At 40.0% G+C, this 114,324-nt stretch overlaps 3 protein-coding genes across 8 annotated transcripts; 1 reads left to right on the top strand and 2 right to left on the bottom strand.

Moving 5' to 3' along the window:
- Positions 1-3,702: 3,702 nt before the first annotated feature.
- Positions 3,703-41,455, bottom strand: L2HGDH (L-2-hydroxyglutarate dehydrogenase). The gene is made up of 10 exons (XM_041757735.1): positions 41,257-41,455; positions 38,042-38,157; positions 37,204-37,355; positions 31,368-31,499; positions 26,994-27,156; positions 25,543-25,577; positions 19,336-19,503; positions 18,058-18,215; positions 16,671-16,802; positions 3,703-5,768 (listed from the first exon to the last, which is right to left on the bottom strand). Exons 1-10 carry the CDS (start codon positions 41,394-41,396, stop codon positions 5,573-5,575), a joined length of 1,392 nt encoding a protein of 463 aa, XP_041613669.1. The 5' UTR covers positions 41,397-41,455; the 3' UTR covers positions 3,703-5,572.
- Positions 41,456-41,535: 80 nt separating this feature from the next.
- On the top strand, positions 41,536-52,633 carry DMAC2L (distal membrane arm assembly component 2 like). 4 transcript variants are annotated; one of them, XM_041757739.1, is made up of 6 exons: positions 41,557-41,627; positions 42,106-42,200; positions 48,788-48,899; positions 49,805-50,013; positions 50,588-50,759; positions 51,641-52,633. In XM_041757739.1, exons 3-6 carry the CDS (start codon positions 48,793-48,795, stop codon positions 51,753-51,755), a joined length of 603 nt encoding a protein of 200 aa, XP_041613673.1. In that variant the 5' UTR covers positions 41,557-41,627; positions 42,106-42,200; positions 48,788-48,792; the 3' UTR covers positions 51,756-52,633. The 4 variants fall into 4 exon arrangements, with proteins under 4 accessions (XP_041613676.1, XP_041613674.1, XP_041613673.1 ...); XM_041757741.1 differs by lacking the exon at positions 41,557-41,627 and adding an exon at positions 41,662-41,789; XM_041757740.1 differs by lacking the exon at positions 42,106-42,200 and having other exon boundaries at positions 41,541-41,627.
- A 242-nt stretch (positions 52,634-52,875) lies between these two features.
- Positions 52,876-109,292, bottom strand: CDKL1 (cyclin dependent kinase like 1). Of its 3 annotated transcripts, XM_041757737.1 has the most exons (10): positions 109,052-109,292; positions 108,221-108,612; positions 78,864-78,985; positions 67,229-67,301; positions 64,722-64,812; positions 63,913-64,113; positions 61,238-61,320; positions 57,991-58,047; positions 56,609-56,764; positions 52,876-54,889 (listed from the first exon to the last, which is right to left on the bottom strand). In XM_041757737.1, exons 2-10 carry the CDS (start codon positions 108,386-108,388, stop codon positions 54,782-54,784), a joined length of 1,059 nt encoding a protein of 352 aa, XP_041613671.1. In that variant the 5' UTR covers positions 108,389-108,612; positions 109,052-109,292; the 3' UTR covers positions 52,876-54,781. The 3 variants fall into 3 exon arrangements, with proteins under 3 accessions (XP_041613671.1, XP_041613670.1, XP_041613672.1); XM_041757736.1 differs by lacking the exon at positions 109,052-109,292 and having other exon boundaries at positions 108,221-108,831; XM_041757738.1 differs by lacking the exon at positions 109,052-109,292 and having other exon boundaries at positions 108,103-108,362.
- Positions 109,293-114,324: the final 5,032 nt, after the last annotated feature.

Raw genomic sequence — 114,324 nt, 5'->3', positions numbered from 1 at the left:
GCTCCGGGCTCCCGCAGTCGCCGCTCGGCCCGCCCCCTGGGCCCGGCACTCATTATCCCGGGTCGCCGGAGAAGCCCCGCACGGAGCATGCGCGCCGCGGAGCGGGCTGAGGCGCCGGCCGGTTGCGGGGTTGCGGGGTTGCGGGGGCTCCCGGGCCGGCAGTGGGGGCTCGGCCTGTGCCGGGGCCTGCCGGGGGCCTTTCTCCCAGACCACCCAACTCTCCTGCGTTTGACACACACGCTCCCCTCTCTCGACCTTCCCGAGACGGGCCTGATTCGATGCCACTCTGAGCCCCAGAATCGCAGGCACGGGAAGTTCAGGATGGAGAGAGAACGTTCGGGCTGTGTGCTCCACATGGCTATTGTGTGTGTAGGAGATGGTGAACTATTTCATCGGGTGATGTTTCGGGGATTGAAGGCGGTGAGACGTGGGAAGCCTACAGCACACAGTGGGATCAGCAACAGCAATGAGGAAGGGAAAGGAAGAGCAGGGTTGGGGCCGGGGGGCGGCGAGTCTGTGCTACACTTCACTTCCAGGGTTGGTAACTAAACAATTATGCTTTCCCAAAACACAAAACACAAACCAATTTGGCATTTGGCAAAATCAGAATGGCAGAGCTGGAAAACTCATTTTTCTAATCCAAGAATCTACTGAATCACGATTTTCTTCTAATAAAGTCACATACATCCGCATTCCGAGGTACTTGGGGAAAAAAGGATAGTGAAATGCTTGCATTTCTCCAATTACTTTTTCAATCAGTGATGGCAAAGACTTTGGCTTATATAGACTGTCTTCACTTTTTTCTCCTTTTCCGGAACTCCAGCTGTATCCTAATGGGGTGTCAAACTATTAAACTGTGAATGTATTTTCTTATAGGAGAGTTAAGTTGTTAGCGGTAAGTTTCGTTGTTGGCCAAGGATATTGGAAGCCTTCTCTGAGCCAAATCTGGCCTGAAGACACTCTCTCTGTTTATCCAAACTATATTTAAATTTTAAAATTGCTAACATTTTAAAATCAAGAGATTTTATATTAAAATGGATTTCCAGCTTCCCTTGACAAAAATCTCACAACACCGGGCCCTGCTGCACTCCTGCAAAGAAATAATCAGCAGGCACTGGGTTGTGGCTGTCCTCTTTAGAAAAGTACGCCATCCCATTTCCAGTTGGCTATATTCCCTACCTGGCACTCTTCACCCTTTTATATAACCTGCCTAGTCTCTACAGGCATCTGAGTTGTGATCTCTGGGCTAGGCAAACAGAAATATGATCCATGTGCATGTGGGGATAATCCAAGAATGACACCCGTAAAAATCGCAACCAGACAAATGGGCCATCTAGAATAAAATGTTGGATCCGAACCCCACACTCTACACTACGATAAACTGCAGAGTGTCAAAGACTTAAATGTAAAAAGTTAAAACCATAAAATAATTTGTTAATAACTTAAGTACAAAAGACTTTTCTACTACGATATAAAATCTAGAAGATTGATAAACTGACTTTAAAAATGAATGGGAAAAAAAATCACAAGGTAAGCCAAAAGGTAGGTGACAAACTGGAAAAACATATTTGCGACTCATTTTCTAAATAGTTCATTTCCCTAATATCTAAGAGTTCCTACAGGGGCACCTGGGTCGCTCAGAATTTTAAGCATCTGACTCTTGGCCTCAGCTCAGGCAGGTCTCAAACTCAGGGTCCTGAGTTGAAGCCCCTTGTGGAGCTACACATGTGGCCTACTTAAAATAATTCCTATAAATTAATAGGACTAAAACTAAAGGGAAAAATGGATAAAACATATGAAAAAATGGTTCACAGAAAAGGAAATATAAATGTCTCTTAAGTTTATTAAAAATGCTCGATTTCACTCATATTACAAAAAATTTACTCTATTAATTTTGTACCTATTAGAATAGCCACGCACATCAAAAAGTCTGATTATATACTATGTTGGTGAGACTATGGGGAAATGGGTACTGTAATACATTATTCATGAGAGCTTAAATTGGTTCAACCTCTACCAAGGGCAACTTGACCTATCAGGAAGTTGTACCCTTTGACCCAGCAAATTCTAAGAATATGTCTTATCGGTATATTTGCTCACATGTGGAACGATTTAACAGCTATTCACTGCAGTACTGTGACAGCTAAAACAAAAGTACCCCAGAAATAATTTAAATTATCATCAGTAGATATAAGGACCTGGTTCAACAAATGATAGTAAATTTATAGAAAAGAAGCTACAAAAATCATTCAAAAAGAACCAGGCCACTGTGTTCAGACCACTTGAACATTATCAGAGACAGTGCAAAGTGAAAAGACCAGGGCATATAACATAGTATATAGAGTATCCTACCACTTGTGTAAAAGAAATGGAGGAAGAATTTTATTATATATACCTCTATGAGGCTGAGCAAGAGATATTGACAATTTTTGTTGCATCAGGAATGAAAACTAGGTGGCTTGGAGGAGAGGAGATATTTTCATTGAGTACATTTTGGGGACTTTTGAATTTTCAATCATTAATGTTGTACTTATTCAAAATGTTAAATTTTTAAATATATTTCCAACCCCATTATAAACACTTGCTTCAAGTGTTAAAAAATAAATATTGGGGTACCTGGCTAGCTCAGCCAATAGAGCCTGCGACTTGATCTCAGGGTTGTGTTTGAGCCCCACAAGTATAGAGTTTACTTAAAATCTTTTTTAAAAATGAAGTATTAAACACAAAGATATCTTGACGGGATGAGCACTGGGTGTTTTTCTGTATGTTGGTAAATTGAACACCAATAAAAATTCATTTATAAAAAAAATAAATAAAATAAATAAACACAAAGATACTATACTTGATCATAAATTTGAGTTAAAATTAATATGCTATATTAATTATTTGATAAATAGTAATTTTGTCTTTTTAGAATTTAGAATGGCTTTTGGGAGATAACTTGAATAATCTAAGCACATTTCAAATTTTAAAAGGCAATGAAAATTTTACCGCTAATATTCTCTCACTGAACAGCATTTTCAAGAAGGACTTACTCAACATTTCTCCTATTTACTCTCTACTTCCTCAATTTATTTAAAGCTACAAGTGCTGCCAGTCAGAAGCAAACCAAAGCAATGCCACAGGAAACAATAAATGTCATTGTCACTCACTTTCATGGTTTGTTGCTGTAGCTAACTCTGGTCCTCTTACAGTTCACCTGCTAAAAAGAAGTTAGAGCAAGCTCTCAGACTGATCATTTGCCCTATAACCCTTACGGGAGGCTTATACCCAGAAACCCAACCCTGTAAGAGATAGCATACCAGAATGTCTTCCTCAGAGAAACTATAATTGTTTATGAAATTCCTATTTGATTGATTTATTGTCCCTTCCACCTGTAAAGCACTGTGTGTTTCTATGTTATATATATACTCTGCTATGGAACAGAAACAATGTTCCCTGGTGCTCTCCAGTATGAAGACATTGAGGTCAGCCAGATGGTGCCACCATTACCAAAAGGAAACTAAGTGGGGAAGTGCTCTACTTTTTACCTAAAATATAAACCTAATTTTTATATTATACACAAATATACTTTTTTCATTTTTTAAGATTGGCTATATAAATGATAGTTTATGAAAATATGATAGTTCATATTTCACATACAAAAAACTTACCTGAATCAGAGTTTCAATGAAACAAAAAATTATGTTCACAACACCAAGGCTCATTAAAATATTTTAATATTAACTTACATTTTTCCTCTCTCAAATACACAAAACTTTTAAATTTCATACCAGTATTACACAACAAAACCCGATTAATATAAATATATTTTACAAACAGAATAACCTACACATTCAAAACACTTTGAATCATCTTTTTCACTTGTTTTTTGGGGGTATGATATAGACCCAAATGGAATAAGGGCTGCTTTAATTTAGAAGAGCTATTTTTGTAATTTCAGTCTTTCACAGCTTAGTATATATGCAATCTCACTGTTTATGAAATAAAGAATTGTAAAATTTTCCATCTCTTAATAGTTTTGTAATGGAACAGAAAAATATCCTGTGTGTCACATTTCTTGGAGGAATCAGTTGTTATGAAGAACCATTAAGGCTGGCTTCTTCTGTGAGTGGTTTCTGAATGCTTTCAATATGCTCATCCCAGTGTCAAATAATTGCCTAGTCTATACCTGGGATGTGCTACTTCTTGAACATGAGCTGGTGATGTAGCCTTTCAAATTAATGGTTGAGGTAGCTCAAACAATATAATCACTGAGGCTTGAAGTAAAAAGGAAGAAAACAGAAGTTTTTCCTATCAGTCAATATGCACATCCTTACTCATCTATCACACAGATTTGATGAAATAAGAAGAAAGAATGAAGAGTAGAAGATTAATCCTGAGACAGTATATATGAGGGAATGGATGAAAATGTCTCACCTAAATGGCGGTTCTGTAATAAAAGTTTCCCCAATCAGTAGGCTGCCATAAATTCATTTATATTTCTATTTTCCAACTTTCTGAACTGCCAGAATTATTTCAACAGATACCACACATGTATATATAGTATACAGTATTGGCACTGGGCCACAATTGAAAATACTCATGAAGTATACATGAACGTAAGGCACTTTTGCGGTTTACAAAAGTGAATGCCTCAGTTAGGTATTTCTCCAAAATAAAGAAATATCGTCATAAAAGTTCATAGGATCCCTGAAAACCAAGTAGGCATGAATAATTAGTGATCTTGGCCAATATTTGAGAAAGTTGGTATGACTGAAAAACAGAGATATAAAGATAAACAATTTTTAAAATTAGAGTTCTATATATCAGCATTCAGGATTCTAAAACTGCTCTCATAAAAACCTATCAGTTCTAAGTTCTTTTAGTTTCTCAACCACAAAAGACTAAAGAGTAGACAATTAACCACTCATACTGTACTGCTGTTTGGATTTAGTGGTAACTGCACACTAAGTCAATTATAAAAAGACTGGGAATAATAAAGGCTTTATGTTTCTTTTGCAAAGTCAGTTCCTGCAAATATTATAGCTAAGATAGAATCTTATTCAAACTACTTAAAAATGTGAAATTTCATATATTTCCTTTAAATCAAGAAGTTTAAATCTCCAAATACAAATACTGTTGCTCTAAATAATGTGAGCTTTCCTATACTCTTCAAAATTAAAAGGTTTGCAACCTACAACACACTATATTTTTTTGTTCAGTAGAGAAAAAAAAAGCTTAGATATTATAAAGGCAAAAAATGAAGGGGATAATCAATTTTTTGTGCCATCATTCCCAGAAATTCTAGAAGAGCCAAATATCTAGATCATGGTTGGTGAGGAGAGGTCAAAAACAAAGTCAGGGATTCAGGACAGATACAACTGTACCTTGCTTCTTTATTCACAAAGTAAAAGAGCATGGACTTTAAAAAATTATAATTTCTATGTTATAGCATTCTAACAATTCAGTTATTACCTAAATGAGATACCTAAAAATGAGATTTTCAAATCATTTTCCTTAAAGAATGCAATTAGTATATTCTTGTTGCTGAATGTGGAAACTAAAATGCATATCTAGCTCCTTACATTATTTACAATTTAAATCTTTGTTGTACTTCATCTGCAATCATTCCAGAAATTGCAAGAGAAGAAGTAGCAGCAGGGGACGGTGCATTTCTCACATGAAGAATGCGATTTCCAATATCCCCAACTCCTCCATCAAATACAAAATCTTCTACCAGATTTCCATCTCTGTCCAGTGCTTGGGCTCTTACTCCAGCTGGACCTCTGCAAAAGCAAAAGTGGTAGTCAACTGACTGGAAGAAATTGGGCACTTTACAAATTGTGGGTTTCAAAGTATTCTTAAATCAATAAAGTATTCTTTTTTTTAAGATTTTATTTATTTATTCATGATAGAGAGAGAGAGAGAGGCAGAGACACAGGCAGAGAGAGATGCAGGCTCCATGCTGGGAGCCCGATGCAGGACTCGATCCCGGGACTCCAGGATTGCGCCCTGGGCCAAAGGCAGGCACTAAACTGTTGACCCACCCAGGGATCCCCTAAAGTCTTTTTTCTTCTAAATGCACAATTATGTGGAAACCCAACAGGTAGGTTTGTGTTGTTTAGCCAAAGGCTAGAAGTTTGTAGCCTGTCAAATATATCCTTAGCCTAGAGCATAATGCCTGCCACACAACAGTGTCAATAAATGCTTACCAAGGAATATTTACTTATAAATATGTATTTTTCCCCAAAGTATCAGACAAATCCACAATTAGAATAGATGTATTAATTTGGCTTTATAAAATAAATTTATTATAAAATCAATGGGAATAAATAAGTCTCTTCAGACTAATACAAAGCAAAAAGTAAGTTATGTATGTCAGTTGCATTCCTAAATATCCACTGCAGAATTGTATTAACTTTTGTACTTTGATTGTAAATTAAAATAGATGGAGAGCAGTATCTGCAAATGGCAGCAAGTTATTTTTTGTAGTTTGTTATTATTATTATTTTTAAATTTTTATTTATTTATGATAGTCAGAGAGAGAGAGAGAGAGGCAGAGACATAGGCAGAGGGAGAAGCAGGCTCCATGTACAGGAGCCCGACGTGGGATTCGATCCCGGGTCTCCAGGATCGCGCCCTGGGCCAAAGGCAGGCGCTAAACTGCTGCGCCACCCAGAGATCCCCTGTTATTATTTTCTATAGTTTACCCTTCACTATCAGGATAGCCTTCAATTTAACAGAGATGATAGGAAAAGCAAAAAATGAATTAACTTGGCAGCATGTTAATACAGTAAGAGCCTTTACTACTATAAGTGCTTTATAACACTTGCGTTCACAAATTAGTTTTTTTTTAAAGACAGTTAAAACTTACAGATGAAATTTGAATAAAATATTTTTTGTATATTTTTTTATTGGAGTTCAATTTGCCAACATATAGTATAACACCTAGTGCTCATCCTGTCAAGTGCCCCCCTCAGTGACCATCACCCAGTCACCCCATCCCGCTGCCTGCCTCTCCTTCCACTACCCCTTCCGTGTTCGTTTCCCAGTTAGGAGTCTCTCACATTCTGTCGCACTCTCTGATTTTTCCCACTCATTTTCTTTCCTTTCCCCTATACTCCCTTTCACTGTTTTTTATATTCCCCATATGAATGAAACCATATAATGTTTGTTCCTTCTCCGATTGACTTATTTCGCTTAGCATAATACCCTCTATCCACGTTGAAGCAAATGGTGGGTATTCGTCATTGAATAAAATATTTTTTAATCCAAAAGTACCTCCTGTATACAAGACCAAGCAAAGTGGTATCATATAGTGGATTCATGTGCAATGTGGTGGCCAAAAAAGCCCAGTTCCTAAGGGTAAGACAGGGCAAGCCTGTCCACCATGGTGTTAAACAACTAAAGTTTGCCCCCCAAAGCCTTCAGTCTGTTGCAGAGATACCATTGTGGGGCTGAGAGTCTTGAATTCTTACTGGGTTGGCAAAAACTCCATATACAAATTCTTTGAGGTTATCCTCAATGATCCATTCCATAAAGCTATCATAAGAAATCCTGACACCTGGTGGATCACCAAACCAGCACACCAGCACAGGGAGACATGAGGGCTGACATCTGCAGGCCACAAGAGTCATGGCCTTAGAAAAGGTCACAAGTTCCACCACACTATTAGTGGTTCTTGCTATACAGCATGGGGGATGATGCAATACTCTCTGGCTCCACCATTACTGCTAATAACGTTTGTGAAATTCTTACCTGATAAACAATTAGGACAGTTATGTCTGCTTAAAAGTGTTATTAAAATCAGTTGTCTACAGGCTGTTCCATAAATGCATTATCAAAATTATTAAAGTTAAAGTGCAATAATGTTTGAAGATTGTAAGAGATGGTGTATTTTGTTTCTGATAAACACTTCTGTCTTTGCTTTATCTTATTAGGGAGTTTATATGCCAATGTTTAAAATATTGTTTGGTGTAATAGGTGTAAAATTCTGTAAAAATGGAATGCAGAAGCTAGCCATGTCATTTGTTGGTGCATAGAATGACATCTGCACTTCATTGGGGGTGATGTAGTACTCTGCTGGTTTACTCTCAAATGGCTGTTTTTAGAAGTTTGATAAGAACAAACTTTTTAAATTGGAATTTGCTTGGAAATGTGAAGAACATCTCAATCTTTTGTCATATCATATGCAGAATAATAAAGCTAACTAGGGCCCACATTTTTAGGTTGAATCCAATATTCTATTTATGTAACTGCTGTTTCTAAAAAGAATAGTTTAAAAGAATGCCACTATTTTTAGGAGAATTGAATAAACCTGTTGTAAGAGGATCCTCATACAAACGAAAATAAATCCTGCTTAACTTAAAAAAAAATTACCTCCCTTAAAACTGTTCAGAAAACAGAGTTTGAAGACAGCTGCCTTAGGGATGTCTGGCTGGCTTGGTTGGTAGAGCATGAAAGTCTTGATCTTGGGGTTGTGAGTTCAAGCCCCATGTAGGGCATAGAGCTAACTTAAAAGAAAATAATAATTAAAGAAGAAAGAAAACAGCTGCCTCTAACACACCACCAAGACTCAAGAAATAAGAAAACAATGTTAAACATTTTTAATGATTCTGGGCCAATGAAGGTAAGTATTTGAGGAAGACAGAACACTATAACAGCACTGCCCTCTAATGATATTAGGATAATGATAACTATTATTTACTAAGTGCTTTCTCTGTTCTAGGAATTCTCTTTAATCCTCACAACAATGTAAGAGGCTGACACCATTTATATTTAACAACAAATAAATTAAATAACTTGCCTAAAGTTACACAGCTATAACTGTTCCTTTGTAGAGAGGCAAGGTTGAAAGCTAAATAATCTGCCCTAAAGAAGCCTGCAGGGAATCTGGGCTGGAGATGTGTAAGGTGTAAGGATTTCCAAGAAAGAATCAGATACAACACTTAGAACGCAAAGAGAACTGGACTGAAGCTAAAATTTCTTCGGGTAAGGATACAGATCAGCTGATACACCATGTTATCAGCCAGTGCGTGCTCTATTTTGCACATTCTGTACTTGTAGCTTATCTTAGCTCATCAATGCAGCATTTTCCCCCTCTTTTCCTGAACAATGCTGCTGTTGCTCTCAAGAGCATCTCTATAAATTTTCTTGTTCTCCTCCTTTTATCTGGCAGAAGGCCACATGCAGAAGGCTGGCCAACATGACCAGCCATTGATGTTGAGTAATCAAAATAAATCTTTCCTCTCTTACAGAGGTTTAATTAGTACATTCCCTTGACTTCCCCTTCTAAGCAAATATGTTAATACTGATTAGCTACAATTACAAATGTGTCTATACTTTTTCTTACAAACGCCAATTTTCTTTTCAGGGTCCCCTCCTGCCCAAGTATTCAAAGTGTAATCCAAAGTGTAAAAAACAATATATAATATTGTTTCTCTAAAAATCCCACTTTAGCTCAAACTAAAGTTAACTATTTAACATGAAATGTTTAAAGTACAAAATTCTTCATGTTCCCTTTTCAGCACTTAATATAACTTCAGGGTTTTTCTTTGAATGATTACATATAAGCATTCCTCTCACAGAATACCTTCTCTGGACATGAGCATTATACCTTGAAATTTCAGGTAAACCATAAATTTCTTAAGGGCCAGCATCTTATACAACACCCCTACTTCACCCTCAAGTCTAGATTTGTGCCTTGTACATAGTAAGTACTCAATAAGGCTAGAAACTTTTAATTTTTTAACTTCTAATTTTTTTTAAAGTAAGTGCAACAACAACAATAAAAATAAAGTAAGTGCAACACCTAGCATGAAGCCCAACATGGGGCCCTAACCCATGACCCTAAGACTAAGACCTGAGCCGGTATCAACAGTCAGATGCTTAGCTAAGCCATCCAGGTGCCCCTTAATTTCTAATTCTTTAAAATTCTATTTTAATACCTGAAAGACATGTTAGCAATTTTAATACTTGTGAATTCAGTTACATTGACTTGCTTAGTGCTATCTGTAGTTATGTATTTTGGTATATTTATAGCTAAATTGAATGGGAATGTAAATTCTAAACCCTTAAATATGTCTAGAAACAAAAAGTGAATATGTAACTAATGGCATTCCTTCATTTGAAAAGTGCTGTATTTATTGCTGTATTGTTCTGTGGTAGGCATTATCCTGTGAGATGGAAAAGAGCTATGAAAGGCTACAATTGACATCTTTGACTAGTTCCAAATAGCACAATTTAGTATTTTATAAAACTCACCATGGGATCTACTGTTAATCTAAAAATAGAAGTTCAAAAAAATAAATAAATAAAATAAAAATAAATAAATAAAAATAGAAGTTCACATGAGCATATTGTATGGGGAAAGTAAACTATTCCAACTCAATTTCCAAACATGAAGGAGGGGTATTTTTGTTACTAATCTTCACCCTAATTACATTGACAAGAGAACATGGTTTTTCTATCCTCAGGTTTTGAATTTTCTTGAGAACTTGATTTAGGGATTAGAACTTTTTGAACCTTTGTATAGGTTGTCTGAGGACCTGAATAACAGAAGCATTCTGTAATGGGAGTTGGGGAGTTCTATACATCCATTCAGTGTTTTACTTGTGTTATTTAAATCTTTTAATATTTTACCTGCTTGATCTATCTTCTAACAATTGACAGTTCTTAAAAATCACCCACAACTGTGGATTTATTGATTTCTGCTTGCAGTTATGTCAATTTTTGTTATCTGTATTTCATGTGTTATTATGCAACAATTTATAGGGACCTTTATCACTAACAATAGTTTTTGCCTTCAAGTATATTTTATCTAAAATGACAAGTATTGATCTTTCTTTTTTTAAAAAAAGATTTTAATTATTTATTTGAAAGGGAGGGAGAGAAAGAAAAAGAGAGAGAGAGAGAGAGAGAGAGAGAGCGAGAGCAAGTAGTGGGGAGGGGCAGAGAAAGTGGTAGAGAGAGAATCCTAAGCGGACTCCACATTGAGCATGGAACCTAATGCGGGGCAGGATCTCATGATTCTAAGATCATGACCTGAGCTGAAACCAAGAGCTGGACACATTCAACCAACTGAGCCAGCCATGTGCCCCTACTCATTTTTCTTCTAATAAGCAATTTGCCTAGCACATAGATGAATTTTTTTAATCCAACATGACAGTCTGAACTATTAAGTACATTTACATTTATTGTAATCACTGATAGGTTTGATTTCTACTATATTATTTTATGCTATTTAACTTGATTTTTCTGGGTCTTTCTCACTTCCTTTCTTGACTTACTGAGTTTTCTTTTTCTTTTCTTTTTTTTTTTTAAGATTTATTTATTTTAGGGTACGTGAGTGATTCAATGGATGAGCGTCTGCCTTTGGCTCAGGTCGTGATCTTGAGGTCCTGGGATCAAGTCCTGCATTGGGCTTTCTGCAGGGAGCTTGCCTCTCCCTCTGCCTATGTCTCTGCCTCTCTCTCTGCATCTCTCATGAATAAACAAAATTTTTTTAAAAAAAAGATTTATTTTAGAGAGAGACAGAGAAAACAAGTGCACGTGCAAGCAGTGGGGAAGGGCAGAGGGAGAGGGGAGAGAAAATCCCAAGCAGGTGCTGCTCTGAGCATGGAGCCCAACTTGGGGCTTGATCTCCCCACCCTCAGATCACAACCTGAGCCCAAGTCAAGAGAAGGACGCTTAACCATTGCGTCACCCAAGCGCCCCTTGAGTTTTCTATATTCTTTTTCCACCTGTACAGTCTCAGAAGTTGTATTATCTATTTCCATTCTTCTATTTTATTTATTCAGATGGAGTTCACTGTCCATTCTATGAATTTTATGTCTTTTCATTAATTACAAGAAATTTTCAAATACTCTTCTTCAAAGTATTGCCTCTTCTCAATTTCTCTGGAAATCCTGAGATATAGCCTGCAATTTCTCATTTTCTTCTCCATATCTTTTAATTTCTATATCATACACCTTCATCTTGTAATGTCATTCTCTAAATTATCCAGATTTACCTTTTAACTTACTAATTTTCTGTTAAGGGAGGTCTAACCAATTGTCTAACTTAGTCATTTGAGTTTTAAAATCTAAGAACTATATTTTTCATTTCTAGAAATTCTAAGGGCACCTGGGTGGCTCAGTTGATGGAGCACCTACCTTCAGCTTGGGTCATGATCCCAGGGTCCTGAGATGGAGCCCTACATTGGGCTCCCTGCTCAGTGGGGAGGCTGCTTCTCCCTCTTCCTCTGCCTGTCACTCTACCTGCTTATGCTCAAATAAATAAAATCTTTAAAATAAATGTCAAATAAATAAAATCTTTAAAATAAATTAATTAAATTTTAAAAATTCTAATTAGTTGGTTTCCAAAATTGCTCAGATATTTTGGGGGAGAGGGTCTTACTCTTTTTCATGTTTTTGTTCCTTTTTGTTTTGAATTTGCTGAGTTATTTTATGGTTTCTGATACTACTCTCATCCATTTAAATTCACTGGGTTACTTTATGGTTTCTAACATTACTATTAACCAAAGTTATTAGAGGTCTAATTCTGGCATTTATTCTGTCTGCTTATTCTCACATATGGTGCTTTATAACTTTTGATGGCAAGGTCCTGTTCAGCAGGACTTTATCTAGCGGTATTCAATAGATATTGGGTTGAGGTTTTATCCCTCCACAGAGGTCTTACATTTGCTTCTATCTCAGGAGTATTACCATCCTCAGAGCACTTTTTTTTAATGGAAATTTTAAAACATATGCAAAATTAAATGAATGGCATAATGAAATGCTATGTATATATATATATTACCTAGTTTCAACAATAATCAACATGCAGCTAATTTTGTTTCATCTACATCTCCACTTACTGTGTACCTCTCTTGAACTGGATTATTTTAAACCAAATTCCAGATAGCATGTCATTTCATTTCATTTCATTTCATTTCATTTCATTTCATTTCATTTCATTTCTTTTCTTTTAAAAAGATTCTTAACAATTCAAAACTAATAACTGCTTTGTGTCAACAATATTCAGTCTGTGGTCAAATTACCCTGATTGTCTCTTTCTAATTTGTTTAAAGTGAGAGAGGGAGAAATCGTTAGTTTGAAGCAGGATTCAAACAAATCTGGATCTAGTTTTTTTTTTTTTAAGTAACCTCTATACTCAATGTGAGGTTGGAACTCAACATTCATTAATCAAGAGTTGCTATGTTCTACGAACTGAACCAGTCAGGCACTCCTGGGTCTACTTTTTTTTTTTTTTTTTTTTTTTTTTTTTTCTGGGTCTACTTTTTAAGCTAACTTCTCCCCTTAAAATTCCTAGATCAAGCTGGTGGTATAAATTCAAACTCCACACACTCATGAGGACAGGCACAGGCTTCTAGATTTTTAGATTTCCCTTATATACCCCATGATCCCCCTACTCCCAAGACCAGGACAGACAAAATTTTCCTTAACACTTCCTGGTGCCAAGGGCATTTTTTCCCTAGATTTCCTCTTCACTGAGGGTATAGCCTTTCAAGAGTCCCTGGCTTTACACAAGGGCCTCAGTTCCAAGTTCTTACCTTTTATAGACAAGCCTCCTTCCCCTTAGCAGCAATTAAAATATAAGTTCCTAATGTTTTATATCTTAGTAAATACATGAGCTTACACCAAAATCCACTGAGTACTTAAGATCTGGATATTTCATTGTATGTAAATCATACATCAATTAAAAATAAAACTCAGTTATATTTGTATCATATCAGCAAATCTACCCCACTCCCACCCAGAATAGCATCAGTACCAATTCCTCTTAGTATATAGGTTTTCAATTTCCTCTATGTTTTTCCTCCTTGGATGCCCCTTACTTTCTTGCATTCACAACCATATACATTTCAAGGGATTTTTATATTTTCTCCAGACTCCCTAGTATTTTGTAATGTGAGGGTGGCCAAATTCTCTGAATTAGTTGTTCCCAACCAAGGGAGATTTTGCCCCCTAGAGGACACTTGGCAATGTCTGGAGACATTTTTGGTTCTAACTAGTGGGTTCCGCTGGCATTTAGTGAGTAAAGTTCCAGGGATACTGCTAAACATTCCATAATGAATTGGACAGTCTTCCACAACAAAGAATTATTTGGGCCAAAATTTCAATAGTGTCAATATTGGGAAAGCTTGACCTATATCACCTTAATTGTAGGAATGTTTGGCCTTCACCTTTGCCTTCCACAATGACATATTACAATCTTTAGCTATCACTCCCCATGAAAATGTCTTTCCTGAAAATTTGATTTAAAATTCCCCAAATAAAACATTAAAAAAAAAAACATTTTTCAAAATGAAATGTGGGGAAAAGAGGGGATCTTGGCATATGGGTCTTCATCTTCTCCACTCTCATAGTACTAACAGATAAAAACTGTTGTTGGATAAGCATGTCAAAATTAGTCACAGAAAAAAAATAAAGGACTTCATAGCTAAAATTAAGAACCTTAGAAATCAAAACTTAACAATGAGAAATTTATATACCTAACACATGTATTTGACAGGTTATAACTTCACATTCCAAGCCAATGTTCACTGGTAAATTATTGTCCCAAATGCTCTGGCTAGGCTAAGCAGTAAGGAATAAGCTGGATGCCCTTTGGTAGCAAATTTAAAAACACTGTCTTAAGCTAAACACCCCACTGAAAGTGTAGCTTCAGTTCTCTTCAACTATCTAAAACTGCTTAATATGCTTCTGCTTCAATATTAATGATAGAGCATTTATTGTTTTACTACACTGAACTACAAAACAGGCAGGACTTAAGCTTCAAAATGTGGGTAAGTCTATTGATCTTATTTTATTAATATTATTTAGTATTGCAGGCATATTATGAGGGACAGAGAATAACATAATAAACACCTATGCTCTTACCAAACACCTTAAGAAATAAAGTTCCTAGATATGACAGTTGCCCCCTACAGAACTCTGTTCCCATCCCCTTCTCCCCAGAGGTAACCACTCTCTCAAGTTAGGGGTTCATCACTCCCATGCTCTTTACTATTTTCACATGACATATATAATCCATAAACTACACAGTATCATTTAAACTGATATAAATGGTATCAAACATATTTTCTACAACTTCCTTTTTGTTACTGATAATTTCCTTCTTTTAATAGCTATAGGAATCAAGAGAAGGAGCGTACGGAATTGCTGAATGTGTTCAGCTTCTGTCTCCAAAGAGAAACTCTCTGATTAGGTTGAATTTGTCCCTAAATGTACCTGTCTACAGTGTTCTGTGCCCTTTTCTACTACATGCTAATGAATCTGGAAAATGAAAATTCATAGCCTTACCTCCAGAGACAGGAATATTCAACAAAACCCAGTTCTACCATATGAAATCCACTGTTTTAAAGAATCTTCCCTTTCTACGAAAGGGTGGTAATAGAATATGGGTAGTGAATTCACTGCAATTGTTTATATACAGAATTCACTATATCTTGTTATTGTATTTCTTATGAAATATTAATAGCAGTAACATACCAGATTTGACCCATCTATTTTCAGATATAAAACATAAGAAGTCTGCTAAAGCAGACCACTGAAAACACAAAAACCTTTATTTATAGGTGAGCAAAAGAAAAGTAAGCCTAGATATTTTTATCCCTTCCACATCAGCAGGTGAGTAGAAGAGGTGAGAGAGATAAGAGTAAAAATATTAGCTGGGTTTTAATAGTTCTTCTAAGGATTCAAGACACTAGTCTGAGGATGATATCTTAGAGTCAGATTTAGACCATGACGCTCAGCTCCCCTAAGGGAGACAGCTGACACGATCATTGCTCTTTCCAGGCAAGTTCAGCAGCTGTTACTGAGAAGACAGATATTTAATGCCCTAGAGATTCATGGAGGGATGGATTCATGGACAGAGAGTACTTCAAAGTACACTGCTGATTAGGCCTAACAATAGCTTGGTCAGGGAAAAAGGTGAACACCCTAAAATATCACCAAATAGAAAAAGAAAATAGGCTTGGCTAGTATTTAGGACAATGTACAGTTCAAGTCCAGAGAGCCTTTTATCCTTGAGCAAAAAGTTATCCTTCCTTTTTAAGTTAAGTTATCCTCCCTTGGTCTCACATCCCCGATGCATGAGGACTCAGACCATTAGCACACTACTTCTCACTTCCATCCTGCAACCAGAATCCTGAGCGGAATAGAACCTAAGAAAGAACAAAAGAGGACGAAAGGAAGATGTCATGTATAGAAGTATGTCTAAAAGGCTGTAAAAAGTAATCAAAATATACTGTTTTTTATGTTTATTACCTAGTTAATATTGTGATCGGTGATCTTATACAGAATCAAAATCAAAAGGCTTTGCAATGACAAAAATAGACAGGGAGATTAAAAAATTTCAGGCAAGATGCTTTTATCACAAGTGATAGCTAGACAGCAAGGTGAAGGTGATATCACAATACACCTGCAGTGGAGATTTGAGTTTAATGCCATAAGGTGGTCTAGAAAATTTTAAATGCACCTAGTTTAGGCACTAACGGCCATGAGACAGCAAGGCCTGACGCATGCTCTGCAAAAGGAAAGCAACAACTTGCTGGGAAAGAGAAGACATACAAAGATTCAGTAGGCACACTGATTCTGAAAGTGTGCTTATGAATCACCAAGTCAGAACCACCTCCCAAGTCACCTAGATCATGACCATATTTGCAATCCTCAGCTTTTCCTTACCTAAGTATATCACTGACAGTAATTTCAGGGATAAACTTCTGAAGGTGCTTCACTGTTGCACTGAGAAAACAGGCTTTATACATTTCATTAACTCCGTAGGAAAAATTCTGGAACACCAATTTAATCAAGCCACTGAAAATAAACAAAAAATAAAATATGAGAGAAAGGAATTCTTTATTATTACAAGAAACCTTTACAGCTATGAGATTTTGAGAGGTGGCATCAAAGAAACATAGGCAAAATCAGAAAAAAACACCTATTAAAAGAAAATCAACTTTTGGTCAATATAAGGAGGATACTTCATCAAAGGAATACCTTCCAGATTTAAATTCCCAGGGAATGCTGGTTTCAAACTGGAATTCTATAAAGCCTGCCAACAACAAGGTTTTCTTTTCTTTCTTTAAAGATTTTATTTATCTGACAGAGAAACAGCACAAGCAGGGAGAACAGCAGGTAGACAGAGAAGCAGGCTCTCTCTATCCTGAGCAAGGATCCCAACGTAGGACTGGATCCCAGGAATCTGGGATCAGGACCTGAGCCAACCCAGATGCTTAATTCATTGAGCCACCCAGAAGCCCCACAACAAGGTTTCCTAAGGCAAATATTACATGCTTTCAAATTACATCTAAAAGTTATCAACAGATCTTTAAATCAGAGCCATTAAGCAAATAGAATATCTACCCTACTTTTCTTTGGTCAGCCAGAGGTCAGATACTCCAGATCCTCAAGCTGAGACTCTATGGAACCTCCATGTATATATATGTATATGTATTTTTATAAGCACACACGCTAGAAGGCCCATCCTAAAATTTCTGTTTCAGAATCAGTGAAGGGTGAAATTCTAGTATAGCTTAATAAGCTTTCTAGTGAATTTAATGTGAAAACCTCTAGTGTACAACACTGTTAAACAAATAAAATACCTCACTGAGTTATTTCTTATAATAAAGAATCTGCCATGTAGGTCAATACAATTTATTGTTAGTTTTCCACAAAAGGAAACAACTTTGGTTATCAGCAATTTCTCCAGTGATTTTCAAAATAAGGTGACTGGCTTTGAAATGATCTTATCAAAGTAAGCCATCTACTGATTTTGAAAGAAACTTTTTTTTCAAACTCAACTAAAAGATTAGGCAAACAAGATTTGGATTGTCAGATATGTGTTTGGCTTTTGGTCTTGTTCTTTTTGACCAAAATACTACCCTGGCTCATCACAATTTTCTTGAAGTAGTTAAGACATTATTCACAAAGCTCTTAATCTGGATTAATTAAAAAATCAACATACCAATCACAAATATGAGGATTTACCCAATAAACAGAACATCAAGAAAGATGAAATTTCCCATGTTAAAAAATACGCGTATGAATTTTTTTATGTAAATAAAATTACCTCTTGATAATTATATCCATAACATCTCTGGCATTGAAGTCAAAGGGTTTGTAGCCCTCTCGTTTAAAGGCAAGAACTGCATTAGGTCCTAGCCAAATACTGCCGTCCATCCGCGGTGTGAAGTGAACCCCTAGGAAAGGAAACCGGCTATCTGGGACCTATGAATTTAATACAGCAAAGAGTTACTAGCTCATTTCATATTGCATTCTATTATACATGCAAACACTCAGCTGATAAAACTCTTTCTTCCAATGCATTTAAGTTGATTTCTTTTGATCTGTTACTGAGATATTCTTTTCTATATTTACACACTTCTGCCTAGAAGTGCCACACAATAGCAATGCTATTGACACCAATATACATTGTCCCATGTGTCCCTCTTTCTGGATTAAAAAGAGAGAAAGAGAGAGAACTGTCTTGGTAACGTTATTCCCCACTCCCCAGCTCCTTACCCACAAACTAGAAATGTATATGGCTGGCAAGTAAAATCAGAGCTGCCAGGAGAAAAACACACATTTATAGTATAGGCTTTTAGAAAGTGGAAATACATTAGGTTGAAGCAGATGATATGTATGTTTTTGGCACCATCAAAAACATTAAACGGCTGAATAGTGGCAATTTCATCTAGTTCAACCTAGTAGTTCCAGAGAGAAGAATGAATTCTTCATTTAAATGTCTCTGCCTAGATCATGAAACTAGAGGGTGGCCACATCCCCTTTTCTGCACCTATCCATATTGAACTGAGAAAGACAGCTGGGTATCTGGGCATGCTATAAGGGAAAGTTCTCTTATGATTGTTCCTTCCCCCAGAGAGGGGGAAGAATTGGGTTCTTTCTTGATAGCTTTTTCCATGGAAACTCATGCTTTCTAGAGACATGCACTTGTAAGCCATTAATTACAATTTCATAACTATGATTTCAGAGTAAAGATTTAGGGATTAAATGACAAAAGAAACAGGTGAAATGCTTACCCAAAAAGCACTTCAAAATATTACTTCTGACCCAAGTAAAAGTTTTTGTTTCATTCCCCCCTCCCTTTTTTTAAGGTATTATTTATTTATTCATGAAAGACACAGATGAGAGGCAGAGACGTAGGCAGAGAGAGAAGCAGGTTCCTTGCAGGGAGCCCAAAGCGGGACTTGATCCCCAGACCAGACCTGGGATCACACCCTGAGCCAGATGCTCAATCGTTGAGCCACCCAGGTGGCCCTGTTTCATTCCTTTTTTTGTCCACAACTAATCTTGAGAAGAGTGAGAAGGCAGAAGCATCATTACCTACCGGATAAATATTTCCTTTTACAAGATAGCATTTTTCTGGCTTCAAGAGCAGGTAATCTCCCCGGAATGGTACAATTTGAGGATCAGGATTACAGCCACTCAACTCTGAAATACGATCTGAGTAAAGTCCTGCACATGTCACAACATACTGACACTGAACTTCCTCTCCCTAGTGCAAAAGAAAATAAGAGTAGGTAGTAGAGAGGGAAACATAGGTCAAGGGCAGAAAGCAGATGGTAGAAAAGATAATAAGGGTACAGAAATGGTTTTTTTCTTATTTATTTTAAAAGAGTAAAATTAAGTACAAGTATCAGCAAAATAAGTTCTCCAGCATGCAAGGAGGTGTCACCTTAAACTTTGTACTTTAGAGGTACAATCATTGACTGTATCAGGATACTTAAATCAGACAAATATATACCCCCCCTATTTTACTAAGATTTACCATGAAACTTAACTATTTGTTGTATAAGAAGCAAACTTCATTTAAATGGGTAGCCTCCACCAACATGGCCTCCTCTGTATTTCAGACAACTTCTCCTGTCTTATCTATGAGTAACTATCCTGCTACTCTTAGATTGCTTCACACTCAATAATCTTGCTCAATTCCAATCCACCAACCAATTTCTCCTTCCTGATCAATATTTACTTTGCAAATCAAGGCTACTTTTGAAATTTCATCCTTTCAATCCACATTTACTGAGAACACACACTATAGAGTTAAGGCTTGCTTTAACAACTAGGAGACCACTAATTTTAGGTTGTTACATTTTCCTATAAATTTTATTTTGTGATTATCTGCATATTTTTTGCTTTACTCTGCCAGCATTAGCCAATTTGTCACCCTATTTCCTAAATGATTTCATTTAACCTCAATTCCCTACCATGTTCTAATTTCCCTCTTTAATTCTTACAAGAGTAAACAACTAGGACCCCCTACTCCAGGTAATTTCCTGTTCCTAGACTTCTTTCTTGGAAAACCTGTTTCTGAGACCTCAGACTTATCTGTCTCAACATTCTTTCCAGCTCTTACTGATTCAGCCTTATTCTATCTCTACATTCTATTTTGTCTAGCTACAAAGGTAAGCCTCTTTTCAAGTTATACAACTCACACTTTTGACAGAAATCAGATGGAACTTTTTCATAAAGAACTCAAATTAGCTAGGCTAAAACATGATAGTTTTAAGATCCTTGAAGTCAAAAGTGCTATGTCAACAAAAACAAAAAATGCCTTCTTCTAAATAGGCTAATATCTTCCTGTTCATCTAGAGGTATGCCACAAGTACATGAAATATTCTTATGTGATATAAATCTGCTAGTTCCTACTTGAAAGGTCAGCAATTCTTTTGTTCTTACAACATAAAATGTAAATAAGACTTATGATAAATGTAAAGATATGAGAATTTGTAGAATAGTACCAGCATACAAAAACCTAGAATTTCTCTTTTAAAAACTCAGGGAATAGTACTACAGAAAGGAATGACTAAAAACTGTCATAGGTCCCTGAAATAATTTTATAATATCCATGAAATAATAATTAAATTTAGTAACACATTAACTTCACATCCAAAATTGAAATTTAGGTAAACACACTGAATGATATATTTGTTCAAATAAAAATTTCTTAAAAAAAATAAACTATGCATCTCTACTGCTATTTCAGAAGTGAAACAGACTTTTTCCCTATATGCAATGCATAAATCTTTAGTTTGCAAATCCTCTCCCCTAAAAGTATTCTTTTTTTTTTTTTTTTTACAGAGGGAGGAGAGGGAGGGGCAGAGGGAAAGGAAGAGAGAGAATCTTAAGCAGGCTCTATACCCGGCACGGAGCCTGACACGGAGCTTGATCTCACAGCCCTGAGATCATGACCTGAGCTAAAATAGTCAGACACAACCAACTCAGCCACCCAGGTGCGCCCCCCGTCCCCCAAAAATTTATTCTTAATTTAACCTCTTTTAGCTTCTCATAAAAGCACAGATGTCCAATTTGATCAGTTGACTTAAAAAATTTAATTATAAAAAAATGTTTAATTATATTTAACTATATTAAAGGTAAATGCCAAAATAAAAGGCAACAGCTACAGCAACTGTGGGTAAAATACATATTTGCTGGAATCCCAGAGGCCCCTGCATATCTTCCATCACATGATGCCATACTCTAGTGAAAATGGCCCTTCGATGAGGGCAGGAACAGAAACAGACTTTTAATCCTTCTTTGAATGGAGATCCTGGATGCTCTGTCAGTCACTTGGAGCACATGACCCTGTAGATCTGATCAGGGTGTCTGTGGCAGACAGCGATGTTTTATGGAGACTTTGGTAGGTCCCTATAGGCAAATCACAACACAGAACTTTAGGATTTTGGAGGAAATTTATACCATCCTCTGCAGATAACTGTCTTCCTTTTGAGAAAGTGTATCTGGCTTTGACTCAACACTTGACCACAGGTCAGTAAGTTAACCATGTGAACTACCCATTATTGATTGTATGTTGTCTGACTCACCACGCCCCAAAACTGGGTGTGTACAGCAGTTTTCTGTCATCAAGGGGTAGCAAAATATACAAGATGAGGGATGTATAGGTCCTGCAGGCACACATAAGTTATAGAGGCAGGTGGCTCAAATTCCCATGACCCCTAGTCCTGCTAAATTACTTCCTCCTTCTCAAGTTGCCCTGTGGCCCTATGAGAAGTTCTCTACGATCATCTGGCCAAGGAAGAAAAAATACAGGCCTATTTTATAAATGGTTCTGCACAAATTCTGGTTATTTGAAAGTGAATAACTAAAACCAGAGCCCCACTCAGGAATGACCCTGAAGGACTGTGATGCAGGTAAAAGTTCCCAGTGGGCAGAACTTTGAACACCATACCTGTTGTTTATCTCACCTAGAAGGAAATGTGGATAGAAGTATGGATCTATATTGCTTCATGTGCAATAACTAATGCTATGGCTGGTTGGTTAGGAAAAGGAGCTCTGAAAAAAACGTATGTGAATGGACCTTTCCAAACAAGCTCAGAGAGTGATATTTGAGTTCCATATGAATGCTCATTGAGAGTAGCCATGGCAGACAAAGATTGTGATAGCCAGTAAACAAGATGACCTGCTCTATGGATGTTAGTAAGCTTCTTTCCCCAAGCACCCCTGTCCTTAATGGCTTCATGAACTAAATGGTTATAGCAAAAAGGATGGAGGTGATGCCTGGGTTCATCAACATGGACTTACTTCCAAGGCTGATCTGGCTATAGCCACTGCTAAATATTCAATCTGCCAACTGCAGAGATCAGTAGAGCCACTAATATGGTCCCTGGACCACTTCAATTAAAAAAAAAAAGCCAGCACTTAGTCCTCACTGAAACAGATACTTGCTTGAATATAGATCTGTCTTCCCTGCCTACAATATTTCTGAGGAAACCACCATCTGTGAACCTACAGGATGCCTTATTCACCATTATGGTATTTTGCCCAGAAGCATTACTTCTGATCAGTGAGCTTATTTCACAACAAATGAAGTATAACAATAAGCTCATTCTTGTGGAATTCACTGATCTGACCATTTTCTCCATTGCCCTGAAGCTGCTAGGTGACAAAAAGTACAATGTGTTTTTGAAGATTCAAAACAGAATTCACTGGCTAGCAACACCTTGCAGGGCTGGGACAAAGTCTTCCAGGATGCTCTATATGATTTACATATGGTATTTCTCCCAGCCAGGATTCACAGGTTTGGAAATCAAGGGGTAGAAAGGGCAATAGCTCTTTACTATTTAATTAATCCACTAGTGGAATTTTTGCTTTCTATCTCCACAATTTTGGACTCTGATATTTAGAAGTCTTAGTTCCCAAGGGAAAATTGCTTCCATTAGAGAATAAAAAATGGTTCCATTAACCTATAAGTTAATACTGCCATACCTAACCACTTTGGGTTCCTTGTGTCAGTGAATCAATAGGCGAGAGGATTACTGTCCTGAAAGGGGAAACTGAAAATGAGTCTCAAAGAGAATTAGAGTTGCTACCACACAGAGAGCTTGAGGATGATAAGCAGAAAGATGTCCCCAATATAGATCTCCTGGGGGTTTCTCTTAGTATTTCTATGTATTGATATAAAAGTTCATGGAAAATATCACAACCCAAAATAGCCAGGGCTACTAATGCCAGAGACACTGCAGGAATGATGGTTTGAGTTATCCCACCAAACTGGAACATGACTAGCTGAGATGCTTGCCAAGGGCAAAGGAGCTATGGAATACTTAACGGAAGAAGGAAATTATAAATATCAGCTATAACCAGGTGATCAGTGAGAGAAATGAAGAATGTATAGTTATGAGTATTCTTTCCTGACTTTGAAATAAATATATTTGTCTATATATTACCCAATTCTTTCTTTATCTTCATTATTATGGACTGAATTGTGTCCACCTCCCACAAGTGCAATTGCTGAAGCCCCTGCTCCTAATGTGACTGTATTTGGAGATAGAGCCTTTGGGGAGGTAATTAAGGTTAAATGAGGTCACCTAATCTGCGCTTATAAGAGTAAGGGATACTACAGACTGCTCTTTCTGCACATGTGCACGCATAGAGAAGAGGCCATGTGAGGACACAGCAAGAAGGCCGCATCCACAAGCCAAGAAGAGAGATCTCAACAGATACCAAACCTGATGGCACCTTTATCTTAGACTGCTAGCCTCTAGAACTGTGAGAAAATAAATTTCTACTCCCTAATCCATCCAGTCTGTGGTATTCTGTTGTGGTAAACAGGAAGACTGATACACCCATTTCTATGATTTCTCCATTATCTAACACAGGGTTTTTCAACCTCATTGCCACTGATGTTTGGGACCAGAGACTTCTTACTGTGGGGCCTATCCCTCACATCTAGCATCCCTGGCCTCTATCCACTAAATGCCAGTAGTGCTTACCTCCTCCACCAATTGTGACAACCAAAAATGTCTCCAGATATTGCTGAGTATCTCCTGGGTGGCAAAGTCACCTCCAGTTAATAGCTATTGATCTAATATATTTAAATAGTGGTTAGTTAGCCTTATATCTCAGTATTTAAGTTAAAGGATCACAAGGAGGGAATGTGACTCAGCTAAACAGAAATGAAAATCACAGAGATGGATTGAGTGGACTTCGTATCTTTTTTGGAGAGTTAGCATATTTTCAGCTGTATATAAAAGACAGTTGCATCTTGCAGATGGAATCATAATTTTATTACTGTGTGTATCTGGAAGTTAGATGTGGTTATAAGGGGTGTGAATGGATGCCAAGTTGAAAAGGCCTGCAAGAGTTTAACTGTCAATTTGGTTAAGCTGGGAACTATAACCGACACAATCCCCTTCCCTGTAATGGTTCTAACTTAAAGTTGACCAAAAGAGGAATTGCATATGATTTGGCAGGCATAAGAAAGGCAGCAGCCATTATTCTCTGAAGGTCATTCTAGTCCAATGGGGTGACAAAAACCCACTGCTAAGTGAATTATAGCTCCATATCTAGCCCTGCTTCCCAACTACTAATCCTACAAAGTACTGCCCTAGCCCACTACTTGAGTGAGAGGCAAGAGCTCCCCCAGAATGCCTCATGAGCTTCCCATTTACAGTCCCACTTTAGCAGATGGACACACTTGGCTTCCCAGACTGGCTGGAGATGCCTTTGATCTACCAATTCCCCTTCTGAACCTGTGCTTCCCCAGATCACTTCACAGCTGTGTAAGATCTAATTCCTATAATAAATCCTACAACCCTCATGAATGACTCAGTTCACATGATTGAACTCTGATCATTCAGGGAATATATAGTGAATGCAATGCTCCTATGCCATTCAATAGCTCTAATTTTAGGCTACATGGAGATGAAGGAAAGCAGTTCATTTCCTTCTGAACAATCTGCCCTCCACCAAAGTCCTCTAACTGGTAGAGAGTTAAGTTAATGCAGGTAAGTAGGTGGAGCAATAAAATATTTATCAGTTTTGCCTGCAAATGCTAATAATCCTATTCTTTGCTGGCACAATCACTTCGTGGTGACATTTCCAAGTTGATACCCTTTTAGAAAAAAAGTAAGCTTTAAATTGCTTTCAGAGAATTTCTCTCAGAATAACTTCTGCATTAGACAAAATTCACTTAAGGGCATAGAAAACAACATTGTAATTAATTCAATTTTTTAAGGGAAGAGAAGAGATGAAAGTAGATAACATAGATGCAAGTAGTGTTAACAATTTTTACCTTTGTATTCCTAATAATGATTGGATATTTCATCTCTGGAAAAAAAAAGAATTAGTGGAAGATTTATTTTTAGTAAAGAAGGCCTACATTTTTGATACATTATCCTAGTAACAAATTTAAACAATTTTCTTCTGTTGTAACTATGAGTGCCTCCTACTTTTCATTCTAATGCTCTTTACAAAGTAATAAAATTAAACTAGTTCATATTTGATAATATATAAAACTCTGGCATATTTTAAAACTTGTTTTAATTCATTGAATCTATGGCTATAGACCACTCCCCATCTCAGATCCAACATAGGGAGTCCCAGCTTTTCTCTGAACTACAATCCTAGAAACCAAGCTGTCAAATAGATAATCATTAATCAGTATGTATTTTCACAAAGGACTAATGAGAGCTTTTTGTCTAAGTGTTGTAAACTGAGTCTTTGCAGATTCTAGGCTTCATAGAGAAGCAAAAGTTATCACAACACAAAAAGTTCCAATAATAAACTATTTATAAAATACTATAAAATATAAAAACTATAAAATCCCAATCAGGCACATGGAATCCTAAAGTCTTAAAAAGCATATGTATATCAAGTAAAGAATATGATCTGTTTGTATCATAAATTTGATTTTATGCTACCTATCAATACTAATCTTAATAATTTAATGATTTTGTTCATCATATTGCAATTTAGAAGGGCCCTGGGAGAATGATTCAGATGGCCCAAATCTCCTTAAAAATCTGTTAAGGAAGAACTGAGAACTACACTTTTTCTCCTTCAAATTTCCCAATAGCAAAAATGTAAAAAAAAAAAAAAAAAGTTCAAGGTTACAAACCAATTCATTTGGTTTTAAAACAATTTTCCTCCAAATAAAGCAAAACAAAACAAACTCTCAGTAGTCTACAATGGTGGGGGGCAGGAGAGTTCAAAATGGCTGAGTCATACCCTATCTCCAGACAGTCTTATTCAGTAAGACTAGGTGATGCTAAAATCTGTATTTTTCTTTAAGATTTTAAAGTAATCTCTACATTTAACATGGGGCTCAAACCCACAAACCCAAGATCAAGAGTCACATGCTCTTCCAACTGAGCCAGCCAGGTACCCTGAAATCTGCATTTTTAGTAAGCATTTGCAAGGAATTCTGACTGTAATCTTGTAATCTACAAAATAAGCAAGTGTCTGGAGGTTAGTTTTCCATTAACAGCCTACGCAGTTCAGGTTTTAGCATCAGTCAGTAGTGTCCAATCAATGCTAAAGTTCTATCAGCACAAGACACCAGAAGCTCCAGTTCTCCCACATCCAATCCCATATTCATCCCTTCTGCACCTGCATCCAGTTCTGCACCCTACTTTAGCCTAGCCCCTGGTGGCCCCCCTGTCAGTACCATCCCAGCCAAAAACAGTCCCAAGTTCGTTCAGAAGTAAATACAAGTATTCAAAAGAAAAGATAAGGATGCCTTACCATCTTTACTTCTTGAAGGAATTTCTTTAGCCATTTCAATATCTTTTACTTCAAAATTGGTCAAGACATAGCCACCTGCTTCTTGGAAATCCTGGGCAAATGACAAAGCCACCTGTCGATAATCCACAATGCCAGTGTATGGGCAATCAATAGCCATTAAGCCCTAGGATAGGATTATGAAAAAAGTCAAGATCATACAAATAAAAATCATCGAGAATAAATTGTTCAATAAATTTTATTTGGGACTGAATTTTTTTACTGCTAATTTTGATAGATAGCATTCATCATCATTTCAGGCAGAAATTCAGTGCCTACATACTATACAACATATAGTATAGCACTGGGTGCTATTCTATATGTTGGGAAATTGAATTAAAAAAATTTAGGGGCACCTAGGTGGCTCAGTGGTTGACTGCCTGCCTTTGGCTCAGGTCATGATCCCAGGGTCCTGAGATCAAGTCCCACATCAGGTTCCCTGCAGGGAGCCTGCTTCTCCCATTGCCTATGTCTCTGCCTCTCTTTCAGTGTCTCTCATGAATAAATAAATAAATAAAATATTTTTAAAAAGTAAAATAAAAAAATAAAATAAATTTTAATTAAAAAAATTCAGTGCCTAAATCTGATGTTGAATATGTCTAAGAAATAAATAATACTGGCTAAATAAGAAAATCTCTGTACTCAGGAAATAATTCTCCTCTGTAGGGGAATTAATTTTGCTGGGTTCTTCTAGCTGCTACAATGAGTTTTTCAGTTTTATTCATCCCTCATCATACCTGATTCTGACTCATATCTGAGTCAAATTCTGTATAACCAAATGATTGTTTTAAATAAACTACTGTGATTTTCCCAGTAGTGTATCATATGACATGCACACTCAGTGAAGACTCAGAGTTGTTCTATTTACAAAGTTGCAGAGTGCTGATTCGATTTACTACAGACTATCTTCAGGACTACAAATACTGAATGGAGATTTTATGTGGTTAACTCACTTTCTCTTCAGGTAATAGAGAAATTAACAGCCTGAGCTGCTTGTTGTTATTGTTGTTATGTTGTTGTTGTTTTGTGGGGTTTTTTGTTTTTTGTTTTGCCACTCAAGACATGCTCAAACTCCATAGATGAATGATTTATAATCATACTTATTTAATTTCTTAGAATAAATGTTGAATGTTCAGGGGCCTTCTCAAATTCTTAAGAACAGAATTTCACATACCAACTAATGACTAGACTTTGGTGAATCCTTGGAAATAGCATCATTTTTTGTTTCCTTACTATGTATGTGAGTATATCAGTTCTCCCAATCTGTTTCCCCTAAGGTAGACTGGTTCCCAGGACAACTAATGCCCAGAAGCTATGTGTGGCTGGTAAATGCTGCCATCTTCTCGTTTGGTCAGCATGGAACTGGTGTTGTTGCAGTTTTACAATAATATCTAATAGTATTATTTTAAATGTCTCATTCTCGTAATCAGCCTCACCCCTACTCCAGTACATTTACCTGCTTAACCTTTAAAGCTTTTGACTTTGCCACCCATCCCTGAACACTAATTCCAAATGGCCAGATCACACTAGAACTAAAGGCTCACAAAACACACAATAGTCTCTTGTCACAAATTGAAAGTAACATAGTTAAACTTGACCCTTGCTTCCAGAATATGAAATCATTTGCCAAACATAGAAGTCATTCTGTCTTACGTAGTAGATACATATTTAAGATTTTTACATAGACCTTATATTGCCTGACCACCTCCAAATTCACATGTCAATGGCTATAATCCAACTTCAAACTATAAATAGTATTTGGGGTACAATAACCTTGGAAACTAACTTAGGATAATATCAAGAGCTTAGTCACAGAAGCTTCTCATCTCACATAAAACTACATGACAAATAAGATAAAAGAGGGATAAAAACATGCTGTAAAAGTGCTTATATCAATAGTTTTTGGAATCCCAAATATCTTCCTTATTCATCTTATTTTCCTATCACCCAGCACAATGCCTGACACACAGAAGGCACTCAAATATTTACTGAATAAATGAACTTCTGAGGGTTGTCACCAAACATACTAAATTTCTCCTGCATCTAGACCTTCGCTTAAAGGTCTCCCTTCTTTCTTTCTTTCTAGTGTTGGTTGTGTTCCTCCTCATGAGATGCTGGTATGTCCTACTATACATGTATGTTGGGGGAATGTAGAGTGAGTCACTGCAGCTAAGCAATCCAATGCCCTGGCCCAGGATGGGGCTGGTAGACAGGCTGGCTGTCAGCTAGGAGGCTGGACATGCATTGTACAGGTTAGCAGGTCAGAGCTTGAAATCTGAGGTTACTGTAGGTCAGTGGCTGGAAAAGAACTAGGCAAGCAGGACACAAAATTGGGAGTTGGAAATCAGGAGGAGAGAGAGAGGAACAGATGAACGTGTGGTTGACCAACAGCGTTAAAGAAAAGGCAAAAGGATCATAAAAGCTAAGGTGAGAGTGAGCAGTCAGGATTTGCACAAAGAGAGGATGTTGAGAGAAATCCTCCAAAAACAAAGTTTACAAAAACTTCCAAGGTGCCCCCCTTGGGGATATTTAATCTTCTTAAAGAGATCTGGTCCAAAACACCCTTTAGAGCTGCCCTGATAAACTTTTTCTTTCTGGAGAGCCTGGAAGAAACAGAAATGAACCCATACCCTAGAAATTTTGCCCCCTACTCCTGGTAGTAGTAGTAAGGTTTAAGGACCAGGAGAGAATTCACTCTAGACCTTTATGAAATAACCATACTAAATTTTCCACCATACCTTTCCACCACTAAATACACCTAGGCATAAATAACTATAATGTGGCATTATATAAAGTGTCAGACAATGCTAATGTGGCATTATATAAAGTAGATCAGTTCTGCAGAGTCCTCAGAGAAAAGCAGGCTATAACTCCTTTAAGTTATACTCCTTATTCATCTTCCAAGTGAAGGCTCATCTCAAGGCTTTCCTAAATTCCTAGACGAAGCTAAAAGCTTTCCCTTACATTGATATGACAGATTATCAGTTCTATCAAAATACTTATCTCTATATTAAAATATTTTCTGCTGTACTATACCTTTCTTTAGGCTGACCACCATATCTTACTCATCCTCCTATCTATAGTATCTAACAAAGCGTTTGGCACATAGTTAAGACGAAAATGTTGGCTGAATAGAACAGAAACAATACCAGTTCTGAATTAGATCTGAGGGCAGGGACTCTTTAGGACCTGTGTAATCTTAGGAAAGTAACTGAATCACTTTCTTCATTTATAAGACACAAAATTACATGTAGATATGTAATTTGATTATCTACGTACACATAGCTCATCTACTCATTCTGAGACCTGTTAAGATCACATGGTCAGGTACACAGAACAATATCCAGACTCATCCTTCACCTTGTGATGTGTGAGAAGCTGGTTTGTTTGTTTTTTAAGAGTCAAGCATGATTATAAAGCATGGACTCCTCTTCCTATTCCTTCCGCTCCTTAAAGCCCCTCACAGAGGTCCACAACAGACAATGACTGTTGTTCCAGCTGGCTCTGGCCCCTAAATCAAGGTGCCCTTTTTCCCATGTCCAGTCCGATTCCATCCTATGTATCAGAAACTTGATTAACTGTCCTAAATTGGCATATTTTACATGCCATTCTCTTGCCCAAATCCTTCAGTGGCTATTAAATAATCCCTACTATTTAGACCAGAGCCTGGCAATCTTTTCTATAAAGGGACAGCCACTAAATGTTTTTGTTTACATGGGGCTTATGATCTCTGGTGCTACTACTCAGTTTGGCTATTTGGTACAAAAGCAGCCAGAGACAAAACAAAAAATAGGTGTATTCCTAAAAATATCTCTGGACACTGAAATTTTAATTTCATGTAATTTTCTGTGTCACAAAATACTCTTCTTTTAATTTTCTTCAACCATTTAAAAATGTAAAGACTATTCTTAGTTCATAGGCCATAAAAAACAGTTAGCAGTCTGGATTTGGCCCACAGATTGTATTGCCAACCCTGACTTAGACTGGTAGCATTTGCCCAAAGCCTAAAAGAAACAGACAACAAAAATAAGATATTTGATGAATGTGCCTTGTTGTTGTTTTTTTGTTTTTGTTTTTGTTTTTAATTAGTCATTCATTCACCATCTCAGAGAGATATTGTCTTTGCTTATGTTTTTCAGATTTGGTATTTTCTCAAAGGAAAAGAAGAAATCAGGTGTTCAGAAATGTGGCAATGCCCTCTTGTGGCTGTTACCTCACTGTCCCAGAAGTAGTGATTCTTGCTTCCTGTAAATTTACCCTCAGCTTCCATGTCACAGGACCGAGCCCTAAATGAAAATGTCCTTGTGAGCAAGTATGTGGGGTTAGTGAATCACTTACCCTACAATATGGCTCCTTCTTCTTTATATCCTCCTGTTGGATTAGCCTCAGGCCCTGGACACCATTCTGGAGGCCTCTCTCATACAGGGCCTGAAGTCTGGGAATTTCTTCTTGTTCAACAGCTACTATAAGCTTTGAAAGAAACCCAAAACCCACAATAAGGAATATAGCAAGTTAAAAATATGATCAGCTATAAAAGATAAAGTCAATAAAAATAAATAATCACATGATTCAAATTTGGTTGATTTTTATCTACTTCTTCCTTTCTTCATGACCTCAATTTCTTTCTTTCTCCATTAAAAAATAGTTGTCTTAAGAACACTACATTAGAACAAATTTTACCCAAAAATGAGATGTAGCCTCAATTTCCACTTCTGCTATCATAGTTGCTACATGAATCTTGGCAACAGCAATTGTTACTGCCATCACTCCCTCAATCCCAAAGGGGAAGAGTAACATTGGCAGCATAGTTTTTACAATTTAAAAAAAAAAAAAAAGCCCAAAACCAACAAAAAACCGGAATGGCTTTATTTCTATAAGAGTATATAAAATATCACTATATCAGAAAGTCAGTGGTATTCAGTATAATGGGTTATCACTAACAGAAAACTACCAATTATTTTTCCTGGAATAAAGTATATTATAAACAATTTACTAATGCATTCTATTGCAGAGGGAAAAAAAACCAGTAAATTAATCAACTTTACTCAGGATTCTTTTTCTATTTACTTCTGGGCAAACTATCGGTTTGAGGTAGTTTCTTCCTTAACAGCTACTGGCAAAGAAAAGCAACAGATGCATATTCAAGGTACATTAGAATTCACAAATTGCTACTTTGTAGCAAGAAGTTAACAGAATTTCATGAGATAATACTTTTAATCAAGGTGTAAAGGTTATTTAAATCAACAAACAGGGGATCCCTGGGTGGCTCAGCAGTTTAGCGCCGCCTTCAGCCCAGGGTGTGATCCTGGAGACCAGAGATCAAGTCCCACGTTGGGCTCCCTGCAAGGAGCCTGCTTCTCCCTCTGCCTGTGTCTCTGCCTCTCTCTCTCTCTCTGTCTCTCATGAACAAATAAATAAAATATTTTTAAAAAATAAATAAATCAACAAATAACTAACCATAAAAATAGAAGTGGAATAAAAGGACACTATCAAGAAAGTGAAAAGACAACCCAAGGAATGGGTGAAAATATTCACAAATTGTATAGCTGAAGTCTAATATCCAGAATATATAAAGAACCTTACAATTTAACATAAAAAGTGTAAATACTGTTTTATATCTTGCTTTTTTCACTTAACTCTATGTCAGGATCATTATTCCACATTATTTTTAAAATCTTCATAGCATCTTTAATAGCAACAAGAAATTGTTATTCTTAAAAACTACATGAAGACTTATAAGACAATATTATGAAAAGTACATAGCAACAAATTAGATAATCTATATGAAATGGAAAAGTTCTTAGAAAAACACAAACTTCTGAAACTGACTCAATTAGAAAAAGAAAATCTGAATAGGCCTATAACAAGCAAAGAGACTGAATTAATAACTTTAAAACTTCCCATAAAGAAAAGCTCAGGCCCAAAGGCTTCCTTTACACATGAATGCTGCCAATATGTTTAAAGAAAAATTAGCTCCAATTCTGCATAAACTCTTTCAAAGAACAGAAGAAGAGGGAATACTTCCTACCTAATTCCATGAGGCCAGTAATAGCCTGATACCCAAATCAAACACAGATATCAAAAGAAAATAAATTGCAGACCAATATCCCATATGAATATTGATGCAAAAATCCTGAACACAATACTAGTAAACTAAGTGTAGCGACATATAAAAAATATTATACACTGTGACCAAGTGGAATCTATTACAAGAATGTGAGATCAATTTAATATAACATCCAAAAGTCAATTAATGTAATATACCATATTAATAAAATATAAAAACATGATTGTTTCTCAATAGGAGCAGAAAAGGCATTTGAGAAAACCCAATACTCTTTCAATGATAAAAAAAACTGTAACAAACTTGGGGCACCTGGCTGGCTCAGTTGGTAGAACATGTGACTCTTGATCCCAGGTTGTGGGTTTGAGCCCCATGCTGGGTATAGAGATTACTTAAAAATCTTGAGAAAAACAAACAAAAAAATTTAGCAAACTAGTAATAGAAAGGAATTTCCTCAATCTGATAAAGGGCATCTACAAAAAACCGACAACTAGCATTATATTAAATAGTGAAAGATTGAATGCTTTCTCCCTAAGATCAGCAACAATACAAGAATGTCCATTTTCACTTCTATTCAACATTGTATCTGTGATTCTACCCGGAAAATTAGGGGAAAAAAAAAAAATATATATATATATATAAAAGAGCCATCCAAACTGAAAAAGAGTAAAACTATCTTATTTGCAGATGACATGATCCTGCATATAAAAAATCCTAAGGAATACACACATACACAAAAAACTATTAGAATGAATTTAGCAAGGTTGTAAGAGAAAGGAATATATAAAAAGCAATCATATTCTATACATTAGCAATGAATAATCTAAAATGAAATTAAGAAAACAATTCCCCTCACAAAAGCATCAAAAAGAATAAAATACCAAGGAATGAGTTTAACAAAAAAGTGTAACACCTGTACACTGAAAAATACAAAACACTGCTGAAAGAAATTAAAGAAGATCTTTAAAAATGAGAAGATATTCCCATTTTCATTGTTTGCAAGATTTAGTATTGTTAAAATGGCAATACTCCCCAAATTCATCTATAGATTCAGCATGATCTCTATCAAATCTCCACTGTTTTTGTTTTTGCTTTTTGGAAAAACTGACTAACCAACCCTAAAATTCATATAGAAATGCAAGGGACCCAGAATAGCCAAGACAATCCTGGAAAAAGGACAAAGTTGGATGACTCACACTTCCTGATTTCAAAATATAATTAAGAGCCATCGTAATCAAGATACTATGGTATTGGCATAAGGATAGACACACATCAATGGAATGGAATTGAGAATCCTAAACATGCCCTATTACATTGATGCTCAGCTAACTTTTTAAAAGATTTATTTATTCATTTTAAAGAGAGAGAGAGCATGGAGAGGAAGAACAGATGGAGAGGGAGACTCAACTAGACTCCTCGCTGAGCATGGAGCCTGATGTGGGACTCGATCTAATGACCAAGATCACCTCCTGAGCTAAAACCAAGAGTCAGACGTCTGACTGCACCACTTAAGCGCCCTCAACCAACCTTTAATAAAAGTGCCAAAACAATGTAGAAAGAATAGTTTTTTTAATAAATGGTACTGAGACAACTGCCTAGTCACATGCAAAGGAATGAAGTTGAACCCCTTCTTCACACTATATACCAAAATCAATTTAAAAGTGATCATATACTGGAAGTACGGGTGCAGTGGAGTAGGGGACTCTGCTTCTGATGGCAGGGTCTCGGGAAAGAACAGTAGGCCAGCTGTGAAGCTGAAATAGCCAAAGAAGCAGGCTAAGAAAATGAACTAGGAAGATAAAGCACTTAAGCAGAAACAAAAAGAGAAGGCATTTGAGGGCTAAAAGTGAAAGCTGCAGAAAAGGATCTTCTGGCCACAGTTGGAATTAAGAAATCTGGCAAAAAATAAGCCAGATTTGATCCCAGGCTTATGAGGCAAAGGTGATCCCTCATTCTAAATTCCTGTTTAAACATCTAGATTACCTACCATATCTGTTGCCACCTACAGCTAGAATGAAGTGTCATCTTGGATCCTGTTGTACATTTAGGAATAAACTTCTGTTAAAAAAAAAATCATACAGTCGCTCATCTTCTCTTTTGTTCTTTTCACTCAGTCATTTCTACCTCAGCTCTGAGTCAGAGTAAGCCCAGCCCAGACTCCTGCCAATCTACCCTAATTCTGTACCACCTGGAATTAAACCGACTCATGAGGGGAGGGAGAGTGATCATAGATCTAAATGTTAGAGCTAAGGCTATAATAAAACTCTTAGAAGAAAAAATGTATGAGTAATTTTTCAGGTTAGGCAATGATTTCTGAGACACATCACAAAAACTATAAGCAACAAAAGAAAAAAAGATAACTGGGCTTCAAAACTAAAAGCTTCTGTGCCTTAAAATATATCATCAAGAAAGTAAAAAGGAGGGCAGCCCGGGTGGCTCAGCGGTTTAAAACTAAAAGCTTCTGTGCCTTAAAATATATCATCAAGAAAGTAAAAAGGAGGGCTGCCTGGGTGGCTCAGCGGTTTAGTGCCGCCTTCAGCTCAGGGCCTGATCCTGGAGTCCCAGGATTGAGTCCCACGTCAGGCTCCCTGCATGGAGCCTGCTTCTCCCTCTGCCTGTGTCTCTGCCTCTCTCTCTCTCTGTGTGTGACTCTCATGAATAAATAAATAAAATCTTAAAAAAAAAAAAAAGGAAAAATCTATAGGAGAAAATTTTTAGTATTATTTAAAATATTATTATTACTATTATTACTATTTTATTTTATACATAAAAATTGAGTATTTTTGTAATGTTTCAGTAAATATCATATAGCTAATAAAGGGCTATATCTAGAATATATGAAAAACACATACAATTCAAGAATAGAGACAAATACCCCAATTTTTATTTTTATTTTTTCAAATACCCCAATTTTTAAATGGACAAAAGATTTGAATAGACATTTTTCCAAAGAAGATAAATGAGTGGCCAATAAGCATAAGAAAAGATGCTCAGCACCATTAATTACTAGGGAAGTGCAAATCAAAACCACATTGACATACCATTTCACATCCACTAGGATGGCTAAAATAAAAGAGACAGATAATAATAGGTTTTGGCCAGGATGTAGAGACACTGGAATGATCATTAGTTGCTCATGGCAATTTATTTTTTAAAGATTTTATTTATTCATTCATGAGAGACAGAGACATAGGAAGAGGGAGGAGTAGGCTCCCTGTGGGGAGCCTGATGTGGGACTCCATCCCAGGACCCCAAGATCACACCCTGAGCCAGAAGCAGCTGCCCAACCACTGAGCCACCCAAGTGCCCCACTGATGGCAATTTAAAGTAGTGCACAATTTTGAAAAACCGGTTTGCCAGTTCCTAAAAATGTTAAAATTGGAGTTACCAAATGACCCAGGAACTTCACTCCTAGGTATGTATCTGAGAGAAATGAAAACATAAGCCCATGCAAAATCTTGTACATAAATGTCCACAGTAGCATTATTCATAAGTCAAGTGTGGAAACAACCCAAATGTCTATCAACTGATAAAGAGGTAAACAGAATATGGTATACCTACACAATGGAATATAAAAAGGAATTCTGATTCATGCCATAAGATGAATGAACCTTGAGAACATTATGTTAAGTAAATGAAGCCAGTCACATAAGACAACATATTGTAGAATTCTATTTATAGGAAATGTCCAGAATAGGCATCCACAGAGACAGAAAGTATATTAGTGGTTGCCAGGAGCTGGGGAGAGGTAGAAATAGGAAGTGGGAAGTATTGGGAACAACCATTAATGGATACAGGGTTTCTTTTCAAGGTGATGATTATGTTCTAAAATTAGAGCTGATACTTGCACACTTTTATGAATATACAAAAAATCAAACTGAACACTTTAATAAAAGGATGAATTATATGGTATATGAATTGTATGCCAATAAATCTATGTTTAAAACTACATGGAGTTAGTCATACCACCTTTTCTAAAGTTATTTCCTAATATTAGATTTTGAAAATTACATAAAGAAAGAAAAGCCAGTTTTTAAAAAAATTCAACACTAAACATCACTACAAAAATGCTAGTTCTAAGTAAGTCAAAGCCCTAGGAAAATGCCTTACCTTGCCACATTGCTTGTAGGAAATTCCCTTTTGCTTACAATAATCATAGATGAGGGCTGCACCTTGTACACACAATTTAGCTTTCAGAGATTCAGGTTTGTAGTAAATGCCACTATGTATGACACCACTGTTATGTCCAGTCTGGTGAACAGCTACCGGACAAGAGAAACAAGGTAAGAGAAACTACACAGTGCATAGAAAACCTACAAAGTGGAGGAACAAACCTAGTTAAAGCTATTAGAGACCACATTATTGAAAATTCCGCCTGACTTTGTTCTTACAGGCAGAGCACTGGTAACTTCTAGTAACCATGCCACATTCCCCCCAGCCCATGCTTGACTTCAGTTACAACTCTGGTACACAAACCCACCTCTCGCTACAAGTAAACCACTTCAAGCATCCACTACAGCTTTGGGCATTCTGCCCCAGGGCCTTTCCTAACCAGTGAAGATGTGAGGGGAGAAAAGACTATGCCTCAACATCCCTAGGGGTAATCCTCAGACAGTAGAAACACTAGCTGATGGATAAATGTGCACAATCCCTTGAAATGTTTATGTAGCTCCTCAGAGGTCCCAGAGGAATCAAGCTCACAACAGCAACCTTGATAATGTACCTTCCTTGGCTTTTCCTCCGTTCTGGTTTACTCTGCACACCCCCTCGCTCCTCCCTCCTAAACAACCTCTCAAATAAATCACCTCAAGTTCTAGTTTGAGGCTCTGCTTTATGAAGAACCCAAACTAGGGTACAAACATCAAAATTCAACACAAAAGATGTAGAACTGAGAAAATGAGCAGGTACTCAGGTTAGGCCCAAAGAGCAACATTGATATTATACATACCTAGATGTTTCTCTTTTTCCAGAACACCAATGGAAAGTGTTGGATGCCGCAGGATGAGTGCTCTGGCAGAGGCAAGGCCCACAATTCCGCCACCAATAATGACTACATCAAATGAGCTTTAAGAGAAAGTCACCTTTAAAGCATGTTTACTGTAGATCTCATCAAACTTTGTGTGCACAATTTTCATTATCAGTGGATGATCAAACTATTAATTTGTAATCATTAAAATCAAATATTTATTGGGCTTTATGCTATTGGCTTCTTAACAGAAAAGCCTTTAAGAATTACGGCATTGCTGGGTCAGTAGTATAACAGCTACACCCAGCAGTGTAACATCTACACCCAATCTCTAAATCTTCATAGCCCTCTGCCAGGACTGGCTGCATCTGCAATTACTGTGTTAAGCATCACACTCTTCTCTACCATCTATTCACTTGAAAATCAAGTACAGGGGCACCTGGGTGGCTCAATCTGTGCTGCATCTGATTCTTGGTTTCCGAGGCTGAGGTCATGATTGTGGGTCATGAGATGAGCCCCTTGCTCAGTAAGGAGTCTGCTTGAGGATTCTTTCTCCTTCCCCCTTTGCTCCTCCCCCTGCTTGCATGCACACACCCTCTCTCTCTTAAATGAATAAAATCTTTAAAAGAAAAAGATTAAGAAGGGCATGTATAGTCTACCAATTCAGCAACAAGAAGCAGAAAAGATTACCTTTAGCACCTACCTCATGGCCAACAAATCTAGTTTGATAGGAACATGGCCAATCTTGCCTTTTCTATACCCCACCTATTTCATCTCCTTCCTGCACTAAATTATTTTGATGCAAATCCTAAACATCATTAAATATTTTAATATGTTATTTCTAAAAAGCCTCTTTAAAGCATGCACACAGACCAATATTCTAAATTTTTTAATTTTACTTTTAGTTTTTTGTTGTTTTTTAATCTTAACTGGCTCCACACCCAAAGTGGACCTTGAACCACCCTGAGATCAAAAGTCACATACTCTACCAACTAAACATGAATCTTTGCCATTAATTGAATTTAAATTAAAAATTAAAAATAAAAAAATAAATCTTTACCATCGTATAACACACTCCACTCAAATCAGATAATTGCTTTAGGCCTTGATGGTGGCACAACTTCCTTTGTTCTGTGCTCACTCATATGCAGGAAAAACAGATCTTTGGGCTTATAGCTTACCCAATTTGGGCCACATCATTGGTCTCCCACTCTTCCTCAGGCCATTCTTTGGATTGTTGAAGATGTTAAAGGATATAATGGTCCCTTTTTTAGTCCCAAATATGGACTCCACCCATCTCAAGTCTTTCTGTAAGGGAAATTCTAACATTCAGAACCTGGATCCCAGGTGCATGACTTCATGTTTTATACTTCCTTGGGAACCTCTGGTGTACTTTTCTTTTATAAATCAATGCTCAGTATTTCTCGATGGATATTCCTCTTATGGCCCTACATTAAAAAACATGCCTACAATGAAAAAAAATCAAGCATGTACTAACTAAACATGACTGAGCAACTACGCTGCTGGGCATCTATCTCAGAAAAATAAAAACCAATGTTCATACAAAAACCTGTACATAAGATGCTCACAGTGGCTTTACTCATAATAGTCCCAAATTATAAACAGTCCAGATGTTCTTCAAATGGTGAATGGTCAAACTGTAATACATCCATGCCATGGAACAATTAGAAGGAATCCACTGTCATTATAGGCAACACCTTGGATGAATCTCAAAGACATTATGCTGTGTGAAAAGAGCCAATCTCAAAAGGTTATATACTGTGTGGCTCTGCTTATACAACATGCTCAAAATGACAAAATCTTAGAGCTAGAGAATAGATTAGTGGTTGCCAAGGGTTAGGAAGGGTGGAGAGACGGGATGTGAATATAAAGGGATTGGTAACACAAGAGATGTCTTTGTGGCAATGAAACATTTCTTTATTTGTGGTGGCAGTTACACAAATTAACATGATTAAATTGCATAGAATCACACACAAATGAGTGCATGTAAAACCCGATGAAATGTGAACAAGGTCTGTGGATTGTGCCAATGTCAATCTCCTAATTTTGATATTGTACTATAGTTAGGTAAGATCCTATCATTGGGGTAAATTGGCTGAAGGATGCATAAAATCTGGTGGGTTTTTTTTTCAATTTCATGCGGCTCTATAATTATTTCTTTTAACAACTATAAACAAAACCATCACTAATCCTACTTCTCTTCCCTTAAGAAAAGCAATCCCAAAATAATTGTCTACGTACCCCCTTCTATGACTCACAAATTCTATGCCACTCTAATCCACTAACTAAACCACTAACACACACAGCAACCAGTCAAATTTGGAAACCTCAACATTTAATCACTCCCTATTCTTAAAAAAAAAAAAAACCCTTTAAAAGGCTCCCAATGCTCTCAGAATAAAATTCACTATGTGGCTAAAATAAAATCCCTGCTGTGATGCAGCCTCTCTCCAGGGCCATTCCACACCACCTCTGTTCCACTAAGCTCTGGTCACACTCAGCTTGTCCACCTTCCAGTTCTTGAACTAGCCAAGAGCTTTCCAGCTGTAAAGCCTCAGCATAAGCCGTTTCCTCTGCAGAGAGCAGAGAAAGACAGTGGCTTCTAATGGGATCTCCAAACTTCAAATCACAGGACACTTACTTGTGCAGGCTTTGATTAGCAACTGCACCGCTTCTCACAGGGGCAACTCTATGCAGTGGTTGCCAGGACCTGATGGGTTTAAGAACGGTTTCAGGCCTTTCGAGCAACACCAGGCAGGGATGCCGGCTAATAAACAGTATATTTGATTGCTTGGTGTGGTAGAGCCTTGAATCCTTAAAACGACCACCTACAGGAGAGACTAGGCTCCGACTCACAATGGAGCCTTTAAGGAGCTTAAGTGACCCATCCAAGAACTGAATAGGAGGTGGAGGGACAGTATTCAAAACCAGAGCTGCTCTGGACCTCTCTACTCCACACCGCCTTACTCTTTCCATCCGGCACACAAACACAACGAATGAATCCTAGAAGGAAACTGCTGGGATCCGAGGTTGGGATCCCAGGCTCCCCCGGATCCTGACCTTCTCTGACGCCCGGGAGAGGGAAGCAGAGCAAGGGCAGAGGTCCAGCAAGGGGCGCCTCAAGGAGAAGCAGCAGTAGTAGCACAGGCGACGAGGGCAGGCCAGCGGCTACTCACCGGGTGCTGGCTCTGCGGCCACCCTGGCACAGCGGCCAGGGCCTCCCCTGCGCCGGCCTGCACGCCGCAGAGAAGCCCCCGGGGAAACCCCCGCGGACCCGGCTGCAGGCACCGCTCAGGTATCGCAGCGCCGGCACCATGGCCTGCGCCCCCTCCCCGGCCCTCCCTCCGCCGCCAGAGCCCGCCCCCGGAGCCGGACGCGGCTGAGCTCCCGGCGCCGCCTGGCCCCGCCTCCCACTCAAGGGCCAATCAAGCGCGCACCTTCGCCCCACGTGGGAGCGGCGCCAGTGACCAATGAGCGCGCGCGGCGGAGGGCGAAGGGCAGGCCGGCGGCGCCGTGGACGCGGGGCGCGCTCGCTTCCTCCTGCGCTGTGAGTAGAGGAGCTAGGCCCTGAGCGAGGCGGCGGCGGGCTGGTGGCTGCGCTCTGCTCTGCGCTTTCCCACTCCCGCTGTTGGGCTGGCGGGAAAGCTGGTCCGTCGACTCGCGCGTCCTCAGTCCTCGCCGCCCAGCGTCCTCGGGATTTGGGGAGAAGGTCTGGGCGTGACTGGGGTGACGGGCCCGGCGGCCTCCCCACCCCCCCCTGCCAGCTGGAGGCCGGCTGCAGGCTGCAGGCTGCGGGCCGCGGGCCGCGGGCGGAGGCCCACCAGGGGCGGGGCCTGTCCTTCCCTAGCTCGGGGCGGGACGGAGGCTCTTTGTCACGGCAACGCCGGGCAGCCTGCAGCCTCCCGGACTTGTTTTTGAGTTGCTCCTGGCGGGGTCATTTCTTGGTGCTGTAAACAGCGAGCGTCTAGGAGAACCAGACGGCGCGGTCTTTGCCATCGTTTAACTGTCTGTTTCCTTATCTTAAGCGCTGGGTGGAGATGGGGTTTTAAATACGCTGTGCGGGGCTGCGGACAGCGCCTCACCTGGACAGCGCCCTTCACCCGGTTGTCCTACCTGTAAGGTGAGAGACGTGGGCTACGTAATCCCTAGACGACCTTCTGACCCTAAAGCTATGTGATTCACCGTCACCGTGGCAGTTGAACACCTGTACTCTGTGCTTAGTGGCAGTTTTTGATTTTTAGGATCAGAACAGCTGAACACAGGGGCACCTGGGTGACTCAGTCGTTCAAGCGTCTGCCGTTGGCTCGGGTCATGATCCCGGGGTCCTGGGATCAGCCCCACATGGGGGCTCCCCGCTCTGCTTTTCCTTCCCCCTCTCCCTCTGTCTGCAGCTCCCCCTGGTTGTGCTCTGCCGGTCAAATAAATACATAAAATTTATATAAAAAAAAAAAAAACCAGCTGAACAGAACAAAAATAGAATGTTAAAAACTTTATTGCTGGAAGGACTTTGTTTGAATTTGGTTCCAGTCCGTGGTCTGGTTGCTTGTGAATCTCATTTCACCTCTTTGCCTTAGTTCCTCCTCTGTGAACTAGGAGTAATAATGTCCCGCTTATAGGGCTGTTGTGTGGATTGCAGGAGATAAGGCTCATAGGTGTTTAGCACAGTGAAGTACAGTTGACCTTTGAAGACCAAGGATTTGAACACTTAAAAGAGATATTTTTCAATAAGTCCCATACGGTAATACAAATGTATTTTCCTTGTGATTTTCTTAACATTTTCTTTTCTCTAGTTTTTTTTTTTTTTTTTTTTAAGATTTTATCCATCCCTTCGTGAGAGACACATAGAGAGACAGAGGCATAGGCAGAGGGAGAATAAGGCTTCCTGCAGGGAGCCAGATGAGGGACTCCATCCCAGAACTCCAGGATCACCTGAGCCAAAGGCAGAGGCTCAACCACTGATCCACCCAGGTGTCCCTCTCTGGTTTATTTATTATAATAATACAGTATATAATACATATAACATGCAAACTATGTGTTAACTATGTTATTAGGCTTCTAATCAAATAGGAAGCTGTGAGTAGTTAAATTTGAGAGGTCAGAAGTTATATGCAGATTTTCAACCCCTGGGGTAGGGGTTGGTTTAATCCCTGTGTTTAAGGGTAAACTATAGTGGATAAATGACTACTCTTATTATCTTTAAATAATTTTACTTTCTAGACAGTTGAATACTTTATTTATGAACACAAGGTAGAATGTTACCTGCTTTTCCCATTACAAATAAAAAAAGAGACGGTTGTTTGTTAAATTCAGTTTTTTTTTGTTTTGAGATCACTGTAGAGTCCCACACAGCTCTAAGGAACAATAGAGATCCTGGGTATCCTTTACCCATTCTCCTCCAATGATAACATCTTGCAAAATTGTAGTGTAGTATGATAACTAGGAAATTGACATTGATACATTCCATTGATCTTATGCACATTTCCCCAGTTTTACATTTGTGTATTTGGTTCTATGTAGGTTTTTTTTTTTTAAAGGATTTTTAAAAATTTATCCATGGGAGGCAGAGACATAGGCAGAGGGAGAAGCAGGCTCCTCACAGGGAGCCTGATATGGGACTCCATCCTGGAACCCCAGGATCACACCCTGAGCCAAAGACAGGCCTTCAACCACTGAGCCACCCAGGTGTCCCTGGTTCTACATAGTTTTTATCACATATGTAGATTGTCGTGTTGCCACCACAGTCAAGCTACAACACCCATCACCACAGAGATTCCTCCTGGTGCCCTTTTATAAATACACTTCTTTCCTGCAAGGCACCCCTCCCCAGTCTATCTCCCTTTCTAAAATGTTGCCATTTTGAGCATGTTCTATAAACCGAATTACAAAGTATGTAACTTTTTGGATTAGCTTTTTTTTTTTCACTCAGCATAATCCCTTGAAATCCATCCAGATTGTTGCAAGTCTCAAAGGTTTATTCCTTATTGCTGAGTATAGTTATTTCAAGGTATGAATATACCACAATAGGTTTAACCGTTCACCCTTTGAATGACAACTGAGTTCTAGTTTTAAGCTATTTGAAATAAAGCTGCTGTGAACATCAGTGTACTGCTTCTTGTGTGAACCTGTTTTTATTTACATGGAATTAATGCCCGAGAGTCCAGTTGCTGGGTCATAGGATAAGCACATGTTCAGCTTTATAAAAAATTGCCAGACTGTTTTTACAAAGTGGCTGTGCCTTTATATTGTCCTACCAGCAATGTTTGAGTAATCTAGTGTCTCCTTATCACCAGCAATTGGTGTTGTCACTATTTTTTATTTAACCATTCTGATAGGTAGGTAGTGGAGATGGTTATTTTTTTAGTTTGCACAAGATGTAGTATTTGTTATTAGGTTAAATACAGAATTATACATTTCTGTGGTCTGTGGTCAGACTTTCATGGGTCACTTGAACCCAAAGTAGTGACTTGTTTACCATGTGATTTTGAGTACATGCTGCTTAGTTTAGCAAGGTGAAAAAACAATACACCTGCTCTTTGTATAAATTTTTTTTCTGTTATCCCCTCGCCTAGGTTTGACTGTACATTAATTTGTTTCAATTAAGTGATTTCAAATCAAAAGCTCACCTTACATTCATACACCCCATAATGTCTTTAGTATGACATCTGTATTCATGTCCCTACCCTCAGCTGAATAGTCATGTTCATTTTCCATCTGTGTCAGAACCCATAAGGTATTACTTCAATGAGCCCCCTGTGATGCTGGCCTAGGAATGACTTTGGGGAACTTTGTTTCCAATTCCTCAATTCCTAATGAATTCTTTAGTTCTATTTCACTAGACTTTACATACCTCAGGAATAAGAATTGGCATCAATATTGGGTGATCTGCAGTGAGGTGGGGCTATAATTTGGGGAAAGACTTTCCCAATTCCAATAACCCCCCACCCCTCCAAATTTTATTTACCCTCAAAAACTAGTCCCCCCCCCTTTTTTTTTAAAGATTTTATTTATTCATGAAAGACAGAGGCAGAGACATAGGCAGAGGGAGAAGCAGGCTCCATGCAGGGAGCCTGATGTGGGACTCGGATTCGGGACTCCAGGATCATGCCCTGAGCCAATGACAGACAGTCAAACCCTGAGCCACACAGGCATCCCCAAAAACTAGTTCTTTAGTTCAGTCTTTTGACCCATTTAGTCATGACTTTGAATAGCCCTGCTAAGTAAAAACTTACTCTTTTTATGAAAATGGGGGAACTCTCAACCAAACCTACTCAGAAACATTTTGTGTATATACTATTTTGAATTAAACCTTAGAGGTCTGGCCTCCTCTAAGTAACAAGCAAAATTGTAATTTTTAGAAATGTGCTCCAAGCCAGGTTCTGATAGTAATGAAGGAGCTTTTTAAAATGATTTTAGGGGCGGCCCTGGTGGCTCAGCGGTTTAGTGCTGCCTTTGGCCCAGGGCCTGATCCTGGAGTCTCAGGATCGAGTCCCTGGTCAGGCTCCCTGCATGGAGCCTGCTTCTCCCTCTGCCTGTGTCTCTGCCTCTCTCTCTTTCTCTGTGTCTCTCATGAATAAATAAATAAAATATTTTAAAAATAATAAAAATGATTTTAATTTCTGGATTATTTATTGAAAAATAATTTAGTGGTTATTTTTCTTGCTGTTAACTTTTTTTTTTAATCATTAGAGCTAAATTCACCAACTCACCACTAGAGGTCTCCTCTTTCCTTATAGAAAACATTCCCAGAGGTTGCTGCTTAAATTCATCTGAAATTTCTAAAATCAATTAGCACAGGCACATTTGAGAATGTAAAAACCTACCAATTAATTTTTTTCCTTTGTTGCCAAGGAAAAATTTTCTTAAATTATTTAAAATATAACATCTAATATTTTTAGAGACCATAGTGGGAATAAGTTTAGCCTTTCCTTTAAGCTGAAATATGAGGTAAACAAAAGTGAATCAAGTACTCGATTTTCACAGACCACTCTAATTTACCTGGTTAATAACAGTCTCTCTGATTTTGCCTTTCTCTATGGAAATATATCAACCACTGAAGACTACTAATTAGCAAATATTTATTAAATTTTTGCATTAAGGGGATGGAAATGTGCTAGGTGCTATGAAAAATGGAAATGAGTGAGATGTGATCCTTGCTCTCCTTTTTGCTCTGCAAACTTTTTTTTCTGCCTAACTTGAAACCCTTAATTATCCTTTAAGACTCATCTCAAAAGACACCTCCAGTGTGAAGCCTCTTCACTTCCTCCTCTAGGCTTTCACAGAATTTGTTCATACCTCTATTAAGACATATTGCATGCTATTTATTTGTTTATATGTTGTCTGTCATACTAGACTACATTCTATGAGGACAAGGAACTTTGTCTTTCTCCTCTGTTGTTTTTTTAATCTTACCATTGTATCTCTGGCACTAAGTATAGCAGACATTCAATAAATATTTATTGAGTGAGTGAATGAATGGATGGATGGAGATGGCATTTGAATAAGCTCTTGAAATTCCACGGGATGGGAATGGGGTGTGTGCGTGGGGAAGTAAATAGAACAGCCTAATTGGATGCTGGAAAGCTCACATAAATGAGATTGGCAGCCAGTGGAGTTATCAGAGGTGGGCATAGGTGGAGAGAGATTTAACAAAAAGCTAGGAAGGGCTGAGAACAAGAGAGTGATAGCGGGGAGGTTTTGGGAATGAAGGCAGATGATGGTGGAAAAGAGATGAAGAGGGAAGATGATTCCAGCTTCTGTCCTCAGACTTCATCTCTCACTGTTCTAGAACCTCAACATCTTCGATCACTCCTCTGTTCTAAGGTGGTTCCCACTCAGACCTCTTTCTTGTCTCTTTATTCCCCAGTTCTAGTACCATCCAGGACTGAGGAAAAAGCCATGGACTGGTGGGAAGGAGAACTAGGTTCAAGTTTCAATGCTGCCACCAATTAGCCATGAAACATTGAGGAAGTCCTTTTAAATGTATGCATTTATTAATACCCCACCTTGTTCCAGAAGGGATTTAGAGTGTCAGCAAATTACTTGATATCAGGGCTTCAGTTTCCTCATCTCTAAATGGTCTAGGAGGTCTAAGTTCATTCCAGTTCTCCCACTTTGTGCTTCTGATTCAAATGATTTGTTGATTATCTCCACTTAGAAGTTCTGCTAACACTTCATATTGAGAATATGAAAAATGGGGATAGAGGTGGGGGAAACCTACAATTTGCCCTCCTGACACTGATTTGTATTAATGGCATCACCATCCAACTGGTGACCTGGGACCAAAACTTAATGTCATGATGATACTAGCTATTCTAGCCCTTGCCCCAACATCTCAGTGAGCCATGTGGAATCCACCCAGTAATGTTATTCTCACTCTTTCCCCTACTTGGTCCTTTCCCATGGCCACATGTAGTTGAAACCCTTATTAGCTGTTTTTCTGTTCCGTTCTTTTGACCCTCAATCTTGATGATGCTGCCCAAGTAATACTCTGAAGCATAGCTCTAACAATGCCAGTGCTCTTTGCTAAAACCTCAGTGACTCACAACTACCTGCAGAACAGTCCTGACTCCCTTGCTGATCAGGCAAGATCCTTCCTGAGGTGACTGTGTAAATTGCCTCCTTTTCTCAGGATCCCCATGTACTAACCACACTGAACTACAAAAGTGCCTTGAACATTTCTGCCTCATCTAATCACCTGATGTACCTTCTGGCATTTTGCCTATTGAAATCATGGTCTGTTCTTATTTTAACTCTTTGAGGGATTTTTCAGGTTCTATCATTTATTTTAACTACCTGGTAATTTGTTTTAGCTCACTTCACCCAGCACTAAATTTTCAGCAACTCAAAGGCAGAAACCACATTTCATTTATCTTTGTTTTCCTCTGACTTAGCACACTACTAGAGAAACTTGAACTGAAATAAATCAGATTAAGACTCAGTTCAGAAATCACTTTCTCAACTCATGGTTATAAATTTTTACAGCTGGAAATCATCTGAGCAAATCATCTTATTTTACAAGTGAGAAAACCAGGCGTCAGTGAGGTGAAGCTACTCGCCCAGTCCTTCCTAGCTGCCCTTGCACAATTCTTTGTTTGCACTATTCTGGTGATACTATGTGCAGCCTTGGCATAGAAAATTCTGTTTTCGGGGATCCCTGGGTGGCTCAGTGGTTTCGCGCTTGCCTTTGGCCTGGAGCGCGATCCTGGAGTCTGGGGATCCAGTCCCGCGTCAGGCTCCCTGCATGGAGCCTGCTTCTCCCTCTGCCTGTGTCTCTGCCTCTCTCTCCCTTCCTGGATATAAGCGTCTTAACCTCAACACATTTCTCCCTTGGTGATTTCAGTTTGTCATTTTGATGTTGGAAATGTAGACTGGGAGTAGAGCTGGTTTCAGCAAATGTGTAGGTTCACTGCCTGCATGGCCATCTGGTGGCAACACTGCAGGCCGACTCCAGTTGAGGGTTGAAGAGTGAAACTTAACATTAAGCTGAAAGGAACCTTAGGGACCGTCCAATCCAGCCCCTCTTTTCTGTAGGAAAAAAAAAAAAAAAACACCAGGAGTGTCTTGCTCAGTAACTCTGAGTGGCAAATGACTCACCAGCTTTGCTGGCACAAGAGCATTGACTTTGAGGTTGTAAAGTAAGTTTACTGTATGTATGGGACTCCGATTGCCAGCTGATGATCTAATATGAATACTATTTTGTGTGTCTAGATCAAATGATGCTGTTTGGAAAAATTTCCCAGCAGTTGTGTGGCTTAAAGAAACTCCCATGGTCATGTGACTGCAGAAACTTCTGGGGCTGGTTGAATGCAGTGTTTAATAAGTAAGTTACTCCAGCTAAAGTGAAGAAACATGGGGATTATTACAGCTAGATGAGTTCCCAGTAGCTAATTGGTTATTTCTTGTATTTCAAATGCTTTTTTGTACAGTGTGTGAGATATGATCCTAATATGTTTAAAAACAAAGCATACATAGAAACATTGAATAAAGACCAGAAAAATAGATTACAAAGTATTAACTGACCAGGTGGCAGGATTTCAGTAATTTTTCTTATTTGTCCTTTTGAGGCCTTTCAAGATGTCTAAAATGAAAATATATTATTTTTTGTAACCAGAAAAGCTTACTGAATGTGATTTTAGAATATTCTCTGGCTTCTTAATTAGCCTTTTGAATACTACCAAGGGGACTCAGGTTTTTCAAAAAGCAGGTGGCATGCTTCGAAACACCATTTTGAAACTAATGGAACTAATCTCCTTGTTGCTTAATGTAGCATTAACACCACTAACTAGAGAAAACGGCATATGTAGAAATTAATAAATATCACTTAATGAGATTAATTTGAACACGGACTCAAAATTATTCCCTTTTATATTTTGTCATTAATAAAAACAATAACCAAGTGTGGTCATTCACTCACTACGTAGTTCCTGAGTACCTCCTGGTGTCAAGCACGGTGCTACATATGAATCAATGAAGACTCACATCTGCCTGATAAGCTCATGTAAAAATAATAGGCCTTGACAAGAGTTCACTTGGAAACAAAAACAAGGTAGCAGGAAGAGCCAGCATATGTTGTTTTTGTCCCCATGGCTCTCACTAATATACTTATCTCCCTCCTTAGTCATTTGAAAGGAAAAGTTATTGAAGTGCCCTTTTTATGTTGATGACTAGAGTTAATCAGCTAGTGATCACACTAAAAACTGACTGCTTTTGTTGTCCTGCCAACAGAGTGGATCACGAACGCATCCGGGATGTGGGACCCGACCGGGCAGCATCTGAGTGGCTGTTGCGCTGCGGCGCCATGGTGCGCTACCACGGCCAGGAGCGGTGGCAGAAGGACTACAACAACCTCCCCACGGGACCTCTGGACAAATACAAGATTCAGGCAATTGATGCCACAGACTCTTGTATCATGAGCATTGGATTTGATCATTTGGGTAACTACCCTGTCATTGCTTATGGGAAATGTAGGTGATTTGCAGTGACATTTTGTTGCAGTGGATTCACTGTTAGAGTCATAAGTGTGTCCTTTTTGCCCTTTCCAGTACAATCCAGTCTTTTTTCCTGTATGTGACTTTTAAAACTTATATAGAGGTTACAAACACTTTCTTTGCTCTTCTCCCTTCATTAAGCTTGTCTCTACATGCCTTTATTTCGTGTTTATTGGTTTAAAATTCAAGGCCATGTTTATCAAACTATTTTTGTCAAATTTCTGTCATCTGAGAAACCCTCAATAATGTAAGAATTATTAGACCCATACAGCTTCTGCTTGTATGGGCTTTTTTCCCTCCAATACATGGGCATCTGATTACAGAATGGTCCTGTCCATCAGTACAACCTGTATAGTGAATACCTTGTATGGTTAATTGGGTCACTAATCATCCAAGTCTTACAAGGGACTAAAAGGTTTTCTGGAACATAGGATTTTCGGTCTAAAACCAGAAGAGTCCTGGCCAAACTAGTTATTTTAATAGTAGAGCAGATTCTTAAAATGTACCTTTTATCTCCCAGAGGGCCTACAGCATGTTGAAAAAATAAGACTATGCAAGTGTCATTATATTGAGGATAACTGTTTGGAGAGACTTGGTAAACTTGAAAATTTACAAAAAAGCATATTGGAAATGGAAATAATTTCATGTGGGAATATCACAGACAAAGGCATCATGGCTTTATATCACTTAAGGTAAGTGGTCAGTGCTAAAATGGAAACTTAACCATATAGGTTAAAATGAATAATTAGAATTTAAATTAAAACAATTTTTTTTAGTATATGTGCTACTGAAGTGAGCACAAAACAAAAATTTTTAAAGTAAATTCTACCCCAATGTGGGGCTCGAACTCACAACCCTGAGATCAAGCATTGCATGCTCTTATCAACTGAGCCAGCCATTTGCTATTATGCTTCCTCTCAATGTTTTTCCCCATATTCTGACAGTAACCTTAGTATCACAGGAAGTTTGAGAAATTTTAAGTTTTTGCTTTTGTTTTTTTTATTAATTTCTGTACCCATTGTGAAGCTCAAAGCCACAACCCCAAGATCAAGAGTCGCATGCTCTTCCAAATAAGCCAGCCAGGGATTCCCCTCACTTTTTACTTTTAAGCTTATTTCTTTTTAGCAGAGAAATTTTAAACATTAGAACCAAAAGTGGTAGATTATCTCTTACATTAGTTGAGGCTTTGAGGTATCATCTTTTAGTAAAGTTCCTTTAAGAACTTCCCTATTTTTTTTTTTTCCTTTCTAGAGTAAGATTCATTTTTTGTATTTCTCATGCAAAAGGTTTCTCTGCCATAATACATATACAGTATTTGGAAAGATTCAGCTAGAATTATTGATGTAATTCAGAACGATTAAACTTCCCAAGGTCTGGCTTGGTTCCTAGCATGAATTTCATCTAAAGTAGCACTCTTAAAATGGCTGTTCTAAGAGTCATTTTGAAAGTACAGTGTGATATACATGCATTCTGTGTGTAATTTTTTCTAAAAGCCATTAACTAGAGTTTATTTTTAATGCTTTAAGAGTAAAGGCCAAAATGAGGTCACATTTTTTTCCTTTTCTTTTTGCAGAAACCTCAAGTATTTGTTGTTAAGTGATCTTCCTGGAGTAAGAGAAAAAGAAAACCTTATCCAAATCTTTAAGACAGCACTGCCTTCTTTGGAACTAAAATTAGACTTGAAGTAAAATAATAATATTCAATAAGTATCTTATTTCAATATAAAGTATCATTTGAAATTGTTGGTTCTAAACAGCAATAACTATTTTGTAATCATCCACAGACCATAAGGATGTCGTATCATGACATTCCAGAAGCAGAGTCCATCATGTAGAAAATAAATATTCAGACATGACTCACTGAAGGTACTAGGTTGGAAGAAAAAAAACTTATGCACATTAAGTCATTTTAAGAGAAAATGGAAACCAGGTAGCAGTTTAATTCTAATATATTCCTCATTTTATATACATATCTATATAGATATCTCTTGATGTAGATACTGACATAGAGTTCTTTAATGTGATTTAAATGTGCAACATAAATGTGCCATAAATGGGCATCCGGGTGGCTCAGTAGGTGAAGCATCTGCCTTCTGCTCGGGTCATGATCCCAAGGTCCTGAGATCGAGCCTTGCATGGGGCTCCCTGCTCAGCAGGAGTCTGCTTCTCTCTCTGTCCCCCACACTGCTTGGTCTCTCTCTCTCTCCCCCTCTCTATCTCTCAAATAAATAAAATCTTTTAAAAAAATAAATGTACAAAACAGATATTCTTTATCAGAAATTTATATTACTGTTACCTTTTAAAATTATTGAAGAATGTTACTATACATGTACAGTTATGAAAAACTGAAAGCTAAATTTCAGATTCATTGGTGGAGTGAATTATGAAAGGCGGTTGGTAGTTGTTGAAGTATTCATAATGCTTCCCAGGATTTGCATGCATTTCTCATGACCCTCATTCCTGTGTTCTTTATAACATGCACCTTTCTCTGAATGAATACTCTCTGCCTAATTTGTCTATTTTGTAAGCTTACTCTGAGGTTTTATTAAAACTAGATATGAAGCCTTGACTGAATTCAAATAGTTTTGCTGAATGCAATAGAACAGAGGAAATGATCATGAAGACCAACACAGTTATACTTATGTTTTGCTTAAATTAAAATATTGCTTTGAATAGAGAATCTTAATTAGAAACTAACTTGTATTCCCCATATCTTGGATACTGCTTCCTATGAGCTCAGGGACATCAAAAAGAAGTGTAAGCACAAAATTCAATTTATATCTAGAAAGCAATGACGAAGAATATCATAAACAGATAAAAACAGATCTTTATTTTTACCTGCTTGAAATGGCCCTGGTTCTTTTACTGTTAACTTGTAGATTTCTGTATGTTTGGTTTGAACATTCAGCTCTCGACTTGACAGGAAATAATTTTAAAATAAACACTATGATGCAGCCTTCGGATAGAAAAATGAATTTCAGTTGTGTTTAGAAGAGAGGCTTATGTAAATAGCACATACCATAAATGATATACCATCTACAAATAAAATTGCCACTGTCAATTAGAAAGGCAGAAAACAGTAAATTAAAAAAAAAAAAGACTAGGATATAGACCAGTGTCATGTGAAACAGTGGTGATTCCATGCTGAACGAAGGGTTACAGCTACAGTTAAATCAAGCATTAGTACACATTTAATACAACTCATTAGAAAAAAAATGAACGCTTCCATCTCCAATTTGTTTGATTTTTGTGTGGTGAGGCAACTGATTCACTACAATTTAGTCTGGAACTACTTTTATATTCTGAATGGTTTTCTATAGAACTACTGAATGAATTAGGCAGTTACAGTCATCTGCCTCGTCAAGTGCGTTGTTTGGGTTAAAAAGGAAAAGAGAAAATGTAAACTAGTCACAGAAGTGGGATGGCCTTCCTTGTCATTTGAATCCAAGCCCCATAAGAATTAGATGATGCTGGGACTAGTCTTTAACCCATTGTCCGCTCTTTGCAAGAAGCTACATACATCAGAAGCCTTAGGGTATTAAACTGGCTGGAGTAGCCAAAATGATTGAGCAGATGCCCAAGTTTGATGAATTACTCAGCAGTAACTGAATAAAGTCAAATGCTGTCATGAAGGAAGTTATTGTAGCAGTAAACTAGTAAGAACACAGAGGCAATGTTTGGAAGATAAAGTAAAATACACTCCCAAAACCACAGCTGGGAACCAGTAAGGGAACAGCAGTAGCACATCAACCAAAACTGGCAATGAGCTTATAAGAAACAGAAGTGAGCTTCATGTTGCTCTTGTGTTCAAGGGACAAGGGTGAAAAGCTTTTGAAATAGGAGCGGTAGAGTAAGTCAAAGTTAATTATATGTCATCATTTTAAGTACCACGATACAAAACTAGGAATTTTGGACTACTTGTTATCAGTTCTTAGCATAGTATAAATATGTGCACACACGTATGTAGGTATGTATACTATACATACATATAGTACAAAGGTGTATTTCAGGGAAAATATCAGTTTACAACCTAACATCTTTCATGATCCAAGTAAAAACTCATAAGCAATTTCTTCCAGAACCCAGAACACTATAGTCCTGCCTCTAGATCTGTCTCTCAAGTCGGCGACTGAGCTGGAGAGAATGAAGAACTAATTACTTTCAGGCTGATAGGCTCAGTTACCATTAAGTCTGTAGATCTTGTTCTACCCACTGACTGCCTTGGTTAGCTGCCAGGCTTCACACCATGGTTTGCAGGGAGAATTGGGTCACCTGTAGATGGGTTATGTAAACCCATCTTGCCTGCAAAAATGACTAAGATGCATCCTTTACTACAAGGTAAAGATAAAAGCATATGTAAAAATGCCTACAAACATTAAAAACATAAGCAAATAGATTTTGTTATGACAATCCATGATTTTAAGTATTTTGAACAACTCTTAAATATTCCAAAAATGTTTTAAACTATGAAAATTAAGAGAGCAAGCAGAAAATAGAATTTTAAGCATTTTGATTTCAGGAACTAAAACTCTTCTTGAATATGATGACAGTCTGAAAAGGCAGGGGATAGGACTCAAGGCAAAAGCGCTACAAGAAAAATACATATGGGTGTTTTGTAATTCATTAACATTGTGAGTGTTTTCAAGCAAATGTACTGGTTTTGTTTTCTTCAAATTACTGATGAATTCCTTTTTCGTCTTCCATCTCCAAGCTCCTTAAATGTTTGGAAAATGGTAGTTAAGTTTCTTCATATTCCAGTAGTACTTCTTATTATCCAGAGCTGGAAGGAAGCCACTGCTAGTTAGCTGAGGTAGGCACTGCAACTGCAATTACAAAACACAGGATTAGGTTCAATGCCATGCAAACTTTTCGTTATTGAGAACATCTCACAAAAGAGGTAAATTAGTCCATTTTTCAGCACAAAAATACTTTTTCTGTACAGAATCCAGGACCTAAGGGAGGACAAAATGTTTACATTTGTTCTCTTTTTCCTTTTAAAGATTTATTTTGTTAAAAGATTGTATTTATTTGTTCATGGGAGACAGAGAGAGAGAGGCAGAAACATAGGCAGAGGGAGAAGCAGGCTCCCCGTGGAGAGCCCAATGTGGGACTGACCCCAGAACCCTGGGATCATGCCCTGAACTGAAAGATCCTTAACCACTGAGCCACCCAGGTGTCCCTTAAAAATTTGTTTTATATTAAGCAAGACATGCACATTCAAGAAAATTTAGAGAATATGAAAAAGAAGGAAAAATTGACGTGAACATTATTGGAAAAAAGACCTAGATTTACAGGAGGTAAGAGCCTGCTGGGACCTGAGGGATCATTTAAAGCAATGCTTGGTCTGAGAAGCAAAGAAAACTGATGCCTGGAACACTTCAGCAATTTGCCCCCTTTCCCTTTAGTTAAAAAGGCAAAACTGTTCCCCCTGTGCTCCCAGAAAATGTTTGCATTTATTGTCAGTGTCAAATGAAAATAAGGAGAACATAAAAAGAAATATAATTATACTACATGGCCTTAGGTATCTGAAAAGCAGTTACTTTTTAGCATTTCAAACAGTTGTATCCTTCCAGTCCTATATGCAAGACATCAACTAGTGGGTTTCCCTTCTTTCAAGTAGAAATATTCCCACCAAGACCCTTTACTCTTGAACACAAAGGAACAGCAAGCTAAGTGGTAACTCTGGCGTTGGGGGCCATTGTCTATTCTGGCCTGTATTGCTACCTGGGTCATACATGACTGAGAATAAAACAAAGCTTTCTTAATTTTGTAACTCAGGTCTATCTTAGGACCCCACAGTTCATGCTGCCCCTGATCCGTCAGATTGTCTATCCTCTTCTTTCCTCCAAACTTCACATACATATCCCCCAGATGCCATTCAGCACGCTGCGTGGGGGGGCTGCCAAGGGAAAAATCATTTATAGAGGAAGGGCTACCTAAGCAGATCCAGAAGGGACCAGGAGTAGCCAACTCATCTCAGTCCATTCTCAGTTACTACAGCTATGGGCTTACAACAGGACTTCATACCAGTCACGTTTCTCCACGGGCTGCCGTGGGCAGCGTGGATGCTCTCCTGTAAGATAGGCTGTCCTGCTGGTATCACCCAGAGCACTGCTCGCTGCACCTGCCCAGCCAAGGCTGCCGATTAGAAGACTGGGGGCGAAACGGTCCCATTTGGGGATGACCCTAGGAGGTCGGCCAACACTGAAAGTGAACGTGACGACAGCGAGCTGCCGGGGACAAATCGGATTTCATTCTCCAAAGTACAAAGAGCACGCTCAGTGGGACCCACGCCCGTGGACCTGCCTGAGACCTGTGCTCAGGCGCCCCGGCCGCTCTGAGCGGCTCCGAGCCGGGCAAGGGCGCCTTCGGGACCGAGCGACACGGGCCTCGGAGGCAGGTGCGTCTGGCGCCCTTTGTCCTCGCTGGGACGGGGGTGCTGGAGCTGCAAGCCGCCGCCGCCACCTCAAGGAGAGGTGCAGACGTGAGACCACTCGAAACAGCAGCCCGGGGGCTTCTGTAAAGCAGCGCCGCACTTTTACCCCAGGCAGGTGCTTTCGGCTCTGTCGTTGGGTCTTCCTTGTGGGTCTGTCAAGTTCTTTGGCCGAATCCCCCGTTTCTCTCATGCTGTCAAAATACGGGTGCTGCAACAGCTGTTCACACGTCAGCCTCTCAGCAGGATTCATGTGGAGACAGCCCTGAAAGGACAGAGGAAGTCCCCATTCTTACTTCTTTAAAATTGTATTAACTTATTCAGATCGTTTTTCTTCTTCTTTGACAGATCAAGCCCTCCAGGTGGGAACAGGAAGGGGGGAAAGTAGGAAAAACACACCAATTATGATTTCAGTTCCTCCCACAAATAGTCCTAAATGGGTAACCACACAATAAGTAAATAGTTTCTAGAAATGGTAACAAAAAAATCCTTTTCCCCAGGAGGCAGTTCTGTTGTGGAGGCAGTTGGTGCTCTGCCCTGAGGGAGTAGGAGATGATTTTTGAGCTTGTCTCAGCATCCAACTGGAATAATCCACTTAACCAGTTTGGTCCCTTGTACATACTTTGTAAAAATTAGGGTTTTTGTTTTTTTTTAATTAGGGTTTTTATTTTAAAAAATAATACCTACATGTGGTAAAAATAAAATTCATACAGAACACAGCAAAGCCTCCTCACCACTCTAGTTCTTCCCGTTCCCCTTTCTAGATTCAGCTACACCTTTTTCTCTGGTATATTCTTCCAGAAATAGCCTATGCATTACAGGATATATATGCATGCGTGGAATGAGAGGCATAATATACATGCCTTTATATTACATCATTCTTAACCATTTGCTTTGTCATTAAGTAGGCCGTAGGGCTCATACTTGGATAGATTAAATCTCACAATTACATACCCCAAGGAACTGTCTCAATTTTAAAAATTATATTATAAAGGCATTGGTAAATATACAGTTTGAAACGGATGGAACATGGATTGTAACTTGCACGTGTTTTACTTGGTACTCGACTTTACATAAGAGCTATATATATCTGAAAATTGCAGTTTTTTTTTTTTTAAATTGCAGTTTTAAAATCAAAACCAACTTCAAATATACTAGGGGGGATGGCTATTTAAATGGATCCTATGGCCAACAGTTTTTGAAGAAAAGGATCCCTTGGTAAATAAAGCAAGTACTACCCTCTGAAATTTCTATTTTCTGCAAACTTAGACTTCAAATACAGAGCGTTGGGTTTATTTAAAGTGGAAAACGCCTACAGATGTTTTCCTTATAACTGAATGTGAACAAAAATTGAAAGTCCACTTTTCAAAGGAGAAGGAGAATTCTAAAAGGAACACTTTTCCATTCGTGGAAACTGACATAAATCATTCAGACTCCCCAGTGACACCAGCTACTGTGTGCTTCCTGGTCTGTTAGAAGCTATGATTTTACCTTCAAGAGCCCGAGGGCAGGATAAGAGATGTTTGGAAATTTTAATTCAAGTGGTTCCTGTTTTAAAAAGAAGAAAAGAAAAGGGGTTTTATTTACAGTATGTGTTCAAAGATAAGGTGACCTCAGACTGAATGTCTTCTGAGTGAGAGAAGCATCTTCCTGGCACCACCTTTCTTGCCTCCTCCACCCTCTGCCCACCTACCTCCCAGCTGAAACAACCTCCTATGCCTGTTTCACAAGCTCCTTCTCTCTCCACCTCCAAATTTCTCTTCTAATGTTCCTCCTCACCGCTCCCTTCACTTCCTGGAGAACTGACACAGGTAGCTAATTATGATAGAACATTAATGAAAGAAGGAAATTCACTTTGTGTAGCAACTGTTATTTCCTTTATTCTGCCTCCATTTATGTAACTTGCCTTTCCTCAGAATAATTTTTGGTATTTATATTGGCATTTAAAAGAGCTCCTAGGGATCCCTGGGTGGCGCGGCGGTTTAGCGCCTGCCTTTGGCCCAGGGCGAGATCCTGGAGACCCAGGATCGAATCCCACGTCGGGCTCCCGGTGCATGGAGCCTGCTTCTCCCTCTGCCTATGTCTCTGCCTCTCTCTCTCTCTCTCTGTGTGACTTACCATAAATTAAAAAAAAAAAAGTTTAAAAGAGCTAATTTTTGCATTTATTGACAGTTACATAAAGGAAGCTTCAAAATAGATTTTTTTTCCCTACTTAGGTGAACAGATGCTTCTAGGTTTTTCTGGAATAAACACTATTTCCTCCTCCCACAAGAGCCTGCTGTTTCCCTGTTCATCCTACTGTTTTTAAAAGAGTCTCCAGGGCAGACATTTGTCAATCTCCCTTTGGCCATATAAGGCTATTTTGCTCCAGTCACATGCTGGAGACAATCAGGAATCACAAGCACTATAAAGCAGGAGGAATGCTCAATGTCAGGCGGATGGACAGGCCACATAGAGATATGCCACTAACAGAGGCTAATTAAGGAGGGCAGCTGGAGTGCACTGTATGTATGAAAAGATGGCAGTTGTGAGTCCTGGCCAGAGTAACTGGCCAGGCTCATCTAACGAAATATGACTCTGGGTGCTATGCACAGAGTTATTCTGCACAGGGAACCAGCCCCCAACAACCAAATTCTGAGGGTGCACTTACTAATCACTGATGAGGGTAAGAGTTAAGAGCCTCTGTTTTGGAGCTCCCTAAGATCACCAGGAAAAAAAAAAATCCTACAGCAGATTTGTATGAGAACCTTGAGAGTAGCCTTCTCCTCCAACCCCCACCCCCTTATCTTACATATTTCTCTTGCTATTTCTGTGTTAAATCTGAGCACTGCTGGGGGATTGACATGACACTGCTGACACTGTGCTCTGCTGTCTCAGCAACAAGGCCTGGGATGAGGCCGGCTGGTTGGCTGTGATATGAGGCCATCCTGCCTGCTTAGCCGGTTTCCCGGTGCCAGAAGCCAGCAGGCCTCCCTCTAGCAGGGTGAGCGACCGGCAGAGGGCCTCAGGCACAGATGTTCAAGGCAGGCAGCCCCCGCACTGCTTCTTCCTGTGTTTCTGTCAACAGGAAATCCCCTGCAGGACAACCTCTGGGAAACCTTGGGAAGCTTTTTACATGGATGAAGCCTGGGTTGTTTCTGAGTCTTCACTGGTAGACGAGAGAACAGGAAATCACTAAGGGATATTTAGTGTGGAAATGGGAATGTCCAGGTCACAAGGGAGCCAGCTGGGTCACCTCCCATATGCCAGGTGTCATTCCTGCCTCTCTGGCCCAGCATACTCCCAGCATGACCCACTTTTCCTATTCCTAGTGGTGTAGGGGAAGGAGGCAGTGGGGAGGGTGAAAGCCTCCAACTGTGGGACAAGCCAAGAGGCTGAGCGAACAGAGAGCTTGAATGGAACTTGACAGAACTTCCATCTGGAAACCGAGCAACGGGAGGCTTAGTTTCAATTCAAAAGTACCCTCCTTAGACAGTAGAAACTCATGACTTCACAAATCTTAATTATGTTCTGAAATATTTTTGATTATAATACAGCCTCATTCGAAGACATTCAAAAAATATTTTAAAAACATAAGGAAAGAAAGAAAACACACCACAAAGAGATACCCAGTGTTAATATTTTGGTCTATATCCTGGCAACCATTTATTTCACAAATGTTAAAAGCTTTGCATGATTTTCCAGAAGTTGCCATGTTATTTTTTTATTTATATATGTAAATACATGTATACATGAATTGTGTATTTATCAAACATTTGTTAATATGTTGTCAAATTATATATACTATTTTATAGCCTTTTTTTTTAACTTAACAATACATTGGGAACTTTTTTTTCAGATGAATACAAATAAATCTAATTATTTGTACTGGCTATGTGGTATTTCTATTGTAAGAATATACCATAACTTACTTAATGAATCCCCTGCTGATGGAACACTAAAGGAAATAATTTCTATTGAAGAATACCACATATTTATGCCCCTAATGGTTTCACTGCAATAAATTCTTGAAAGTGGGTTAAGAGAATGCACATTTTAAATTTTTTAGTTTTAAAAAAATTGAGTGTTTTCTCATAAAGACATAATGTGTCTTATAGAGGACAGGTACCCAAATGAGGCTGGCCATGAAAGTTCATCACTGTTTCCTGTCATGGTCTGGGCAGTAAGAGCACAGTGGAGTGGGGCACTTGGGCAATGCTGGATTTTCCTGGATAAGTCATTGTGTGAGCTGCCTTGCTTCAACTGCTGGAAATGATGAAGAACAAAGGAGGTTAGAGCAAGCAGGTCTGCATTTCTGCATTTCTGTCCCACATGCTGGCTAGCCTCTGCTATCAGCAATTTCTTCTTCTTCTTCTTTTTTTTTAAATTTATTCATTCATGAGAGACACACAGAGAGAGGCAGACATGCAGATGCAGGGCTCGATTCCAGGACCCCGGGATCATGACCTGAGCCAAAGGCAGACATGCTCAACCACTGAGCCACCCAGGTGCCTCTGCTATCAGCAACTTCTATATTCTCACTGGAGGCAATGGTCTTTGAGCCAATTTTCCCCACCATTCTTTCTCACTCTGAGACTGACCTTCCAAGGCAGAGTGGGCCACGGGGCTCAGGCCAGTGAATAACTACCAAAGCCTAGCTAGCCCTGCAACTCCCCAGGTAACGAGAATGGTCACCACTTACACACCCTGGTAACCTTGGCCCCAACAGGTAGAGCTCTTTCCCAAGTGGGTCACTCACCATATCTTCAGGGTCTGGAATTTTCACCCCACTGAAGTACTGATTCATGCTAAATACTTGTTGGTGCCTAGGAATGAGATCTCCTTTGGACAAGAAGAAAGAGGTGGATAAAGTGAGATCAGTTAGCAAGTGCAGACCTATGGTTCCCCTCCATCGGTGCTGTTTCTGTATCTACAACCAATTAAGGCTGTAGTCTGCCCTTCCAGGCAGACGGAGGCACTGAGGCAGCCCCCCACAGCATGTGCTGAGACCTCAGGGGACTGAGCACTGTGTCAGGTGGACAGGAGGCAGCATGCATGGACACTGGAGTCAAGAGCTTCTTGCCCTTCAGGGACTCACAGGGTATTTGAGGATTCCAAATGGCTCAGAGGCACATATACACACACACAAATAAAATAATGCCTGTTTTAAAAAATAGCAAAAATGCAACAACTACAAAGCAAAATCATATTAATTGAATTTGGATGGATCGATATGAAAGTGTTTTGGCCTAGCACTTAGAATGGTGCCTATCAATAAATGAGGAAAGAAGTGGGGTAAAGAAGAAGAGAGGAAGGAAGGAAGAGGGATGAAAGGAGAGAAGGAGGAGGGATGGAGGAATCGAGGGAAGGAGGGTAGGAGGGAAGGAAGGAAGGAAGGAAGGAAGGAAGGAAGGAAGGAAGGGTTACTCAGTCAGTCATGGAAGATCTAGCTAGAAGGAATACATTTCCAAATTGGAACCACCTTTTCTTGTTTCATCAGATAGTAATCACTTGGAAATCCCATTTTATCTGCTTAGAAACTAGTTACAATTTGATTCAATGAAACAAAATAGGGATTCCTATATTCTGGGGGATTACATATGTGAGGCTCACCTTTCAGCCAAATCAGCTAAAATCACCCTTGTGTAAAATTCTAGAGGTATTACACGTGAAGAGCAATTTTGTTCAGAGAATAAGGCACACCCAGGCACTCTTGCCAAAACAAAGTGAACAACCCAAACCTCCCAACCAGAGCCCTGGAAATGCTGTAACTGGACTGGAGTTCCTATCTCAGGATATCAAATGGCCTAATTTTACTGATTGGTTTTGGAACTATATCTTTCACTGAAATCTAAAAGCTGCTGTCTTGCTCTATTTTGTACAAGCGGCCAAAATATACTCTCTCTTGCCTTGCCCTTGATCTCAGTGAGCTTCATCATGAGCACACTGCTTGTACCTTAATAACTTTCTTCCATCAGGGACACCTTGGTGGCTTAGTGGTTGAGCATCTGCCTTTGGTTCAGGGCGTGATCCCAGAGTCCTGGGATCGAGTCCCACATTGGGCTCCCTGCAGGGAGCCTGCTTATCCCTCTACCTAAGTTTCTGCCTCTCTCTTTCTGTCTCTCATGAATAAATAAATAAAATCTTAAAAAAAAAACAAAACACACAACTTTCTTCTACCAGAGTGCTGGAAGCGGGGACATGAAGAAGGTGCCCTAAAATCATTGGCGGAAACAGCAAAGGAATGCTGATTGCACCTGGAAGTGCTCCAAGGTGCCTTACAGGTCACTCAAAAAACCTGTCAGCAAAGACTTACAGCTTACTGTGTGCAGACACTGGTGGAGGATGTATAGAAAGTAAGACATTAGCTCATCCTCAGGTAGCTGACAGGATCTTTGGGAGATAAAAGCACAAGACAAGACAGGGTGAGGGCAGGTGCTGCAAGAGCTTAGAGGAGGAAGTTTGCTTTAAACTGGGGAGTAGTAACTTAACTCCCTTTTTTTAGGCTTTTTTTTTTTTTTTTTTTTTTTTTGAGAGAGAGAGAGAGAGAATAGGACCGCAAGCACATGAGCAAGGGGAGGGGGAGGGGCAGAGGGAAAGGGAGAAGCAGACTCCCCACTGAGCAGGGGGCCCAATGTGGGGCTCACTCCAGGACCCGGGATCATGACCTGATCCAAAGGCAGATGCTTAACCAACTGAACCACTTAGGCGTCCCTAAACTCCCTGACTTTTGAAGGGAGCAGTCACTGCTTATATATACGTCTTTTCATCGATCCCTCTCCAAGTCTCTCTTCTCCTCTTCCCTCCCCCATCATATGGCAAGAATAGAAAGACAATAGTTGACACCAGAAGATCCAGCCTTTCTTCCTGACACATAGAAGGTTTTAGAATCTTCTTCTATAGCATCTGAATGATGCAATGTAGCCTGGCAGGCTAGTGGGAAGGATCTCCAAAGAATGAACTACTATATCATAACAAATGAAATACAACACAGTTGCATTCTGTAAACTGCTAAGCCCTTACAGAAATGTAAGCTTTTATTGTTGCTATGATTATTATTCAGAGTTTAACTTGATCCAAACTATACTGAAGAGAGAACCTTGTGTCCTTTTGGACAATTAGTATGAACTCACAATCGTTAAAATTCTTTTTATTAAAACAAATGTGAACACTTTTTAAAAGTAATCTCTATGCCCAACTCCAGGCTCAAATTCACAACCCTGAGATCAAGAGTCATGTGTTCTACAGACTGAGCCAGTAAGGTGCCCCCAAATGTGGACACCTTTAATGAAATTATTTAAGTAAGGCTCCTAGAGTACCCCTCCTTCGTAACTGTAAATAGCATTGAATGAGACTGGGAACTTGGCTCTGTCCTATATCGACATGGGTAAAACTATTCAGTTTCCCAAAAGGCATGACAAAAACACTACTTACCCAAGGTTTTCCGAATCAGATAGAGCTGATCCACATCTGATTTTCCTGGCCACAGAGGTACCCCTGACAGCAGCTCAGCAAAGACACAGCCAATTGCCCAAACATCTACTGGGGGGCCATACTGTGTGTCCCCCACCAATAGTTCTGGGGAGCGGTACCACCTAGTAGCCACGTAGTCTGTGTAGTAGTCACTGGGTCCAGCTGGCCAGTGATGGCACATGGAAAATAGAACAATGGAAGACTGGAATCAAAACTGAGAGGGGGGGGAAGACCTAAGAAATCAAGCTTGTGTCCCATCTTATGGCTTTTCTAAATCAACGGTTTCTCAATACTGGTTGCACATCAAAATCAGTTGGAATACAGTATTTGTTAAATTACTAATGCTTGGGCCCCTTTCAGCCCAGTGAAACAAGAAATTTTGGGGGAGAGTCTGGGGAGGTATCAGTATAGTTTTTATAGTTACAGCTTATAGTTTCCCCAGTTGATTCTAATCCGCAGCCAAAGTTGAAAACCACTCTTCTAAAATAGTACTTCTGAGAAGTGCTATCTTAGTGAGAGAAAAAAAAAAGGTAGAAACCAGGAGAATAATATACTTTTTAATAACCACTTTCCTGTGGCATAATTTACATATAGCATACATTTTTAAAACACTATATGTATCTACATATTTTCAGTAATTACAAATTGTAATTTAGGGCAAGCTCAAGCCCAAAATATATAAAAAGTAGCATTCTATAGCATCTAGAGCCTTTCTCATATAAAGGATCTTTCTGTCTTTTACAATTACTTAAGGAAACATCAATACTTACTCAAAAGTCGGGCAAATCCAAAGTCACAAAGCTTAATCACTGAATGTTTTGTGATGAGGATATTTTCTGGCTTCACATCTCTATGTATGCACTAGTCATAAAAATCAAAACAAAAACAGATTATCAAGGAGCAACTATAATATACGGGATTATGAACTCATGAATATTTCACAGACATTTGAGAAATCATTAAAACCTCTTACTGGTCTTTTGGATAAAATTTTTTTGGCTATTTTTGCTATTTTGCAGCCTAAAATTAATCTAGTACCATATTCATTATAGCCCGAATCATCCCAAATTCCTAAAGGGCCCAAAAAGGACCAAAAAAGGAAGAATGGAAAAAAATGAAAGTAGGGTAGCCCGATAAACAAGTAAGGTTTTAGTATAAGTATACCCCCATGAAGTTTTCGTGACATGTTTATACCAAAAAATTATGATGGTTTATCTGAAATTCAGATTTAACTGGTGCTTGCTTGTACGTACTCTGGTAACCCTAGATGAAAGGGAAAATGTGAAAGACTCTGGGCGAGGCCTGCATCATGGCTGCAGGAGCTGCAAGTTGATGCATAAGCAGAATTCACAGATCAGTTGTTTAAGTGAGAACAGAACACGGTCCGCCTGGTAAACAGGACAAGCCCTGGGCCTGCTGAGATAAGCTAGGGAAGAGAAGGGCGGGAACCAGGAGCTTGCCAAGAGACCTCCCTTCCAGCTCTTGACATTCGTCCTGACAAGATAAACAGAGTAGGCAGTGCTTAACCTCTGGGGAGAGTCGCTAGATGTCAGCTCTGTCCCACACACAAGTGTTCTTAGAACTACGTCCACCCCCGCGGGATGTGGCCCCCATTCCATAATTTAGACTCCAGTCACCTGTGGTTTCCAAACCACAGCTGACATTGTTTAACAGGCTAATGTTAGAAGAAAGTTTATGACTCTTCACATGATTTTCTTATTAAATAACAATTCTCTTGGCAAAGAACAAATCAACAACCTAATTAAAGATTACATAAAAACAACATTTGGGTCAAAATCCTGTTCGGGGTTCCTAATACTCCTTCTTCTAAGCGTTTTCCTCTCTGGAGAAGAATGTTGGATCCTGCTGGAATCTGAGAGACCCTCTTCAGCTTGCAGCTAAAACCCTGGGGTATTCTTGACTTTCTAGAATTTGGAGAGAGGACAGAGGTTCTTCTTGGGCTTGGCCTACTTTTCTCCCTCCAAAGGACTTCCAGGGTGGGAGATCAGTGACAGTGTTTCCCCATGAGTATTACTCTGGAAAATTTGAGGGAGAGACAATTTCTGAATTATTTTTTTTACTATCTATCTGGTTCTCAGCAATTAATGGCTCTGAGATCGCCATTCTTTTACCACTGGCTTCACATACTACTATAAACGGGTACACCCATGAATATCACGATGACAGATGGTCAGAAGTACTTGCAAGCTAGAATGTGTTCCAATTCTGTTCTGAGAATTCTACATAGGTTTCTGCATCCTCCCCAACATCAGTACATGTGGCTGACCAGAGCTTCAGGGACTCTCCAGGAACAGTGAGTGGTATGTGTTGTATCTGATTTTCTTCACTAGGGCCTTTATAAGGTCTCTCTTGCTCCTGCATCCTAAAACCTGCTTTCAGGAAAGTGCTAACCTTCACTTGCTATAAATAGCAATGTAAGGTGTCCACATTCCCTAGAATCCATGCATTTTGACCAGGATGGTAGCCTTCAGCTAGGTTGAGGCTCACTAGGGAGAAGTGCTGGCTACTTTCATATTTTCTACTTCTCAGGAGGCAGCTTCAGGAAAAAATCATTTAGAACAGCCCAGGGCAGGGGATTTAGCCCCACCAGCTAAATTGACCCTGGCAGTAGATAAGATGACACACTGCAGGCAAGCTGCCCTGGTGGCCAAAATGAAGCTCTAATATTGGAATCTAGCTTCTGTGTGCAGGGAGTGGGCAGTGTTGTACTGGAGGGAGCAGCCACCTTCCCAGTATCTGTGGCAACTCATCTCATGGGTAGCAGCTTGCTGTGCCTCCTACCCAGCCTCGCTATAGCCAGGAGTATCAGAGGTGTCCACTGGGCTGCTTTGCTCCAGACATGGTGCTCATATCTCACCAACACAGACACTAACATTTGAGCATAGTGCTTGGGACTCCACCTACTGCAACTCAAAAGGCATGAGCCACCTGGGGTTCCCCTCCCAAATTCCAGAGCATCTTGACAGTCCCAGACCAATACAGAATTCAAGCGAATGGGATTCTACTTTAAATCTGAGTAGTTGCTCATCAGTATAAATCTGTAACTTCTTCCTTAAAATCATAAAAACACATCTTTTATGTAACCTGAACAAGAATGGCTAGATTGGTATTTTTAGCCTCTACTGACCACAACCAGGCTTCTGAAGATTTGAGTGAAAACATATATCCACAAAAGGAGGATATAAATTTTGTACAAAGGCTCTACCTCAGCTAAAAGGCAGCTTTCTGATTTTTCAAGGATGATCATGAGACTTACATCGTGTTTATGGCAAAAATTCACAGCTTGCAATGTCTGCCAAGTTATGTTCTTCACAAGATGTTCTGGTACCCTAATAAAAATAAAGAAGCGACACAAACACATTCTTTAGTGTAGCCATGGAATTCAGCTCAAAAATAGAAAAAAGAAAGTAAGACAAGCTTAAATAGTGACATATCCATCCAGTCATCTAAGGCACAGAGCAGGTCCGGAGTGTAAAGAACATGGGCTCAGCATACTGCTGGGCTCTAGGGATGGTGAGGTAAATACAACAGCAATACAAACATCTCCTTCTACAGGAAGAGACCATGAAGACTCATGGGGTTTCCACAAGTATTTATGTCCACCTACCTCAAACACCTGTGATGCCATCGGAAACCCACCTGCTAATTTGAGCTTCATTTCCACAAGAAGCTTTTCATTGATGGAAAGTTAGTTAATAGATAGTATAAAAGATGTTGCTATTTTTTCTTTTTCTTTTTTTCCAAGTTGCCCAAACTAATGCCTTGAGACAGAATTCATCTTTCATGCATGGGCACATGGTTTCTCCAGACTCTCCAGGCAGCAATTTTTTAGGTAATGAAAGATTTTACTGCTGATAGAGGTCTACATTGCACACCACGTAACAAAAGTGAATAATAATTTAAAATTTACATGGGCATCTTGGTTCTTTCCCCACACTGCTTCTCTCTGATAGCTAGGTGCATCTCACTCCCCATCTTTCTGCTCTGTCTTCGCTCGCAGTGTCTAAACTTGGTGCCACTGCTCCCAGCACTTCTTCCCCGACACTCAGCTTATATAACCTAGGTAACCAATAGCCCTAGCAGATCCTTCACGTGAATTAGAAAAAGGCACCTTGGGGCAGCTGGGTGGCTCAGTTGGTTAAGTAAGCATCTGCCATCAGCTCAAGACATGATCTCAGGGTCCTGGGATTGAGCCCTGGTCAGGCACTGCTCAGTGAAGAGTCTACTTCTCCTTCTCTCTCTACCCCTCCCCCTGTTTGTACACACACACTCTCTCTGTCAAATAAATAAATAAAATCTTTTTTAAAGGAAAAGGTACCTCTTCTGGGAGCATTTAAAAAATATATTGAGCAATGAGTGAAATGACGACAGAGTATTTTTAGAACCCCCCACCCACCAGCTGGACTTACTGTTTTTATGAAATAAACATTAAACAATGGTGTTGTGGTCCTCAGGCAGAACTAATAAGTAAACCAGGGAGGAAGCTCTTGGGTAGTTGTGTTAAAGTGACCAAAACAAGTCACTTCTAGGCTCTGGGAAGGGGCTACAAGGCCACTGTTGTCACAGACCAGATGTTCAGGAAATCCTTTCAAGAAGATCAGAGGACGCTTGAACAGAGGATGGGCCAACATGGAGGAAACAAAGAGGCCACTGCCAGGAAGAAGAGCTGGGACGTTTCTGGTCCAGAACCACATCCCTAGGCTTGAATTTGCTTCTTTCCAAATTCTCTCCCATGTCTTAGTGCCACATAGGTACAATGCTAGGAAAACTTACCTGTTTAGAAAGAAGGCCTAGAAAAATGCAACTAAGATGAGGCACATTTTAGGGAAAATGTTTCCCCCAGCCTCCACTTCTTGTCCATAAAAGAAAAGGAACATATTTTGATTATTTAGTGACTTAAACATTAATTTAAGGTTATCAGTGCCGGGCCACATTAGACTCTAAAAACATTTCCCAAAAGAAATTATGCAAAAGGAGCATTTAAAAGTAAATTATAATAGCATATTATTAATCCTTCTCTAAGGCTGAGCTCATTATTACACAATCCTCAAACATCAAAACCACCTAGTGTCATCCTGAGTTAGCTGCTCATTTCACTTCTTTATTACCCGGGTTCTTTGAAATGCCAGGGCCTCAGACGTTATCTCTAAGATCCTTTTTAGCTGCTGATGATGATGATTGGAGCCAAGTTTTTTGGCTGCTGAAGAAGGGAGTTACGAATATGGGAAGGAAAAAAAAATAGAATCTGTTCTGTGGTGTTGGGCTGGAATTGGATATACACATACGTACAGAGGCTACTGTGCCAGAAAGGGCACCTTCTTACACAGGGTGCTCCAGAAAGCTTCTCTGCTTAAGTCAACAACTGAAGTAGTGGTTACAGTGGTGAGAAGGGCCAAGATTGGGGCTATATTTTAAAAGTATAGTCTTCAGGATTTTCCAAGAGATTGAATACGAGAGACAGAGAGGAATCAAGGAATGATGCCAAGGTTTTAGCTTGAGTAGCTGGTCCATGGTGGGTCCCTTTCCTGAGGAGAATGCTGAGGGAAGAGCTGGTTTTGAGAAGGGAAGGGTAGATATATTGAGATGCTTATTGAACATCCAAAGGATATCCTGGGTAGGCAGTTCTGAATTCACAAGGAAGGTAAGGCTGGAAATATAAATATGGGAAGCCTAAACATATGGATGGCATTTGGAGCCCAAGGACTGGATGAAACCACGTAAGGAGTGAATACAGAAAAAAAAGAGAAGGTCAAAGTCCTGAGGCCCTACAACAGGTAGAGGTCAGAAAGTAGAGAGAGATTCAGCAAGAGACTAGGGTTGAGCCTGGAGGAAAACACAGTGACACTCAGGAAAACAGTGTCACTGAGGCCAACAGAAGAAAGTGTTTCAAGGACTTCTGGATTAAGACGCTGGGCTGAACAAACCCATCTAATTTCACTCCCTTTCCAAAACTGACTATAAATACACTGACAGATTTTTTTCTCAAGACAAAACCTACATGGCCAGAGAGAACAGGAGAAGAGGTAACAGCAACACATTTGGAATCTGGAAAACAGGTAGATGAATGAAAACTGGCAACAGATTCTGGAAAGCTGAAAGCTAAGCCAGAAGAGGAGAAAGTGGAAGAGCAACCCATTTATTCCAAAGAATCCTCCAAAGGTGCAGAAACTGGCCACCAAGATCACTATGGAAGTGGGAGCAAAGGGGGAGTGTAGAAAATCTGTTTTGGAAACCATCAAATCCCTAGATCCCTTCCCCCATTTTATTCCAATAGGGAACACTCCTTCCCCTACCTAGTAGAAGGCTAGAGTTTTGTTTTCTGAAGAGTGTAGCATAGAGGACATTTGGTATAGCTGAGATAGTGAGTACTGTTCCAAAAATGGAGGATTAAATGATTATGTACATACATACTAATGCTGAGACTCCCCAGCCTTTTTCCCTCACTACCTTCTGACAAAGTTGGCAGTCAGACTTCACTTTCCAAGGAAAATACTGGAAGACTTTTTTTGGGGAAGCTCAGGAGGAAAGATCTGAAAATTCTGACATTGGGGTACCCATCAAATGAACCAGCCAGATAACCCCACAGTGAAGCCCAGAGCTTCCAACAGCACCCTACTCTTAACCATGGGCAGACAACCAGAGACTATATGATGCCCAAGAGAAGCCTCAAATGAGAAAGGTAAAGGCCAAAACCAACAGAAAAAAGCAACTTAAAAGAAATAGAAACAATGGATAGTGAAGAGAGCATTAAAAAAGAAAAACAGGGGATCCCTGGGTGGCTCAACAGTTCAGCACCTGCCTTCGGCCCAGGGCATGATCCTGGAGTCCCAGGATCGAGTCCCACGTCAGGCTCCCAGCATGGAGCCTGCTCTGCCTGTGTCTCTGCCTCTCTCTCTCTCTCTCTCTCTCTCTCTCTTTATCATGAATAAATAAATAAATTTTTTTTAAAAAAAACATCCTTTCAGCCAGAACTGCCATCTTCCAGTAATTTGCCAAAATGACCAACACAAAGGGAAAGAGAGGTACCCACTATATGTTTTCTAGGCCTTTTAAAAACATGGAATTGTTCCTTTGGCCACATACGTGTGAATCTGCAAGAAAGATGATATTGTGGACATCTGGGGAATGAGCAGTGTTCAAAAAGGAATACCACACAAATGTTACCACGGCAAAACTAGAAGAGTCTACAATGTTCCTCAGTATGCTGTTGGCATTGTTGTAAATAAACAAGTTAAGGGCAAATTCTTGCCAAGAGAATTAATGTACGCATTGAGCACATTAAATACTCAAAAATCCAAGACTGCTTCCTGAAATGTATGAAGGAAAATGATCAGAAAAAGAAGGAAGCCAAAGAGAAAGTTACTTGGGTTCAACAGAAGCACCAGCCTGCCCCACCCAGAGAAGCACACTTCATGAGAACTAATGGAACGGAGTCTGAATTGCTGGAACCCATTCCCCATGAATTCATGGCATGATAAATGTAAAGAAAATAAAAGACCTCAAGATTGTAAAAAAAAGAAAAGAAAAAAGAAAAGAAAAACATGAGTATTCTCAGAGAGAAAAGGAAAGCTGTTGCATCCATGAAATAAGAACAAGATACTATAAAAAAGCAAGAGGACCAGTCAGAATCCAGAATCCAGATAATAGAAGGCCCAGAACAAGAAAATAGAGAAACTAAAGGATAGGACATCAGTAATAGCTCAAAATTTTCCTTCTTGGGTAGAAGGGGCTCACCAAGTGCCAGCATAAAAGATGAAAAGTAAGGCTCATGATTTTTATAATTCAGAATTCTGTGAACAAAGAGTGTTCCCTGAGCTTCAGGAAATTTAAAAAAAGAAACAGGACTTCATAAAGGAGTGGAAAATAGAACGGCAACAGACTTCCTAACACTGGAAGATAGAAAGCACTTAAAAAAATGCCTTCAAAATTTTGAAGGCATATTATATTTTACCAAAACACAAACATACAACCTCTACCCAAACAAAGTATTGGTCAGATTGGAAGAAAAAATAAAGGTTTTTTTAAAATGCAAGTGCAAGGTCTCAATCTACCTCTCTTTTAAACCTCTCCTACACTGTTTCTCAGGAAGCCCTTGGAGCATGCACCCCACCAAAAAGAAGTAAACTATAAAAGAAGATTATTGGAAACAGAGAAAACTGGACATCTGACACACAAGAGGGAAGTGATGGGAATGTCCAGGAGGACGGGGAAGGGAGATGGCATATGATAAGGACATTCCAGGCACTGAAAACAACCCATCCAGATTGGAATAGCATGATGCAAGAGCAGGCATGTTGAGGGCTGCTCAACATGTTGCAGGGTGATGTTGAAGTCATCACCATGCCCTCTGCCTTATACTGTCTCAAATAAATATGAAAATATTTAACTAACAAAAGCTTTGGAAGAGTCCACATTCATGTTCACATACCAGCTCATGCTTTCCTTGTAGGCTGTTCCATAAACAAAGTCAAGTTATAATCAGAATGGTATAAGTAAAATTCAGGATGAGGGAAAGTAGGCAATTGGGTTGTTGTCATTAGGCTGAGCTCCTTACTTACATCCATCCCCAAATTGGGAGGGTCTTGACATTAGAGAAAACATATACAATCAGTCCAATCTAACAAACCGGAAGCCATGTTTTGCTTTGCCTGATGTAAGTTTACCTCTGCCCTGATGTGTTGGTTTCACAAAATGACTCTCAGAAAGTAATCTTCTGTCTCTCCCTTCCAAGATTTTGAGTAAAGGTTATACTGTGACCCTAATGTCCTAATAATAAAATTGAAATGAGAGAAACATAAACAACTGCTGTATGATAATGAAGAGATCAAACTCATTTTTAAAAATATCATCAGATACATGAGAGATGGGAGAGACGATGAAGAAAGAACATAGATCTTTTCCAGCATTCTTAACACTTCAGCCATCCTTCCAGCTACTGCTCTTCTAATGTGAGACAGTACAAGAAGCCAAACAACATTATCAAAGCTTTATTTCTACACAAGGCTACAACAAAGATGGGGAAGCAAGGACTGACCAAGCTCCTAGAGAAATAATATGTTCTTAGGAATTTATCGATAGAAATATTTATGCCAGTGGTTGTTCATTGTAGTCTTGTTAGTAATAGAGAAAATCTAGAAACAATCTAAATATTTATCAGTGGGGGATTGAATAAAGAAATTGTGGTATTTTTGTATAGTGGAATGCCATGCAGCCATTTAAAAAAATACAAAAGTTGATGTTTAGAATCGGGACACAGCTCCTGAATACACTTTAAAAAATGCCTAACTGGGGCAGCCTTGGTGGCTCAGTGGTTTAGCGCCTGCCTTCAGCCCAGGGCGTGATCCTGGAGACCTGGGATCGAGTCCCACATCAGGCTCCCTGCATGGGGCCTGCTTCTCCCTCTGCCTGTGTCTCTGCCTCTCTCTCTATGTGTCTCTCATGAATAAATAAATAAAATCTTAAAAAATAAATAAATAAAAATAAAAAATGCATAACTTATGAGGTAGAGTTCAATCCATTTAAATACAGATATGTAAAGAAAAATAATTAGAAAACAATTTCTCAGCCTGTTTATTTTATTTTTATGTTCCTGTGTTGCTTGAAACATCATTGAAACAAACAGTATGTCACTTTCGGTCTAAAAAGAGATTTTTATTTTTATTTTTTAAAAGATTTTATTTATTTATTAGAGAGAGCTCAAGGTGAGGAGCAGCAGAGGGAGAGAGAGGGAGGAGCAGAATCCTTGTTAGATACAGGGCTCAACCCCAGGACCCTGGGATCATGACCTGAGCTGAAGGCAGACACTTAACCAAATGAGCCACCCAGGCACCCATAAAAAGGAGAGATTTTTAGTGTTTTTATAAAATTTGTGGAATTCCACTGCCCAAAACTGAAAATATGCAGTAGTAGCCTTTTCCCACCAGATGTTCTTTGCACAAACTGTATTAGAGTCAGAGGCAGACCCAGGGGTAATGGAAAAGAATCAGTATTGTGTCTGGTAGCACTTACAGAGGAGTAGAAAAATGAGGAGGGAATATGGAAACTTAGTCATTTACCAAACTTTGACAGAGGAGAGACCAGCAGTTGAAAGAATAATAAGTACAAAGTGTATTAAGTTCTGCAGAAGATAAGGAATGGAAATACATTTGTTTTGAGAGCAAATACAAACAATATGAGCACAGCACTGGGAATTATAAGGATATATATTTATGTCACTGTAGCAGGATATATATCTTGGGGCACAAACTTGCTTATTAGTAGCGACATGAATTTGAATCTTCTCCAAAAGCTTTCTAAAAGAGTTCAAGAAATGACAAACATGATAATAAAGAGATGAATTAGCGTCCATTTCAGATTCAAAGTAGACAGATCTTTGAGTCTGATTTGGCAAGAATTATTTTTATTATTTTACTAATTAAAACATTACTATAGTGATAAATGGAACATGGAGGAGATATAAAATACATAAAATAAAGAATATCTATTACAATGAAAACTCAACAGTATCACTATTAAGATATTAATAGTGTATTATTTTTCTTTTTTCTATCTATATATAAATTCTATGAAAACGAATACATTTTTATTATAGCATTTTTATTCATTTTGCAATTACTCATGAACATTTTTCTATTTCAAAATATGTTTTATCTATAAGCATGATTCTTAGTGGCCCCACTGTATTCCATTGTAAAGATATGCCATAATTCACTTAACCAATCCTCTATTATTGGACATTTCAGTTGTGTCCAATGTTTTAACCATAAAAAAATCCTTTAACAGTGTGCTTGGCTGTATCAGTCAGTAGAGCATGCAACTCTTGATCTCAGGGTCATGAGTTGAAGCTCCATGTTGGGTGTACAGCTTATTTACAACAATTTTTTAATTAAAAAATGACATTAAAAATCCTTTAACAATAAACACTTTTACAACTAAACCTTCATGCATGTCCTCAATTATTTTCTCATGGTAAATTGTTAGCAGTAGGATCACTTAGTCTGAGATTATGTCTAAGGCTTTTAATACATGATAGCACACTGCCCTCTGGACAGGGTGCTACAGCAGTGTACGGATAATTCCCTTTGACAATATTAGGTTTTAGAGTTTTATTTTTATTTTTTTTAAAGATTGTATTTATTTATTCACGACAGACACAGACAGAGAGAGAGAGAGAGGCAGAGACACATGCAGAGGGAGAAGCAGGCTCCATGCAGGGAGCCTGATGTGGGACTCGATTCCGGGTCTCCAGGATCACGCCTGGACTGAAGGCGGCGCTAAACCGCTAAGCCACCAGGGCTGCTGGTTTTAGAGTTTTTAATTAACATAACTATCTTAAAAGGAAAAATCATCAAAACAGTATTATTATTATTACACTTCTTCAAAATCATTTTGTAAGTATCAGTTTATTGGTTTGCTAACTTGGTCATTCCACAACAAGTACTGGGGCTGTACCAAGTGCCAAGAATTAAGCTACGAGATGCTGGGGATACACAGGGGAGGAAGACCCAGCTCTTGGCCTTGAAGATTTTATAGTTTCCTGTGCAAATGGGGTATGTAATGGAAACAATCCCAGAAGATGAGATGGATGTTAGAGAAAGGAACTCCTGACTCCTCAGTGTCAGCTAAAAGAGTCACCACACAAAGTCATATGAGTTGTATCTGAGGTGTATCTGTACCACCACAGAAGGGTAGTAGCCTACTATCGTCCTGCCATCAGATGTCAAAGCAAAGCTCTACTTTGCAATCATAGTTATCTGGTAGAGGAGAATACGTGGATTTATGACAAACACAATATACAGCTCCATTTTGAATTGGAAATAAATGTTTCTGGATAGTTCTGTTTGATAGTGCCCATTTTACTGCTGCTAATGCCATGGTGAATCAGGATGCTTAGCAGGTGGTGTGAAAGAAGATGATTTGAAGAGAAACTGATTTTAAAATCTGCTTCCATGTATACCTATCTTCATCCCTGACAGCCACTCACCATGAGCCCGCCATTTTACCTTCTGATTACAGGATTTTACGCAGAGGACTGGCATGATCCACTCTGTATTTTAGAAATGTATGTACTCAGAAATACACGAATAAAGTAATCACAGGACATTCTCGGGCCAAGTGTACCACCCTATGGAGGACCTCACCTGACCCCAGGATGGGAAAACAGTGGCATCAGCACACTCTCCTTTGTTGATGTTGTTTAACAGAGGCTGAGGAGAACAGCAGTCTTCTAACCATTAGGGTATCACATCCACAATTCACACCATCACAGACCTGGAAGTCCCCTTCAACTCTATCTGGTCCTAAACTCATTTTCACAGGTCAGAGTGCCTGGAAGCAACTTGCCAAAAGTCACACATGTGACACCAACCCACTTTTACTGGGAATGTGCTTACAAAGTGTTATTTTATTTAATTAATTAATTTATTTATTTATTTATTATTTATTTATTTATGAGAGATAGAGAGAGAGGGAAAGGGAGGCAGAGACACAGGCAGAAGGAGAAGCAGGCACACAAGGAGCTCGATGTGGGACTCAATCCCAGGACCGCAAGATCACTCCCTGAGCTGAACGCAGATGTCCAACCACCCAGGCGTCCCACAAAGTGCTATTTTATAGTATGAGATTCTTTAATTGAAAAAAAAAATGTTCGTATGAATTTCAAAATCATTAATTGATATGGTTTAATGACATTTATTCCTTAACAATGACAAGCAAAAATTCGAAATAGCATTTAAAATAGTTTGGAGAATTGCCAAATAGTATAATGGAAAGTAACTTTTATTTTTAAAACAAACTAACAACAACAACAAAAACCCTTAAACTTCAAAATAAATGAATATAATCTGGCTTAGAATAAATCTTATTTTTCAATTTTGCTCATTGATTAGCATTCCGTAGGTCAATCTTATATTTGACAAACTATGGCATATTGTCATTTGGAAATGTTTCTTATACTTAACCACATACATATCTACTGGTCTTCCATTTCCCTTACCCACCTCCATTTTAAAGCAGTTTCTATTTCCTGGAACTATATCACATATTCTAGCCAGTGAGTTAAAAAAACAAAACAAAACAAAACAAAACAAACAAACAAAAAAACCTGCTTTCAAAACTCTAATCACTCCTCACCTTGTCCTTTTTTCCTTTTGCTCAAAGTATATGCCAGAAAACTACTCACTCTCACCTGCCTTCAGCCCCCCCATTAATCAGTGTTTCTAAGTATTTTCCAAGTGACTCAATCTAAGACGATTAATCAGACTACCTGCAACATCTTCCTAGTACCACATAGCCAGGAATAATTTATACTAATAGGTTTAATTTAAGTGTCAGTTGCAAGATGTCAAATGAGCAAATATCAACATATTAAATGTTTTCTCCTTTGAACATGATTTCTCTGTATCAGTGACTTTCTGAAGGGAGATGCCTGTTCTCTTGGCCCTCTCTGGCAGTGTAAATTAATACCAAAAGCCTATGCCATGGTCACTTACAAACCACAAGACACTTTAATCCTATTTGCCTGGATATCATGGCTGATCATATGAGTACCACCACAGGCAAAGAGGAAGCTCTTGGTCAGGGCTCGAAAGCATTGTTGAAAGAGCCACAGCTTCCAGTCACTGGAGTGTGAATGTAAGCAGGAATGGGGTGCCATTCTACCCCTCTGATATCCAACGCCACTCTGCGTATTATCCCCAGCCAAAGCTGGGCTCCCAGGAGCCCAGTAAAAGGAAAGGATGAGATATCCTTCTCTGCTCACTTGTTTTAAGCCTCCTCACCATTCAACTCAAAGGCCACTTCCTCCAGGGTGATCTTTGACCCCACTTTGAATTATATCTTCCAGGGCCTGCTAATCATTCTAGCCTCTCCATCTGGCCACAGTGATTGGTCCCAGGGGTAAGCTGCATAGCCTGAACCTGAAGCAGTAAGTCTTCCACTGAACTTTGTAGCAGATGCTACATTCTTCTAGGACTTTCCTCTAGTAGGGCTAGAAGTCCTACTTCCCTGTAGAAGGGCTACACAGGGCTACCCAGGGCTACATGGCCTATGGCCATGCTTCCTAGTTCAATTTTTTCCTTCCATCACATGATACTTGCAAATCCCAAATCCTCCTTATAAGACTCATCTGCAAGGTAGAATGAAGCCAGAAGAGAGAAGAGAGAGAGAAAAAAAATCCACCACTGATGGTGCTCTGCCTTTGAAACATCCAGCTGAGGAGGCGTGGGTAGGCACCAAAATCTAGCCTATGCTCTGCTCACCAGAGAAAAGGACACACACACTACCACCCCCTTTTTTTTCCCAGACAAACCTGTCTGCTTACCAAGCCTTCTTGTAATACACACAAAGCAGCTGCATGTGCTACAAAAGGATGTGTGATAAGATCATCAGAACCTCCAGAATCTGCCCATCCTTCCTGCCACATTCTTTTTTCACTTACCCTTGCCTCAGTGGATTCTTATCACTTGTCACCAAAGAATTCCTGATCAATACAGCAGACCAGATATCCGGATCGCTCTGAGTGAAATGCCACGTTTGTACTAGCCTAAACCTCCTGTTGGCTGTTGTCTTTGGACTCTTGCTTTCAGTCTCCAAGTCCTTACAACTCCCTAATCAGGCATGACTAACTAATAGTCTTCCTTTTCTTTCTCAGAGACACAGATAATATAACAAAGAAACCAAGTTCAACCTAACAATGTTGCTGCTTTTTTTGTGAATATGATGAGTTATGATCTCATTCCCAACCTTTTCAGTAACTCTTCCGCTGTCAAGCCCAGCAGCAGAGAATGCTGTGCAAACACTGGCTGCTCTTGCCTGGTCTGCAAAAGAGCCATTGCAAATCTTAAACCCTGGTGTGTGGTGCTGTGTTTCATGTGTAAGGAATGATTACTCACCCTCTTTGGTGTCTATCCAGCTCATGGAGAACCGTGTGGTCACAGTACTCAAACACCAGGTGAAGCTTCCGCTTCCTTCTGAAGACTTCGAGAAGGTTCACGAGGTTGGGATGTTTGAGTTGCTGAAAATACAAAAAACAAGATGCTAAGCTGAGGCTGTGAAGTCTGGCTTTCTCTAATTCTGATCCAAGAAAAAGAGGGCTGTTCGTCCTTTAGGGAGTTTCTTGCCTTGGGTTGAAGGAGACTGTAGACAATGATCATACTTCTCTTAAGGAGCTGCTCATTAGCAGCTTATAAATGATGACAGCTTCACCCAGACGGATGGTGAAGGCAAAGAGAGAGATAAGAAGTCCGGAAACAGGGTGATTTTTAGTTAATGCAAACTTACCCTGTAAGGCTCAGATCAAATGTCCCTTCCTAAGGAGGTGTCCCCGAATCTCCTCAGACTGGTTCGGCGTCCCTGCCTGCCTCATAACCCCCCTGAAAGATGTCTCCTTGGTGATCCTTTAGAATTACTAAGTAATAGTTCATTTGACTGTTCAATGTCCTCTGCTATCAACAGATACAATAGATACAATTCACTGAAAATAAGTATCATGACCTCAAGATTCTCGTTTTCTCAAAATGATGTGGCTGAAGTCCCAGCATGGGGCCTCACACATAACAGACATTCGATAATGATTTCTGAATGAATGAGTAAATCATGTTTCCTAGGTTAATGAAACACTTTAAAACAGAAGAATCCCACTGGAAGACACCCAGGTGGCTCAGTGGTTGAGTTCTGCGTTTGGCTGGGGTTGTGATCCTGGGGTCCTGGGATTGAGTCCTGCATTGGGCTCCCCGCAAGGAGCCTGCTTCTCCCTCTGCCTATGTCTCTGCCTCTCTCCCTGTGTCTCTCATAAATAAATAAATAAATAAAATCTTTAAAAAACAACAATAGAAGAATGAGGAAGACTGTAATCTTATGTGCCTGAAGGTGTATATCTAGAGAAAAAAAAAAAAAGGTCAGGAATCAAACTTGTGTTGCCAAGGATAAATCTTGTAGTTAGCTTCCTGGACCCTTCTGTCCATAATCCTATCAGAAGGACAACAATTAGGCAAATGAATTATAGAGAGGAGAGTCAAAATGATTAACTTCCTTCAGGGTGTGAAGGCCTTCAGGCAGCAGTTTAAGAAACAAAAGAGGAAGCCGTAAAGTTTCTTAAGACCTAGTCTCAGAAGCCAGGTGACACTACTGCTGCCTCAATTCTAGCAGTCAAAGCACAGCACAAGACACCCCCTGGCCCCAGATTCAGCCCTGAAGAAGCCTAGGATGAAGTACCTGAAGAGGAGGGAGGCCCAGGTATCCTAGCTGAGCTCAGCCCCCAGCCAACTCCCACCTATACTCAGCTGTAAGAATGAACCCAGGCAAGACAAGCTGAAGGAACACTCCACTGAGTGTTCTCTGAGTGTCTCACAGAATTGTGAGAAATAAAACATCATTCTTGTTTGGAGCTACTAAGTGTCGGGGAGGTTATGCACCATCAGAGCAACAGATAACCTGTACTGGGTCACAAGGGGACTTCTAGAAACTACGGATGCCCATGCCCCATCCCCAGAGACCCTGAATTGGTCTTAGGTAGGGCCCAGGCCTCTGGCTTTTTCCTCAAAATTTCTCCAGATGATTCAATATGGAGCTGGAAGTATTAATCATGGACAAGCAGATACTTCATAAGTAGTAAAAGGTGGAAGGAAAAAAAGTGAAGATTCTGAACTACCTGCTGCATCACATTTGTGCCGGCAATGAGAAGAGAAGTGGCCAGCAAGAAATACTAAATAAGACAGTTACTTTCTCGTTTTCTTTGTAAAATCCCTCTGTATCTTCAAGTTGTGAAATTCCTCCTCTAGATAGTACATATGATTAAACAAATATAAAATAGCCACGATACCCTAAGGGCTGTTAGTCACATGCGGGCTTTAGAACAGAGGGCACTCGAAGCTACAAACCCCACATTTATGTCATCCTACCTGGAAACTTTTAGCCTGAGCTAACATTTTCCAGAACAGTAGGATAGATTTGACCACTGTCTCAAACCAAAGAATTGCATCAGCTTAGATGTCTCAAACAGAAAGCAAAAAAAAAAAAAAAAAAAAGTTCAAACAGGCTAAGTGGCAGCATGATGACAGAATCAACTAAAAGAGTTTTACTTTCAGGCTGGGAAAAATCATTGTCCATAGGTCCAGTCTTCAAATCTTAGATTCTTTAAAAAAATTTTTTTAAAAAAATATTTTATTTGAGAGATGGGAGTGTTGAGGGGGGTGGGAGTGTTGAGGGGGAGGGAGAAGCACACTGTCTGCTGAGCATGGAGCTGGATGTGTGGGACTCAGAGCTCGATCCCAGGACCCTGGGATCATGACCTGAACCAAAAGCAGACACTTAACCAACTGAGCTACCCAGGCACCCCCAAATCTTAGATTCTTTTATTTTTCCATGTTCCATATGTAGTCCTCCCTTATATCTCTAGCCAACCTTTTAAGCACAAGTACAAATATATCTATTAGTTGAATACCCAGACCTTCTCCGGGTTCCAAGACTGGTACCTCCACCCTGTAACATCTGGATGTGCAGGGCACTGGTACCTCAGGGTAAAACCCAAAGGCCTTCTCAATTTGGACTCTGCTTCTGTCTCTAGTCTCTTCTCTCATAACTTCCCATCAAATGCAGTGAATTTCTCTCAGTCCATTGAATGCTATGCTCCCTCTCTTCTCAGGACCTGTTCACCTGATTGTCTCTCTGGAACACACCCTCATCTAGACGTCACTTTCTCTGTCCAGCCTCCTCTCCCTAGCTCTGCCACACCTAGCACGAACTAAAACAACTGTAGTGCTGGAACCCAAGCATGGATACCCCACAAAAGGTGAAGGGGCACCATCACAACAGTATCCCCTGAACCAAGTGGGTCTATAAATAAATATACTACACCCATTTTTCTATTACTATTCACCTTTGGAAAACCTGACCGTAGTCACTGTAAGATATTCTTTTCAAATAACATGCAGATTTCTTTTCCAATTTGTGGCTGGTGTAAGTAAAATGTTGATGAACTACTTACTTGCTGGTTGACCTTAACTTTGAATAATGTTGGCCCTCAATTTCCATCCGCAGGAGTAGGAAGCCAAAGGGCTGCCATGACAAGCCACATAAAGCATACTCAACAGCTTCAGGCACACAGCTCTTCATGAAGGATAACTGCTAATATTATTGGGAGGTAGATCTATTTTTATTTTCTCTATTCAGTGTATTCAACATTTACTTACTTATTTATTTTAATGTGCATAAAGTCCTAAGGATATGGAGACAAATAAAGCAAGTCCCTGCCCCTACCCTCATGGAGCTTGGAACCTAAGAGGGAGAGTAGATATTGAACAAGTAATTACAGATATGATAAATGGTACCAAAAGCAAGTTAAAGGGTGCGTAGTTTGTGGATGGTGAGTGGTCCAGGGAAGATCTCCTTGAGGAAGTTAGGTAGACACCATCTACAAGCACCAGAAATACAACTTTATGGCTCTAGAGATGGCCAAGTTGCTTTCCAAAAGGATCATTCATATTTACACCTGTGTCATGAGCATGAGAGTACTTTTACCATATCATGGCCAGCTCTGAGGTTCATATAGACATTTAAGGTTTGTGATGTATATTGTCAAATCACTTCCAGCAACACAGGTCGCATGACTTTTAAACTGCTTATCTCTCCTAACCCCCTCTAAGAGATAACTTGTATATAATCGAAAATGGCCAATCACTTATTATTCCACTTATTTTCAGAACAAATTTAATTGAGAAAAGTTGATCACTAACACTAAATTCTAATTAGGATTATAAATATTAAATTAGAAAAAACTTTAAATTAATTAGTCACTGCATCTAGGCTGCCAGAATTCTGAGTGAGCAGAACACATTCCAGAGTAGCAAATATCTGGAAGTCATTCCCTGTTCTCGCTAATGCTCAACAAAAATTTAACAAAGATCTACAGAGCACCTGCTCTGCCTCAGGCGCTGTTCTAGGCTCTAGAGACACATTGGTGAATGGGGCAGAAGTCTCAGGCATTAAACAAAGGAGTGTCATGAAGAGCTCTGTATATAGAAGACATTGGGCTACCTCAGAGAAACTGTTCCTGAGGAAGTGGCCTTGAGCTGAGTCCTGGAGGGTGAGAAAGTCAGGAGTGGTGGGAGAGGTGGCTTTCCAGGTAGAAAGGGGAATTAGGCCACTTAAGGAACTGAAAGACAGTGTGGCCTGAGGGTCAAGTGCATGGAACTGAGGGCAGTCTGACAGAAGCTGAGTCCTGTAGGACCTTGAGGGCCATGCTAAGAAATTTACACTTCATCCTAAGTGTAATGAGAAGCTACTGGAAGGAATTTTAGCAAGATGTGATATGATAATACCATTTAGGTGTTTTGAAGCTCCCTAGAGTGGCCAGATACAGAATGGCTTGGAGGAGGCAATATGGTGAGAGATGACCAGGGCAGACCCCATTGACAGCTGAGAGAAGATGGTGGCTTGAACCAGGCAGAGGCAGGAAGATGGTGAGAAAGGCACTGTTGGGAGACATATTTTTGTTATTAGAATGTTCAGGGGGCACCTGAATGTCTCAGTGGTTGAGTGGCTGCCTTTAGCTCAGGTCATGATCCCAGGATCCTGGGATCAAGTCCCTCCCTCATCAGGCTCCCTGCAGGGAGCCTGCTTCTCCCTCTATGTTTCTACCTCTGTCTCTCATGAATAAATAAATAAAAATCTCTTAACAAAAGAATATTCAGGATGCAGTGATAGACTGGAGGTGAAGGATGAGGGAGAGGGAGGTATAACTACTCTTTTGGGCAGGTTGGCTTGGCAGGGACTCCGAGAGAACAAAGCAGAGTCATCAGGTTGGCTGGAGTTGGAGCTGAAGATAAAAGCTGGGGAGTCAGCATGAGTGTAAGTGAAACCATGGGTAGATGCAATTTCCCAGTAGAGCAAGCAAGAAAGGAAGAGGACCGCAGAACCTCACTACCAGAGACGTGTGGTGGGTGAGGAGGAAGCAGAGGAGAAAGGGAAGAAAGTCCCCCAAGATAAGAGAGAGGACAGCAGAGCATAAGGGATGGCATATCATAGAAGGAGGAAGTGGCCCCAGTGAGGTGATGGAGGCTGCTCTAAGGTCAAGTGGGAAGAGGCCAAAGAGGCATCCCCTGGGTGTGGTCACCGTGTGACCTCTCTATAAGCAGCGTCAGTGCAGGACTCAGACCAGGAGCCAGGTCCTATGGAGTTAGCATGTCAACCTTATATGTCCCTGTCTGTTGACCTTTAATTATAATTCCTTCCTATTTCTCAGTGTATGAAGCCAAAGCCTCAGGCCTGGTCTTATTTGTCAGCATCGTGATTTGCACACCACTTCTTACCAGTCGGGCCACACCAGCCTGTAGTTATTCCATATGGAGAAGGCTGGCCTGCTCAGACTCAGATCTACTTTCTCACATATAAAGTTGCCACCTTCATTGATACTGTTCTATTTTGGCTTCCCCTTTATTTTCTGTTTTGAAACACTGGTATTTCACATTATGCTGTGCAAAGAGGAATTTTCTCCGACACTGAAAAAAAAGCACTCCATTTTTGTCAGCCAAATTGAACCTGACCTTTACTTGGTTTCCCCTGAAGAAGTGAGGATGCTACATATCCTTCTTGGTCAGCTTCCTCTATCTGGTCATCTACGCTATGTCTTTACCCACCACTGGCCTGTTGTGATAAGTGCAGGTTTCTCCATTTGCCAAGGGCAAATGTTTGGCTCATTCAGCCCACAGCACTTTTTTTTTTTTTTAAGATTTTATTTATTCATGAGAGACAGAGAGAGAGAGGCAGAGACATAGGCAGAGGGAGAAGCAAGCTCCCTGCGGGGAGCCTGATGCAGGACTCAATCCCCGGACCCTGGAACACGATCTGAGCCAAAGGCAGATGCTCAACCACTGAATCACCCAGGTGCCCCAAGCCCAGAGCACTTTGAAGAATTTTGTACTGGTTGCCAACATTTCAGATCAGGAAATGTTACCTTAAAACCCTGGTTACCAGGATTCTCTTGAAAACGCGGCAGATCTAGCAATATTGGGCCTGCAGTCTTTGTGCCATCAGTGAGCTAGGGCCAAGAGGCAGCTGTGCGCTATAGATAAGGCCCGGACGCTTCAGTTCACCACAGACCCCACCATTGCCTACCGTTCCCAGACACTAAGGTCAAGTGAAAGCTGTCCTTTTTCATCACTCTTGTGTGATGAACTTTCTTACATGACAGTTAAAAGTGAGATATTTAATGTACCCATGTTTCTATCAAAAATGAAAAAAACATACAAGCAATAGAAATGACTGCAGGGTCACCTGGGTAGCTCAGTCAGGTAAGCATCTAACCAGGTCAGGTCATGATCTATAATCTCAGGGTCTTGGAATTGAGCCCTCTGTGGGGCTTCCTGCTCTGTGGGGAGTCTGCTTGTCCCTCTTCCTCACCCTCTCCCCCCACCCTTCGTGCTTTTCCTATCTCTCAAAAAAATAAATATATAAAATATTTTTAAAAAATAAGAAATGACTGTATATCTGAGGCAATTTACTTGCAGAAGTGAAACATTTCTCCCACACCTGTCTGGCCCTTGCAGGTAGTGGGTTTGTGACCTCTAACCTACGGAGTCCTTGATGGTCGCATGTTTCCAGATTGACTAGTACACAGACTGTTACAACCATGATCTCTCCTATCCTTAGAGTGTTAAGGATTCTCATTCTTTGTGTAGCAAGTGGAGGGATATTTATCCTGTCTGTGCTGTAGACAAAAGCAACGGTCTATTTTCTCAATGATCATATCCTGTTTTCCTTTCAATAGCGTTCTTCTCCCACAACTGTGACATAATAAAAGAAGAGACATTAAATTTTAGGAAGTGGGAGCTGGCTTAGTAAGATGTTTTTTACAGGCCTTTATAATTCTTGAACTTGACTCTATGTCTTAGTTACACATATACATTTGCAGGGATCTTTTATCAGTTAGCATTCACACAGAATGGAGCAAACTGATGCCCCCCTCCTTTATAATGATTAACCCTGAGGACTTCCCAAGGATTCCCAGGTCAGCATGTTACAGCCCTGTCAAGCACTTGAGATCCAGCAAGGTTTGGAGCTCAACCAAACCAAGAAGTAGAGAAAGAACCAAGTTCTTCATATTTCCCCTCACTCTTCCTTCTCCCCGCGATGAATGCTCTTAAAGAAATCATGAAACTCAATGTACAAGTTAACAGCTGCAGTACCCAATTTGCTTTGATTCAGAAAGAATGCTCTAAATTTCATCTTAACCCCATTTACAGACTTGTGAAGTACTCGGTATGGTCTCAATAGAATGATGCCACTGAAGAATTCACATCATAAAAAGATCAGTTCTAAAAATAATATGTAGATATCATGCAATTCTGATCAGAATCCAAAAAAAGTTTTTGTGGACTAGATAAAACACCCTTTACGTTCCTACAGAACTATAACTGTTTTAAAATTCCCAAGGGAAAAAAATAGTTGGGGCAACTTGCTTTACCAGATGGCAAAATTTTCAATAAAGTGCCTATAATCATTATCATCAGCATCAGCAGCATCATTAATAGGCCAGCAGGCTATTGACAAAGAAATGAACAAACTGAAGAAGCAATAAAAGTCTAGAATTAGATCCATTTAGTCAAGGGAAATTAAAATATAACTAAGGGAGTACTGCAATACAGTTGACAACAGTGTGCTTTATTTAAAATTGATTCTGGGAAAACTGGTTACCTATTAGGAAAAACAGAACCATATCTTACCACTCTACGTAAAAGAATAATTTTCAGATACGTTAAAAATTTTAGTATAAAATACCATAAATATTAGAAAAACATTTAGGAGAAACTTCCTATGACCTTAGGATGGAAGAAAGCAATCCTAAAAAAACAAGAGATCTAGAAGACAAAAAGATGAGATAGGCAAGTTTGGGCACAGAAGAATAAAATAATGTTGGGAAGATGACAGAAGTTCTGGAACAATAGGGATGTCTAGTGGCTCATTCGGTTGAGCAGCCAACTCTTGGATTCAGTTCAGGTCATGATCTCATAGGTGATGGGATTGAGCACCCTCCTGGGCTCCACGCCCAGCAGGGAGTCTGCTTGAGGACTCTCTCCCTCTGCTGCTCCCCTCATTGTGCTCAACTGTGTGTGAGCTCTCTCTCTCTCTCTCTCTCTCTCAAATAAATAAATAAATCTTTAAAATAAAAGTTCTGGAGCTGCATAGTGGTGATGGTTGCACACTAATGTGAATGCCCTTAATGTCACTGAACTATACACTTAAAAATAGTTAAAATGATAAAATTTATGATATATTTATTTCACCTTAATAAAAAAAATAAATAATGTTGGTTTGGTAAGAAACAAAAACACTAGAAAGAATGTTGAAAGACAAATAATTGGCAGCGAAATATTTGTTATGACAAATAAAGGGCTCCTCCTATTACAAAGACATCTTTGTAGTATGAAGTATTACAAAGACATCTTTGTATTACAAAGACATCTTATGTAGTATGAAGAAAAAGACACCCTAGTGGGAAAATGGACAAAAGATAAAAGCAGATAGGGACACCTGGGTGGCTTAGTGGCTGAGTGTCTACCTTTGGTTGGTTGTGATCCCCAGGTCCTGAGATAGAGTCCTGCAGGAAGCCTACTTCTCCCTCTGCCTATGTCTCTGCCTCTCTCTCTGTGTCTCTCATGAATAAATAATTAAAATCTTAAAATAGATAGATGATAGATAGATAGATAGATAGATAGATAGATAGATAAAACCAGAAGAGGAAATACAAATGATCCAGAAACATGAAAAGACAATTTCACTAGTAGTCAGAGAAAGGCAAATTAGATCAACAATGTGAAACAACTTGTTTTGCTAACAGACAAACGTTTCACAAATTGGTAACGTCCAGTGTTGCCAAAGATATAAGGAAATGGACTTTTTCACACTTGGCTAGTTAGACTTTTGGGGAAAGTTACTAGCAGTATTTATTAAAACAAATGACCCAAAAACTATGGTCCAAAGATCTGAGCACATATCTTACCAAAGAAAAGATACAGACGGGAAATAAACATATGAAAAGATGATCAATATATTTTTTCACTAGGGAATAAGAATTAACAGAAACAATGAGATACCATTACACACCTATTAGAATAGCTAAAATTCAAGATCAGCTGATGACACCAAATACTTATGACAATACTGAGCAACAGGAACTCTCATCCACTACTGGTGGAAATGCAAAATGGGGCAGCCACTGTGGAAGGCAGGTTGGCAGTTTCTTACAAAGCTAAACATAGTTGTACCATACGATCCAGCAATCACACTCTTAGGTGTTTACCCAAATGATCTGAAAATCTATGTCCTCATAAAAACCTTCTCACAAATGTTTATAATGGCTTTATTTATAATCACCAAAAATTGGAAGCAAATTGTCTTCCTATATGCAAAAGGATAAAAGATTATGCTCCATACATACAATGGAATATTAGTCAGCAATAAAAAGAAATGAGCTATCAAGCCATGAAAAGGCATGTATGAAATTTAAATGCATACTGTTAAGTGAAAGAAGCCAGTCTGAAAAGACTACACATTGTATGATTCCAATTATATGACATTCTGGAAAAAGCAAAACCATGGAGACAGTAAAAAGATTAGCGATTCCCAGAAGTTCAGAGGACTGGGGGAAAATCACAGGTGAAACAGGATTTTTAGGGGAGTAAAATTATTCTGCATGATATTATAATGGAGAATATGTGACATTTTGCATTTCTCAAAACCCACAGAATGAGAGAAACCTAGGAACACATGACAGCTAAATGCAATGTAGTATCCTAGATGAGATCCTGGAACAGAAAAAGGACATTAGATAAAAATTAAGAAAATGTGAGTAAAGAACACACTTTAATTAATGATAATGTGTCATACTGGTTCATTATTTATAACAAATGTACCATATTAATTTAACATGTAAATAATAGATAGAACTTGGGGCAGGGTATATGGGAACTCTTTGCACAATCTTTTCAATTTTCTATAAATCTAAAATTATTCCAAAAAATAAAGTTCATTGAAACACACACAGAAGAACCCCCATCTTACCCAGCATATCACTTCTGGAAATATACCCTATATAAATAAAAGCACAAGTGCTTAAAGATATATTTACAAGGATATTTATTGCAGCACTGTTTGTAAAGGCAAAAAATTAGAAATAACACAAACATCCTTTGATGAAGAGGATGGCAAAATAAATGTGGTACATTCAAAGCATGAAATAATGAATATTAAGCAACTATTAAAAAGAACAAAACTAACAGAAGCTTATCTATTGGCCCAATGACAATGATGTAGTGTTGAACAAAGAAGGTAAGTTACTGAGTAATTTTATAAAAACATATGAAAATAGAAGTTAGAGTAATTGTATTAAAAATATATAAAAATAGGGTGGGGAGATAGAAATAGGTGAAAGAGATTAGGAGGTATAAACTTCTAGTTATAAAATAAGTAAGTCACAGAGATTAAAAATACAGCATAGGGCACATAGTTGATATTTTTAATTAATTTTTTACTGAGAGAGAGAAGGTAAGTGACAGGGGGATAGGCAGAGGTAGAGGGAGAGAATCTTAAGCAGATCCTACATTGAGTGCCAAGCCCAACACAGGGCTCCCCCTCATGACTCTGAGATCATGACCTAAGCCAAAATCAAGAGTTGGACACTTAACCAATTGAGCTACCCAGGCGCTCCTAGTCAATAATATTGTAATAACACTGTATGGTGACTATACTTACTGTAGTAGCACTGAGTAATGTATGAAACTGTTGAATCGCTATGTTGCACACCTGAAACTAATATAACATTGTCACCTATACTTCAGCAATAAACAATTTAAAAATATATATGAAAATAGAAAGTATATGAAAAACTATGAAAAAGTTCTATTTTCATAGATTCTTTTTTTATTTTTTTATTTTTTTTTATTTTTTTATTTTTGGAGATTCTTTTTTTATATACTATTATTCAAAAACATATGCTAAGCCCTACATTGTGCTGAACATTATTCTAAGCTCTGGGATCACAATGCTTAACAGGGCTAACAAAATGCTCTCAGGGAGCTTATGTCTGAGCACTCTGGAAGGTGATAAGTCTCATGGATAGAAATAAAGAAGCTAGGGGGCACAGTGGGATGGTAGGGGGTGCAGTTTGAAACAGGGCAATCAGAGAAGACCTCAGTGCAAAGGTGGCAAATGAAAAAAGATCTGAAGAAGGGAAGAGCCATGGAGCCCGAAAAATACCCTAGGCAGAAGGATCTACTGGTCCCAAGGGTCTCCCATGGTACTCTGCCTGGAATGTTTGCAAACAGCAAAGAGGTCAGTGAAAGCCCATCTTTTAATTCAACTGTTGCTGCAGCAAGCAGCTTCCAGGTGGATGTCCAACCCCCCTCCTCCCAGCTGCACTGTGTCCTTTGCCTCCTGCCTCAGGGCTTCTAGGGTGCTGAGGTACAGGGAGCTGGTGGAAGATTCTAACTTGCAGGAGTTCACGCTCCATGGGGTAACTCTTGAGATTCTGGAACCAGATCCGTCAACAAGGGCCCCCGCTGCTGGTGGTGGTAAGTGAGGTGAGCAGAAGCCCTGAGGAACCACAGCGATGCAGTCTTAAGACTATCGCCAGTAGGGATCCCTGGGTGGCGCAGCGGTTTGGCGCCGCGGTTTGGCGCCGCGGTTTGGCGCCTGCCTTTGGCCCAGGGTGCGATCCTGGAGACCCGGGAACGAATCCCACGTCGGGCTCCCAGTGCATGGAGCCTGCTTCTCCCTCTGCCTGTGTCTCTGCCTCTCTCTCTCTCTCTCTCTCTCTCTGTGACTATAATAATAAATAAATAAAAATTAAAAAAAAAAAAAAAAGACTATCGCCAGTAGTGGCTTTCAGTGAGGTGCGGGTGGCTCATACAATAGCAGTGGCTTGTGAACAGCATGGGCCCAAGGGAAATTACAGGGATTACTGAGTGAGCTGGCTTTTGTTGATACCTTCAGGTCATTGAAGAAAAAAAGAGAAAAAAATGACAGATTTGGGTTAGCCACCAGTAAATTACGAAAGTCAGAGGCCTCTGTGGCACTTTTGTTGTTGTTGTTTTAAAGTTTTTTTTTAAATTAATTCATGAGAGACACAGAGAGAGAGAGAGAGGCTGAGACATAGGCAGAGGGAGAAGCAGGCTTCCCACAGGAAGCTCGATGCTGGACTGTATCCCAGGGCCCCAGGATCACGACCTGAGCCAAATGCAGACGCTCATCCCCTGAGCCACCTAGGTGTCCCAGTGGCAGTAGTTAAGGAGACGCTGATCTCCTGCAGACACAGGATAGCCTATGCTCAAATCAGGCTTAAGACTTCAGAGTAGCAGAGCTACAGAGGAGACAATGTACAGCTTCAACAGGTCTCTTATGCCAAAGTCAGGGTCCTGGTGAGAAAAAAGAGGGGCCCTGGAATGGAGACATCTAGGGTAATGAGCCTGAAAATCCTAAATTCTCAAACTTCCCTGAACCCTCTGGGCTGGGAGGAGCAGCTTCTGCCCTTTTGCCATAGGTGAAACATTTCCTCTCATAAAAACCCTGGAAGCACCAGAAGTATCCCTGGGCAGGTGTCTTCTGGGCAAGATGATGCATGTCCTCCTTAGATCTTCTCCCCATTGGAGATCTTCTCCCCCTCCTGCTCCACTGGCCCACAGATTTGCATAACCAGGGCAACGTGGCCAGTGGGGCTCAAGCAGGGCAATGTGGCTCTTGCTTCAGGACGAAACATCTAACAGAATGACCACATGGGCTTATGTATACCAGCAGGAAGTCTGAGGGCCTTACAGTATGGCAGTGGTGAAATATAAGGCTGGAGAGGAAGAAATCCAATGAAATGTGGGCACTGTTCTGGGACTTGAGACTTAATTCCTGACAAGAAAGAGACACCTGAAGATAGTCTTTCCTTCCTCCACTAAAGCGGTAAGGAAGGCATGGGAAAGGAGGTCACTGGCATCTCTGAGCAGCTCAGCGCTGGCTGTCCTCTATATGCTGGAGATGCCATATAGATGGAATTAGGCTCTCTCGTTCCAACTGGAGTGAGAAGATTCTGGTGCTGACAGTGGCAAGGTATATGTAACTATCATCATGAGAAGTGGGGCCAAATGCCTTATTTCCCAGAAATCCATGCTGATGCACAGACAGGAACTCATTTACCATGGAGTTCTCATGGGTGAAAGAGAAGAGCACCTGACAGGTGTGCTACTTAACTTGTGTTACCAGAGGAAATTAAGAGATGGCAAGCAGAAGGTTGATGTTGCCTGTCAGAATGGAAAACTCCAGGCAGCCCAGGTGGCTTGGCGGGTTTAGCGCCACCTTCAGCCCAGGGCGTGGTCCTGGGGACCCAGGATGGGGTCCGACGTCAGGCTCCCTGTATGGGGCCTGCTTCTCCCTCTGCCTGTGTCTCTGCACCTCTCTCTCTCTCGTAAATAAATAAATAAAATCTTTAAAAAAAAAAAAAAAAGAATGGAAAACTCCAGTTGCTCACCCAGTTTCTAGATCAAAGTTGGTGCATACAGCAAAGTGCTTTTGATCTATGGCCGTACTGGGGGATCCTGCAATGCCACCACAAGTATTCCTCAATCCTTTCCCAGAGGGATCTGTGGCTATTTACCAGAGTAACTGGGGAAAGGAAAAGTCTCAGACCTTTCAAGGGCTGTGGCTGGCTACAAAGTCTGAGCTGGCACTAATGTATAGGGACCCAAAATACTCTCCTGGCCCCAGGTTAGAGAAATGCCTCACAGTGGGCCTGATGGGTCCCTAGATTCACTCTGGAGGTTACTGCCTCCATGCCCAAGTGCATAATGAGGATGGATACACTTAGTTGTTCACAAAGCTTCACATTGGTTCCACGACCTGTGGAGTAAGAGCCAATATGGCCATAAGGATCAAAGAGACACCTCTGAAATTGCACACCCCCCACAACACAACACTGGTCAGTAAATCAGAAGTAAAACGACATCTCATGAGTAAATGATGGATTAGCACCATTAAAGCCTTAAAGATGCAGGGGTGGTAGTCCACATCGTATATATTCTTTCCAATCCCTATCAGTATGGAGGATCAAAAGCAGTTCACTTTTTGTGGAATGTGGGTTTTGCCTTTTCTGCCTATACCACAATCCAAGGGCTTAGAGAATGCCTGCTTTACTGGCATGGAAATCCACACAACATCAGACCAAGAGGCCCGTTTTACAGAAAGGAGACATGACAATTAGAAGATGGCCATGGAATCCACTAGTTCTATTATATACCTCATTGTCCAAGCAGTCAACCTAATAGAATGATAGAGCCTGTACTTAGGCCCTTCAGGGATATATTCACTGACCCACATGGTGCTGTGTCTTCTGTGGTTAATCCCTGGATCTGGGAACCAGGAGTGGAAATAGGATTGGACTCTCTCATCATCATGCCCAGTTATCTACTTATGGAAATCATGCTTCCAATCCTCAATAATCTCTCAAATTTGTACGGTTTTAGGTGTACCTGATTGACCAAATGTCTATTAATAGGTTAGTAGTTAAATAAACGATAGGATTTTATATTACATTCAAATGATAAAATAGTATGCAGTTGTTGAAAGAATAAAGCCAATATCTCTGTGTTAACTTGGAAAGATGTCCAAGATATGGTGTTTTAAGTGTAAAACGGAAATTACAGAATGTATATACAATATGACAGCATTTGAATCTTTTTTTTTTTTAAATGTATGTCTTTGTGCAAGCACAGAAATCCCCTGGAACAATACCTGAGAAAGAAGGGCAAAGTCAATTTCCTTTTCACTTATATTCTTCTCTACCTTCAGTTTTTTTCTTACATGAGCATATATTACTTTATCATACAAATGGTTTTTTAAAAAGATTTATGTGTCTTCCCTATATTATAAAACCAAAATAAATATTTTGAAGTTAGTTTCAGAGAGCTGTCTAACACAACACCTTTGGTGGGGAGGAAACTATTTTCATTATTTAAAAAGCTATTTAATTACTACCACCATCTCCAACCTAGAGGAAAATATTCTGCATCCCTCATGGGATTGCTGAGGAATAATTCTTTAACACATTTGGTAAAGGAAAGCTTCATTTCATATTTCCTCCAAATGCCAAGAATCCCACATTAGACCAGGCTAATGTTTTGTTTTGGGGCCAACCAGAGAAGGAAAGGGAGTGACATATGAAGTAGGAGAGTACAGGGATAGAGAGGTGCCTGAAGTTTATTTATTATAAGTTTCCTATAGACAACATGGATGGAACAGAGTATGCCAGGCTGGTCCTCTGGCCACAGACCTAGGCTGAGATCTCTTCTGGATTCCTCTTAAGACCCAGCACAGGCTAAGGATGTACATGGTGGATGGTCGATTTGTTTTGCTGACTTATAAAGTATATGAAAGATTCCAGAAAAGAAGCAATGGTACAAATGTGGTTAAAATGAAAATATACAATGTCATAGCCAAAAATTAATGCAGCAATGTACTAACAGTCACAAAATAAGTGATCTGTTTCGTTTATACACCAGTTGATAGCTTCCACTGGTTTGGAAAGTCACTTTTCATCATTTTAACAAAAAAGGAATTAAGCTCAAAGTTTTCAAACAGGCAATTCTATCCAATAGCATTTTTACTCAGTGCTTTTAAAGTTAGTAAGTAATAAAGAAGGTTAATAATTAGCAAGAACATATGCCTGTGAAAGCAAATTTGTGCCTAAGACATCAATCCTGCCAAATTAAAAGGTGAATTAAAATAGTAAAAAAAAAATTTAAGGGAAATTAAATATAAGCCTGGCCCATTAAAAAATTTTTTTCCATTCTGTATAAAAAGTACTACCTTCTAGTACAGTTTCATTATTTTATGACGATTATATGTAACACAGGTTGTTTACTTATAAATTTCATTTGCTGAAAATACTAGTAATATAACGGCCAAAAAAGAAATAGCATAATTGTATATATTATCAGTGTACATTATAAAATCATTTATTTTCTCCTCCTGTTCTGTGATATTTGATTCCACGGTCTCAGGTTTAGGAAGGATGTGTGCAGAAGCATTTAGGGCACTGACACATACTGCTATGTATGTGCTTAATCTCCCTACACACTCAGTGTCTCTACGAAGGTAATCAGCCATCAGCTGTTGATTTCTGCTTCTTTTGTTCCTGAAATATTTGTGTGGCAGCTTTATTGCTTAGCAGTTCACTACACAGCAGAAACACAATCTTTCTGTATAAACAAGCTGTGAGCTAAACCAAAAATTCTTGTAGTAAACAAAACAGCCTGTTACTATTTGCAGTTAATATGTTATCTCATAAAAATAAAATTAAACAGGTCTCCACTTGTTGAACAAATAGGGAAAGACAATGATAAGGGGGATTTGTTTGGTTTCTAGCATGGTGGGCAAGGGAATGCTCTGCTTTATCTTCCACCCTATTGATGACCAGTTCCCATAAACTCCCAATATCTATCTAGATATTAGTAATGAACATCAAAGAATCAGATCTGCCAGGCTCTAATGAGAATATCTGCATATAGTGAAAGCTCTACAGTCCAAAGGCCCGAAAATGAGTCTGTGGGCCAAACATTATCTGCAGATGTGATCTTCTTGGCCTGAAGGGTGTTCAATATTTTAAAAAATTACGTGTCAACATTTCAAAATCAAATTTCATTCTCACTAGAAGGAACCAGGGATTCTTGGAAAAGTGGCTGATTCGAGCAGGGGCAGGATGAGCCTGGTACATTTTGTGGTGACACACAGGAAAGTAGCACTCAAGGAACAGTGGCATCTATCAGGAGAAGGGACCAGGATCAAAGGAGCCTCACATGGCCAAATGTGTGACAATTTGAGAATCAAAAAGAAGAATGACAGTGATGGCTTGTAACAAGCTGAATTTAAAAAAAAAATCCATGAATTCTCTGTGATACTAAAGAATGTGTATATGAGGTGGGAGGGTGGTATACGAAGGAAAGACTTTTTAACAGGAAAACTGTAAGTAATGAATGTAGAAAGAATCTTTAAAAATAACCACTTTATAATAACTCTTATTATAACTGATTCAGGCAGAGCTCACTGGGTGAAAGTTGTAGGGTCACAGTTGTGGTCACACAATCTCAGCATATCTCTCCACAGATTATGCACTAACTATAAAAGGGAAAACTTTACTATCAGGAAATAAGGGAGACCCATCTTGATAAAGAGATCAAAGCTGAGAGCACCAATCATGGGACACACTGACACCAAGTACTTCCTACTGACAACTAGAGTGATGGACACAGCCTCACACTTGACGTGGAGACAGCCAGACGGTCTATGTTGAAGCACATTCTGAGAAACAGCTGGCCTGCACTTTTCAAAAATGCCACTGTTAAAGGAGACTAAAGAGACATGACAACTAAATGCAATGTGTGGTCATGGATTAGAACCTGGATTTAAATATACACTTGCAGTTAGGGTTATAGTTGTAGTTACAGTTATAGAAACTATTACTGGGACACTATGAGAAATCTGAGCACAGCCCGTATGTTAGATAATGGCACTGAGTCAATGATAAACCATATTGTGGAAATATATTGTGGTTACACAGAAGAATTCTAGCAGATTCATGCTGCATACTTAAGGAAATGATACAGCCAAAAAAATATGGTGGGGTGTGTATGTGTGTGTGTGTGTGAGACAGAGACAGAGACACAGAAAGAAAAATGAAGCAGAATTTTCACAACTGATTAATGAATCCAGTTAAGGGTATAGAGGTATTCATTATATTATTCTTTATACTTCTATATATTTTATAATATTATTTTTCAAAACAAAGAGTTGTGGGAAGAAAACCCAGATTTCACATAAAATTCTGATTTCTGGCTTTTTATTTTTTATTTTATTTAAATTCAATTTGCCAGGGTGCCTGAGTTGCTCAGGGGTTGAGCGTCTACCTTCAGGTGAGCTCATGATCCTGGGGTTCTGGGATCAAGTCTTGCATCAGGCTTTCTGCAGGAAGCCTGCTTCTCCCTCTGCCTATGTCTCTGCCTCTCTCTGTGTCTCTCATGAATAAATAAAATCTTAAAAAAATAAATTCAATTTGCTAGCATACATTATAACACCCAGTGCTCATCTCATCATGTGCCCCCCTTAATTGATTTCTGGCTTTTTAAGAAAAGACTCTGAGGGGTACCTGGGTGGCTCAGTTGGTTAAGCATCTGCCTTTGGCTCAGGTCACGATTCCAGGATCCTGGCATTGAGCCCCAAGGCGGGGTCTCCTCTGGGGGGAGTCTGCTTGTCCCCCTTCCCTTTGGCCCTCCCCCACTCATTCTCTCTCTCTCTCTCTCTCTCTCTCTCTCTCTCTCTCAAATGAATAAAATCTTAAAGCAAAAGATAAAAAAGACTGAAAATCTAGCACCCTGGGCTTGCATCCTGTGGGCAGAGCAGTGGCCACCTGCCTACCCTTTGAACCATGAAGTCTCCAGCCTGTCCTGTGTCCACCTCTCCATTTTGTCTTACACTCAGCCCACTGCACTCCTTTATGTCTCCACTGTGATCCCCACAGACATTTGAGTTTATAACCTCATATAAACCATAACAGAGAACGCTGAACATGGCTAACACAATTTCTACAAAGATGTTACAAATGCATTTTGACAAGCCAATTAAACAAGTTGAAGAGAAGGGACCTAGTAATGGCACCTATACTAGCAAGAGCAGGACTAAATTATTAGCAATGTCTCAATTTCCCATTGAGACTTTTATTGAGTTGTGAAATATTATTCAACTGATATTGGGGAAATATTCCTTCAATAATATTAGGGGAGCAGAAGCCATTAAAAATTATGCAATCTCTAATTAGAGTCTAGGGCTAGGGAGCATTTCCATGGTACTCTGTCAGCATTCGGTAGAATGAGCTCTGACAAAAGAACACATGGAATTAAGCACTTAACATGCACTTTGGCTAACAGGGACCCTTGACAGTTGTACTTGCCAGAGCACCTTATCATCCCTGGGATGCTAACTTGCCAGCAAAATTTCTGGCCTGATATTTTACAGCAGTGAACCTCTAGGAACAGATCATGTGAAGTGCTTCACGACCAGTGCCCACCTTTCTGCCTTCTCACCAATGTGTCTTTCTCTCCTATGCTACTGTCTTTTTTTTTTTTTTTTTTTTTACTTTTTTGACCCTCCACTTTCCTGCCCTTGTATCGTTAAGCTTGCCTGACCATGTTAGATATTTGCTCAAGAGCACTCTTTTTCCCCTCAGCAAAAAGTCAGTGTAGCAATGCCAAACACACATAAATCAAGGCAGTTGGGTGAGCCTTCTAAGCTGCACTGGAGCTTTCCCAAGGTCATCCAACAGCTCTGAGCTGATCAGAAACTGCATTTCTTAACTGTGGCCCCTGTGCCCATGCAGTACCAAAGCCCTATAGCCTCCCTGGAAGATTACTGAAAGTGAGGAAGCAATAGGAAAAAAAAAAAGTGTAGGGTTGGGGGAATGCTTTGAACATTCGATAGGTTATTACTATTCATGATTGATTGAAATCAAATGAAAGCATGTTTCTGGCACACAGAATACACTAAACATTCTCATCTTCCCAACCCCATGGGCTTCCCCCACCCCATATTTACCCCCAAGGGAGTCTTTTTACGCATTTTTTTCCTGATCACCTCATAATGAAATTTTTAATTCTACAAATATACTGTACATGTGTATATGTGGTATATGTAATCTGTGCTTTATAGGGTAGAAGTTACACTCCCCTCACCCATTCCCAAAAACCAATTTTCATCCTCTTGAGGGTGATACTGTTCTCATGAAGAAGGCATGTGTTATAATGTTTAGAGTAAAGTTGTAAATGGCCATTTTCCCCCATGCTCATTCTCATCTTTGTTGGTGGCAAACCCTAACTTTAACAGTTGAAAATAATCCACAGGGTTAAGGAACAAGAGTTGGAAAGAATTGTTGTTACTGTAAGAATCTGTGCCCCAGGCTCCCTAAAAGCCATGAGATCCACAGTGAAGGCCCTGTTGGAATAAAAGCAGGATGGAGCCTGAGGACAATCACTGAGAGACTCTAGAGTTGTGGTGCTGGGTATAACAGGATGGTTCTGATGTGTGGGAGCAGCAAGGCATGGACATGGGGACAGAAAAATCTGGGTCTGCGTTCCCATTTACTATAACCAGGAGGCCATGGCGAATCATTAATCATCCTGAATCCATATATGAAATAACAATACGCACCTCCTGAGGTTGTGATAAGTATAATTTGTGCATCCTCAGTAATGATACTTGGCAACTTTGCCCAAGTCTACTGATTCCTTCTGCTTGCTTGTATCTTGTTTTCTTGTCTTCTGGAGGCGAACTATTTCAATGTCCTAGCTGCTGCTTTCAGCGCTCGACTGATGTTCATCTAGTCTACTCTAAGGTCCCCATACCATTTGCCACACTGCTGAAGGTCTGCCCAGGTACCTCATAGTGGCACTGTCCGGTCTGGTCCTTTACCTCAACTCCTCCGTGAGCATCTACTCATCCAACCACTGCTGTTGGAATTCTTTGCTTTCTCCTCCAACTATTCTACCCTTTTCATTCCATAGAGAGAAGGGTTAGCATAAAGGCTGGGCAACTTTAGTAATAAAGTCAGCTTACATTTGTTTTGAACCACATAGCCCTTCCCTTGCTGGACATATAGAGAGTCCCTAGAAATTGGGTTGGGTTCAGTTAAGCCATCTGCTTTATGCAGAGCCAGTATTCACTTCTCACCATAGGCCCTGTGATGACTCCAGCCTATCACGCCAGACTTCTTGATGTAAGGTGATTTTCTTGCAGGAATTTTGTCTGTGTAACCTAGCTTCTGTCATGACTGCTCCACTTCCCATCCAAAATATCTTTATATGCTTGAACCCTAGTTATGGAAAGGGGTTGAATTTTTCCTCTAGGGTTCATGGGCCATATGCAAATCAGAAGATGTAACACATCCAGGGAGAAGAAATTCTATACCACAGCTTGGAGATAACTGTGGGTCCTGTTACATAAAGATTAAGGACAGTGTATATGAAGAACCTAGCAATATTCCAGTTAAAATAATTGATCTTTTATTACACTATTATAGCTATTTTTGGCCATGGTCCAGGTTAGTAACCCAATTCCTGTCATGGCTCCAGGAATTCTCTCCCTCCAAAAGTATCAAATTTTCTCTCTACTGGATTCATACCATTAGCATATAAATATACTGATTCACCCATATTAAAAACAACAAAAAAGCTCTCTCTTGATCCTACATCCTTCCATTTCTCAGTTTCCTTTTGTAATCCAATTCCTCAAAAGAGTTGCCCGAATCACCACCCCCACTTTGTTTTTCTTGTCCTCTCTGATGAGTCCTCTCTGATGAGTCCTCTCTGATGAAGCTTTCATTCCTACCACTCCACCTAACAGCTCTTGGAGATCTCAAATGACCCTTGTATCTTCAAAGCCAATGGCTAATTTGAAGTCTGCACTAATCATGACTTTTGACACTGTTGACCATCCCCTCATTCTTTTTTTTTTTAAGTTTTTATTTGAATTTCAGTTAATATACAGTGTAATATTAATCTCAGGTATACAACTGAGTGATTCAACACTTTCATACAACACTGGTTGCTCATCACAAGTGTACCCTTTAATCCTCATCACCTGTTTCAACCATCCCCCCACCCACTCCTCCTCTGGTCACCATCAGTTGGTTTCTGGAGTTTCTTGGTTTGCCTCTCTCTTTTTCTTCCTTATGATAATTTGTTTTGTTTCTTAAATTCCAAGTATGAGGGAAATCATGTGGTACATCTTTTTCTGATGGACTTAGTTTGCTGAGTGTGATACTCTCTAGCTCCATCCACATCATTGCAAATGGCAAGGTTTCATTCTTACCATCCCCTCATTCTTGGAACATTTTCTTCACTGAGATTTTCAGAGCATTGCTCTTGGGATTTTCCTACCTCAATGATCACTCCCTTTTTCTTCTCCTTTGTTGCTTTCTCCTCTTCTTCCTGACCTCCAAATATTGGAGCTCCAGAGTTCAATCTTTGGTATCTGTCTCTCCATTTGCTAGGGGAACCCAGTTCTCAGGGCCATAGATGCCACTGTTATGCTAATGTCTCCCAGTTTTACATCTCTAACCTGGACTTCCTCCCAAATGCCAGATTTGTGAACTTAAATGCCTACCTACCTGTCTCCTTAGATTTGCATCTCAAATTTAGCATATCCAAAATAGAATTCCTGATTTCCTTTTCCCCAAATTTGTACCTGGGTCTCCCTCTCACAATGCATGATCTGATTTCATTGTTCTTGTAGTTACTAAAGTCATGAACACTGGAGTCCTTCTTGATTCCTCATCCAACCATCAGATTCTTATGCACACTTCTCTCAGAATCAATCTTGTATCTGACGACCTCTGCCACTACCACTCTAACCCAAATCCCATCACCTCCATACCTGGATTGCTCCAATAGTCGTTTTTGTTTTGTTTTTAGGTTTTATTTATTATGAGAGAGAGAGAGAGAGAGAGAGAGAGAGAGAATGAGAGAAACACATGCAGGGAGAGGCAGAGGGAGAGGGAGATGCAGACTTCCTGCTGAACAGAGAGCCTGACATGGGGCTCCACACAGGGACTCCAGAATCTTGACCTGAGCCAAAGGTAGGCGCTTAACGGACTGAGCCACCCATGCACCCCTCTCCAATAATCTTCTAACTGATCTTCTTGCTCATGGAGCTGGAGCAACAAGAAGCTAGAGGAATCCTTCTAGAATGTATGTCATGCTAAGGCACCCCTCTGCTCAAAATCCTCTGATGGCTCCCATCTCATTCAAAGTAAAATCCATGAGTCCTACTGAGGCACACAAGACCCTCGTGTCTGATCCCTTACTCTTCTAACTTCATCTCCTATGACCCTTGTCCTTGCTTACTGTGTGGTAGATGCACTGATCTCTTTGTTTCTCCTAGAACACACCAGAACATGCCTAATACACATCACTTGATCCTGCCTGTGGCCTTCGTACTCACTCGTCCTTCTGCCTGGAATGCCCGCATCACTCATCTCTTCCCATTTCCTTCTGGTATCTCTTCAAATGTCATTCATCAGAAAGGCTTTTCCTAACCCCTCTCTATAAAAAAGCCCCTTCATCACTGTTTACCCCTTTATCCTACTTTATATTTCACTACTTGACATTTAATTATTTGTCTACTGTCAGTACTTGGAGGGCAGGGGCCATGAGCATTCTCTGCTACAAACAGGGGTTCTGTAAAAAGTTCCCAGATGAACACATGCCAACTCTCTTATGCACAGGTGTCTCATAAAAAATGATGACTGAAAATATTGAATTCTTTCCCCCCCCCCCATTGGAAAGTGACTGAGAAAATGTAGGATAGCTGCTTTGAGCTCAGTATTGCAGTATAATTTTATTACTGTCACTAAATGGTACTTAATTTAGAGTATGTCCTTAGAGTATGAGCTGACTGATTATAACTGCTACAATTGTTTATATTTTTAAAAGACTAACTATGTAAGTGGGAAAAAATAAGATTCAGAATTAAACATTAAATGGTTGATTGCAATAAGATCTCTTGGTGAACAGTGAATTATAATTCGTTTAAAAATCAGCTTAGGGGGACACCTGAGTGGCTCAGCAGTTAAGCATGTGCCTTCAGCTCAGGGTATGATCCTGAAGTTCCAGGATCGAGTCCTACATCAGGCTCCCTGCATGGAACCTGCTTCTTCCTCTGCCTGTGTCTCTGCCTCTTTCTCTCTCTCTCTCTCAAATAAATAAATAAAATCTCAAAAAATAAAATAAAATAAAAAGCAGCTTAGGGACGTCTGAGTGGCTCAGTTGGTTAAGGTTCTGCCTTCAGCTCAGGTCATGATACCAGGGTCCTGGGATTGAGTTCACAAAGCGGGGAGCCTGTTTCTCCCTCTCCTTCTGCCTGCCACACTATCTCTTTCTGTGTCAAATAAATAAATAAAATCTTAATAAAAATAAAAAGCAGTTTATTTGGGGGTACCTGGGTAGCCCAATTAGTTGAGGATCTGACTCTTGGTTTGGGCTTAGGTGGTGATCTTGGGGTTGTAGAATTGAGCCCACTGTTGGGCTCCATGCTCAGCATGGAGTCTGCTTGGGACTCTCCCCCTGCACTGTCCCCCCTCACTCTTTCTCTCTAAAAGTAAATAAATGTTTTCTAAAAAGTTTAATAGTAAAAAGACTAAATTTGTCTCATAAAAAGGTGTCATAAAAAAGGTACCTTTTTTATAAATGGTACAAAATAATGTTATTTGAAAAGTTTCAAATTTTCCGAAAAAAATGTTTTCTAGAACTATTAGCAAAATCAGTTTTTGGATAATATTCATCACCCTCAAAAGCATTTACCAATGGATGGTTACATCCTCATATATGTTTCCATACCAAAAATGGGAAGCATTGTAGGTATGCTGCCTTGAAAATTATGCAACTGACTGCTAGATGATTCGTTCCTGTGATCTTATCTGCTTCAGAGGAAGAGGAAACAACCATAATTTTTTTAAGAGTCCAATAGTCCCAACTATTGGGAGTTGCTCTAAATTGTAAAATAAACAGTTTTAAAAACACACAAGGAATTCTCTGAGGATGGATAGAAGCCAAATTCTATTACAAATCTGAGGACCATTCAGTTCTTTTGTCACGCAAGTGTTTCACTGTCTCAGCCACAGACTCTATAAGCAGGACAGCACCTGACCTGTGGAATCTTTTTGTTCCCAGACACAGTGCTAACTTTCAGGCCATTTAGGTTGCACAAAGTAAACAAGGCGACCATTTTCATCAGCAGACAGCGAAATGAGAAAAATAATGGTACACATACACAGACATACACATAATCACACACATTATTCACCCACTACAGAAAAGTAGCTACACAGATGTTATTTGTAGTTGTCAGGAAGACTGTGCTTCTGTCTAAAATTGTGTCTTGGGCAGCCCAGGTGGCTCAGCGGTTGGGCACTGCCTTTGGCCCGGTGTGTGATCCTGGAGTCTCGGGATAGAGTCCCACATTGGGCTCCCTACATGGAGCCCGCTTCTCCCTCTGCCTATGTCTCTGTGCCTCTCTCTCTCTCTCTCTCTCTCTCTCTCAATGCATCTCTCATGAATAAATAAATAAAACCTTTAAAAAAATAATAAAATTGTTTTTCCTTTTTTAAAAAAATATTAAAATGTCCTTTATTTTATGAAATGATGGTGAGGGTAGTTGGTTTTTTAAAAATACTGACAACACTATCCCAATTTGCAAAATAATAATAATAATAATAATAATAATAATAATAATTTTACAGATCCAAGAAACCCAAAAGTCTACATGGGAAATTATATATATACACATACACACACACACACACGTGTGTGTGTGTATGTGTGTGTATGTGTATAATCAAATATTATTTAGCCATAAAAAGAAGAAAATCCTGCCATTTTCAAAGACATAGACTTTGAGGGCACTATGCTAAGTGAAATAGGTCCGAGAAAGACAAATACTGGAAGTTTTCACTTATACATGGAATCTAAAAAAGCTGAACTCATAAAAATAGAGGGCAGAATGGCAGTTGGCAGGGACTGAAGGGTGGGGAGATTGAGTACAAACTTCCAGGTAAAAGATGACAAAGTTCCAAGTGATCTAATGTACACATGATGACTACAGTTAACAATACATATTATATACCTGAAAGTGGCTAAGAGAATATATCTTAAATGCTCTAACTACCAAAAAAATGTGGGGTGATGGAGGTGTTAGCTACCTTATTGTGGTAATCGTTTTATAATACATATGTGTAACAAATAGCATACTGTATGCCTTAAATTTACACAGTGTTACATGTCACTTAGTAAATCGGGGGGGGGGGGGTTGTGGAGAAGAAAAAAAATCCAGAAGTCTACAAATGACAACTGTCTAATTAGAAAAATTTTGGCTGTCTTCTTGCTTTGCAGGAGAAAGCCAAACTCCTTAGCCTGGAATTCAAAGCCTTCCACACCTGGTCTTAATCTACGTGTCTTCTTTTTTACCGTAATAGGAGCGGTCAGGGGGTCAGCCCCTGCTGGTCCCCACGTGCTTTGGCTAATGTTACTGAGGTAACCTTCAGCCTCAATCTTCCTAGGTCCTGACCTTAGCAGGGGTCATTAAAAGCACAGCTCTACAAGAAGTGTGCCAGTATAGTGCCAAGAACTCAAACTCACTGAGCAGCAAACTTCCCCGGGGCCCACACTCCTGTGCTTTGTTCACAATTTAGGATTCCTCTTCCCACAGGCCACTGGAACTCTCCCTTGAATTCCAGCTCAGATGTGGGCCCTAAAACATCTGCCTAGATCTCCTCAGTTTCCTGTTCTCCAGGACTACAACACGTCCCCTGGAGTCAAGCGCCAGACCCCAAAGGCCACCTGGGACCAAGGTATAGCTTTGTGCAAAGCGTCACTTATCCCAGGCCACACCTACATTCAGGAAATTCCTCACACTGCCTTCTACTGAATCCTGGCTTCCTTTCCTTCTCTTCCTGGCCCATTAGCACCCAGCAGGCAATCTTGGCTAAGACTTTAGGGTTATAACCTGTATTCCCTCAATATATTGCTTTCTACTTATGCACCTTTTCCGAGGAGAAACTGCCCTGAATGCCTTCTCATTCCATGCCTTCCTAAACACTTCGAAGTCTAGTTCAAATGTGCCTCTTAAACACTTTTATTTAGAGGGTTCTTGTCAGGAATGGAGACATAGGAATCCAGTTTATCAGGAGTGACAGCCAAGAAGAAATTTATCTTACTTCCCTTCCATGAGTTAACCATCTGAAATTTATTTTATACTTTCATATAAACATTGTTTTAGGGGCACCTGGGTGGCTCAGTTGGTTGAGCATCAGACTCTTGGTTTTGGTTCAGGTCACAATTTCAGCATCATGAGATCAACGAGGTTGACCTAATGCTGAGCACGGAGCTGGCTTGGCACTCAGCGGGGAGTCTGCTTGAGATTCTCTCTCCCTCTCCTGCCCCTCCCCCTGCTCACGTGCTCACTTGCTCACCCTCTCTCTAAAATAAATAAAACCTTTTTAAAAAACATTGTTTTAGACACAATGAGGCTCTATACACTTTACTGAAAAATTACATGGAGAAAATGTGACTTCATTTAAGAAACTTTCAATTCACTATTTCAGCAAATATTTAAGTACCCGGTAAATGTTGGGAACATCACAGCATGCTGAAAAGTTAGGGCTTTGAAGGACACACACTAATAGTCATCTAGTCCCATCACCTCATATAGATTGGGGGAGTCTACCTCTGTGCACTTCATTTTGAAGAATGGGGTGCTCTGTGCCTTGTAATCAGGCTCCTGTGCACACAACTCCTCTAGATAGCATCAATAAGAGAACACATCTGACTTCTTAATTCATTGGCAACAACCACCCTAAGAGCTTATTTTGTTAACATTTTTTTTCAATCTACAGTAACATTTATTGGAGGCCTACTATGTGCTTAGTAATCCATACAGAGACACAGAGGTCCCCATCCGGAAGCAGCTCAATTAATTCAGAGGGCTACACTTGTAAACCCAGTATTGAAGAGGGTTGAGAGGCATTCATAGGTGACCTTCAGAATCAGAAAAAGTATCTCTCCACTAGGAACAGACTGTCTTTTCTTTGGAGTAAATGAATCTTTTGAAACTAAGTTATCACCTTCTCCTCTAGGGAAAGCCTGAGAAAGTAAAAAACACAGATCAGCCCAAAAGAAAAGGTGAGAACCTGTCCCTGTAGTCGGGGTAAAGGAAGAGCAGTCCAGGGCATGGGCTGGGCAAACACTGCCAGTCTCACCCTTTCCTAGGGGAGACCCTATCGGAGTGGGAGTAGGGGAACCTTGGAAGTGTCTTCTCAGAGTAGATAACATCCTGCTAGTAGAGAACATCCCAAACGCAGAGAGAGAGGTTTCCCATTACCCACCCATTTAAATTTACCCAAAGCCTGCTAATTGACACCAGGATCCTTATTCAGAGATTACTCCACACACTCAAGCCATGGGCAAGAGAGACTTTTAGAGACACCTGGAGAAAACAGAGGCAAGGATAAGTGAAAATCTCCTGGATGTTCCCCTTACCTCCCCCACCAGTTTGCTCTTTGCTTGTCATATAGTCGGTTGGTAATATGGGTCCCAATATAGAGGCCTCAACTGTCTGAGACTCACTGGGTTCATACGTGTCACACTCTATGTTGGGATTTGGGTTTCCTCTTCACAGAAATTCAGAAAAGCAGCCTCTTTCTATTACAGGAAAAAAATATTTTCAGGTTGTAATAAACAACTTTTTCCACCGCTTCTGATTTCATGGTCTTCTAGGGTCAACAAACATTTTAAAAGTGATCATTATGTTTCTTTAAGACAAATCTTTTTGGGGTGCCTGGGTGGCTTAGTTAAGTGTCTGCCTTCGACTCAGGTCATGATCCCAGAGTCCTGGGATTGAGCCCCACTTTGGGGCTCCTTGCTTAGTGGGGAGTCTGCTTCTCCCTCTCCCCCTGCTTGTGCTGTGTGTCAAATCAATAAGTAAAAAATCTCTCTAAAAAATATTTTTTTCGGGCAATCCAGGTGGTTCAGCACCACCTTTTGCCCAGGGTGTGATCCTGGAGACCCGGGATGGAGTCCCACGTCAGGCTCCCTGCATGGAGCCTGCTTCTCCCTGTGTCTTTGCCTCTGTCTCTGTCTCTGTGTGTGTGTGTCTCATGAAAAAATAAATAAAATATTTTAAAAATATTTTTTTTTTCTAGAGGAAGGACATTATGATGTTCAGCAGCAGATAAATGTAAAGCGTAAAGAAAACCCGACAGCTTCCTAGCAGTTTGAAAACAGGTGAATGATTAATTATCTTCAGGGACTGAGAATGTTAACAGGAGATGGCCTGAAAGTCTAAAACTCACGAATGCTAAGTTCGTGGGTTTGTGGGGTTGTGGTAAGCTTCTGCAGTATCAAAGTTGATGGCTCCTGAAGTACCAGGTCTGCAGCCAACATGGGAAAGAAGCTATGGGGAAGAAAAACGAAACGTCCCACAAGCATCTCCATCTTTCCCTGCACTGGTGTCCCTGCTTTCTAGCTCGTTACGTAATTGGGGACCTGTCCACGGACGTCCTACCTGTGTGCATGAGGACAGCAGCCCGTGCAGGAAAGAGATGTCAACACACTCATGGAACATCACGGCAGTCAGTTCAACGTCTTTAGTCCCTGGAGATTCACTTTAAAGAACCCATTACCTGGAGCATGCGGATTTCTCGAAGGGCGATTTTCTTTATGACAGGGTCATCTTCCGCTTCCAGAAATCTCTTGATGGCTACGATCTGACCCGTGTCCCTGTTTCTGCATTTGAACACAACTCCATAGGATCCTTCGCCGATTTTCCCGATTTTTTCATACTTCTCCATCGTAGAGGACCAAACCGTAAACCGGATGGATCTTCACATGGTCTGAACACGTCGCTCAGGAAGCACCGGCGCGGACGGCCCTGGAGCCGCGCTCGACCCGGCCCGGAGGAGCCCCGGGGGGGGGGGGGGGGGCGCTATGAGGCGGGACCGCGGGGTCCTTACGGCTCGCCCCGCCGTGCCGGGCTCGCTGCCCTCGACCCGGTCCTGGCGTCCCGGCACACAGCCTGCAAGTCAGAACACGACCCGAGCTGTACGGTCATCGGTCTGCGGGGAGGTCAGAGCTCCCGCGATCTGGGACACCGGAGCCGGCTGCGGCCTGGGAAGGCTCCGGGCTTCCCCGGTTCTGAGGTCCCCGCGGGGGCGGGGCAGGGGCGGCGGGGAGCCCGGCGGGGAGCGGGGCCGCGCAGTCCCCCCCCCCGCGGGCCCGGCCGCCCCCGCCCTCCGCGCCCTCCGCGCCCCTGGAGCCGCGCACCTGGCGGCGGGGCCCGCAGCCCCGGCCCGCGCCTCCCCAGCCCGGGACTCACGCCCCCGCCCCGCCGCCGCCGCCGCCGCCCCCGCGGGCCGGGCCGGCCTGGGCCCCGGTGTCCGCCTCCGGGCGGGGCCGCCCGCGCCACGAGCGCCCCGCAGCCCCCCGCGCTCTAACTCGCCCGCGCGCCCCGCGACCTGCGGCCTCCCCGGTCTGCCGCGCTGGCCGCGAACGCCTGGAGGGCTGGAGGGCTGGAGGGCGAGCTCCTGTGTCTGTCTGTCTGTCCACCCCCGCGCCGTAGCCTCCGGTCGCAGCCCGCCGAAGGAGGGGCGCCCGGGCTCCGGGGTGAGGGCCGCCTTGGGGCCCTGGGACCGAGCCCTGCAGGGCTCCCGGCAGGGAGCCTGCTGCTCTGCCTGTGCCTCCGCCTCTCTCTGTGTATCTCTCATGGATAAATACATTAAATCTTAAAAAAAAAAAAAAAAAAAAGAATGATGAATGAGCGAAAGGTAGAGAGAGGGAGGTATGATGACTGAAGCTGGTTCAAGTCAACACTTCCTTCCATTTGCTTGGGGATCCATCACCACTGACTTCCTACATAGCTGGGCTTTCTGATGTGGAGATGCAGATTTACAGAGCCCACCTTGCTTTAGTGTTTGTTTTTTTCCTTAAGAAATCTCTATGCCCAATGTGGGACTCCAACTCAGGACCCTGAAATGAAGAGTCAGTGCTCTACCCACTGAGCCAGATGGATGTTCTTTTAGGTTCCTTATTCTCATCCTTCTCCCAACTGGCTCCCATTCACTCAGGTCACAGCACAACGGTGGGAAGTTCATGGACCTGGGGAAATCATGAAATAGTTTGCTACTAGGCAGATTGCCACCGTGCCTTACCACCGATCCCATGCAGTATGCCCAGCCCTGAGATGGGTGGTTTACCCCAGAAGTGATACCTGAGGAGAGAAAAGTGTCACACTGTCTATGAAACAGGAACCAATCCCGCACCAAGCAGCATGCCCCTAAAGGTGAATCTGGTTAGGGTTCAGGAAGGAGCCGGAGCTCTGAGGAGAGGAATGGGTGGCCGCCTTGACCACGGAGTAGCATATAGATGGGGTCTTGGGATGAGCTACAGGTGGTCTGTGAACCTCCTAGAAATTGTTTGCAAATGGCAACCACTGATTGTCTCTGTAGTTTTGCCTTTTCCAGAATGGCATATAAGTGTCACCTTTTGAGGCTAACGAACCTTCTTTTACTTAACATAATGCGTTTGAGATTCATCTATGTAGTTGCATTTATAAGTAGTTCATTCATGTTTATTGCTGAGTAGTATTCCATTGTATGGATAAACCAGGCTGTTTATTCCCAGTTGAAGAATATTTGAGTTGTTTCTAGTTTTGTGATTATGAATCAGGCCCCTGTGAACATTATGCATGGTCTTTTGTGTGAACATTTGTTTTCCTTTCTCTTGGGAAAATAATACTTAGGAGGAGTACTGCTGCGTCACAGGATAAGTGTATGTTATTGTAAGTAATTGCCAGAATGTTTTCCAAAGTGACTGTGCCATTTAACATCCTGCCAGCCATGTTCCAATTACTCTGCATCTTTGCCAGCATTTGGTATTCAGGTCTTTTGATTTTAGCCAGTCTAATAGGTAAGTAATTGTCTGTGTGTGTGTGTGTGTGTGTGTGTGTAAGATTTTATTTATTTATTCATGAGAGATACAGAGAGAGAGAGGCAGAGACATAGGCAGAGGGATAAGCAAGGGGGACTCATGACGTGGGACTCATCCCAGAACCCCAGGATCATGACCTGAGCCAAAGGCAGGCGCTCAACCACTGAGCCACCCAGGCTTATCCCATGTCATTCTTAATGTTAGTAATTTGATTTTTCCCCCTTCTTTCTCTTTATCAGTTTGACTAAGTTTTATCAATTTTATTGATCTTTTAAAAGAAACAACTTTCGATTTAGTTGATTTTTCTCTATGATTTTTATGTTTTTCAATTTCATTGATTTCATCTCTATTATTTTTTCTTTCCGCTTGCTTTGCTTTTAGCTGCTTTTTCTAGTTTTTTCTAAGATGGAGACTTAGACTCCTAATTTTAGATATTTCTTCTTGATAATATAAGCCTTTGACGCCATACATTTTCCTCTAAGCACTACTTTAAGTGCATCCCAGAAATTTTAATATGTTGCATTTTCATTTTCATTCATCTCAAAGTATTTTCCAGTTTATCTTGTGACTTCCTGTTTGACCCGTGGTTTATTTTGAAGTGTGTTGTTCAGTTTCCAACTACTTGGGGGCTTTCGAGGTATTTTTTTATTACTTATTTCTCGCTTAATTCCATTGTTTTCAGAGAAATCTCTTTGTATGACTTACATTCTTTGAAATGTGTTAAGATTTGTTTTATGGCCCAGCAACTGATCTATGTTGGTGAAGATTTCTTTCTAACAGTTAAAAAAATTATTTTTAAGTGATATGGCAAAGTCAGTGTGACTTTCTCCAGAGCTGCCTTGTATGAAGTTCATACGAGGTTGCAGTTAGTCTGGAAAATTAACTTTATGAACTCTACAAGGTTCAGTACCCAAGGAGCCTGGAGTTGAGCCAAGCCAAGCCCAGTGGTAGTTAAAGTGGGGAGCAAGTGTACCATTTATTTACGTCTAAGTAGGCAGTGAACCAGAAAGCCAGCCAGTCACACTGGCAGCTGCACCAGTTGTTTTGTTTGGAGGAAGTTGGAGCAAAATATTAGAGGATAACTTTGCAAGGGAGACAAACAGTTGATGTCACCATTTAGCACCAGAGAGGATACTGTGGCCTCTCAACTGTCAAATCACAGGCAGTGCTTTTGATTGGCAGGACTGAAACTTGTTGTGGGTTTTGTTGTTGTTGTTGTTGTTGTTGTTTTTTAAAAGATTTTATTTATTTATGCATGAGAGACACAGAGAGAGTCAAAGACACAGGCAGAGGGACAAGCAGGCTCCCTGTGGGGAGCCTAATGTGGACTTATCGGAGGACCCAGGATCATGACCTGAGCTGAAGGCAGACACTCAACCACTGAGCCACCCAGGTGCCCCTGAAACTCATTTTGGTAACCGAGAATGATAACTCCTGGGAAGTATAGTTCTTGGGAGCTAAGACATAGTCTGATATGTGGGCTCTTTTTCTCAAGCAAGAGCAAAGAACAGTGATACAACATTGTCTTTTTCTACTAACAGTGACCTTTTATTTGTGGCTCTGCATAATTAGAATCCTTCAGCGTCCCTGGATTACAGAAACAGTCCTGAGGTATTTTAATCACTGAAGGAAGCAATAAACATTCTGTAGAGCTATAACACATGGTAAGAGAAAGAGCCTGAGATCTGGAGTCAGAAGACTAGGATTTCTACCTTCTTACTAGTGTTTGATACTGTGCAAGATAACTACTATTGCCAAAACAACAATAGCAACAACTAGTGTGTACTTCGTGGCAGGCATTATGTGAAGACATTCATGAAGACATTATTTTCTATGTGAGCCTCACAATAGCCCTGGGCGATGGGCACCAATGTTATCGCGAGGAAGGGGAGTTTTAGAATGGGGAAATCATTTTTTTTTTAATTTTTTAATTTTTAATTTTTTTAATAATAAATTTATTTTTTATTGGTGTTCAATTTGCCAACATACAGAATAACACCCATTGCTTATCCCGTCAAGTGCCCCCCTCAGTGCCCGTCACCCATTCACCCCCACCCCCCACCCTCCTCCCATTCCACCACCCCTAGTTCATTTCCCAGAGTTAGAAGTCTTCATGTTCTGTCTCCCTTTCTGATATTTCCCATCCATTTCTTCTCCCTTCCCTTCTATTCCCTTTCACTATTATTTATATTCCCCAAATGAATGAGACCATATAATGTTTGTCCTTCTCCGATTGGGCAAGTCATTTAAAAAAAAAAAGATTTTATTTATTTATCCATGAGAGACACAGAGAGGCACAGACATAGGCAGAGAGAGAAACAGGCTTCCCTAGGGGAGCCTGATGCGGGACTTGATCTCAGGACCCCGGGATCACAACCTGAGCCAAAGGCAGAGACTAGAATGGGTAAGTCATTTGTCTAAGGACACACAGCTAGTGAGTTGCAAAGCAGGGATGGGAATGTAGGCAGTGAGTCCAGAACCTTTGCTCCTAACTGTTTTGCTAAAACTACCTAACGTGTAGGGGTGGTTGTCAGGATTTTGAATGAAGGTGTGGGACACTGGGAGTTGACCTACAATGCACAATGTAATGCCCTTTTTTAAAGCTGCCTGGAAGAAGAGTCTTGTCCACATGCTTCTTTCTCACAATAACCCAGCAACTTCCTCTGTGTGCAGCTCCGACACTCTGGGGAACTAACCTCCCCAGGCTTGGGCAGGATACTGACACCTCATCTGCGCGCTGAATACAGGGCAATGCTGGAAGCTTTTCTTTTCTCCCCCCAGTTATATTTCCTTAAGGAAAAGGAAGTTGAGTCATTGTGATCTTAAGATGATACTATACAGCTGCTTGAGGAAATACTTGAATTTACTTTCCCTGCTTTAAGTGAATTTGGAAAGGAAATCATTTTGTGGACACACACAAAAAATAGCTAATACTACCATTTAGGGACACTTAGGTTTCCAGCTCAATAACCACACTATCTCAAATCCTTATAACACTCCTACACGGTTGGATATATTAACTGGTTGGAATTATTAGCAGCCCCATTTTATAAAAGACACAGCTAAGGCTCTGAGAGTTTGGTCACAGTAGACAAGCCATCCAGCTATCCAGGGCAAAAGAAAGGCAGGTTTCAAGCCCAATCCCACTTATTTCCAAAGCGCAAACTCTGGAGGTGCTACATGGAATAGTGACAACTAAGAACATTTGTGAACAGCCTAAAGAGACAAATCACTGCGAACCATTATAAAACCAGGCATGTAAGTAACTTTTCCCCTTATCCGGAGACTGGTGAATTAATGTAAATATTTGAAAATAAATGTAAAATAAGGGCCTATCATCCTTGACTTTTTGTGAGCCTAGCCAACAGTGAAATAAAGTGTTTTCATCCCTAATTAACATACCCTTAGTTGTTCTATACTTTTTCTCTTTAAATACTTATTGCAGGGGCACCTGGGAGGCTTAGTAGGTTAAGCATTCAATTCTTGATTTTGGCTCAGGTCATGATCTCAGGATCCTGAGATCTAGCCTCGAGGAGGGCTCTATCCTCAGCGTGGAGTCCGTCAGCTTGGGATTCTCTCATTCTCTCCCTCTCCCCCTCCTGCCATCACACGTGCTTTCTTTCACTCTCAAAAAAAAAAAAAAAAAAAAAACAAACCCTGCATTTTACATATGGCAAGCCATCCTTTTAAAGCACCTCTTCTAAAAGCTTTCTTTGTTCCTGAATCTCCTTTAAAAACTTAAACGTCTTTTTGCATTTCCAGATTTTAAAGCAACCACCCAGTACTTTTGCCCTTGAACCCA

This window comes from Vulpes lagopus, chromosome 6, assembly GCF_018345385.1.
Source record: "Vulpes lagopus strain Blue_001 chromosome 6, ASM1834538v1, whole genome shotgun sequence".
Lineage (NCBI taxonomy): Eukaryota > Metazoa > Chordata > Mammalia > Carnivora > Canidae > Vulpes > Vulpes lagopus.
This window is presented reverse-complemented; position numbering and strand designations above follow the sequence as displayed.

Bases quoted from the DNA above. Each gene is read 5' to 3' on its own strand.
- L2HGDH (XM_041757735.1), bottom strand. From the start codon at position 41,396: ATGGTGCCGGCGCTGCGATACCTGAGCGGTGCCTGCAGCCGGGTCCGC. The intron at 25,578-26,993 runs GTAAGGCATCCT...TTTTTTTTCCAG, and splicing joins TCCTTCAAGAAGTAAAGATG to AGATGAAATATCCAATCATT. The intron at 18,216-19,335 runs GTAGGTAATGAT...TTAAATTCATAG, and splicing joins TAAAAGGAAATATTTATCCG to GTCCCAGATAGCCGGTTTCC.
- DMAC2L (XM_041757740.1), top strand. From the start codon at position 48,793: ATGATGCTGTTTGGAAAAATTTCCCAGCAGTTGTGTGGCTTAAAGAAA. The intron at 48,900-49,804 runs GTAAGTTACTCC...TCCTGCCAACAG, and splicing joins TTGAATGCAGTGTTTAATAA to AGTGGATCACGAACGCATCC. The intron at 50,760-51,640 runs GTAAGTGGTCAG...TTCTTTTTGCAG, and splicing joins ATGGCTTTATATCACTTAAG to AAACCTCAAGTATTTGTTGT.
- CDKL1 (XM_041757737.1), bottom strand. From the start codon at position 108,388: ATGGAGAAGTATGAAAAAATCGGGAAAATCGGCGAAGGATCCTATGGA. The intron at 78,986-108,220 runs GTAATGGGTTCT...TTGTATTTTCAG, and splicing joins GAGAAATCCGCATGCTCCAG to CAACTCAAACATCCCAACCT. The intron at 58,048-61,237 runs GTGAGTGACCCA...TTTTTAAAACAG, and splicing joins TTCCAGACCCTGAAGATATG to GAACCACTTGAATTAAAATT.